The sequence below is a fragment of the Chaetodon auriga genome, chromosome 5 (genome assembly GCF_051107435.1).
Source record: "Chaetodon auriga isolate fChaAug3 chromosome 5, fChaAug3.hap1, whole genome shotgun sequence".
Taxonomy (NCBI): domain Eukaryota; kingdom Metazoa; phylum Chordata; class Actinopteri; order Chaetodontiformes; family Chaetodontidae; genus Chaetodon; species Chaetodon auriga.
Genome location: NC_135078.1, coordinates 11,749,383 through 11,852,203, shown reverse-complemented (window position 1 = coordinate 11,852,203; position 102,821 = coordinate 11,749,383). Strand labels below are relative to the sequence as shown.

Below are 102,821 nucleotides of genomic sequence, written 5' to 3'. Positions count from 1 at the left end.
TGACCTTTATCCCCCGCCTCACTTCCTGATGGGGTTGTGAAGAAGAGAACCACAACTCTGCCTGTTATATAAGGTGAACTTGCCTATCATGGCCTCGCTCAGTATTTTAGAGGAACCGAAAGTGAATATTACTGAAAACAGGTCTTATGACTGTGGATGTTTGAATCCGAGGTGGTTGAGATCCCTTTTTTAGACATGAAAATAATGTTTGTCGAATGTGCTGCAGATCATGGAGATTAAAGAAGCAGACCTTTTGCTAATATGTGTTATATTAACTGCTGCTTTTGAAAACAACTTGTAGTAACTTGTAGTCTTCCTTATCCATTTGTGATAACATGTACTGTAGTTTTTGCCATGTGACATGGGGCTCGGCAAATCTGCTTCAGATGGTGTGTGTGTGTGTGTGTGTGTGTCTCAGTGGTAGTATAGAGTAAAAGGAGAACATGTTGCCTCAAAGAGGAGGGGTGGGATTGGGAACGGGTTCAGCAGCGAGCTAGCACTCATTTCAGGAATGCCACACAGTCTGGAAGCTGAGCTCAACCCACCCCCATACCCCTGGCGTAGCCCTGGGCAGGGGGGATGGTGGGGTGCAAAATATGAGGGGGAACAAGCCTTCTTTCATTTGAACTTCTCTCTCAGGTTTTAGAGCTCATTCCTCAGGGTGCAAAGTCTAGACCAAGTAAAGAGGAAGACACCAAACTAAAGTGCAAATAATAAATATATACAAGTAAGTTGTTTTAAACTGGTGTTCTTATGCACATAAGTAAAATATAAAAGAAATTAGAAATGAACTATTGCATCCTTAGACAACTTTAGGCATCTATGTATGTATGTGTAATAATAAACATAATAAACAACAATAAACATTATTTGTATAGAACCTTTTATATAGAAATTGCAGCTCAAAGTGCTTTACAGGAAAGAAATCACATGCACCAAGTGAGTGCTTTACTTAGAAAACAGAACAGAATGGACACAAAAATTGATGAAAAATGAATGTAAAATAAGATGGACATAAGGAAGAAAATAAAAATAAAGACAATGCATAAAACTACACAACAAAATATTACAATCTAGGCAAAAATAGAGTAGAAAAGGGCGAATCACAGCATAAAATGATAGGTATATGTAGGTTAAAATAGAGTACACAGAATGCACAAAATCATGTAAAATACAGCATTTTAAATGAAGTGCAGCAGTGCATGAGTGTGAGGTAAAGCACAAAAGTTTCAGGCCAGTATCAGGACGTCATAGCTAGTGAAAGGCTAAAGTGAAGAGAAGTTTTTAGCTTTCTTTTGAAAATATTCAGCGAGCTGCTTCCCTGATATGTGTAGGTGGTGTGTTCAGAGCTTTGGGGTGTAATGGACAAAGGCTGCAACCCTAATTTTCTTTAAAATAGCTGGAAACCTCCAGCAGACCAGCAGCAGATGATCACAGTGGTCTTGAAGGTAAATAAGAAATGAGGGAGTTAGCGTCAGCTTGGTCCGAGTCCATTCAGGGCTTTGAATATAAGGAGGACCTTAAAATCAATCCTGAACGTTACAGGAAGTCAGTGCAGAGTAGCTAAAACTGGACGAATGTGCTCTCTCCTCCTGGCTCTGCTTAAACTCCACCATTACACACAGAAGTAAAACATCTCCTGAAATCATTTCTGTTAAAAAGTACCCAAAAGATGTTCAATTAAACCTGATAGAACACACAGTTTTCTGCTTCACGATCCGGACGAGGATGAAGTCGTGTAGGTGTTCTGATCTTAAGACCTTGTGTTCTTTCCGCCACATCTTATCAAAAGCACAACGGCCGAGCCACCGACAGGAAAATTCAATATTTACTCTCCAGTTTACCAGCAGCAGGATCTCCGTGCTTGTGTAGTTATGGGAGTGAATTTGGCTGCATGGACAGGAACAGAGAAGACGTGTTTGCTTAGTGGTGAAAAGTTGTGCAACCACAACCTGGGCCTCGAAATGATTACATAAAAAAGCTGAGCTGTAGTAAAATCAGCTTTTAACTGAGACTTTGGGGCTCGTGAAGTTAGAGCCTTATGGTGCTTTTGCAGCAGTGCTCCAGCGATCTTTGACATTCAGATAACTATATGGTCATTTGTTCTTCCTAATCTCTTGTGGCTTGTTAGCAATGATAGAAAACAGGACATTACTCTTGTATTTTAGTTACACTCATTGTGATGATATGCTATTATCAGCTCCTTTATTATGTCTTCCTACTCCTGCATGTTAGCCCTTTGTCCTACTGATAAATGCCCTGCAGTTGACTCTTTGCACATGTGGACACACTCTTATCGCTGCTCAAACAGTTAGGGGTTCCTACTCTGCTCAGAAAGTCACGCACACGCTTGAATTTTCTGCCTAAATATTGTGTCCACAGATCTGGAGATCAGGGCAAAAACCAGTGATTCATTGGATTTTCCTGTCACTGTGACAAATGTCATTAAGGCCAAGTTCAAAGTAACTTGTCACAGTGTCACACAGGCGAGGCTGAAGGCTGTCTTCACCACGCACCAAAATAGCCGTCTAGCATTAGCTTCAAGTACACACATGCTACACTTGTGCAGCTGAGGCCACTGAGGGAAAACACCTGTTGTGGGTGAAAGTGTGCTGGTCTCCTGTCGCTATTTAACATCTGACCATGACTTTACCGCATGTTGGCTCGGTTGTGACGTTTTATTGACCACATTATCTTTATTGGAATATGAAGTAAATGTAATATCTGTCCACATGACATTATGACTAAGGCAAATGTTTTTTGGTAGCTGTAGTTTTGGTGGGTTTATTGTTTGATTACGTGATTGTCTATGGGCTGAGAACATTCTCTGACCAAATCTCCAAACATGTTTTTAGATTTTTAGCCATGCTAATGGTGTGGCTTTATGGCAATGTCTGACCATCAGACTCGAATAACTCACCATCAAGTGGATGGATTACATAAATTTGTACAGACATTCATGGTTTCCAAACAGTGAATCTGAATGACTTTGGTAATTCCTTGACCTGTCCTCCAGCACCAACATGAGGTTAAATTTTCAATTTGTCCAATACCTTATAACCAAATACATGCAAACCTAATGATTCCAATCAGTTTCAGCTTTACTTTGGTGCTAAATAGCAAATGTTAGCATCCTAACACACTAAACAGATTGTGATCATGGTAAACATACCTGCTAAACATCTGCTGGTTAGCATTGTCATTATTAGCATGTTAGCATGCTAGCGTTTAGCTCAAAACACCACTGTGTCCGAGTACAGCATCACAGAGCAGCTAGCATGACTGTGGACTCTTGGTCTTGCTTAAAAATGTTTATCTCAAAAGGTTGTGTCTCTGAAGTTTCCAAAAAGCTGACACACAGTACAAAGTTTTCACCTGACAGCAGTACTATTGATCTATGACTCTTACACCTGGTCTCCACGGGAGTGTTCAGTATTACAACAGACACAGTGCAAGCCGTGACAGCTAAGAGATGTTTGTTGCTTATTGAGCGTAGGTGGTCCTGATGAAAACACATGGCAGATGAAATTTCAAAAAGGAATTACTGTTCTTAGCTTGCATATGTGTGTGCATGCCTGTCTGTCTGTCTGTGCTCTGTGATCATGTTTAAGCAGACTCTGTAATTGCTGGCTGACGCATGAGCCTTTAACCTCAGGGGCCTGGTCGGAGCGAGCAGTGAAAGGCCATCCAGAAGTTCTGGTTTGTGGTGTAACTGCAGCGTCTCAAAGTTTTCGAGGAGAAACTCTTCGAAAGTTGGGACCTGAGAATTTGAATTAGATTGCAGATCGAGTAAAATGCAAAGCTGTGTCAAGGTTATAAGAGCTGAAGCCATTTAGATGATCAAAAGATATTCATGATGTGTAGTTTAAATCCCCTTGATCTGCTCTGAGTCTTTGCAACGTGGGCTTGCTGTCTTCGTGGGAGCTTCAAAGAGAGCGTCTGCCACGCTGTGTAGGAGAAATCCAAGTGATTAATGTTTTCTTCCAGCAGACAGGCTGCCTCTTGCAGACCTGCCACGAGTACAGGAAGTGAAACCATGGCAATGGAGCCTTGAGTAATGCGTAACACCAGTTTGTCCACAGCTTGCATTAGCTGGTGCCTATTAAATATCACTCCAGGAAGCCTCGGCCGGCCTGCTGTCACTGTACAAAATGCCACATCGCCTCATTTTTTCCCCACAGCTGAACTCAGATTTTGTACCAAACAACATGTTGTTGATGTTAATTTTTTTAATGAAGGAATGGATGCAGTTGATGTTTAAAGTAGAACAGTACACATTTCTATCCATGAAGAAATTAAGCAGCTAGTTGACAAAGTGCAGGGCAGCAGAGGAGAGCATGAGGGGGAACAAGCGTTCTGTCATTTGAAGCTGAGGAAGAGTCTTAGTTGCAGAGAGCATGGGCAAGCTGGTGGAAACATCCTTCTGTTCCATAGACAGATGTTTAATGAGTCGTGTCTAAACTGCATTGGGATTATGATTACAAGTTAGTAACCACAGGTTTAAGGTTTCATATTATACTCTCACCATTTGGTTATTTGCGATGTTTATAGCCTCAAAATGGATACAAGTACAGCCACTTGCTCACACATTAAAGGAGAACTGATCATCATTATGATCACCATGATCATAATGATGAAGAATGATCTCAGTTTTGGCACAAATACTGTGTTAAAAACTGAAGATGTCGAGTTAAGACATCATTTTTAAAGCAAAACATAGTTATGTGTTCTAACTTTAAGACTGTATTTCTTCATTTATCTGATCAAAAATGTATTTTTTCTTAGCTTTTCACTTGGACAGTTGAGCTTCACTGTGCAGAGGGTCAACACTACAGTATGTGCCGGATTTGACACTTTAAGGCTGTTTTCACATTCATCCGCTGAAGGGGGAAGTTTCTCTGTGCTCTGAATTTGACTTTGACAACTAGGTTGGTGCTAATTGTCGTCCAAACGGCAAATTGCACAAGCGTGATGTGGAAACTTGTTGCCTCTGGCCTCAGACTTTCAGGAACACATCTGAGTCCCATAAGTAGCCGTACTGTTCCGTCTGTGGGCTTTGGCCCAGCGCCGTGGATCAGACATGCATTAACACACTCGACTGACCGTCTTTTGTTGCCACAGGTAACTAACGATAACGATCCCTCTCACAACTCAAGACTAAGCCACCTTCACTGAGCACAAGAGCAAAGTGTGCGTCTGTGTGTGAGTGCATGCTGGTATGTGTGCGTCATTGGCCACGTTTGTATGTCTGCAGCTCTTTGTTTGCACACATGTTCAAGTTGTGATGCAACTAAGAAACGGTCGACTTGATCCTGACGAGGCCGGTGGTTTGGGATATTCATGCCAGTAATGTTTTCCTGTTGGTTGCTCAAACAGGATGATGCAGATGAAACACTGATGATTGATGCCTCTTTTCTGTGAAATGATTTACTGCCTTTTAAATGACCATTTGGAATCTGGAAGAACGAGCCAGGCCAAAAGAAACAAGAAAGGAAACACACCTTTTAAAGCAGGAATGCAGGATTAACAAGCCCTAACCACACTGAACAGGTGATCGTGTGCAGCAGTTTGCCTTTGACATACTGGTGAATCGTGTTCCTCTCTGTCCACGTACAGAGATCGACAGATGTTGTTTGTTGGCAATGACGGGGACGATGACTCACTTTTCCCCACCTGAATCATTCATAAAGTGCCCTAAATACCAAGGCTATGGCCCCCCTTCCCGTCCCAGCTTGTGATCAGCCACTTATTAATAAAGAAGGCCAAAGGGGGTCATTTGAGCGATTTTCATTCCTCATTCGGGTCAGGTGACTGAGCCTTTGAGGCACAGCGCCTGCTCAGTATGACCCCAGCTCACCCCCCACCCGTCGCCATTACCTCTCACATGAGAAAACTGTCACATGAGCCACATTAGGCGCTTCTGACTGCCTTGACCTCTAGTTTGTTTTACACTTGACTAACTTTGTCTTTGAATCAGTATTTGAACAGATGGTACTTGCTTGTTCATTTCTCAGTACCCTTCTTGTAAGGCTAAGTTAAGATAAGTCAAAACTTAAAGGTGTTTCTGTTGTTGTGTCAGAGCAGATTCACCCTGTTGCTATTAGTTGAAATGTACATTTTGAGCGCACCGTTTACAGTTTAGTCTGAAGAGCTTGAAAGTTCCACCTGTAAAACCTGTATTTACACTCAAGTGGCAGCTGCCAGTGTGGGTTTAGCAATCCTCTTTATAATACTGCTGAGCGTAGTAACTGGAGGCCTGCAGTGAGCTTTATCCAAATCCATGCGTAGGTGACGACAGTGTCATATTAGCGCGACAGATCTGGCTCTAATTTAAGCGTGAACTTTGACACCCAGAACCAGGTTGGTTTCATACTGAGTTAGAGGAACACACTGACCTAGAGCCTGCCTTTATCAAGCCATAGGCAACAATAATCATTAAAAAAAAAAAAAATTCTTTAAGCTCACAAAATATCTCACATGGCAGTTTTGACAGTAGCAGGAAAAGAGCCCAGAGATGTAAAAAAAATCTCTAAATAATCACATTAAGAATTTTCATATTTCGGGGCAAAGTAACATATATTTAGATGCAGGCTGTTTGCAGTACATCAAAGCGTTCACCAAGTTGACTGCAATGGGTTTTGACCACGGGCTGTAATTTATTATGCAGGCTACAGCACACAGGAGCACGCTGGAGTGGCATTTGGATTTCCCCGACACATTGTCGCTCGTTGGTTGATTGTTGCGTGTTGTTTGATGGGTGATCGTGTTGTATATAGTTGCATTGTTTTCAGCTTTTTTTTTTTCAGACACAAAAATGTAACCACGTTGCAGCACTCCCTCACACGGCCTGAACTCTGGAAACTCTATGTCCCTCCACTGTAAGATGGAATTTAAAAGATCGGCACAGCCGCAGGGTGGTCATGAAACCTCCTCGTACGCCTGCTGTGAGAACACTGACAAGTGGCCATGTGCTCTTCGCCTCTCCTTGGCTGGCCTAAATGCTTGACATTTTTGTTTGAGGAGCCAATAATGTGGCCAATAGCAAGATCCAAATCACGCTATTTGATGCAAGATGTCCACAGATGACACAGAGTTGGTGCTGACACTTTCCTGCCTGAATAACTCCTCCTCAATTTTGAAGAATAAATTTGAATATAACAGTTCATATCTCGATTGTGTTACAGCACTAAAAAGATGTTCCGTTGTTCTGCTGATGGTTTGAATGTCAGCTCTGAACCGTGTGTGAAATCAGCTGAGAGGAAGTCTTTTGGTCGCTTCAGGGGGAATTTACCTTCAAGATCTCCAGCGATGATAAAAATGTGTTTCATCACAAGAATTTTGGCAGGGCTTTTGTTCTGGCAGGAATCACTTGGGGTGGATGTTACTGGAAGGGGAAAAACGAGAAGACCAATGGCGGCTGAGTTAGTTAGTTTAGGATTTAGTATCTAATGCAGAAAAGTCCTTAAGGGGCAGTTATCCCTTGTCAAAACATCACCGAAACTTTGTGCACTTATTTTACCAAACCACTGGGTGAAAAAAACGAAAACTGAAACTTTCGCACACATACCCCGAGCAGAAACAGAAATTATGCTGTTGTCCCGAAATACACCAGAACCTACAGTCTGAAATTGAAAGACCTGCTCCAGCAGATATTTTTCAGTTTCAGCTTAACAGCTGTTAGTCTTTGCTGTGGTTTGCACCCATGAGACAGGAAGCGGTGAATTTCTCACCACACTCTTCTAGTTTAGCTGAGGCAAAACTACGTCAAAGACCGGTGCTGTTTCCTTCAACCCACCACAAGAGCACAAAGTGGAGATGAAATAGCTGAGTTGCATTTTTTGTTTTATTTAGTTTCTTCTCTTCTATGTCTTCCAGGTAACTTGCTGTCATGCACACCTACGTCAAAACTAGAGTCACTGCTGTGAAACATAGCGAATGGTGTCACTAATACAAAGCTTTGTAATCAGTGAACACAAGCTAAAGCTAAAGCGAGTGGAGACAGGCATCCAGGCCCTGCAGAGCAGATCAATTACATCAGTGTTGCATCTGAAAACCTGATCTAATCAGCTCATACAACAACAGGGACTCAGGGGCTTTTGTTGAATGGGTGGGTCATGGCAATCACAGCCCCAGGAACTAAAGAGGCGCATCTATCTCCTGCTAACATACAGAGCGAGACCTCCTTGTGACTAGTATAAAGGCCTGAGGGGAAAGGTGTGTTCCGCACTCGGCCTATTCTCTTCACACCAGGCCAATTCACCAACAATACTTACACTGACCTATTTCTGCCGGGAAGTAAAGACGAAAGCAGTCTCAGGTTAGACTCCCAGGAAACTCCCAGTTATATTAGAAGTGTTATGTAATAGAAGCAGGCCTCCTTCTCAGAAAAGCAAAGTTGTTCTGCAACATGAGAGACAGGGAATATAAATGCTGTGTCCACACATGTAGTGGACTCAGTATATCAAGAGTATAGTGAAGTTATGTATGATGATTTCACATATTAGAGAGTTTAAGTTAACATAAATACCACTTGTTAGTTTGATAAACTCATAGCCTAACCTTTGACCCCGCATACTAAGAGCTTAGTAAACATTCAACTGTCTAATTAACCCTCATTGGCATTGTAGAAACTGCTGATTCCACTGATGGGATTTAAAATGTAAGATCAAGCTACAAGCACATGATTCTCAGGAGGCGTTTCACTGACGGTGTTAGTCACTGTTTTTTTTTTTTTTAATGAAACCTCTGTGTAGGCAGAAACAAAATGTTTTCATTAAGGCTGAAAACAAACGTTTATTTTCAGTGTTGACTTTTCTGTTAGTAACTTTTACAAGTAATTGCTTAGTCCCATCATTTCCAACCTTTTTTGGCTTGTGACCCCTTCAAATGAAGCTATTTCTACTTCTGACCCCTCATCACAAGGTGTGGCCTTAGTGTGGAGTTCGTAATTTTTCTTTGTTAATTGTCAGACCAAATAAAATGTGATGTTGTGTAACATGTTTTTGTTAGCACCTCTTGTGGAAATGTCAAAAAATAATGAAACACCCATCTCAATTTTCCAGGGGTCAGCTTGACACCTTCAGATTGCTGGTTCTGTGCCACCATGAGTCAAAAATCAAAAAATATTTGGTGTACAATACTGTGTAATGCAGTAAAATGAGATTTGAGAAGCCATAACCTGATAAATTACCTTAACTGCCAATGAACTTTCTGTGAACTAGCTGCTTAACTCCTTCCTGCATAGAAATGTGTAGAGTTCTACTACATGACCTGCATCTGTTCCGTCAACAAAAAGTAGAATAAAATCCTGTGTTGTTGTAAACAGCCGTCAAAACTTTCTCCCTGTATGAGCAGCTGCAAAAGACTGAAACGAAGAAACGAGGTGCAATGCAAAAAAATTTTTTTAATGCAGTAATTAGACTACATAGAGAGCGTTCCAACAAATTAGAATAAAGCGTTTTTACATGTGGACATACAATGACTCCGAAGCAGAATACACAAATAAATAATATTTAAATGATCGGTCCCCGTCCCCCTATTCATTTACAGAAATACTGAGGTCCACCCACGTTCATCTTGAACAGCGAGTGAAAGATTTGTAATCAATCTTCAATCCCCTGCAGTAATTAAATGATGCCAAAATAAGCTGTCATGAACTCCATCTCCCACAAGTCAATGCAGTATCGCCAGTGGTACAGACCTGCTGTAATAAAAAGGAGATTATGTGCTTAACTTTAGCCAATATACGAGCAGGTTCTGCGGTGTTCTATGTTACTATGAAGCATTAATGTGCTTATCTGTAGTTAGTTAATGAACACTACACATTAGCTCTTACGTGTACATATATCTTATAATTTATTGGGTTAGGGGTTGGATTCAGACACTGATAAGCTGGGGGAAGAGTTCATTGGCGAACATGTCGTCCCAGGAGCTCTCAGAGCAAAGGGGAGAGGACATGTCGCTGAAAGGGGAAGGGGACCCTTCGTATCCGGAGTCGCTGTAGGTGTCCGCCAGGCAGGCTTCCTTGTCCAGGCCACTGAGGGCAGGGGAGGAGGTTCCAGAGATAAAGTCATCCACCTGACTCTGATCATTACAGCTGGGGATGACCACTTCCTCTGGCTCGTCCTTGATGCAGACGGTCTCCTCCTCGACCACCACTTCAGTAACGCTGAAGGTAGCCTCCTCAATCTTCTCTGTCTCGCTCTCCGAGTCGCTGCACTGCCCGTCGCTCACCTCCTCCACGGGCTTGGTGTAGATGTGGTCAAAGTGGATCAGTTCATTAAGGGCCTCCAGCTTAACTGATGGGGACCCCAGAGTCGCAGGTGTGGTGGAAGGTACTGGGTCCCCCCCTCCGACCAGCTGCACCTGCAGCTCCTGGCACTCCTGCTCACAAGACTTGAGGAACAGCTCTGGGTCAAGGATGTCCAGAATGCCCAGGAGCAAATCAGACTAGGGAGGAGGGGGAGAAAACAGGAGATTAGCCCAGTAACCCATGCCCTGACTTGTGTTATTAAAGAGCTTTCTTACAAACAGGATTTAAATCTCTTTCAGTAACGTACCTCATTGTCTGTAGAGTCAGTACTGTCTGTATCCATTGAGAAGTCTTCAGATTTAAGGACTGCTGGGCCTGCACCTGCTGCGGAGGCACACGTAGCCTGAGTGCTGCGGACTCAGAAGACCCGATCCCCAAACCTGCTTCATTCCCGGTGGACAACAGACCTTGAACCTGTGACAAAAACAATGGAAAGAGGGTGAATTAACCTTACTCCACTCAAAACACTTGACGGTCGCCACACGCCGAGCCCTTCCCACTCCCCCTCCCCATCCACAGCTCGCACTGCCATCTCACCTTCTCTTTTGAGTCGAGGGTGTCCAAACAAAGTCTCTGTCTCAGTTCCTCGTTTTCTGTCAGTAGGCCACTTGTCTTCTCTCGAAGCAGTCTGTTTTCAATGTGAAGTTTCTGATTCTGCAGGAAGAAAAAAAAAAACAGAACAGATGTTTATACTCGAAACTTGTGACCGTTTCTTGGGAAGTGATCCATGAAGTGTCCTGAGTGAAACAACACTAGATATGAAACTGCACCAAACAGGAAAAAAAAAAGCAGCTTCATTTTTCATATGAAACACTGAACACATAAATTGAGCTGATTAAGTTTATTTACAGATGGAATATATTCAGTGAGAGCTCAACAGAGGAGATATTCTTGTTGTACTACAGCAGATGACACTGATGAGGTGGTGTCGAGAGGAAAGTTGGTGGAGGTGGGATCCTGTATGAGCCACCCTGCATTCCTAGCAACACCCCTGTCTGAAGATGACAAAAAAAAATAATGAAAAATTACCTCTAGCTCCAACTCTAGGACTTGCTGTTCCAGCTCCCCCATTTTGGCCTTTTTCCTGTCTCTTGCTGTCTGAGCTGCGACTCTGTTCTTGAGTTTCCTGGAGGGGAAAAAAAAAAAGTAGGTGAAGGGAAAAAAAAAAAAAACAGGAATTGGACACATTCTTTCCATGATGCTGACTAAGCCCACTGACATGATTTGGGTTCAGTGCTGCGCAATCACCGGCCATGTTGCTGCCACGCAGGCATACAGGATATCAATGTCCTGCTCTGCCTCAGCAGAGCCGGGGGGGCCGCCGATAGTCAAATCACTTAGACAGCAGTTTGACAAGCCAGTTCAAAGTCCTCAGGTGATACAGCACACACGTTAAAGGAATTTAAATACTTAAAGAGGGAACTTAAGTTAGCCTGATTGTTGTATTGTATGATGCAACAATGGCCTTATTCCTCCGAGCTGCGATTTGAACGTCACACCATTTTCTTAACGTTACTGTTATACAAATGGATCGATATGTTTGGGCGTGTCCCCATAGTAATCCCTTTAACAATGGCCGCTTTAAAAACACACTGTTTACCCCGGGATATAATAATAATTTACAGATATTTTCATGACACTAACCTGCGAAGTGCTTTCTCCTCCGGACTCAAGTGTGTGAGTCTCTGTCTTTTTCGTATGGGCGGCCCCGCAGAGGAGTTGGACTCTGAGTCCGACGACGCCTGGCTTGCAGCTGACGGTAAGACCACAGAGATGGGCCGGCTGAAGCCTGCCTGTGAGCCGCCAGAGGAGCCGCTCTGTTTCCCGGATATCAGGAGCACTTTGTGGCCTCCACCGGTCCCTGCTGCTACCACCACCATGTTGGTATATCCTGCTGGCGCTGTCTGAAATCAGAAATAATCGGGTATCCTTACTGAATTCAGTGGAAACCTTGAAGTTTCCCTGGTCACCCGATGCCTGCTTAGTCTCAACTGTTCAACAAGATGGGCTGCGCCTGCGATCTTTTTCTACTGTCGTGGTGACATCCGATAGGCTCCGAGCGGCTTTGACGTATTCGGTTTCTGGCCTGTGATTGGTCGCTGTGCTGATGTAATTTGCATTTGAAGTTTCACTCAGCTTGTACATGTCACCCAATGTCCTATGAGTGAAATTTCCCATAAACAGTCCAGGACACTTTCTGTTTCAAGTCAACATTATGACATTTCAGCCGTGTTATTCTGTTCAGTTCTATGACCTAATAGTTTGATGGAGAGAAGTGGGGTTTCAGTGTTCACTCAGGTCCCTGTTTCCAGGGGTTGCATCAGATTTTACCCACACAGACTTGTTTAGTTCACAGTTCACATATAAGCCGAGAGTATTTTGACTGTGTTGATCATAGAACTGTGACACTGACTTGATGTTTGCAGGATCCACTGTTACTATTCCACCTATGTACGGCATTTACAACCTCTGCATGCAGGAAAAACAAACAGCACTGAGTACTTTATGTTGCTTTTAAGGGCCAAAGGTTTCTGGATGTTTTAGAGTTCATATCAGATGACATAAATGCCACTAAAGAATAACAGGTCACACTGTTTTTATCAGGACGGGAAATATTCTTCATTTCTTAGTTGGTCTCTTTGAGACATTTCAAGCCCCCAGCTCTTTGTCTTGTATAATATCCTTATTTTTTTATTTGAAAGAGCAATTATGCAAACAAATAAAACACGTTTTACTACTCTGGTGGCTTTCTGTGAAATGCTCATTTCGTTCTTCCTGTAAAGGACTGTTGGAATGATGAAGTGTTTGCCAGTACTTTTTATTTCTTTCCTCCAGTGAAGGAGGAAGCTTTCACGCTGTTTACAATGCTCAATAGCATTATTGGCTTTATGTTACTATCTGCATGCTATCTGCAGGCTTACAGAATTTAAAGCTCAGTTGACCTTTAAATTAAAGCAACAGGTGTCATGAAACAGTGTCAGATAATTGTTTAGTGTTTTTTCATGTGGGTGATACATTTATGTACATCTTTGTTACGTTGTGATCAAATAACAAATTATGATAACATTACAACTTCCATTCAGACTTTTATAACATTGAACACCATGTGAAATAGGTCAAAAAGATCTGAAATGAAACTGTGGTTTGCTCAACCCAAACTAGTAGTAGATTTTTAGAGGACTACAAAAACAACCTGATGCAATGACATGACAGTAACCAGAGATAGTTCAGCAACCACACTGTTGCTCAACTTTGAACAAGAAGAGGTGAGTTGTTCAGTTCATCACATGTATTGAATGGAGAGCCTCATAGGGGAAATATTAAGATTATGTACTGCAAAACTGTGCGAATGGCAATTTAGGTCATCACAATAAAACTTCTCAGGTGGCATTTTGCCCCCCCCCCCCCAGCACACATGCCTCAGTCAGAAACTGTTAGGAAGAAACACATTAAGTTCACGAGTACGCTTTCTTCCTGAAACTCCTATTTGTCCTCAAACAGGAATTCACATTTTTTCCGTATCTGGCCACCGTTATTGTTTACGGCTTGTAGCCCTTTGCCCCATGACGTCTGGCACCTCAGCAGGAGTCACTACAGCAGTTAGAGCAAACACTGGCCTGTTTGTGGCACTACAGAATCCACATCTGGGAAAGTAAGAGCCGTTGTTTATGATGGCATGTGTGTGTCATAGTGTGGTGTAGTTCTGAAGCCATCTAACAGGATTTGATCCAGGATCTCCTTTATTTTTCAACAATATAGCAAATAAGTAACACTCTTGTGGTCACCTTAATGTAAAGTTAACACTAACTTGCCACAAGCCTTAAAGCAAATAGGGAAACAGGTGAGCCTTTGAACCTCCTCGTGAACATTTCCTCTTTTTAAGTTTCTTTATGTCACTCCAGAGAGAACAGGCAAAGATAGTTAATATATGCATTACCCTCTTGCCTTAAGATGAAACACAGTTAGTTATTTTTGAGTTGGAAAGTCAGTTGGGGATCCCCCATCATGCGTGAGACAAGTGTCACAATTGGCATCATGAAGTGACCTCCTCTCACAGGCGGAGAGTAACCAAATACATTCACTCAAGTACTGAGGCTATTTTCAGTTCTACTACTTAATGATTTATTTAATCAGTTTAGTTCATAGTTACTTGCAGACTGAGACTTAATAGTGCCAAATATAAATATATATATATATATATATATTATTGGTTAAGATGAGACTTTATTGATCCCAGCAGTCATTAAAACTTTACCAGCAACAGCATTAAAGTGATGTGTACATTGATAAATCAGTAATTACAACCCTGTATTATACATTATTCTGAAATGGGCCATTCTGCATAATTTGTGCTTTTACTTCAGTAAAAAAATGAATGTATTGTTGTGGGATTGATACCTTTGCTTAAGTAAAAGATCTAGTACTTCTTGCACTTCAACTTCATATTTGTTGTAGCCTGTATAAGTTATGTAAAACCCAGAGTGGGACAAAGGTGTAACAGCTCCAGAGAATTCAAACTGAAATGACAAATATCCAGAGGGATTTTCTCTTTTGTGTAACAGACCTCAGCCTAGCTACGTTCTGCCCTCAGTCCATCACCAGGTGTCATCTGTCAACAATCAAACTGTGAGAACTCCTGCAGGGCGGGAGTTAATCGTCAAATGATTTCTTTTGTTCTGCGAAGTCTGTACATTTCAAATCAAATCATGCAAATCGTGTGTTCAGTCCACAGTGTTTCACAACATTTCATGGTAAAGTGTCCCAATGGAGTCATAGTGCTGTGTTAACCCATAGAACAGAGTGTTGTAACACCAAACAAATACTCTGAAAGTACTTAATGAAAATCCTCTTAATACATGATACGCTTACATGGGTGTAACAACACAGTGTAAGCAGAAACAATTACTGCTGACTGAATACAGTGTGAGACAAGGAGATTCCAGAAACTCTTAAACTTTAAAGCGTATTTGCTGCCTGACTGGTTTAAGAGATTCAGACTGCATTTGGAGAACACTTCAGCTAGACCTTGAACTACACCTGCATTAAAGATGTTTGCCCTGAGCCGAGGCCTGGAGCTTCTTGAGACTCCTTATTCATTAAAAACAACTGTTCCAATTCAGAACCGTCTTCAATAAAATGCAACCCCAGAGAAGCTCACTTCTCAAAGAAACTACAGCCAGGTGACGGTTAGCATAGCTTAGTACAGAAACTTAAAACAGCTCTGTCTGTCTGTAACAAAACCGCTCACCCTGATTTTTTATAGATCACAAATTAATGTGTTTTATCTTGTTTTTAAAATCCTGATCAGAGCTGAGAAATACTCCAGCACATAAACCTTTCTCCTTTGTTTCCAGTCTCTATGCTAAGCTAACTGGCTGCTGGTAAACTCTATAAATGATACCCGAGGATTTGCTTTTCTGAACTTAACTTTCATTATTGCCTATTTTGCCATGAATTAAGAGAAATATTCAAGATTTGAAACCAAGTTTTCAAAGTCTTAAAAATAAGAAATGGATTCAGATACCTTTAAAGTGAGTGACTTTTCAGTGAAAGTAAAACACAGTCTTCTTCTTTAAAGCTACAATTTCACTGCAGGAACTTTCCCCAGAGACCAGGATTCTTTGGAGGAACGTCACCGCAGGGACCGGGGTCTTAAATATGTTCAAAATTCAAGAAGTCCAAAAAGTCCCTGCTGGTGGATTCAGGAACTTTGAAGTTTAGTTTTTTGTTCATTGTGCTTTGACACAGTAACATGAAATTACAGAAGGAAGCATATGACAGATTGACTAACGACAAAGTCCAGGCTTCCTTTTTGTAAAAACAGTGGTCACTTTTTCATACGTCTGCAGACTAATTAGCCTAATCTTCAGGGGGTTTTAAACTGGTGGAAATGTAGACGACATTGGGCTGAAGGAACCTTTTAGCTCTGTGAAAAGTTGTCCTAAGTTGGCCCTAAGAACCCCAGGTACTTTTGGTGGAAACGTGACTTCACAAATTAAATGTAGAGTTCATTGGCAATAAAATGGTTCTGGAAGTAAAAGTCCCATTAATTTTTCTCAAAGACAGCGTCAGTGATTAACAGCTGATGCTCTTCTACACCGTGGATTGGCATTTAACTCCTGCGCGAATCATCAGAATATTAACACCTGCGTTCAAAAATGTCTCGTTCTTCAGTAAAAAGTTGAAGTTACGTACAACTTTGTGTACACAAAAATGTGAGAACAAACGTTAAGCACAATTCCAATAGTGCATTTCGGAAAGAAACATCCAATCACAACGCTTAAGATGATCTGAGGTGCATCCCTAATGGCGTCTGTAAGCTAAGGATTGTAGTTTTCTAAATTTGTGTGAAAATTTCTGTCACTGTACTGTCTTATTCTTGCTGACAGGAGTGCTTACTTACTGCGTTTTAAGAGTAATTGATGTTTTGTAACACGAGACAAGCTGACTAACATTATTTGCAGTGTCAGCATTAAATCATTGGTTACATATCCTGGATTCAGATAATCTCCCCTGGACGCTCCGAGAGACACTGTGTGCACAGCTAAAGCCCTGGCTGCTAGACTCGGCTCAGCCAGTACTTAGACACAATGACACACATACGCACACACACACACACACACAAACACACTGAAATATAGATACACTGACAAAAGCAGAAGTGGGGATCCTCCCTCAAGCTCAAAGTTGGAGTCTGTCATTAAGGTGGGTGGATCCTGAAAACCGCAATTCAAAATGGACCAATCCCAAAAGTGTCAAAAGAACATCTCAGGGCGTATAAATACATTTTTCCAGATGGTGGCGTAGCTGTGATGTAAGACGCAAGCAGGCCTTCCACATTAAAACTGCACCCTGTGGTATTCAAACTGCGGTGCCAAATGAGGGCGTGCTCAATGTTCTGTCTTAGTACATTGTGTTAAACCATTTGTCTTCGACTTTTACGCTCGTCTCGATGGTCTTTTCTAAGCCAAGTCTCCTCCAGAAGGGACAAGCCTGGTTTAGTTTAACATTAATGAATTTATACATTTAGCTTTCAAGCTGTGCCAGTCATTTTCCTCCTGCCATAAACAAAACATATTTATTTGATCATTTGTTTATCGGTATTTATCTGTCTCGCTATTGACACAGTCAGACATTTAACCTCGAGGCATCAGGAGTTAAGCGAAGATTTGAAATGATAACTTCAGTGTGTTTTGCTGAAGGTATGCAGCTAAGCGTAATGAGTGTCTCGCTGTTAGTATGATGTTTACCTACCTGAACACTCTGTAATAATGACACTTGACATGTAATGAATCATGTCACCAAATAACATTTCTGGCTGATGTTAAATATTGCTGACAGTTACTTAAAAGCAGCTTACAAAACCTACAATTGAAAATTATCTCATTAGTATATCTTATGTCCTTGTTTAGGTTTTTCTGTAGATTAATGTGTCATATGAATTCAGCAGAATGTGGTGCAGTGAAGCACCAGCCAGTGACACAGACGATAAATAACCTGAAAAGAATTGTATTATTTTGAACTGTGGATAAGTTTCACCATTAACATTCTGTTTAAATGATCTGTGATTGGAATCCTGACAGTCTGTATGTTTTTATTCATTTATTTTTGGCTTGAAAACAAAGATATTTGCATATTGGCATAAAATATTGAGCATTGGCAGCTTCAGTGGGTGTCAGCAGCATCACTTGGATATCTTACACTGCATTCTGCAGCATTTTCTCTTAATTATAACCTCACACACAAACAATATTATTAGATTGCAGCGTGTCTCGGCTGCAGCACGCATGTTGTAATTAAGAACAAAATACTCGTGTGTGTTTGATTAGAGGCTGCGACAAACTGCCAGGGTTTGTTATTTTTTTCCAGGAAAAGCCTGGTTTCTCCAGTGAAGGCACGCCATGCAGGGTAAACAGTAACACCCGTGTGCGCTCATCGGGGCGGGCACTGTTGTAAGCGGTGGTGTTTTTTGGGGAAAGCTGGGCTGGACAATAGGGGCTGAGCGGGGTCACACCCTGGGACAGCGGCCAGCTGCAGGGGGCGGCTTGTCGGAGTGTTTGCATATACCTCCTCCTCATCTCACACCTCACTCCCTACCCAAGATCCACTGGGGTGTTTGTTCGGCCTGGAGCCTTCCCACACCCTCCACTTCTGTCACTTTGTTTGCCATCTCTTCAGTGCCAGTTTCTGCATATCATGAGTTCGCTTTCTCTACCTGCTTTCATGCCTTTATTTCTTCTTATCATCATACATTTGAAAATTGCATTTTCTCTTTGGTTGTTCACAGGCCAAGTCATCATTTATATTGTATCACTTCCCCTTCGCATCAGTGTGGGTGGGAAAGCCTTTGCTGCTCTGCAGAAGCAGCACTGTTGACTTGTTGCAGCGTTCTCCCATCGTAACTCTGAATAACAATGCTGCAGTAAGTCATGCAAGTCTTTGATATTCGTACACCAGTTACTCTACAATCAGTTGGCTCTTTATCTGAGTGCGTGCGTGTGCAAACCAATGTACTGATAAGTTATCCACCCATTTGCATATACATTATCTGTGTAAGCGGGCAGAAAAACAGATGAGAGGGACACCAACGGTCCATAGTAACACATAAATCTCCCCGCTCCTGAATCAAACAAATCCTCTTTGTCTTTGATGCATCACAAATTGTTTAATGAATCCATCCATCATACAGTTTCTGCACCAAATGACATCTCTGCCTTTAATTGAGAGACATCACAATTAATACAACAATCAATCCAAATACATCTTTCAGCACAAATTAACCTAAATCCAACCAGTGGAACACTGCTTGTTGTCTGTCCTCTCTGTAATTGTCTTAGGGTCTCTGCAAGCACTTTGTTTGCCCAGATAGGTCATGCTTTGTTAGTACAGAGAGCTGACATAGCTCTCTTTTTGTGTGATGGGCCACATTTGCTCTCACTGTACTGGCAGAGTAACAACAACAACAACAACGCTATTTGCCAGTGACAACACTGTAATGTCACAGAGAGGCAAGACTGTGCAGCAGCCTCATAATAATCTGTTGATGCTTTTGTGCTCCCTCCACATCATCCTTGACTTTAAAGTCTTAATGTATGTGCTTAAAACCAGATGAGACAGAACATGTTAACCACACTGTCTGTTCAGTCTGTTCTACTCGCGCACATAAGACTGTTTGAGTCCTGCATTATTTTCAGAAATTACACTAAATACCAAAATCAATCTACTAATTGATACTAAATGAAAACTCCCACCAATCATCATCATCATAACGTGCCTGATTTAATCAGCTCCGCTATGGTGCAACATTGATCTGACGCAACACAGACGCAAGAAGGAAATGATGAAACCCACGTTCATCTTCAGTTCATCACCAGCTGCATCTGTCTTCATGACTGTCACTTCCTCTTTCTTTGTGAGAATCGAGTCAGTTGTGTGTGGTTCTTGCATCCTATAACAGATAACACTAACGTATACTCGACGTCTGCCGCTCTTGTCTGGTTTAATTCTGGCGTGAACCGCCAGTGCAGAAGTCATGTGTCATACTGCCCTCTGCTGTTTGTGACTGCGAATTACACACAAAAGCAACGGCTGTTTTGAGCTGAGTTAGTTTATAATGTACAGAAACAAGGTTGTCGCTGAGGGCAGTGACGGATCTCTGCTGTAATCTGTTTCTTTGTAAAGATTATTCTGATGTAAACCTTAAATAATAGTGCTGATCTTGATTGTCTCTTTCTGTTCATAGAAAAGTAGAAAATTGCATGATTTTTTTCAAACCACTTTTGCAGTGAGTACTTCAGGCTGATGAAATTGAGAAACCTGCCTGACCATCAGCTCATTTCTGCCTCACTGTGGTGAATTGAAGAACAGCTTCTCCACGTCCTGCAAATTAATCCAATGTATCTAATCTGTCATCCCAGATCTGCGTGTATTATCACAGCTGGACACAGACAGATGATGTTAATTTATTAATAATACACACAATCCAGTGTTTCCTGTCGCTGTTAAACTGAAGTGAAATTCTGAAAGACAGACGAGGCACCTCAGATATTTCACTGAATATCTCAGTGTGTGTTCTACATCCATTCATTTACATACACACATCGTTCATTCATATTTGCTCTCAGGGTTAAAGCAGTAAAAGGCATCTGTACCTCACATGCCCAAACTGACTTCACTTTTTTTCTTTACCCACATACCTCACCAAAATTCTTGCTTAGAGCTAAGAGCACAGCTGACCAGGCTGCCTTAAAACACACCCTTTGATTGCCTGAAACTACCAGCTTCAGTAGTGCAGATGTATATATTTCAGATTAAACAGTTTCTGAGACTGTCCTCTTGAAACGCAGCAGCAGTTCAGACAAAGTGGCGTCAGCAAACAGTTTTATTGATTTACAAAAGGAGACGTGACTTCAAACTGTGTTTGGACACATGTTAACCAAATCTTAGGCTTTTTTTCCGAGAAGTCCCCATGAGGGTTCAGTACAGTTCAGATGTTGGAATCCTTTTCAGCACAATTGGGTTTAGTGAAATATGCGCACATCAAAGAACTGGGCTCTGTTCTTAAAATATGGCAATTCAGACTAACATGCTGTTATTGGGCTAAAACTATCAAGTTAATTCTCATCCAGTTAATGTGTTTCTTTGAAAGCAGATTGACTTTCTTTTGAATCCTGGCTGAAAAGTCATCCTTATTTTGAAAAAGAAGGCAAAGTGAGTATGGCACTGAAACCACGATCAGCGTGACTGGCCGGGTGCCAGTCATGTGATTGCAGTTACATGAGATGGATGTGTTAGGACCCCTCCCAGCATGCACTGGGGCAAGATTCTCAGACATTCAGGAAGTCACATTTTATGTGTGTTGGTGCATTTTCGCAGAGGCTGTTTGCTCACTCGGGTCTTCGGTGTTTCCATCACTCATAGTCTAACGACGTGAATGAGTAGACTACAGGTGATGCTGACTGATGGGGGTTCCTGGTGGGAGACTTTTCAGTGATAATCAGAAGCCAGCTGTGAAAATGAAACCTGACGAACATCAGCTTTAATTTCATGAACAGCTCTCAGCAAACTGTGTTGGGCGGTTCCAGTAAACATTTAATCAATTGCATCGTGTAAATGACAAATTCCTGTTTTAATGCCACGTGTTCTGGCTCCGGTGATCTTCAATCAGAATCTTTTAGTTGAGTTTATTTCCTTTTGCTCTTATTTTTTTTCATGTCTAAGTTTAGGTCAGTCTCCCTTAAAATGTAATTAATACCTTTTGGTCGTCTCAGCTCCTGTTTCCAGAGTCAAGGATGAACTTTCAATGATAACTATTGTTGGACATAAGACTAAAAGCAAGTCTTTGTCTTGCAGTACTTCAGAATTTTGGCCCACGTTTGAGTTGAAGATAACAGTCGAGTAATAATTCAATGAGCCGGTGCTTCATACAAAGATTTGAGTCTCAGGGGAAATTGAATTTGTGTCTACCGGCGACTAGTTTGAACTGAAGTCTCTTTGATGTCTCCTTCAGCTGGATCCTACACAGTTGTGAGTGTATGTGTGTGAGTCTTTGAGCATGTGTGTGTGCACCCATTACCACAAAATCAGCAGAAAACAAAATAAGTCTCTCAGACATCAAAGAGACCCAGGAGGGAAGATGATCTGTTTTCAGTCATGGTGAACCACATTTCACATTTTCCCTGGCCAGCTCTCCAGTCATCCCTCGCTCCACCCCCACCCCGTCCTTGCATCTCTGCTGCCACCCAACCACTGGGTGGCACATGTGGCAAAGTGTTGTACTTTGTCAGCATGTCCTCACACGCAAACCAAAGATCCCTGCTTTGAGACCAGCTCGTGTGATGTGCAGACCAGCTTTTCATTTGGGGATTTAGATGTTTGGGATTTGGTGCTCTGACGCATTGTTTTCGTCCTCGGAGTGATGATCTGTGTGTGCAGTCAGAAGCAACTGAATGGGAGGCTTGGGAATAATGCTGAACCACCAGAGAGCGAGATGGGGAGTGAGTGAGGGAGAAGGGTGAGGAGAGATGGAGACAAGGCCATAGAGAAGATGAATGGAGATGAGAAAGAGTGGGTGAAAGTGTTAGAAAGACTGAGCAGACAGAACAATTAGTGAGAGCGAAAGAGGGAGCGTGAACTTGGTGTCTGCAGTTTGGCAGCAGGAGATAAAACCTCCTGGGCTTTAAAGCCCATAAATCTAAGCCCGTACATTTCTTTTTATTTGTGTTTACAAACAGCAGTTTGTTGGTCGCTTCTGCTCTTTAGCTGTTTTTAAGGGGATTTTTGGGGGATTCATGTATTAATTTATTTACAAAACAGGGACTCTACATATTTTCAGACATAAAAGTACTAAGAAAATCATACACTTTAGATGTGGAAGTATATTTCTCAAGCAAGGAAGAGCAATTTTTCAAAAAGTAAGACAAAAAGACATCAATAAATGAACATTGTAATATGTAAATGAATAAGTAATTCATTTACATATTGTAAGTGAAAGTAGTGAGGAAGTAATAATTATGTTGTTGTTTACGAGAAATTTAGTGGAACTGAGTAGAATATGTATTTTAGTTATGAAATGAGGAATGTATGACATCCTCTTTAGTTAGTGAAAGGCTAACGTGAAGAGATAAGTTTTTAGCTTTCTTTTGGAAATATTCAGTGAGCTTCTTCCCTGATATCTGTAGGTGGTGTGTTCAGGCGTAATGGACAAAGGCTGCATCCACGATTGTCTTTCCACTGCTGCTGTAAACCTCCAGCAGACCAGCAGCAGATGATCACAGTGTTCTTGAAGGTGAATAATAAACGAGGGAGGTAGCGATGTAGCTTGGTCCGAGCCCATTAAGGGCTTTGAATACAATCCTGAATGTTTCAGGAAGCCAGTGCAGAGCAGCTGAAGCTGGACCAACGTGCTCTCTCCTCTAAGCTTTGTTTTGGTCTCCACCAGATCATTAAAAATCTGACTATTTAGCTGCTAAATGCTCCACTTTGTTCACCAGCTCGCTGTTGACTTTGTCTGCTTTTTGGTGCTCGGCGGGCAGCGTACAATTGGTTTATCAGAGCTTCTTTCACTGACAACAGCTGCCTGCTGTCAGGTAATGACTCTCTGTGGGTTAGTGATATAACAAATACTGAGTCATACAGCTTTAAGGGGAAGGATTCACTGTCCTTGTTAGTCAAATGAATAGTGTGACATTTTGGGAAATGCACTTATTTGCTTTCTTGCTGATCGTTAGATGAGAAGGTTGATACCACTCTCAACCTGTTCTTTATATATGAAGCTACAGCCAGCAGCTGGTTAGCTTGGTTTAGACTAGCTCTATATGAAGGTAAGAGAACTTTCTATGCAGCTACACAGAGCATTTAACAGACAGATAGGAGAGTAGTATCAAACTCTTTGTCTCATTCTTGGGAAAATAAAGTGTATTTGATGTTAAACTTACTTTTTCTTGTGGTGCGTCAACATTTGGGGCCAGTGACCACAGAAACAGCTACTTGCAATTTCTGGATATGATACAAATGCATATTTAGATAAAAATCTTGCGAAATGGAAAAAGTTACCAAACATTAAAACAGACTTGCAAAATTGTGCATGTATGCACACACACACACACACACACACACACACACACACACACACACACACACTGTCCTGAGGGGTTGTCATCCATCTCCTGTTTCCAGTCTTGTTTCCTCATCCACTTTCCCGTCATGTCGCCACAAGGCAAACCCGACTCACCCTCTTACTCTTTGATCACTGATGAGGACATCAGCCACCAGCCTTTTTTTTCCTCTTTGTGAAATATTGCGTTTCCATTTTTTTTTTCTGGATAAAGATGACCTACATATTATTCCCTGCACTTTTCAGTCGTTTCCAGCTCCTGTTCAGTGGACATTTATTTTGTTTTGTCTTGTTACTGTGTGTGTGTGTGTGTGTGTGTGTGTGTGTGTGTGAGAGAGAGCACAGATTCCATCCATCCATCCAGTCCTTTGAGAACATGTTCACGCCTGTGTGAGTGTATCAACATCATATCCCTCCTATCCTCCTCACTTCTCAGAACAGATTAAGAGCGTTGGAGCTGACTGAAATGACTTTGAATTCTCCAAAGCCCCTAACCCCTGGGAACATACCTGTTCTTGCAAGCCTCAAACGTACAGGTGCCTCATTTCAAAAGACTCCAGCCCTCCTCTCTTTCTCTCTCTCACTCCTTTTCCTCTCTCATTTTCTCCCTCCCCCCTGATGGCTGCAACTTTACCCCTCCACTGAACTAGAGGCCTATTGAAATACCTCCCTCTGGTCTAGTCTGCACTTCAAAGTCGACTTTCACCCTCAAGCCAGATCCGAGGGGGCGGTCCGACCAGGAAAGGGCCCGGCCCCTGAGTAGTTAGGACTTCAAAGCCTGTAACATTTAGTTATGAGCTGTTTGAAAATTGGAGAACACTTTAAAAAAAAAAGCAGGTGATTGATGCTATCGTTTGTCCACTGTAAAGTTGATACTGTAATTATAATTGTCTGACCAAAACGTCGGGCGGATAGAATTACTTTTAGAAAGCACTGCTTAATTGACTTCAGAGACACAGAGAAGTTAAAGGGTGTGTGTTCTGTATGTTGTGTTCAGATAGTTTGGACTGATTATCTTCTACACGACGTGAAACTGGAGGAGTGTGTCGCTTTTTCGTCATCGTGTTACAAATGTTGGCAAAATTTGTCATGGTCATGGTTTGTGGAATATTTAAAGAAAAATCTGTGAACTTTCTGGTTTTGGTGTGTGAGGCATCTGATCAGTAATGCATAGTAAACCTCTGACCAAACAAGCATAATACTCAAGCTCCATTTACTAGCTTTAATCCAGAGTTTTCAACTGCAGCTTGTGGTCTTCATCAGAATACAGTGTTCATATAGCCTGGTTCTGCTTTTTAGTTCTGCATCATCGTCAGGTAATTTCAGTGTTCCTGAACAGCAGCTATTGTGGCCTCTAGAGCTACTTAACAGGTAAAAGGCACATTGTATTTCCTGTCACTTCCCTCTTTCTTGAGTGGCCTTAAAGACATCATGATGAGGCAGACTTGCTGATCTTAAATGTGTCACAGAGACACATGTAGAGAAAAGCAAGCTGATGCAGAAATGTACGTTACTCAGCATCATCTGTTTGAAGTTTACAAGCCACCACAAGCTACTGGTCATACCGGACCGAGTCAGGCCGTACCTGCAAAGACTCAGGGTGTGTTGAATTAAGCTAGGTTGCGTTTTATTGATTCTGAATAAAATTTCTAAAAGGCAGATTTCTTTTCTTTTCTTTTTTTTTTCCCAGAAGTTACATAGTCTAACTTTAAATGTGCATATGCAGATATGGTGAGCAGTTACTGAGCAACATTACTACATATTTGCGGTCATGTTTCTGGTCACCTGGTGAATGTAAGTCCAGTATTTACCCCCCTTTCAGCTCTGTTTTTGGTCTCTACCAACTCCTGGGGAAAGTATCTGGCTCTGGCTGAATGATTCACTATTTAACAGTGAGTTTGAGAGAAAACAGCTGCCTGCTGTGGCCAGAAAACAACGCTATGATAGCAGTGAGGGTGAAAACAGTAAAGCTGTGGGCCGGACAGCTAAACAATGAGCTGAAACTCGTTATAAATCTCCATAAAGCAGAGGGGAGCTGCGTGGGTGACAGTTCACTACGAGTGACCCGTTTTCTGTTGTTTCACAATGTCATTTGGTACATTGTTATTAGACGTACATCGATTACAGCCACTTTAACTTCACATCTTCACAAAACCTCATTTGTTTGGCAAGGTCCTCCATAAATACATTTTTTATTATCATTATCATAGGACTCTCCACCATCCCTCCCTCGGTGCTGGAACTTTCCCCCTGTGTCCTCTCAACTTATAATTCATTGCAGAACATTTCATGAGAGTTGCCCACTGGGGTTTGTGCAGTGACATCATTGCAAACATGCAACATACTCTGAGCCGGCTGGAGTCAATAGTCATCACCGTACTGTGTCATCATGGGGAAAGCATCTCCCATAATCTGGGGGCTGCGGGGCCCCCTAATTGCTTTATGTAATAATATGCTGCAGTGATGCTCTCTTCTGGGAGCCATGAATGTAAATGCTCCCCCTCCTCATCATCTCCTTTCTTCATTAAAACATAACGTCAGCACCGTGCCAACAAAGGGGCAATTCACAGAGGCTGGGAGCCCCGTTGGTGCGCATAGTGCTGCACTGAAGGACTGATCAAACACATTCAAATGCTGGCTTTGGGTATTATTAGTAACCCATGATCTTGTGTTTATTTCATATTTATTTATTTATCCACACAAGTCACTTAAGGACACATTCTTATTCACAGTGGCAGGCTGGAAGGGGGGGGTTGAGGAAACAATAAGTATCAGTGCACCGATACGATAATGACGTATGTGAATCTGTAAAAGAGTGAAGTAGCTCTGGGATATGGTGGACCGACACGTGAGGGCTTGGACCCAGTAAACAACACAACAGATACGTTTGCAGGACAAGGGCGCCGTTAAAGCAAATATTATAGTCTGACCTGCGGCTGAAAATCAGCAAACATACACCAACGCTTACTTTTGAAAAAGTGCCAAAATGCTTTTATCTCCCTGGAAAACGCAGTCCTCCTTCCATTATCTGCTTGATACTGCCTCCTAAAAATGAATGTCCATGTTGGATGAAGTTGGGTGAAATCTAGAGCGTGCTACAAATAAATGGAGTAAGCAAGGTTCAGGGTTGCAACTAACCAGTATTTCTATTATTGATGACTGATTAATTGATTAATACCATCACAATTTCCTAAAGCTCAAGCTGAAGTCTTGACCTGACTCACCCTCCAAAAATAACCAAACCAAGAAAAAAATCTCATAATTAAGAAGCTAGGGGCATAATGACTCAAACATTTAATCAATTATCACATTTTAATGGGTAACAAATAGATTATTCAGCCGTTTGTTTCAACTCTAGCGAGGTCGAGAAGAGAGTATTTCACTGAAAAAGAAGAGAATCCTACAGGTTCAACTAGAGCGAGAACAACCCACAAACAGCCTATGAGGAGAGATGGCACATTAATGCACGGGGCCGAGCCAAACGTCATCTCTCAAAGTCACGCTCGTCCTCAGCACTCTCTCAGCCTAAACAAGTGGACAGCTGATTCTTCTCAGGGTGACCTGAGTTTAGACACTGGTGTAGAGAGAGACTGGAGCGTCAGGAGAGGATGCACAGCTGCTGTCGATTGAAAACCACAGATACAGAGCAGGGGAGTATTTGTTAGGAAGGAAATGAGAAAATATGTAAAAATATGTCTTTTTAGCAACTTTAAAGGGTGAAATTGTCACCAGAAAGTCACCTTACCTTTAAATAATCTAGAAAGTAAACCATTTAATTCAAGTAAGTTAAAGGGAACCACAAGGGATTGAAAACTTGCAGCGACCAGCAGAGGGCAGACTTGCAACAAAAGAGGAAGAAGTGAGTAATTGGATCACTAGAATGTGTTGCCCTAATATATTTTGTGGTCCATTAGTAGGCTGATAACATAAACCTAATTGAATTTTATAATTAAGCTTGCAGGCAGTTTGCCTTTAAAATCCCATCATTTATGTGTTTATTCATAATGTGTCTGTATTCAGTGTGTGAGTGAGTGAGAAAGTGTCACACGGCAGATATGGGACATGTGGAGTGGATCAGGATTCATAAAACACAGTGACGTCCAGTGTGATCTGTAAATTATTGTCGTGCTGGAGGCGCTGAAGAACTTCTTAAGTTTCGGCTTTGAATCGTCCCCCCCTTTCCGTTTTTTTTGAGTCCGAACACATGTTGACCATCAAGCTTTCTTCCAGAGGCGGCTGCATTCTTGACCTAAAACGTCCTCACAGTTGGTTTTCATAATCACGCTGCCACACAGCTGACAGCAAGATGAGACCTTGTTTTCTGGGCTTTTTTGGACATCTATCATTGTGCAGAGCTCACCCTTCTTTAAGTGTTTTCTTTGCAAGAGGCCAGTTTGGTGGGATTACTGGAAATAGGCCTTTCTAAAGTGGTGTTGTTCAATTTTAGTGCCTGGCTGTAATATTTTGAATAAAAGCCTCCTTTTACATTCAACTGAGCGATTGTACTTAACATTATACTGCCATCTCTAAGTCTCGCAGCTGACATGAAAGACAGAACAATGCACGTACAGTATCATCATTGCTCGCATGGTACTGTGAGCTCTTTTCATGAATTGTTCAGCCGCACAAAGATTCAGATCATTTGTAGGACTGAAAAGATAGCAAGCGTTTATCTGCTCTTTCATTGTCCTTTCAAGACACGTTGTGCTTATTTGCAGACGCATAATGAACAGTGTGACGCACTGAAAGGAAAGGCGGCAGGCAGAAGATGTTCAGCAGGAACTGGTCAGCGTGGAGGTTTCGCAATGGACTCTTTAGTCTGAATAGAGAATGACTGGGAAATAACTGTCTTCTTCTGCAGTAAATAACAGCAAGAGCTTGTTTAATAGTGAGATGCAGGATATTCCTGCACATTTCAAAGAGCAGATAATGAAACTAATGTTTATCAATAAACGCACGATGAATCATGAGCTCGCTCACAATTATAACTTCATCCAGCCACTAATTTGACTCTGCGCACATAGAAATTATGTCAAATTACATTTAAACATTTAGAGATTTGTAAAATGTTGAAATGATCTATGATTAGCGTGTCGGGCCTGTCTTGATGATGACAACTTTGAAGATCAAAGGCAGTGGTTAATTGGAGATCCATCTGTTTAAAGGCTGGTGCGCAATTATGTGCAAGTGAATTGCCTTTAATTCATGTGCAATACAACAGCTCATGACTAAATTGCATCTTGGAAGAGAAACGGAGATGATCAAACAAGATTTCCTTCGGTATTGAAAGAGACTTAAGGGAGGTCCTCTTGATCTTTAAAGTGATATAAGAGACATTTAAAGATACAAACCCAATTCCAAAAAAGTGTGTAAATAATTTATGTGACAATTTGCTAATTTGCTAACCAATACACAACTGAAAACAGTACAGAGATAACAATTTAATGTTTTATCTCATCCACTTGTGAATATCTGCTTATTCTGAATTTGATGGCAGCAACACGTTTCAAACAAGTTGGGTCAGGAGCAACTAAAGACGTTTGTGGAATGCTCCAAAAACACCTGTTTGGAACATTCCACAGGTAAACAGGTTCATTGGTAAAAGGTGATAGTGTCATGATTGGGTATGAAATGGAAAGGCTCAGTCGTTCATCAGCAAGGATGGAGCGAGGTTCACCACTTTGTGAACACATGATTGTATAAAGGAGATTACTGCATGGACTCAGGAACACCATTGTTGGTCAACACAGTTTGCAAATGATTGCATTCTGTTTTAATTTATGGTTGCACAGCGTCCCAACTTAGGTATCAGGGCTGTAGATAGATAGATAGATAGATAGATAGATAGATAGATAGATAGATAGATAGATAGATAAGAGTAGTTTGGTATTTTATCAATACCAAACGGAAATTACACAAAGCAGTCAAGAATCATAAAACCAACATTATGGACTCTGAGATATATTAGAACAAATAAAAACATGGAAATTAAAACATTAACTGAAAGAAACAGGCCCATACTCTAAATCTGAAGGCCTATATACACCGATAGTACCTGGTAATATTCCGTACATGGTGACGATTATTGTCCTGTATTGATATGGCAAGGCGCTTCTTTGTAATTGCATGGGAGGGTGTTGAAAATAACGGCACCATTAAACTATTTTGACCAGTTATCATAGAGAGATGTATTTAGTAGACATTATATTGAATGAACAGACGAAAGAGACAAATGCCTTCTGTGATGAATGTCTGTCAGTGAAAGTATAATAATGAATGTAAGCCAATAGTTTGTGCTTGTTTTATGAGAAAAAAGATGAGCATGATTCCAAAGAAGCGTGGAAACATCATCGACATGTGCAAGTCAATGGAAGTCAATGTATCGTGCAGAGGCACTGTGAGGAATATTAAGTTGATTTTCCTTTCAGAAAACTTCACATAAAGTTCCTTTAAGTAGAAAAAAAACAAAACAAAACAAGGAGGTAAAATCTTGATATATCTGACTCCACATGAACGTGTCAAACTCAAGCAAACTGTTAACTGTGTGTAACCTGCAGGTGATCAAATCAGAATCAGATTGAAAAATTAGCCCGGTTAAACCATGGAGCGTCCTGAGGAGGGTAGTGTTTGTTTTAAGGTGGCACGAAAGCCAAAAACGTGTTAAACTCGGGAAAAAAACGCCTCTGGGCAGCCTGGGATTTCCACCATGGCTAAACGCATGCCTTCTGCTTGACAATCAACCCGGCAAGAGTGAATCAACTCAAACTTAAACGCATAACTTCAAGATTTTTCAAACAATAAGTCTCCACTTGCTCTGAGCGCCGGAGTCCGCGGCGCCTCCTTAACTGAGTGCTGGCACTTCAGAGCGGGGAGTGCACAGGAGAGGGTCACAAAGATTGGTGGGTGGGGATATAACCCTTTTGGGAGAGAGAAAAAAAAAACTAAAAAAAAAAGAAAAAAATCACGTGTTAGGAGATCAAAGGAGATCCGCTTTGTGGAGGAGGAGGAGGAGGGGGTGAGAAAGAAAGAGGGAGAGAGAGGGAGGGAGGGAGAGAGAGAGAGAGAGAGAGAGGGAGCGTTTGCAGGCAATGTAATTGACAAGGCTTGCAGTGGTGAAATAAACACGCTGGAGCCCAGGCTCAGCTTTTATTGCACAATTCTGAAACCTTTTGACGCATCGCCCGTAGCGCGCGAGGACCTGATTTCAATTACCTCCATCCGATTAATTAATCCGTGAGAAATTATGTCCCGATCGGCGCAGATCCAGCCGGCAAGATGATGATTTTACCAAGGAGAGGCTCAGATCGCGTACGCGAGTCGGTGGTCCTGGTGATCTTCGTGATTGCCGCTTCTCTTGGTACCGTTTTCGCCAAGGATACTGCCTTTGTGGAAGTGGTCCTGTTCGAGTCCAGTCCCAATGGAGATTACACTACTTACACGACTGGCTTGCAAGGACGGTTCTCCAAAGCAGGAGCCACGATCAGCGCGGAGGGGGAGATCGTTCAAGTACGTGTGAAGTGTCTTTTCTTACGGGGGAATGACAAGCGGCAGCGCCGAGCAACACCTACCGGGGCACGGCGTGTGGTTTTACCAAGCTGCCCGTCTTAAAACTTTTTGTACTGGGGCTGGGGGGGTTGACAAGAGTTGTATATGCTGTGCAAGTGTGCATGTGTGTGTGTGTGTCTGTATGTGTGTGTGTGTGTGTCTGTGTGCAGGCGGTGAGAGGATGGTACTCGGCTTGCAAGCATATGCGGTCACAAGATGGCTCCTGTCTTGTGGAATTCATTCACAGGGAAAACATGCTCTTGCAGGTTATTTTGTTGATGTCTGGAGCTCACTTGAGCGCTCTTTACAGCCTGCTGCCCCCCCATCGGAAACACGTTCGGGAGCGGTTTTCCTAAAAAACGTCTGAATCCTCCACCGCTTCCAGAAAGTTAGCAAACTTTCGCCGAGCAGACTTTACGCGTTAAGAGCAGCGGGGCCACCAGGCTGCTGGTCGCGCTCCGTGTTGACCGATTATCCGTTTCAGTGGTGAGGTTTGGGAAATATCTTCTTTAGAATCCGAAAAGCTGCTTTTAGTCGTGGAGTACGTTTGTTTTTATTGAGCGGACCATCTGGGAACTAACCCGCACATCCCGCCGCCTGCTGTCTGTTACTACGTAGCCGTCATGGACGCCGCCTGTGAAGATGCGTGTTTTTGGTTTAGGCTTGCTTGTAACTATTTGTGAGGCTTTCGGAACACATGTAAAGAAGAATTGAGTAATAATGGAAGAAGCCTCCGTGTTCCACTTTTTATTTCCTGGTCCCCACAAATGATGAGCGCACTTGGCTGCTGCTGGTTCTGCTTGGATCAACAATCCGACTTTGATCGAGTAGAAGTCACTAAGATACGAAGCTTTTCTCCAGAGCCAAGTGTTTATTTGAAGTTTTCTAATTCTTGCTTAATCCACTTGGCCGCTGATTGTAAGGCAGCTAAGAGTTCGGGGTCCAGTCATGCGCCAAAGATTGAATGTTTCATGTTTTATTTCCTGGCCTGGAACATGCCTTGTGTTCTCGGCTGGTGATGGAAGGACCATCAGCTCTTTCAGCTCCTTGTGAATAATTGGAGGCCACTTGAATGTGAAGCAGTCAGTTTATATACGCCTTCCCGCCACCCTTTGAAGTTTAATCAATTTATTCGGAGGTATCTGTAAAATCCAGACTGCATCTAATGCACATCAAGTTCATTTGGATGAAGTTTATGGTCGGGCCAAACAAGTTCAGGCCGCTGTGACTGATTGGATCCCGCTTCGCTGTGAAGGCTTTTTCTGATGTTAATGATAAATATTCCATCACCAGGAGTTGAAATCTGTCAGGTGTCCCTACGCGAGCCGTGCCTCACCTGCCACAGCAGAGATGATGGCTGAGTTATCCGTTTTCATTTGTTGTGTGACGGCCAGTAGCTGCTGTAGTGTGACCTCAGACTGAAGAAAGTATTGAGCTCCATGAGATCATTGGTCTGTGGTGGGAGGCCAGGTTACAATGCAGCCCGTGGGGAGAACGAGTTGAGGGATGGGGGTTGTTCAAATGCTGCAAATACACATTTGAGTTTAATCAAGTTCACCATGTTGCGTCAAGTGTGGTCTGGTGGGCTGCATCACAAGAAACCTCAACTATGTTGTAGAATTTCTGCAGCACGCCGTGAGCCAGATTAGTTAAGACAGCGAGTCATTTGCACATTTGTCTTTTTGTTTCTAAGTGCTGGTACTGAATTTACACAGTGCACTAGTAGCATCCTCCCTCTATCCCTTGCCACTCTGTAACAATGCCTGTATCAACCACACAACAGCATCTTTTCAGTGCACGTATGCATTTTTGTTTTCCTCAAAAAATGCAGACTCTTACTTTGAAAGATGATATGTGGGGATCAAAGTAGGGGATACTCAGCACAAAAATGGCCCCTGTTTATACACAGTGATGGCCATTTGGCGCCACTCTGTAACCGCACAGAAATGTCGGACCTCAGCTTTACATTGCAAACCACATCTATTTAGGTTTGCTTTCTTTGCTAACATTGCTTCTGACCACTTAGAGGCAGCTTATATTTTGTCAGGCTATAATGAGGGGCAGTTTGTCCAGCAAGGCGCACTGTCTTGAATTTCTTACAGCATATATTCTACCAAAGATTTATGAAAGTTGAAACTGACAATGAATGACAGCCATACAACCTGAAGAGTATAATTTTAAGCTGGTATCAAATTTCCCACTTGCAAATTCTATACTTGTGAAATAACATTGCAGCAACGTGTTGGGAAATTGCTGCGGTGTTGTAACAGATTTAGTCTTACACTGGAGTTGGGTTTAACACAAATATTTAGGTTGTCCATTCAGTTGTCTGCAGTGACCTCTGCAACCAGTGCACTTGTCCACACTTTCTGCTCTCAAGGTTTGAGCCTTCACTGAATTGGGTGCTTGATTTGGTCTGCCTGAGGTTTATGGGGCCTTCTAGTCCTCTCTTCTGCTGTTTGAACAGTGCCCAGAGGGGTTTGCATTACCTTGTGTGTACAGTAATGGCCAGACCTCAGCAGGTATGGGTTCAAATATAGGGGAAAGGGGGGCTTGGCAACGTTCCTGAGCAATGACCCAACCTCAATCACCGCTCATACACTCCCAACTTGTCTTTGCTAATTCCCTAAAGCTAACACCCGCTCAGCTCTGCCTGAAGAGTGCGAGAAGTGGCAAATGCTGCCGGGGCCAAAAATAATAAATTAAGTTAATTTGCTTCTCGCTCTGCTCCAAGGGGGGAAGCATGACGACGCTGATCTGGCCACAGTGCCAAACCCCAGGCTTCCCAAGCCAGTTCCCTGATTACTACAGTTCTACTCTGTAATAGTAAAGTAATCAGTGTCTCCTCAAATCATTTTGTCAGGACATGAGACTCTGTGTGTCTCACCAGGCATTTCCCGAAGGTGACTTTAGGAGTGTATTTACAGCCAGTGGCTCTAAACTCAGATTTTTGCCAACAAGACTGGTGCAGATTGTCCATCCTGCAAGGTAGTTAATTGGATTCACCTATTGTCCCAGATTTAAATACTTCCTGATTAGACAGCTGCAATAAAGAGGGCCTGGTAAAAGGGCTCATAGAAATGAAGTGAAGTCATTTAGAGGACTTGGACTGGCCTCATATTTTAAATGACTTAAAAGTTAGGGTCACCTCGCCATACCTTTCCACATACTAGCAGCAGTTTTGACTTGAGTTAAGCCTATTATGCAGGGCAATGGTGGCATGACCAAATCATCCCCTGGTTGAGTCACTCAGGTGACACCTACATCAGCAGGGGTTAACAAAGCCATCTGATAAAGCGCTCCGCCTCTAGATGCAATCTAACTTCTGGAATGGCCTTGCAATGCAGGACGCTCAGTCAGACTTGTTAGCCACCATGTTTTTCACATTCACATCATTGTTGACAGGGTGCACGCAGCTCTCCTGATTAGTACACATTTGATGCGAAGGGAAACACCATCTGCTGCTCATCATTCACTGTTGTGTCCCTGACGCCAAATCGTCTTTCCTGTAGCGAGATGAGCTGCGATGCTCTGCACGAGCACACATCTGCCTCTGATTTCCAGCGGGCCCATGCTGTCAGCATGTGAGTGAGGAGCTGAGGCAGGGACGTGGCAGGGGCACCGAGAGGACCAGATGGAACTCACAGTGTCGTCGGCCAGAACCAGAGGGAATAATGTGGCTTTTGCCTACTTCCTCTCAGAAGGGACACAGAGACAGGGACATCCCCTGAATCCAGCGTCAGGAAGAAGAGGCTATAGTTTCCCAACACCCATGAGCTGTTTCACCTTTTAACTTCATCTCCATGTTCATGAAGTGCCAGTAACTATAGCTGGGAGCCTTCATGATGTGGTTCTTTGAAAGTGGCAGTTTTTTTTCCTGACTGGATGTGCAGGGGGAAAGTGGTGGTTTTCAGCTAAGACAACGATGAGCTTAAATACTGGAGCTCCTACCTAGGAGCTGGCAAGAGTTGTGTCGCGCTGCATTTAGACTATAATGAGAGCTTTAGTGGTTTAAGGCATCCAGCGCGCTTTCTCACCACAGGCTGGAAACCCCAAGAGGCCATAATGGGCCGGTCCCAGACGGGAGGTGCCAGGGACCGGGCCACTCCCAGCGCCAAAGCAACAGTAGCAGTACACAAACGCTGGTTTAAAAGGTTAAAAGTGCTGCTCCCTACTTTTTTCCATTTATTGGCTTGGCGGTCGCAGCTGTATTTTAAGTGCTATCGTCTCTTAACCGCCACCCTGTTTCACTTTCATGTCCTGGCCAAAGTAATTTGAGGCTGCGTTTCTCCCCTTTTCGGAATAGAACAGACTAAACTGTTTTTCTCTTTCTCTTGCTTAACACCCCCTCCCACACACACACTCTCACCCCCCACCATCAGTCTGCTCTTTTTGATGCAGCCAAAATTTGTCATGAATTCTGTATTGCACGTGAGTCATTTCAAATGAGAGTTGCATCCATTTCTTAACTAACGTGTCCTAATGAATTGGTAAAACTTCCTTTGTATTGGGGTGCCCTGGTGACCTCCGAGGTTCAGGCGCCAACCATGAGCTGCAAATTTGCACTCCCTGGACCTTTTGCATATCGTTCCCCACCTCTTCCCTCGTTTCCTGTAATTTTACTGTCAACTCACTAATAATCATAGTCATAAGACAATAAATTGTCAAAAAATATCCATTTCATATTCCCAGATACTAAGGTAACATCTTGAAATTGATTAATATACCTGGAGAACAATTAAAAAACTGAAAGATATTGAATTTATTCTGAAATGTGAAATGAGAAAAAGCTGCAAATCTTTGCCTTTGAGAAGGAGGAACCAGCCGGCATTTTTACCTGCTAAATTACTTGAAATGATCATTACATTTTGTAAATGGTTAAATTTCTGTAAATTGACTGAAGAGCAGCAACTAATTTTGTGACAATCTCTCAGCAGATACATGAATTCCTGAAAAGGAAAACCACTGGAATTCTATTTTTAGCATTAAACTGAAAGCACTGATTACCCACATTCATATGTATCAATCTTAAAACCTGTTGGATCTCTCAATACTTGTCCAGGCCTACTTTGGTTGGCCACACTGTCTCCCAAACCAGCAGTCCCAGCTCTGGTCTTCTGTGCCTCTCACTGCGCAGCTCCACCTGGAGTAAGTGCATGTTGGTACTGGTGGCCCCAGTAGCTATGTTAGTTTCCACTGGGCTGAGTGGCTGAGCCGATCTTTGATGTTCCACTCCAAGAGAGATTAGCAGTCAGCACTGGTGCTTGCTACTGCTTTCTCTCCAGTATCCAGGCCTGTCCCAGGGGAGCCCTATTCCCTCATATCGCTCTCCTCCTGATCTGCTATTGATTATGTGTCCGAGTTCATTTGTATGAACACTTTGTGTTTGTCCTCTGCTTTACACTCCAATGATGAGGAAATGTTAATTCAGCTTTGCCCTGAGGCTGTGATTTTTCTCTGATGAGTGCTGGGAAATGCACCATAAGAGAACATCACACTTTGACAGGTGAAAAAGTGTTTTTTGTTCCGCCCGTTTCCACTCTGGTTATTTTTGAAACACATTTGTAATGAGTCAAAGATGAAAAAGAGTCCAGAGAGGAGATCCTTTTTTTCTTTCTGACTATCCCCTGGTGTGTCTGTCTGCGTTTGATGAAACTGCGCTGAAAACCGAAAGGCCCAGTCCATCCCCTCAGCCCATATTTTTATCCACTGACACAGAGGGTCTGCAAAACAAAGGCTAAGGGGTCGAGGGTTATGAAATGACAATGCTCACAGTGGCTCATCCAGGCAGAGGCATGCTTTGTTGTCGGCCAGGAATGTGCTGACTAACCGTGGAAGGCCACGACGCCAGCCTCCCCTTTTGTTGTACGTTTTTTGCCAATAGACTAGGAAGGTAGCAGCGCAGGGAGTCCATTTCATTCTGAGCACGATGTTCCATCTGGCTTCTTCTCCTCCTACCTCTCAATATACTTTGATCCTTGTCCCCTCAGTCCTCTTACCGCTCATATTTGTTTTCATGAAAGGAGAGGACTTATCAAAGATGTGTCCCATTCACCCAAATTCAAGAGGACTGAGTGCAGAGTTCTACCTTTTGTGTACAACCCCAATCCAAAAAAGTAGGGATGCTATGTGAAAGTCAAATGAAAAAGAATGTGAAAACTTGCTAATCCTTAGTGACATGTATGCTGAAAACTCCTCCAAGACAATATATTTACTGTTTGACCTCATCAGCTTCATTGATTTTTGGAAATATCTGTTTATTCTGAATTTGATGCAGCAACACTTTTCATACAAGTTTGGACAGGAGCAACTAAAGACTGGGAAAGTTGTGAAATGCTCCAAAAACACCTGTTTGGAACATTTCACGGGTAAACAGGTTCATTGGTAACAGGTGATAGTATTATGATTGGGTATGAAAGGGACATCTTCAAAAGGCTCAGTCGTTCACAAGTAAGGATGGAGAGAGGTTCACCACTTTGTGAACACATGATTGTATAAAGGAGTTTAATGCATGGGCTCAGCAACACTAAACACAGTTCATTTGCAAATGATTGCATTCTGTTTTTATTCAGCGTCCCAAAGTTTTTGAAGTTGGGGGTTTTACATTATCACATAATTACCAGTCTCTAATGCTGAAAAAACATGTAAGATGAACCTCTACCCTCTTGTCATTTTGATTCATGCCAGTTTTAGCCCCAGTTGCAATTTCAGTGGTTATTTTTCAAGGAAGCCATTACTGGTTTTGTGCACATGATCACCTTTGGCCTAATGCATCATATTAATGTTGTGAGGGTTGTCCTGACAGGCCTTCTGTCAGATACCCTGCCATTTTTCATTTCCCCTCTTTTGTTTCCTTTAATGGATTCCAACACAACTGTGGCAAAGGTCATTTACAGGGGTACCAGATGGGGACAAATCAGTTTCAGGTGGAAGCACCAACCGCCTCATATTTATCTCCACCACAACCCTCTCATCCTACATCCTACACTGCATGTGTGTGTGCAGGTAGTTGTTCCAGTAATGAGGAGGATCCAGGCTGTAACACAATGGGGCCAGAGGTATGATGGATTTGGCTTGCTCGGTCAGATGAGAACAAGCTGGGTTCTCCCCACATTTCTTTTTGTCTGGTAGACTGCTGCACATCTTTTAGCTCCACACTGAAGAGATATCACTCATGTTCCCACCTCCTCCTCTTCCTGTTGTTAAAGATGCGCCCTAGATTTTCGAAATGAAAAATTGGCTTTCTTTTCATGTTGTCCCTGCATCATGGGTATACTGAAGATATTGGGGACACAGGGTTTTCTATTTTCTGTTCAGGCTTTTTTTTTTTGCTAAAAGACTACTCTCTCAAAGTTGAATATTTATTTTTGAAGGATAGCTCATTTTTGCAGTGCAGTTGCACACAAATCTTAGCTTCTGCATTACACTGCTTCTGTAGTTGTACAAGTAAAACCTTCGGCAGTGCATTCTGATTTCGGCTCTTAAGAGAAGTCCCCAAGGGTCAGGTGTAACTTTTCCTTTCATGGTTCTACAAATACAGTACCTCCACGAACATACCATGCCAATAACAGCTCTGTAGTACAGCCTTTGGCTTTGATAAACCCTCCACAATTCCTCCTATCCTTCCCCTTGACCCCTCTTGGCACCTCAGGCTATACCGCGTCCCTCTACAGCCCCTGGACCCTGATCAGGGAGGGGCCTGGAGGGCTGGTGAATAGCTGCTGGGAGTCGTGCTGCGGGTGTAAACCACATGAATGTGCCGCCTGAGCAGATAGGATCAGGCAAGGCGGGGAGGCCTGGGAGGCCGCGATGCTCGGCGCAGCTCCACGCGCTAACATCAAAGGCAGTGCTGAAGGGGAGTGGTGGAGGGGAGAGGGAAGAAGAGAGAGCGCGAGGGCTGGGCCAAACTCTTCAAAGGCCTCTCTGAGTAATGCCGGCCCTGATATGCGGCGTTGCAAACCTGAACGATGATGTAATTGCAGGCCTTCGAGCTAAATCCGCTCCCATACAAATAAAGGTGGAGGTGTTCCCTTGCACAAGCACGGTGAGAAAAATACTTTGAGTTTTAAGTTGAAGCCAGAGAGTTTAGAACACCTCTCAGGCGTAGATGTCACTTCCTGAAGCAAGGCTAATGTAAGGATCCTGGTGAAAAAAAGTTTTATTTATGTTTTCCATGGAGGACTTGGAGCGGGAAACGGTTTTTATCTGATTTCAGCAGATAGGTTAATCCACTGGGCGTTTCTTAAGTACACAACAGGTGGAACAGAGTTGACTGTTCTTTGTAAAGTTTATACAGGACCTGTGTGTATGTGTGTGAGGCAAAGAGTGTGTATATGTACTTGCCTTGTAATGTGTGTTAAGCCAAGCATGACCACAGATTCTTTCAAAATGCTTGCATGATCGTCGGGTTGATAACTCATTGACAGCTCCCATGACAGTGTCGAGGCACGCGCTGCAGGACAGTATCTCCCTCGCTGAGCGCACATGGCAATAATTCACTGTTGTCGATTTGCTTTGCCAAAGGTTATTTGTATGCCCCTGATTGAAGTTCTTTCTCCTTGCCCTTGTTTTGTGATTTTATGCCCCTTCGATGTTAAATTAGCAGTGAACAGCTGGACTTGCATTTATTTGGAGTTCGTGCTGAGGTCAGCCTTTTAACTCCTGCATCCTGGGTCAGATGCGAAACTCAGGATTGCTGCTCAAAGCCTTTGTTGATGGTTGTAAAGAGACTTCCTTGTTTTGAGCATGTAGACTGTAGCAGCTCACGAGGATCACAAGACCGTCCAGCTAATGTCTGTACTTGAATGGATAGAGACAAAACACAGTTCATACCAAAACTAGGCCTGCAGTTGTTTTTGTTTTCTTTATCATTTCATAGCTTGAGTCCGTTTTTCAATTAATGGTTCATTGTGTAAAAGTCCAGAAAATGATGGAAAAGAGGCTTACATCTGTCATTGTCCTCTCTGCCTGAGGAATGACTGAACAGTTAAGCAGTTGTAATTGATATAAGCAATTATAACTTCCTATTAACTAACTTTATTAACCAACAAATTAATGATCAAGTGGTTTGAGCGCTATGTCCATTGCTTTACAAGCAGCGTTCTGCACAATGTGCTGATGGCAAATAATTTAAAGTGCTTTAATTCATAATTAATATAGGTTTTTAATTGAAATCAGTTCATAAAGCCGGTTTCGTTTGATTTTTGATGTGCTACAAGTGTGCCAGCTGTTGTAACGCTCAGATACACCCTGTTAAAACATTGGCACCTGTTCCTGATGCATCATCAGTGAATGCACAGCAGAGCATCGTGCACTAAATTAATCGTAGCCGGCAGTTTCATACAACTGTTTCCACTCTGATGTTGTGTGTAAGTGAGATAAGCAGGCAGTTCCGCTGTGAGTTAATAATCGCATTGATTTCAGTTTGCAGCATTATTTTCTTAATGCAGAACTCTTTAGGCAGTCAGTCAGTTTGTACCATGTTGTACAATGGGAAGACTTAAATATTGGATTAGGTCTGTCTTCAGGTATTCAGTATATGAATGAAAAATGATAGCCGTAGAAAGAACGCAGGTATTTCAGTTCATTCACTATAGCATTTACAGCAGTGTCTTGGATGAGTGAGTTAGAAAGGTGCAAATGGAGTAGAGATGTGCAGACTATCTTGAAAGACTTCTAAGTTAATGGGTATGACATTTTTCATCATGCAAATTATATCCGCCCTCGGGCAGTCCTGGTACTGCACCCACCCCCACCTTCCAACCACCCTGGTTCAATGTGAACCTGAGTGTATATGAAAAGGTCACGACAATTACTCCTGGCCAGCTGTGTCCATTTCAGTACCCTTGCAATCCATCTGTTCACCCCTCATTGTCCCTGCATGTTGCTGTCAGGAAAAAATGTCAAGTTTCTTTCCCTTTTTTTTTTTTTTTTTTAAAATTTAATTTAAATTATAGGTCAGTAATGTGAGAGAAAATGGGAAGGAATGATCAAATCGTTTTTTGTGTAGTGAGATGGAGCACGTCATTTTTCATGTCACTGGGCTTTCTCAATCTCACCCCTTCTGTATTTATCCAGATTCATCCTTCTGTCACATGTCAGGGTAAAAGCTGCACTTTTCATTTTTAGCTATTTTTAAAAGAGGCTCCAAGCAGATATCGGCTATTCTGTGCTTGACAGTGTATGTGTAGTTTGTCCAAACACACTTGGCTTGCTAATGATAAGTTGTCCTTAGACATGTCAAGGAATCTAGTTTCTCAGAATGCTGTTTTGAGAGAAAGGACAGATCGAGTGGGAGAAGATGGGAATGACAGAAAAAGACGGGCCAATACAGCCCTTTGCTACTCTGTCTGCATCCCACAGGCATGTGACAGTCAAATTGTCACCCCTGGGGTGACATGCATCCCGCAGGCATTTCGAAGTAAACACATCCCAGGGATGTGGCTCTGAGATTTGGATAGTGGCCTCACCAGTCGGTTTGAAGCATCTTTCTCTGTCATATAACAGATGCAGGAGGATCTCATATTTATATGTTGTAGATTTACTTATGCAATAGATAGAGCGAATGAGCTTTTGAGGTGCTGATAGGTATCAGCTGGTTTGGAATTCATAGAAATGGATGTTAACCGATGCATCCATTGTAGCTGCTGCTGAGCAGAGTGTCATACAGAAACTCAAACTTCATCCACAAGAATATTGCATATAGGACTTTAGGATACTACCTGACCATGATATACAATCCTGATTCCAAAAAACTGACTGTCTGTGGAAAACACCTATAAAGCAAAATTTGATAATTTGCTAATCCTTTCTGACATATGCTCAAATGAACCGTACAAAAAAACTGTACATTTCATGTTTTATCAGGGGGAGAGACATTCCCCTTTATTATCACACAACATGCACATGCTGGACACTTTTATCTCACCAACTTCATTGATTTTTGTAAATATATGCTTTTTCTAAATTTGATGCCATCAACACTTTTCAAACAAGTTTGGACAGGAGCAACTAAAAACTGAGAAAGTTGTGGAATGCTCCAAAAACACCTGTTTGGAACATTCCTCAGGTAAACAGGTTGATTGGTAACAGGTGATAGTGTCATGTTTGGGTATGAAAGGGACATAGATGGAGGATGGAGCGAGGTTCACCACTTTGTGAACACATGATTGTATAAAGGAGATTACTACATGGACTCAGGAACACTTTTCAAAACTGTGTTCAGTAAAAACAGTCTGTTTGCAAATGATTTGTTTGCATTCAGTTTATATTTACCTTTTCCACAGCGTCCCAGCTCCTTTAGAATTCAGGTTGTGGGCACAAGCTTCAGTGTAATGCTTTGTAATGTGCTGCATACTGCAGTTCTGTGGTCTTGACACACTGTTTGGCACACGGAGCTAACATGGCTACACTTTTAACGTACAGCAGTCTGCTAATGTTGACTGCAGCTTCAGTTAGTCAGTAATTCACATTTGATCTGACAAACATGATGATTTTATCAAATCTCAGAGGAGAGGTGTAAAAATTCAAAAATCTGAGTCCAGTATTGCTGATCAAAACCCATCTTCAGGAAAGTGAACGATGTTTTGCTTCCCGACAGATGAGTCAGTCCATTTGCTCAAATGGCTTCCAGTAAAAATCTGCAATTGATCTGCTCAGAAAGGCTTTTATGTGAATTCTACAGTAACGGCTTCACACTTCACTGATGTTTTCTATTGCACGGCTACCAAATGCACATCAGGGCCAATTTTACAGCAAGTGAGCTCGCCTGTTCCGACCATTTCTAAATTTCAGTGATTTGATTTTACACTAGACCATCCTGGTGCCTAACTTTAAGCTATTTCCTATTGGCAACCACATGTACCATATTTGGGTCAGCCTTTCTGCAGCATTGCCTCAAGCTAAGCTCATGGACAGAGGATTTGGTAAGCTACTGATGCATACATTCGTCATAATTATTGTTTTGCAAAAGCTGGAGTTGGAAGGGCCCAGGCAACAGGAAAGCTTCAGAATTCAAATTAGAGTGTGGGATCGAGCTTTAAAGTTGCAACTGTTTTCGGTTATTGCATCCGAGAAAACCCTGTTGTTTTGCACCCGACCCCCCTGTTGGTTGGTCGTGGTTGCTCATGTATTAAAAGCCGGAGTTGGCATGGTGCGTTTGTTCTCTGGTGAGTTGAGGTGGCATGGGAGAAAGGTGAGGGAAAGCCCCTGAGTATTCACTGCGTTCTCTTCACAGGCACGAAAACAAGAAAACAAGCAAAGCATTTCAGTACACCTAAAAGCAATTTCACTCATAATTGCATCATAATGAATTACAAAGCAGTGAATACAAGTACATTTCTTTGTCTCCTTCCTTTTAGAAGTTCTTTCTGTCTGTTTTCTGCCCTCTTTCTCTCTCTCTCTGTCGTCTCTCTCTCTCTCTGTTAAGCATGGGAGGGGAAGGGGGAGGGGGTATAAATGTGAGACCACACATGCTGTGTCAATGTTTGCTAGAATAATTAGAGACAATGTGGGCCAATAACGGGAGGAGTGCAGTAACCTGAACTCACTTTGTTCTGCCCCGGCAGCAACACAAAAGCCATTCACAGATGCACAGATCTGCGGGCTCGGAGCAGGAGCAACTGCACTTTTAGCCGGTGCAGTGCGCAGCTCTGAGGATCTGCAGGAAAATGGATTGGTTTGTATGGAACCTGAACGCTCCGCTCGCACTTCACCGCTTTGTGTTAGCTCAAAGTGATGGTGATGTCACTCTAAAGGCCTTTTAAGCGCTGCCTGTACATCCTTGCCACCACCCCAAGAAACACCCCATACCCCTTGCCACCCTCCTCGGTCGACTAACACATGGCCCCGGCTTTTAGAGGGCCCTCTTTAACTAGAGGATATCCGGCCACGCGGTATGCAAAGAGCCTGTGGATTCCTGACACGAGTGCTAGAGCTGGACTCAGAGGTGACTTTCAGCGTAGCCAGACAACTGTTGGATTAGCAGGACACTTAACGTTGACTCCGAGCCAATAGGAGGGAGCCTGGCCAGGAGCAGGGTGTACTTGGTCAAATGCAGGCCAATAGATTCTTTTGAGCTATATATGTTAGTTTACATTTTAAGCATGCCAGTGCTGCTTGTATCCAGCCTCACTTACACCAGGCACAGCAGAGAAGAAAGCTTCAAAGAGAGCAGTTCTCCCCAAAATAATATGTAAATAGGAAGAAAAATAAGACCTAAGAGAGAACCAGAAGTGATTTTTATACTTCAGCATAGCAATGAAATATTGCCTTCAGGCTTGGGAGGGACAGAAATGGGACTATATGCTTAAAGATCCCCAAACAATGCACGCTAACTGTTGCCTAAGCTGCGGGCGTTCCCCGGGCTGGAGTGGAGTGACCCACTGCTGTGCTCACACCCCTGGACGGACCAACTGGTTTGTCCCCTCCGGTGTCCATCTTGAAAGGAGACACCGCTATGGGATGCATACATCCCCTGGAGGTCGCTGGTGTCATTGTGGCACCTGTCCCCTCCACTCTCAGCCCGTGTCAGCAGCTCAGATTTATTTACATTCACGCTTGTTTTCCAGAGAACTGAACTGTAAACAGCAGAGGAGTGGTTCGTGTCTTCAGGAGGTTTGTGAGCTGATGGAGTCTGTGGTTGCTTATAGTCTATTATTGTCACCTTGACTTGATTTGAGGAAATAGCTTTACGACACTTCCACTCAAAATGCAATTTTTCTTTATTTATTTGAGCAATTTTTCTCAAACCAGCTAGAAGATGTTTCAGTCTCACCAAGCTCTTGCAGAGGAAGTACTGGTCTGCACAGTAATATCCTTGTTTGGACACAGTTCTATGTACTTATGCTACTTCTCATGTTGTATTTATGGGTACTTGTCTGTGAACTTGATTGCAGCCACTTTTTGTTTGTTTTTACGACAAACCGCATGCGTCCCAAATCTCACAAGAGCTGGTTGGGTTTAGAAATACTATACTGTATAGAATAACTTGTCCTTTAACTCTTTGGCTATTCATATTTATTATTGTTAAGTTCTGTTTGACAGAACCTCCTCTTCGCTCCTTTTTTAGCCTGTGGACACACAACAGCTTTCGTTTTTCTGCTCTACCCAGCGTTCTCCTTTAATCATTTTCAGATTCTCTCTCTGCCTCCTCCTCAGTCTCTTCTCTCACCGCTTCCTCGCTTCTCGTCTCCGTGCCCCCCCCCCCCCCCCCCCCCCTCCCCACTCCCTCTATCTCTCCTCCTCATTCCTTTCCACTGGGCTGATGTTCTGTTCTGTTCTGTTCTCCTGGCAGCAGTGTGTTCCTCATCACAGCTTGTGTTTCCTCTTATCTACAATTCTTTTATCAGTGGCCGCCACACATGCCCGAGAGAAGGCGTGGGGGTGGCGGTGGAGGGTAGTGGTGGGGCAGCTGATGCTATCAGCAGGTGGAGATTTCACTGCCGAATTCAGGGGCTCAGAGTGGCCAGAGGAGCGCCAGACCGGAAGGGTCTGACATGGGAACACCCAGTGTTAACTCTGAACAATGTCAGCCCCGCTGTCACTGAAACACCTGCCTTTGTATTGATTTTTTACTATTATTTTCCTTGTCATAACACAGAAGTGACATAGGTGGGTTTCTTGTTAAACAGTGCAAACAGAAATGTCTCTCTGTCTTTGGATTTGTTTTTGATGAAGTTCAAGGTTTGTTAGCTCATCTTCTTGTCTTCACCTGTTCATCCATGCTGGCTATCGCTGCTCAGACACTCCTATACCTGACTCCTGGTGTAAAGTAAATGTGTGAAACCTTTCATTTTGCTCCAAGGATGTGCAGTGCATGTGAGGTCCTTGCACCTCAACAGGGATGAATCCTGGGGGGAACGAAGAGCAGGGATGTTGGTGAGAGAACGGCCGGTAAACCAAAGCACAGGCTCACAAAAGCCTAAAATGATATCGCTGGTGGATATCTGGATGCTTGGGATGCCTTGGATGGCTGCTGTACACTTTTGTCTTTGTCTTTGCTGGGATGAATAGAGGCCTCTGTGGTAGTGATGACAGGCTTCTCCGGGCCGGGCCCTGGCTGGCTGGCAGTCTAGGTGCTGGAGGTCGGGAGACTTCAGTTCTCTCATAGGGGTAGAAGCCTGACGGGGGATGCTGGTTGTCCTGGTTCCAGCTACAAAAGACACTCTGTTCTCTGCATTTGCCTTTGTTATTGTGACATGCCAGGTACACCTATACACACAGGTTTATCTGGGAACCAAGGGCCTGCAGCACCAAGTGCATCCCCTACCTGTGTTTGGATGGTTTTACATGGTTAGGGCTGGATAATTGGTTTACAGATGCTGGGTTTTCTGTGATTTTGAATTTTTACCCATATTTCTCCATGCTGATGGAGGTGGGGATATGGTTTAAACCAGCCTTTTTTTTAGTGCTGTTTGTTGGTTTCACGTGAGAGAAATGCTTTGAGGACATGTCCATGATATTAAAGAAAAAAAAACTTGTTTTTGAGGGGTTTTTTTCTGTTCATCTGAGAATTGTCAGCTTTTATTCTGCACAGATGTTAGAAATTGAGAAGTAAAGAGATTATTGATGGTGACAAGAAAGGTTTAATTTCCTACTGTGGGCCACTGCAAGGAGCTTGTTTGGAGCTGAGGTTTAGCGCGCAGATGCTGCCTTCGAGTCACCTCGTGAAGTACAGGAGGGCATTTTGGAAGAGAAGGGAGCTGCCATGGCTGTCACAAGAGGTTTCATCATTCCTTGTTCTGCTCTAATACAGCACAGCACAGCTGGCCAAGACAAACGTGAGGTAAACGCACAGCTCACTGGACTCTGTGACTCACGCTCACACATGCTGGCAGCACACCCTGGGGACTCTAATGGCTGAGGCTAGCTGTGGTCTTTTCATGTTTTTTGAATTATTAACGAAACAAGGAGAAGCTGTAAACGGACCAAGGAGAAGATGGGCCTTCCACACGCAATGCATGAGGAGCGGGAGCTCTCCGAGACCCTTCACATGCCCTCCAAGTTTATCCCAGTCGCCCCTCTTGAAGATTCACAGAGCCCCTTTGATCCGTATGCCGTCCTCCCAGTTGGGAGGCCAGGGGATGCGAGCAGCCCTTTTAGTCTTCCATTTCAAGTCACACATTCTTTCCTTAAGGACCCAGAGGTCCCGACCCTTAGTTGCACTGGAATTTCATATGCAAAAATAGGCCAGACTTGCCAGGCTATTTGAATATGCACTCGTCCTCTTAAAGCCTTCATCATCATTGGATGTTGAATTAGGTATTCATCTTAAAGGTGTCATAGCAAGGCATATGTTAATTTTGGCTGAAGCAGTGACAGACAGACCTTCCCTGACCCTCCTACCTCTGTCTTTTTAATATTTTCATCATGCTGATTATGCATTTCAAAAGGTCTGTGTTGCCTGTCAAAGAGACAAAGTCTTACCCAACAAATGCCTCCCTGCTCAGTACACACATGGAGGTGGAGATTCACAGTAACTGCTCCAGCAGATTGGGTTTTAAAAATAAATCACATAATCACACTGCAGTATAAATCAGCTCAAAGACACATTTTCTCTCATCCCTCAAACATGGTGATTTCTGCTATATCGCTCGTATTTATTGCCATACAATTTGTCAAATCTGCAAGTTCATGTGCACTGAACGGTTGGCTTCCAGAGAAAGCATTAGCAGGCATTTTTGTGACATTTCTGTCTGAATTACGATAACTTTGCATAGTTGCTTTTCTTCTTCAGAGACAGCATTTGCCCTGGCCGTCCTGTTTCAGCAAAGGGTTTGCAACCTGCAATCCTCTTAGATGTGGAGCCAAATGCCCCAGAGGTTATAGCCAGCTAAGTGGTTCCTTGTTTCTAATAAAAAACAAATCAAATAACATGGATCCCTAGGGGTTTATAACACTAGAGTCATGAACTCTTGGGCAGATAAATCTCTTCCAAATATCCCCATACAAAGACATGGATGTGGGAGGAACTAGTTGGCTTTGATTGTATAATTTATAAGCCACAACGTGCCGAAGAGAGTAGATGAGGGGAGGGGAGGGGAGAGGGAAAGGCTCTGACCACTCAGCGATGGAACAGCCCTCTTGACTGTGAAATGACCTGATCTTTAGAAGTTGGCCATTACCTTTTCAAAGCGGCCTTGGTAACGCTGATGGCAGGAAGTGCTTGTGTGTAAAGCGGGTTTGATGTTTAACTCTTCAGGGGCGGTTATCCCCAGGGTCTGCTTATTCCCTCGACCCCACAACTCTCCTTCCCCTTCTCTCTCCGGCCTGTCAGCTCTTACCTCTGGCAACGCGACCAGCGAGAACGGGAGGAACAATACTGCGTTTGTGCACCACTCTGCACTCGGCCTGCTGCTAAACAAATGTTCGGAGGAGGAATTCTGGTGGCTGGCCTTGCCCCTGGGCCCAGGCTGATCCCACAGTGACTTCATAAACACTCTCTGGAGCAATCAAAAGAACAAATCAGCCTTTATAAAGAGCTATATGGTAATGGAATTATTTCCACACCAATTAAAGTTTACTTTTCTCTCCCCTTGCCCTCATGTAGACTATTTATTTTGCTCCTGCAGCAAAAAAGGAAATGTTCTGTTGCCCCGGGCACAAACATGCATTTCTGGGGAGGCGCATGCTCTGCAAGGGGTGGAGTGATGAGGCCATGACAGTCAAGTTTATGCCACTTTCTCTGCCTGTAATTGACGCCGATGTTGTGGTAATATTTACAGAGTGGTTAATACGCCCACTGTCCTAAAAAACTTGTTTTCATGGTGTTTGGGGTACGTAATTTTTTTGTTTTTTATTCAGTTTGCTCAGAGGCAACTAGAAAATCTTGTGAAATCCTGAAAATCAAAACCACTTAAATGGGAGAATCTAAAGAGTGTCCCCTCCCACAGTGGAATGTATGAAATCCACAGACCCTGTCCTCAGGCGGTGGTGTGGGTTGACAGGGTTAGAGATGAGGGGGACTGAATGGCCGGGTGACATGGATCCACACCCAGACCTTTGGTCCATGTGGCCCTGAGGTGACTCGTAAAAGGATACATGCATGCCAGATAACTGTGGCCACTCTGCTCCTTTTTTCAGGAATAATGGGGTTCACATTGAAAAGCTAAACAAAACTCCACATGAACTTGTCTTTCCAGAAACAATGTCCCTCTTACTCTGGATAATCCATATAAGAAGCTCCGAACTGTTTATAGGCGACTCTTTTTTTTTTTTTTTTCGATAGAAGTAGTTCTGACCATTCAAAGCTCCTTTTCCACCCAGATGTCCAGGTTCAACAGGGTATGATCAAATCTGAATCCAGTATCAAATCTGCTTACACTTGAATCCTTTCAAATCCTTTATCAAATCTATTCAGGTTTAGCTTTCAACATGAAGCAACAACAACAATAAAAAAATAACTCTCAACTGTGACTCAAAAGATTGACGTTCGGATAGTTATTCCATTCCAGTACTGAAGTTTTTAAGGTTATATTACATATTTGCTTTGATAATAAAACGGAAGAGAAGGGAAAAGATTTGATGCCATTGGTCGGACTCTGACTTCAGCATCTGAGTATCTGACCAACTTGGAACAGACCACAATGGAATAGTCTTATGTGTAACTCAGATTTACACATGCACATCTTTTCTCTGACCCCGCCTCACCTTCCCTTCAAATCGTTTTCCACCACTTAGGCCAGGCCTCAACTTGGCCCAGCACCTTTCTGCCTTTTATCTCCACTGATGGAGCCAGCTATTGAAGCAACCTTGACGCCACCCCCACCCCTCCCCAACCTTTCTGTCTCTTTACCGCGCGCCTGCACAATAGCCTTGCTCGGCAGAGTTCCAAGAACAGTGTTTGTCCGATCACCACTGCAGCCCCACCCCCCTTTTATTGGTGTGTGTGGAGGGACAGTGAGCGAGTGTGTAGGTTTGAGTGTGTGTGTGTGTGTGTGTGTGTGTGTGTGTGTGTGTGTGTGTGTGTGCGCGCACTGTTTTTCAAGCAGTCAAGAAGGAGGTGTGGCTGCATCGTTATGGTAACTTAAATTGCAAAAAAAAAAAAAAAAGTAATGAGCTAGTTATCTGCATTGGGGTGAGTGCAGGAGTTATGTTGAGTATCCAGGACTCAGGAAGTAAAAGTATTGGATGATTTGCAGTTGGAGCGATTCTAAGCCTTAATAAACTCTCCAGATTGAATTCATTCATTTAAAAAGTCAAAGGTACAAGTTGTGTTTGTTTAAAGAAGGAAAGAAAAGAAGTGTTTTCCGACTTCTAAAGTGCATTTGGGTGGACATCCAGTCACTAATCTTAACATACAGTTGTATATGCAGCAAATGGTGATCAAAAGTTCAAGATTATGGCTTCTAGAAACCTGATAAAACATGCAGCAATAATTTTTTCATGAATTCAGCAACTATGGCGCCGTGTTGTGTTCCTCAGTTTGCTCCAGCTCTGAATCTAGATGAGGCTTATGGGTAGTGTAGTATTTAGAGCAATCTTACATACCAGACTGATGGGGAAAAAAACAAGATTTCTTAGCTTTCTCAGCATGCAGTTATTAAAAACTGCTGCCTGTAAAATAAACCTGTTGTATGCTGAAATGATCAGTGATCACCTTTCTGTCTGTGTTGTGCCACTCCATAGATAATTCAAGGAACAGAGATGTGTTGAGAGATTTGAAAGCATACTACATCCTGTGCTTGCTTTCTCTCATTTACCCCTTCAGGCTTCCCAAATACACACACCCACACTTGTACATACACCTCTTCTCAAGCCCTAAGCTTCTATACTCTGGGCCCAGCTGCTCTGCCAGGGTAGGGCCATTTCATTCCCTTTTGTCCATGCCACTGACCTCCAAGCACACTGGGAGCGCACCTCTGCAGGGCCTGGCCCTTAGCCGGACGCTTGATGTGGACATTTTTGGAGCAGTGGGTCCCCCTCACCCGGGCAACCAGGCCCCTTTGAGCCCTTACCCCTCACTGTTTGCCCAGCCACTCTTTCCTCCTCGGCCAACTCTTCGTCTTTTCCCCCTCGCTGTGGGACTGGAAGAAAGCTTGAGAGACAGCACGTTGTTTTGTGCTCGCTGCTTGGTTGTGCTGCTGGTGGCTGGCTTCCTATGGTGCACCAAAGCTCCCATTCACTTTCTCTCTCTCTCTTTCTTTGGGCTCCCCCAGGGAAGGAACCCCTGTTTGATCACATTAGGGGAGAAAGAGAGAGATCAGTGGTGCTTTTGACATTCTCACTAGCTTTTGACAGTCTATGTGCCACTGATCAGTTTGCCCGGCACCAGCAAGTGGCCCCTTTTGAATTTCTCCTTTTTCTTTTATGTTTTTTAGGCCAGCCATTGTGAAGCCTTTTGATTAGAATGTGTGGGTAGAGCTTAGCAGGACTGCTGCATCATTTCTCATTTCACACTTTTCTCTGGATTCTGCTCTCCCTTCTTTTGAAAAAGGCTTGTGTTGACCACTTCTTCAAAATGTCAACTTCTGTGATCATATATGTAGAAAAACATGTGCTCGTAAGTGAAAGAGCGCCACAGCATGCGGATGAGCCATGACAGCCTCTTTGTGGCGATCAAAGCTGAGGCGCTCTGATAGTATTTTGGCCTTTCAAAAAGCAAAGATGCAAGCGCTGCACAGTGGGTGAGAACTGTGGAAGTTTCTCCAAAAGCTGCATCACAGCGTGGGTGTTGAGCAATTACTCACTCTGATACTGTACTTTTCTTATCACTGCTCAGGATCATTCTGACATTGTGCCCCCTTTCCCTTTTGATCTGCAAGGTTTTAGCATATTTGAGAAAGCTGACGTGGTTTTGGCTCTGACCGCTTTCCATTCATAGGAGGCTATGTTAACAAAGAAGCAGAATTTGCAAAAGGCCTAAAGAAGAAGGCCTCTGGAATCTTGTGTTATTTTTGCCAAAAATGCCTGGCCACAATTAACCAACCACAACCACACTGAATGTCAATTTAGGTCATTTTCTACCCTCACAAAAGCCCCGGACTTGGACCCCATGAAGCAGAAAAAAGCTGATGTAATGGGTTTAAGAAAATCTCCAAGGGGAGTCAAACCTCACCCACACAGCCTCCAACTACCCCCCTCCTCTGTCCAAAATCCCACCCTCTTATCCACCCGAAGCGGTCACCACCTTTGGTCACAACACAGATATGGTCACCTTGATTCCCGAATGCTGCAGGTTTTAAGCTTTTTCACGAAGAGTTTGAGCTTTTAGGTGAACGTTTGTGACGGTTACCAAAAGTGAGAGAAAAGGTTTATGATTCACTGATTTAGTGTTTGGGGTGGGGGAAGGGAAGCAGGAGATGAAGGCAAAGGGACGAGGGAGAAAAAGAAAAGCGGGGGGGGGGGGGGGGGGGGGGGGGTAAAGACAAGAAATCCCAGCCTTGGCACACACACACAGAGTCTCTGTGCAGCGTAAAGCACAAAAGAAACCTGTAACGCCTCCAGATTCCTTCTAGTCGAGTATCAAAGACATGCTTCGCTTTAGAACAAGAGACTAGTGGGTAAGATAGGACTGAGTGAGCCAGTGAACCCAGCACTGGCTCGGTTGGGTGCTGCGAGTTAATCTCTCAGATAGGATTTTTTCCCCTTCTTCTTCTCCACCTCCTCCCTCTCTTTGGGGATATCGGTATTACTGTGCAGCTCTGAAAAGAGCGACTTGTCTAACCTGATCACTGGTCAGAATAAACACAGGGAGAGGCTTCGAAAACACACGCAGAGATGGTTGCTGCTTTCAACCTCAGAGGTGGGATAAACCTGCCCACTGGACCATCCTAATGCCTTTAGCAGACCTCCGGTAATTAAAATAAATGAAGGCTCTCAAAATGAAGGCACAGTATCTAATGGAAGGAGCTATCTCATGTTTTGTTGATGTTAAGTTTTTATTGAAGGCTTGTGTTGAACACAGCTCAAAGTCTTGAAGAGTTTGCTGTATTCTTATTGGACAGTTACTCGACATTGTCTCTATTAGGGCAGCAACTAATGATGTCCATTGTCCATTAATCTATCTTTTCTGTCAGTTAAGTTGTTTCATGAAGCTCAGTGTGATGTATTCAAGGTGACTGCGTTGTCCAACCAACAGTCCAAATCTCAAAATTCAGTTAATCCCTAAGAAGCCTCTGCAAGTGCATACTGAACATGCATCGCGTGCGTGTGAAAAACTTGCATGCGTCTTATCTTTAAAGCTACAACAAAGAAATTGGCAGTTTGGAGAGCATTCAAATAGTTTCCGGTACGGCTATCCTTGCCATCCAAGGTCGTCCCTTAAGGATTAGGAATAGGAAGCCAAAGGATGAATCCCCTCTCTCCATCTAACCACCTCTGATTCCACCCCAGTCCCTGTTTCTCCACAGCATTATTCCTGGAAACGGCCCTGGCTTTGTTTATTCACATTCTTATTTCCTCAGGAATATCCTAACCTCCTCGGAGGGTCTTGAGCTGCTGGATCGAGCTCTCCTCGTGTTTCACCCTCCAGGTTGTCATGAAAGGGGATCGTGCAGCCATTCACAAAAGCGAGAGAGGGGCAGGGAGAGAAAGCAGAGTGAAGAAACGACTGGGGGAAAGTCTGATTCTGTGTCTGCTAGCTTTCACAAGAATAACCAATCTCTCAACCCCGTGCCACTTATTCCTCCGTGTTTGCTTTGAAGGTCGGTACATTTGAAACAAAATCACGAGGTTAATCGCTGGTGATGCTAAACACATTCCTCATGTGGTTTAATGGTCACCCAACTCTTCATCTCCTTCCCTGGAGCGCAGTGTGACCTTAGCCATCCGACCCGGAAGTGATGTAGGTGAGCACTTCCTCTAGTGTATTTGGAGCCCCAGTAAGTGTTTCCTAAAGAAAACAACTCGGAGGCGACCGAAAGCTGAAACCAGCACTAATGCTGGCTGCCTCCCCACCTTGCTCCCCTCCCTCTCTAAACCCTGTGGCCGTGGGGAAAGCAGAGGTAAGGAGGGAGGGGGGGAGTAACTCTTACTGTATGAAACTCAACCACTGGGCACACATTCATTTAAGTGTGTGAACGTGTGCATATACTGTAAGTCCTGTTCACATTTCCTCTGAACTCTCACTTGCTGGGAGCTACGATCCTCAGCAAACACGCTGTGCGGCGTAAGCCAATGTTCTGGCTAGCCTAGCTTAGTCTAGCCACGCCCTGACAGACAGCGGCATGCATGGCCAAAATGGGTTGTTTGTGCAGTTGTTGCGTGGAAGGTCATTCACTAAGTTAAGTGTGTGTGAGGACAATATGAACCTGACCTTTGCAGAAAGCCCCGTCTGTCTGCCCTCTGAGGAGCGGTGGGATTACAACACTCCTCTCCCGCTGTAACTGTGACACACTCACATGCAAACACACACACACAGATATACATATATATGTATGTCTGTATATATGTATGTCTGTGTGAGAGCCCGCAGCAGGAGAGTACACAGTCACTCTGATTTCATATTGCGGCGCTCCACTTTGATATTCCAGGGCTACTGTGCATATTTAACTAGTGACTTTGGTCATGTCTAGTGTTTGCCATTCCCTTAATCTAATATCTCAAAGCATCAGGGTTTAGCTGGCACGGCTTTTGATTACGAGCCAGCTGCTTGCTTGGGACAAGTTTGATCTCCGCAGGCCACCTCTGCCGCCTCATACTGTAAATCCAAATACCAGCATTTCACATGGAGACTGGCTGCGTCAACGTCACGTTTTGTTCCAGGTCACAATGGTGAAGGAAGAGCATCCAGTGACTTTTAGAGAGATGATAGTCTGTTGATATGATCATCTTCATCCAAATTTATGACTCTGAGCAAACTGCTTACAGAAGTTTTGTACATGTGAAGACTTTTGTCCAGTGTAACACTGCATTCAGCATCAGCCACGTTTTTATGTTATTGATTGATTCATTGATTCACATGTCATTTTTTTCTGGCAAAATGCCCAAAATCTGTGATTAGACATCTTGGTAAAGAGAACTCCTCCCTATCACACACGTAATGTATCCTGGACGAGGAAGCGCAAATCCTTTTCTGAAGCTGCTGTGGTGTCTCGCTGATTGAACCTGCAACAGTTTGAGCCCTTGTGGTGGAGCCGGACTGAAGTAGAGGGGAGAGACTGATGAGAACAACAGTTGGGAATATATCCTCCTCTTCTTCCCACCAAAGCCCCAGAGTTTGGGGTCTGGGCAAGGTTGCCGCCATGTTGTCCACTCCAGAGAGCAGGGTGGGAGCGAGCTGAGGGAGGGGAGGCAGGGCAGGATGGGCCGCCTATGCTCTAATCCCATTCCAGCAGGCCAAGCAGCAGCAGCTTGCACCGCATTCCACAACTCTGGGGGCTCTTTGGGTGGGGAGGGAAGGCGAGCAGCGTTCCTCCATAGCCGGGCCCATCAAAGACGCCGCGCAACATCAAAGGCTACTCAGAGCCTAGGTGTTGATGACTGCAATCCTCCCCTCGGTCCACTTTTAGCAACCTCAACCCCTCAGCCGTCTAACACACACACATGCACACGCACACACACACACACACACACACACACACACAGAGTGAGCTGACTGCGCCAGGTATGCGCAGCCTCCCTCCTTCCTGCCCGGGCTCACCAGCCGTTCTGCAGCAGCATTAATCATAGCTCATTAAGTAGTGACATTGACTTTTGTTTTATGGTGAGGGCTGAAGAGGAGCAGGGCGGGCCAGAGCAGGAGATGCCGCCGATGTTTGGGGCGGTGCTGGCAATGGACATAAAGTAACTGCACAAACATTGAATGTGGTGTTGAACTATGGCAGAAAATTTGGGGGTTTTTGCTGAGGGTCAGACAAAACAGTCGTCCTGGAGACATCACCTCGAGCTATGGGAACCTGCATCTTTCACTGTTTTCTCACAGATTATAGACAAAGTGATGAAAGGGTTAATAGTTGATTGAGCTGTCATCAGTTTTTTGTTTTTTTCTGAGGACTGCCTCATGAAAGCCAAGTTGAGGTGTGTTTTTTTCAAAATGAAATCTTGTGAGAAATGTGCTGGAGAGAAAAACAAACCTGTGTGCTGTATAGAATTGTTTATTAATGTATCCCGTTTCCCTTTGCTTGTTACATTGTTAGTCATGCTAATGAATTCACTGTGGCACCTTGATGCTGACAAATAATTTATGCATGCGTTCACCTACTTTTGTAATTGTCCTCATAAGGACAGCAGCCTCTCGTGCACGGAGACAATACGTTTATGTGCTGTTGTTACTTTATCTTTGCGCATAGATGCTGTGATCTCTTCGGGGGGGGTGTTTCCACTCCCCCCTTCTCTTTCCAAAATGGTGCCATCCAGCCCAATGTTGACCCCTGAACTTTGTTGGCCTGTCCTTTGTTCGTGTCACTCTGGTTTTTAAAGAGTGGAGAGCTGAAAGTGACACCAGAGAGAGTTTTGAGTGTGCATACACACACACACGCACACACACACACGCCATTGACTGTTTCAGGATGCACTCGCAGAGACTTAATAGAGTCACAAGCTCGGCGTCGTGCTCAGTGTTAAAGCTGTCAACCCCAGAGCCTTGTGCTACATATCAGGACATTTACATGCTATTAGGTGTCCTCTGCCCGCGTCCCCTGCTCACGCTGAAACCATGACACTTGTTTGCTTTGCCCGTTGCTATGAAGATGGCGTGGAGGTGATTTTCGGGGAGGGTTAAGGTGGGGACAGCGAGTGGTGGAGGGGAGAGGCAAACAGACAGATGATGACCGCGCTGAGGCTGGCCTGCTTCAGACGCACCGTTGGCTTAAGGAAAAGTTTAATTAGCCATGTTAAGAGTAAATGTGAGCTTCTGTTGTCAATCACTCACTTGATAAAGTGAATTAGTAGAGTGCGTTTGTTAGATTGTTACATAGTTTATGCTCTAGCTTTGGCAAATTTCCCCTTTTCACTCCCCAGCATTGTGTTTTTTCTTTATTACACTCCTCCTCTACTTGGTTTAGACCGCCAAAATAAAAGATGGACGCTGAGCTAGCTCGGCTAATTGTTCCTTTAGTCCCAGCGGAGAAGACAAAAGGGAGGAAGTCTTCATTATTTGAGAGGAAAAGCAGAGGGATCCCTTTACGGTGATAATGTTACAGGAGGTGGAGTGTCGGCCCCACCTGTAGGGCCCTCCCAGCTGCTCCACTGTAACTGGATCCCGCTCCTTCTCTCCTCAAGGCTACCAGCCCTCTTTGAAGTTATTTCTAGTGCTGGGAAAGAGGGGCAGAGAGCGACCGAGAGGGGCAAAGAGGGACTGAGAGAGTGAGAGGGGAGGTGTGTGTGTGTGCATGTGTGTGTGTGTGTATAGTCTGTTAGCGCATGCATTTACGTTTGCGAGTCTGTTTGTGCACGCTATAAATAGAAGGCGGCAATTCAAAACCCTTTCTTCTTTCGTGTGCTCTTTGTACGAGGATAAAACATGTTGTGATTATGAAGCAAATGAACCAGCTTCACAACAAGCCCTGAAGTCATGTTATTTATTGCAGAGAAAACAAACCACCCAGTACCTTGACTGACAGTTTTCAGTGCAGAAATGTGGTAGAGTGACTTAAAGAGCACTGCAGCGCGTCCAAGATCTTATTTTGACATGATAATTACCTTTAGATTTCCTGTTATGAATGCTGAAACTAGGGTTTGATGCAGAGGCGGTTAAGGAGTAACTTACCTCTTAACAGGACCCACCAATCCACAGTTGCTTTAAAACCTACCTGGTCTCATTTCTGCCAAGAAACAGACAAACCTGAGCAGACTCGTCACGTCTTAAGGCTGCCGGCAGCCCTAACCTGTCTGCAGCTGAGGACACTCGCTCTAAATCCTCCTGCTGAGGTCTGAGTACCTGTTAAACATGCACATCCCAATCCGTGGCAGCAGCTTAACCTCACAGCGCCTGAACTGAAACAACTTGCTCCAGACAGACTCCCCGTCCTCGCTGACTTCATCGAGGGTTCTTTGAGGTCGTCTTTTGGATTAAGGTTCTGAGTCAAACCTCAGTTTCCTTCCTCCGTCCTTCTAACATGGTGTCTGAGCTCTTCGGGGTTCAGACGGTCTGTCTGTGGGCCAATGGCGAAGGTGTGATAATGAAATAGTGGAGATGTGGAGAGATGAAAGCAAGAAGAGGCATTCCACATGAGCAGATGGCGACAAGACTGCGGGAAAATTTGACCTTTGACTTATGACTGTCAATCAGCTGTGACTGGCCACATATGTTGCAAAATGTGTACTTATAATAGCAAACGTGCAGCTGAGAATGAAAAATACACCTCGTGGTTGTTTGTGTGTTTGCTTTCTTGTTTTTGTGTTACTGCAAATGTAAGAAATTTCTGTGTGCAGCCCTGTTATTATTGGGACTAACGTTTGTAGATGAGGTATCACTGTGTGCATGTGGCAGCTGGTGAGGCTATCTTGTGGATTGGACTGTGTGTGTGTGTGTGTGTGTGTGTGTGTGTGTGTGTGTGTGTGTGTGTGTGTGTGTGTGTGTGTGTGTGTGACTCCTTTTCTCACCTACTTTAAAGTAGGATGCCACTTTCGCCCACAAGAAATGCGGCTCATATAAGCGCCCAGCAAACACCCTCACCTCATCTGTTTCAGGTCACGCCGAGTGTGTGTGTGTGTGTGTGTGCGCGTGTGTGTGTGCAGAGGAGGGTTGGGGGTTAAGCGGCAGCAGGTTTGGAATTGGTCAAAGCACGCTCCCATGTACGCCCTGCAGGGCACAGGGGGCTGAAGTTGACTGCGCCACAGTTTGCTGTCAGGGAGGGTGCAGCAGGGCGGCTGGTGGAGGAGCTGGTGATAACATGCTGTCGACATTTTGCTAGTTTGTGTGTTTTGGCCGGCAGTTTTATGCTTGTTTGCTGGATGTTACATCATGGAGCGTCCACATTGTGTGCTGGTTTATATGAAATGATTTGCTGTTCGTTATAGGTGGTAATTTAGGTTTATTAGCCTGGTGTTTTTATTGTTCTGGTGATCTCTTTGGAGCTAATGATACTCGCTGAAGTGGTTTTGGGCATCACGTCCATACTCTACTTACAGTCAACTTATTTGACAGGGTTTTTGGTAGTGTACATATTCATTTTTCTACCCAGTTCTTGCACTTTTATTGCAAACACCTGTTGGAAATGTCAATTTGCTGCCCTCTTATTACTTTTGAGCTGGAGAAATCTGTTTGCTGGTAGATAGTGCTCTGCTGTGCGCTTCATTTGTACAAGTTCTTCAAAAACATTAAATGAGTTGCTGTACAGCAATCTGCACTGTTCCACCTGTTTGGATCACCTGCAGTTAAAATAAATTGCTTTGGAATATATTTAGATTTGATGCTTTTTTTTTTTTTTTTTTTTTTTTGCTCTGTGCGGTTTACTATAGCCTCATATAACCTCACACATTGTACCAGTAACAATAATACGAAGAATAACAGTGATAGTAATAATAATCATTTTTAAAAAGAGCTCTGGTATCAGTATCAAAAATTGGACCAGAACTGAAAAACAGTGGATGGGTGCGTCTCGAGTCATTTACTAGGCAAAAACTGTCACAGTCACTAGTTCCAGCTGTTTCTGCTCTGTGGTGCATTTGTTTCACTTTCAGTTGAATTCCTAAAGATTGTTTGGACACAAGAAGATTTAGACTGATGCCACCTTGGGGAGCTTGTCATGGGCACCTTTTCACTACCTTTGAAATTTTACAGACTAAGTGATTGATGGGTTCATTATCAATTACAATAACTACCAGTTATACAAAGAATGATTAATGATTTTGGCTTCGGGTTCAAGCAGTGACAGCATGCTCTTCCTCTATGAATGTGTCATTACTTTGTGCTTGTCACACTTGAGATGACATTCATGTTATCAGCCACATTATCTCTGGGAGTGATCTAGTGTTGATTGAAAGGTTACACATTAAGGTGCAAAAGCTCACAGTAGGCGGTTAAGTGTATGCGTCGCAGTTAGTTACTGACATTCTGATGAAAACTGCAGTGTATTTGGTGGACTACATATAAAAAGGGTATTATTTGTTCACACATACACTGCCAGATGAGGTGAATGTCTGCAGATGCAATATAAGGCTCAGGTTTGTGTAGGTCTGTCGGTGTCTCGTGTGTGTGTGTGTGTGTGTGTGTGTGTGTGTGTGTGTGTGTGTGTGCTTGTAAATGTCTGAACATCCAGTTGCATTATGTCCTGGCCTGTCCTGGCCTGGCCTTTGTAGTCCTTCCAGAACAGCTCTGAGTGTTGTGACTGTTATGAGGCTCTGAAAGACACCACAGGTCCCTGGGGAGACTTGGTCTGTGGCCTGTGATCAGACATACCCACCCGGCCATCCCATCCCATCCCTACAGCCCTCAACACAACCGCCCGCCACCTCCGCTGGCAAGACTGGTCTGTTATTCCAGGAAGTTGACAATACTCCCCCCCCCCAGTAGAGAGGGAGGTTGAAGCCCAGTGCCGGGGAGGGGAAAGTATTGGTCGAGGTGGCAGCGAGGAGGGGCGTTGGAGGAGGTCGGAGGGGTCGGCTGAATTAAAGGCCCGGGGAGGTGGGCGGGATGCTTCTTCACTGGGGTGAACGAGTTCACGGCAAGCCGACGGTCAGTGAGAGTTGCCGCCGAGTTACCCCTCGGTCACCCATGATGTGTTTCGGGCTACGCACTAACCAGTGCACACGCCTGTGCTCAAACAGTGAGATACATAAACACATGCGCAGCAGTGGGGAAGCAGGTGGGTGCGAGGACTGGCCATGTGCCCAGGTTTTTCTTCCTCTAGATTGTGTGTGCATGTGAAATAGGTGCCAGCTCTTCTTCCAAAATCCATAAAGGAAACCTATGAACAACAGATCTGTCTGGTTAATCATTTAGCCAGCCTCACAAAGAACATCTTGTAAAAATTGTCTGTGGCTGGCACAGGCTTCAGACAACAAGGCAGCTTTGATAGCTGCAGCAGAAACTCATCCTCTGTGTGACCTGAATGCCATCGCAGGAAGTGTTGGAACTCTAAAGGGATTTTTTTTTAAGAGGTGATGTTTCAAGGACTTGCATGCAGGGGTCTATATCTGCATCCCGTACAGATCAGTTCAGCTCAGGGATCATTCTCCTCTCCAGTCCGCCCACTTGCTTTTTGATGTTTTGAGCTCCCGGTGTGTGGTAGCAAGGATGTCGTGTTGTAATGCACAGCACATTAAGCGCTGTGCTTCAGCAAGATTTTGAACCCTGTGAGCATCATTTTACTTTAAGTTCACAAGGCTTTCCTGGCCAGTGGTGTTAAAAGCAAGAGAGGAGCATCATTTTTGAAATTTCTGCTTTGTTACAAAGAAAGTTTTCTGGTCTTTTTTTAAGCCTTGGGGGTGTTTCATGTGCAAATACAGACATTTTGGAGAAGTTATAAAGATTTCAAAGGCGTTTTGAAGAACTTTTAAAAAGTTAAGCAGGAAAACAAACTTGCTGATTGTTACTTTTTATGTCGACCATCACGGCATTTCATGTTGGAGTGAAAGTGCAAGTGAGGATAGAATTTGTAACGCTCACACACGCACAGCTGTGCAGAAAAAAACAAGCTCTTTCATGCATATAGCATGGAGAGGGCAGGGGAGGGTGACTGTTTTGGAGTCGGGGAGGGATGAGGGGGTAATGGGGGTTTGTAACCAGGGCCACCAATAATTTAGAGGGAGAGAGGAAAAGGGGGTGCGGCAAGGGGAGGGGGCAGAAGAAGTGGTTGTTGCATGATCAAAGGCTCAGCGAATTGTGTCACAGACAGACGGAGAAGAATGGCGTTGGATGGTGTGACTTGCATTTTGATTTCCTTGGAGAGCGGGGGGTCGGGGGTGATGGTGGGAGTTTTTAGAAGTAGGTCCCTGTTTTGATCCCATTATCAACTGTTATCAGGTCACTTGTCCGTGGAGGAGACAGCCATAAAGGGCTGGGCGTGATGGAGCTGGGACAAAGTTTTGTTTTTTTACAAATAATGGTTTTTCTCTCAGCTGAACTACATGTTTTCCAGAAAAAAAAAAACATTTACAGTTATACTTTACAGTTGTCTTTTGGATCTATATGAAAGTGTGTAAAATATGTTATCAAAAATATGAAATCAAGTGCCGTGTAAACCTGGCGGGCATAGCAATAGAAAAAGGAAAAAAATATTCTTAACTGACAATGAAATTTCTATGAAACAGAATCAGTCACTACCTCACGATAAAAGAGCACCATAATAGGAATCCATCTCAAGTATATTTTACGTCCTCTCAGTACTAAGAGGATGATAAGACATTCGAAAGCATCCCATGTGAGCAAGAAGTTTCTCTACAGGTGGCTTTGCTGAAAGAGGTGGGGGTTGGCAGGGGGTATGGCCAGCTTGAGTGACAGGTGGAGTTCAAATCCCCTCCAGGATTTCATTGAGAGTGTGGCCTCTGTAACGGGATATTCATGTGAAAGGCTGCCTCCCCCAGGGGCAGGACAGGCAGGGCAGAACAAGAGCCGCCCCCTTGTGGCACTTCAGGGGCGCTGGATGCCCTTCACCCAGAACCCTGGGTACAGAGGAGTGGAGCAAAGTGGAGCAAAGTGGAGCAATGGGGTGTTTCCAGTGGGCTGAGCTTGTGTGATTTGGGGCCTAGTAGGGAAAGCTAGCAGTTGGAACACAAGAGGGGACAGTCTCTGTCATTTTGTGTGTGTGTGTGTGTGTGTGTGTGTAGGCACGTTTGCATATGTGCTTGTTACTCCTTTCTGCGCATGGCCAGTAGCTGTGACCCACTTCACTAGATCACCATCTCTCATCCAAACCAGGCTCCTTTTCCTTTTTGCTCCCCATCCCCACATCCATCAACGCCTACGTCAACATCTGACAAAAAAGAAAAATCCCTGTGGTGGAGATAATGGTGCAATGGCCAGCCTCTAAAATAACAACATGGTCCACAACAACAACACTGCCCCATTTGGAGTGCAAGAGCCCCCGCACAATGGCCCAGTGTTCAGGACCCAGGGGCGCAGGCGGGGCTCCCCGCTGCCATCCAAGCTGTTAGACAAGCAGGAGAGAGAGGTCATAATCACACAGCGAGCAGCGCTCCACTTCCTGGTCCTCCTTTAGATTGACTGAGACACAGATTGAGGCTTTCTTTAGATCCCCTCCTACATGGATTCTCTCTGCTTCCTGCCTGCTCGTGGGGTATCTCGCACAAAATTCCAAATGTTACCTCAGTTGACTGGGAAGTGCGGCGTGCCTCGGAGAATTGTTCCGGTTTACGAATGATGATATGTGGGAGGGGCGGGTCGGGATACGCAGGTTGAATGGAAACCCGACTAGGTTACTCTCTTTTATCCTTGTCTTTCCCTTCAATTTTGGCGTCCAAAGGCTGAGAGAGACAGCGCGCTCTGAAATTATCATACCAAACGCGTATGTAATGTATACCTGTGTTGCCTCCCTGCGCCTGCCAGCCCTAGGCAAATATCTATCTTCCAAACAGTCATCCAAAGCATGGCAGCTCTCTGCTCACCTGTGTTCACAAAAAAAAAAAACGCTTTGACAAAATGCACAGTGAGGCCATGAAATGCAGGCGACAGGGCGAGTGCATGCTGTGAATTGGTGAAAAGGTGTTTTGAGTCACAGCCTTTATTCACGGTAACCTCTTTACCCTTTTCGAGACAATGATCTATTTGTTTTGACGGGCAAAGGTTGTGGTTGCAAACTGGAGCTCAATCTTTCATGTTTCGTCATATGCACACTTGTCTGTGTGTGGGAGGCCTGAGGAGGAGGATTCAGTGATGAGTGTTCTCTAAAGGTGCAATTCAGAGTGTAAGAGAGAGTGTAAAAGTGTGTGTCTGCACGTGTCTTTGGTATTAAATGTTCTGCCAACGTGGATACCTTAAAAACTTGTGAGTTCTTCAAATCAGCATCTGCTGTTCATGCCTGTCTCTCGCTGTTAAACCTGATGTCACTCTCTTCATCAGATGTCATCCCGACACTGTGGAGCTCCATAACGGCACACGTTGTCCGCATTCCTTCCCTATGATTCTTCAGTAGTCCCCCTGATTTGCATTTGACCCCCTTACCCTTGGCTAAGTCCTCCCCAAAAATCCTTCAGGTCAGGGGCTTGACCCCTCTGCCTTGTGGCACTGAAGTGAAGAGGTGCTTTCTGAATGTCTCTTCAATTGGCCTGCTGCACGACTAACCTGCTCCCAGTGTGATGAAGTGGGGTTCAAAGGTCGGGGGTCACCAGAGGGAGAAGGGTATCTCAGGTCATCAACAGTGGCCCGGGGGCCAGAGTGGCCAAGGGCTCGGCGCCACAGTGCTGCCTGATTGGGGTGCTGTGGTCATTGGGTTAATAGGATAAGTGGCCTGCAGGTCAGTTTGGCCCAGTTTTAATGCAAATACTTGGAGCTTGTCTTTGCACTGTTGCCAGGGTGGTTGGTGCTTCCCGGATTTGGGGACTCCACGTGGTTAAAGTTTTAATCTAACCTAGATCAAGCAGATCATTATATTGAATGGTTGACAGCCATAGATGTCCTCTTCTTTTTGCTTGTTGCTGTTTGTATGTTTGTCAGTTCAAGTGATGGCCTGCTGTGATTGTTAGTGTTATCTTTTGACTTCCCTCATGATACAAATGCCTCTCGGGAGTGCATACTAGCACATATACACGATCGATGATTAGATAACAGCCTCTAGCTGTAGTCTCTTGATGTGAAAATAGAGAGCACTTTTTTTTCCCCCCATTCTCATTCTGTGACTTGCACTCTCTAGCCTTGTTCACCATCTTCCCACAGTCAAGACAAGTAAAGTAACGGAAGTGCTTTGAGATAAATGCTTTGAGATAAATGCTTCTGTTAGTTTGCAATTAAGGAGGCTACCACCTCTTTCTTTTTTTGGCCCAGCAAGTGAGTCAGTGTTTGTGATGTCTGCTGTCCTTAGGTTTTAATCGTCTGGGTAGACACCGTCTAGGCGCTTGCCCTGGAGAGCTTTTTGGCACAGAATTGAGCCAATTTAGTGGCCTTAAGTGTCATGAGAGGACGACTCAGGATCATGTAATAGACAGTCATCAGACTGTTTACATTGGTGTGAAACTTCGGCATCCACTTTTTAATTTGATAAGACAAGTCATTGTGCAGCACGTATGCACATTAGAAATGGCAGCAGCATTAATCATTTGCAGCAGTTAGAGTGGAAGTAGACTTAACGCGACATTCCTTAAGCAGAAATTCAGTGAAAATCGGCCTCATCAGCAGATCCATGAAAGCTCACGAAGCCCAGTTTTGCTTATCTGCTGCAGTTCTTTGAGCAGTTTGTACTGTGTGTTAGATCCTGCATGATTCTGCTGCACACAGCAAATACTTCAGAGACATCTAATGCTCTTAAGCTCTTGTGTTTCATTTTGGAAAATAGATGGCAAGTGGATTATAAATTGTCGTACTCCCTCTGATGGGGTGACAGGGTGGAGGGTGAAAGTCTATAAGCCAGTGATGCCCAGACTTTAACTTGCTGCATCGTGTGGGGAAGCTTTATGTGATTTCTTACGACGCTGCACATGCTACTTGTTTCTTGCACATTGACCTCGAGACGCATGTTTAAATATGACAAGCTTTTCAAACTTTGAACCAGATGGAGGTGAAATTCTTACACTGAAGGGTACATGACAATGTTACTCATGATCATCTTTGAGATTAACACTGACTCAATACCTGATATAAATACTTAACCCTTCTCTCTTCCTTCCAGATGCATCCTTTGGGACTATGTAATAACAACGATGAGGAGGACCTCTACGAGTACGGCTGGGTTGGAGTGGTGAAGCTGGAGCAACCAGAGCTGGACCCCAGTTGTCTCACTGTGCTAGGAAAGGTAAAAAACTGGTTGTTTACTCTTTCGTGTTCATGTCTAGTGCCAGTTTCCCACAGAGTTTGCACAGTTATTTTATTTGCCCCTGATGCACAAGAGGTAATCTTTGGACAACCACACAGTCCAGAGAGAACAGCTTACCCTGCAAAAGTATAAGCTGTGAACCGTCATCTTAATGGCATGAATTGTGTAAGTTTTAAGAGTATTAAGACTGTGATGTGCTTCATTCATTCATATTTGAAGATTGGCCGCATTCAGAGGGAAAAAAGGAATCAGTTTTTACATTTTTCACAGCTGCTATCTGCAGCCAAATTTCACATCCTGGGACACGAATACACTGAAAGACCAATAAATGATTTACGGTTCGCCTGCAAACACAATCTTTGAAAGTCTTATGGGTATAGATCAAAACAGATAACTTCTCTATCATGTGTATTGAATGTTTGGGCATGGGATTTTTGGCTCTGTGAGCGTGGAGCGGAAATATGCAGACAGCGTGGTGCTATGTGTTTATAGACGGTCTCCTTTGCTACACTCACATTAAGGACAATTCTTTCTCTTGTACTTAATTAAACCCTTTTAAGAATTCGTCTTTGATCTTTTGTAGTCACAGAGACAATTCACGGCAGGATGATTTTGTTTTATTTTGTTTCTTACTTCCCATTGCTGGGAGAATGAGGGTGAACTGAATCCCTCCCTTGTCTCTCACCGCCCCCCTGTCCCCATCCTCCCTCCCTCCCTCCCTCCCTCCCTCCTCCAGTGCTCCCAGACCCCTCTGGAGTCTCCGAGTGGTATTTTATCATGCTTTAATTAAGTGTTCCTCTTAATGGAATGTACCAACATTCCCCGGAGGATGATGGGAGGGGGGGTGGCTATAGTCTCATTTATCCTGTGCATGCCCGGTGACAGAAAGAGAGCAGCCATTCATAATTTAAGGAGCCCTTGTGCCGTATACACATGCTAATGGTGCACTTTCTTTGGTGATGGTTGCTGCTATCTAGCTGATGCATACTTATGCTGAGCCCTGAAACCTGACCTAATGTTCAGCACTCAAACTTCTCTCGCACTGTAGCTAAGAATACATCATCGCTACTAAATGGTCTTCGTTGAGGTGATGCGTCCATGTTTGAGGAGCAACTGTTAACTGTTCCAGAGGGAAACTAGCTGGTTTAACTTGTTTACCACATCCAGAAACAGTATGCCAGTGGGACAGTAAGACAGACATGGTTTCAGTCTGTACGAGGAGAGCGTATCGTGGGTAATGTAGGCACCTGTGCTTAGTGACAGTTGGAGTTGGAATACTCTTGTAAGTAATCTTACCATTATGACCCTGATCTCTTCCATGTAGCTGCAGGCATTGAACATCAGCATATGCCTTTGATGGGACGCTCAGTTAGTTTTGTTCAGCCGTAGTTATGAAGTTAGTGTTTTATGGACAGTCTCAAAGAAAGATGAGGAAGATCAGAGCAATGGGGTGGATGGCTGATCATCTTCGGGCAATTCCGACCCAGAGTGTTGTGGCTACATGGCATGTGCCTCAGCCAACTGAGCCACGAGACACCCGAGCAGCAGAACCCCACACCCTCCGCTCACTGAAACCAGCCAAAGCGCAGTGTTAATGAGCTGGCCATTTTTATACATTCTGGGTTTGATGTTTTGCTAAGGGACACTGTAGTGAGGATGGCAAGAACCTTCGCCGGTGACCTTTTGGCCTCCAGCCAGCCTCCCTAACCTCTAGACCACTCTGTTTCCTCTGTTTTTATTCAGCCAGGGCTATAATTAGAGAAGGGAAAGCCCATTGTTGCATCTTGACAGACCCTCGCCCGGGGCCCGAACACAGCTGGGTGCTCTGCGTTGGCACTGCCGCTTTTGCCAGGCCAGACAGTGCAGTGTTTACCCCCTGCCAGTCTGCTTACTCTGCCCAGCCAGCCAGCCAGCCAGGCCACCATGCCCAGCCCCAGTCCGGATACTATGCCCACCCTTACACACTCACCCCGCCTGGTTTGGCCTCACGCTCGGCAGCCCCCCACCCCCTCTCCTGCCCTACCCGACTGGCCCCTGACTGAACCCAAGAGCCCACTCCACTTTGCTGCCACTTTGCCACCAACAGTGTTGGGGTCTTGTCTGGTCAATTTAGATTCCATTCAATTACAAAATCCCAGTGAATGTACAAAACAGAGTTAATGCTGTTTGTGCCAGTCCATGTCTAAACATAAAGTGTTTGAGGACACAAGACCCCAACTGTGCTTAGGAGCTGGTCAACATGTAGGAAAGGCTATTCCCTCTTCTATTTAGACTTGGCTGAATACAAGGAAGGGACTTGCATTGGTGCATACGGTCATCCAGGTCGTTTTTTTTTTTGTTTTTTTTTTTTAGAGCAAAGCATGATTGAGGAGTATTTCAGGGCAAGAAGGGATGAGCTCTCGCTGTCCCACAGTGAGGAGATATCTGTACTCACAGTTTTTTGGTTTGAGCTTTAAGGAAATTCCACACAGGATATTTCTTTTTAATGCCATTGTTGTCAGCATTATATTACTTTGATTTTAGCTCGTGCTAAGCCTAGTTGCCGGCTTAGATTTCAGACTGCTGTAACTGTTAGAGAGATGCTCTGAAACTGGCAAATATTAGCAGCAGAGGAAGAGGAGGAAAAGAGGTCGGTCCCGCCGGCCTCTGAAGTCCATGTGCAAACCTCACCAAAGTGCTGGTGTGTCACATATATGTACACAGTTTTTTCCTGCACTTCCTGTCTGGTTCCTGTTAGAGCTGCAGGACCGTTAAACCCCTGACTTCTGTGTGCCACAGCAGTAACCCCTCCCCCAGCGTCAGGAAAAGCATGTGCAAATTGGTTCCTACTGTAGCTAACTGTGTTCACACTGACAGTCTTTGAAGTGGTTGAGTTGCCTGAGTTATGGTGTCATGTAAGGATGACACTGCAAGGTGTCCTGTGTTAGTAGAACACAGATGCTAATACTTAGTTACAGCTTATCAAGTTGCTGCTTTCTTTGAGGTGTTTGTAAATGTAAATCATGCTTGCACCTCCGTACACATGTATCTCCTCTCAAGTTAAACTATTTATTGCAGTCAGTAACATATTTTGGCTTGTCATTTCCTCCCTGCAGCCTGACTTTCTCAGAACTGGCCTCCCTCCCTTCTTCTCCACACTGTGTTTCACACACATACGTTGCGATTTTTGGCAGCTCCTCTGGAACATGAAATCATGCCACTGGCTTTCATTGATGGCCCAGGCTGGTTGGGGTCTTTGTCGCTGTGCCAGTGAGATATCTCTTCTTTCAAGCACCGCCGTGTCAGTCCAATGGCCTCACGCGGCCTTAGCATGCCGGCTTTTCCCCTTTCATCCTCTTCGGGCTCTCATGACATCAGCCCCCAACCCGAGCAACTGGGGGAGGGAAAGCAGAGAAGTGGAGTGGTGGCGGACAGAGAGGGGAGTGGGAGTTGGAGGACAGAGGGAAGGGAAAGAGGGTGGGGGTCTGGCTTCTCAAGGAGATGACGAAGGCGAATGTGTCTGGTTTGGTAAGTGGGTGACTGGGATTTGTGTCTCGTTTGGTACAACTTTTTTTTTTTTTTTTTTTTTTTTGTACGCACAAAAGCAGAAAAATGCGACCCATCCTCCCACACAGTCCTGCAGCTTGTGTAAAGCAAGTCTCTTGGCTGGCATAGCATGTAAAACTCACTGGTATGTGCTTGTTGTGTGTGGCCTGGCGCTGCCCTTGACCAGCTCGTCTCTGAACCACGATCAGTTCCACCTTAAACACCAGCCAAAGACAACATTTCATCGCAGCGGAGCGCAACTGGCCCCAGACCAGCCGCTACAAAGCACTTAAAAATAACTAGAGCAACAAGAAAAGTATCAAGATCTTTATTGACATATCCTCCCAGAAATAAAGCTAGCTACTTTAAAGTTTTTGCCAGAGGCACACAACCATAAAAAGTGCGTCCTGTGTGGGAAGCTCTCTCTTTGACACACATACAAACACAATCCTAAAACCGCAGTTGCCATGGAACAATATGAGGGGGCAGAGGAGTGTGTCTGTGTGTCTTTTTCTACCGTGGCCCTCAAGTTGGCACTGTGGGACAGCAGGCCAGAGCAAACAGCTGCTGCGCCTTAGTGCTAAGTGGCTTTTGGACTCTAACCGTGTCTGGCATCTCAGCCAGAGCTGTAGAGAGGGTGTAGTGTGTGTTTGTGTGTGTGTGTGAGAGAGAGAGACACACAGAGAGAGAGAGAGAGAGAGAGAGGGGGGAATGACAGGGATATAGAAAGTACATGAGGGCTAAAAGGACAGTGTGTGTCTGAAGAAGAGAGAGACCTCCATTAAAAGAAAGACATGGCAACAGACAGACGAGTGTGATATTGCGGGCGACTGGCTCCGAGCCTGCGGCCAGGTTAGCTGTCCTACACACTCAGGTGTGTGCTAGAGGTCGTCCCGCGGCCACGGCAATGCCAGCAGGGTGTCAAGCCGCAGGGCTTGTTGTAAAGAAGCGTCAATGCTGGATTGAACTGGCTGCTTTTTGGCCTTGTTCTCAGACCACTTGTGAACACAGCACGTTGGCCCTCATGGATTGGACCACTGTCTGATCAGTGGGTGCATTTGTCGGTGCACCTATGTGTGTCAGTGTGGATGAGAGGAACCAGAGGGCTGGTGGATCAGCTTGTGTTTTGATGCAGACTGCTACATGACTCACAGTATCTCTCTCCTCTCACTCCTTTCCCTTTCCATGCCTTTTCCTTCTCTCTCCACAAAGACTTTAGAGAAGCAGAGAGCCTTGATAACAGACAGAAAGAAAATTGCTGTAGTTTTACACTCTTCAGAATGTGTTTTGTTAAATTGCAGCGAAGACACAATAGTGATTGATTTACAATGGCGGCTTTTGTTCAATGCAGATGAAGATAGTTCTTTTTGCTCCGAGTTTTTAAAAGAAGTCTTTTCATAGCGGGGACATGAAGATGCAGAATATTGATAAGACAATTTTCCCCTATGCTTGTGCTCGAAATGATCAGGCTCCCTTTCGGATGAGTGCAGCAAATTGAAAGTCAATTTTGTGTTGTTTAAATCAAGGCTGCTATCATTGGCAGCTTTAGCATGTCATATAATGGAGGCTAATGAAGAAGAAGAAGAATCAGGGGGAGACATTCCCCTTTATTATCACACAACATGCACTGGACACTGCACACGAAGGTGAAATTCGTCCTCCGCATTTCTCCCATCCTGGTCGTCCTTCCTCCACGGCAGACCAGGAGCGGTGGGCTGCCATCCAAGCGGCGCCCGGGGACCCAATTGCGTTATGTCACCATTGGTCAGGTGGTGATCTTCTTGCATGTTTTTAGTGGGGGTATGTTTTACGGAGGATACCCCAGGTGAACACGGGGAGAACATGCAAACTCCACACAGAAAGGCCCTCCTCGAGCAGCAGGCACCGAAGCATGGTGGAGGACAGTGCCCGCAGCGAGATTCGAACCCGTGCCACTTCATGTGTTATGTTGTAACTTCATAAACTTCTGTGCTTTGTCAGATACAGCAAGTAAAGGGAGCTTTCAGTGGTTGTGTTTTCAGTGCCCTTCCTTTAGGAATGTGCTTTTCCGCCATTGATAGAGATGTTTTAGTCAAATTCAGGTGTTTCCCACATATTTTAACCACAGAAACGTCCAAAACGTTTGGCATTCCCAGTTCTCAGAGATTGCATTCAAGTCTTTATTAGCTGTTGAAATCAAATCAAGAAGTCATAAATGAAAATGGTTGCACGCTGAAACCAACGTAAGCAATGAGCAGTGGAGCTGCTCTTGCAGTGTGAAGGGCTAAAATGGACAACCTAGCTCTTTAGCTTCCTCTCCACCTGCCCCTTGCCCCAAACACCCTGAACAAACACTTTCAAACACCGCAGCATGGAGGGAGACATGGAAAGAGAAATTGAAAAAGAGAGGAGGAGCAGCAGGGAGAGAAGAGAAAAGCCTGTGAAGCCCGGAGCACTCAGGGGCCTGCCTCTTGGGCTCTCCTTTCATGTTTGTGTACGCCTCAACTTGCTGATATTATCTTGGCCGCTCTTCCTGGCGGGGTGTCAGGAGAGGTTTCCACTGTGACCAGGCAGGGGCCCCTCTCTCTCTCTCTCTCTCTCTCTCTCTCTCTCTCTCTCTCTCTCTCTCTCTCTCTCTCTCTCTCTCTCTCCATTTCTTTATATCTCCCTCTCTCAACCCCCTCTCTCAGGCTGTGTTGGAGCCCTCACCCACCTTCCTACTTCAATCCACCCCCCCTCAAAAAAAAGTCCTCTCCTAAATCACCGCTTCACCACGTTTCACGGCGCTCGGAGGCGCCCGGGATCCCACTGCGCTCGTTTCCATGGTCACTGGGAAGCTCCTTGTGTCATGTGGCTCAAAGTGAGCCGTCCCTGGGCCGAATTACCCAGCTTTCAATGGGAGGCCAAATGACCATTATTAGACTTCACAGCTCAGGCCCCTATTTAAAGAGAGAAGAAAGGAGCCCTGGGGACTTAAGATGAGAGAGAGATGGAGGGAGAGAGAGAGAGGGTGAAGGAAGAAAACGGAGAGAGGGTGACGAACAGAGGAGGGGAAATGTGAGGAAAGAGAAGAAAGTACTTTTTGCACCATTGTGGACTTGTTTCTTTTTATTTTTCTCCACCCTTACACTCATTTTTGTTCTTAATCACAAGTGGAATTTGGAAGTCAGACTCCAGCCACAGCTAAAGCTCTCCTGTCTGTCAAACAGCACCCAGAGAAGACGGGGCGGCGCTGGATCAAAAGATGTGCCGTGGAAAAAGTAAATCTTAGAAAAGATAGGACCAGACATCCACCCACGTCAACCAAAGCCCTGTCTTTTCTCTCTTCATCTCTGTCTAAGCCTGTTGCTTTGTAGGGGAATGTGCTTGTGTGCGTGAGAATCCTCGTGTCCTGCGCCCTGCTGTGGATGTCAGGGCCGTGTTGTCTTTAAGGCTCGGGCCCACAGGCTGGCACCGAGGCCCCCTGGTCCCCACGCGGCTAATCTGATGCCTCATGATTCCTCCTCTGGAGGGTTAGCTCAGGTGACAACGTCATCCTGCTCTCGTGGTTTAAACTTTCTTTTCTATTTGTGCCAGGGAAGGAAAGGTGGGCCCAGCACAAGGGGATGGAGAGAAGTTGTGTGTGTGTGTGTGTGTGTGTGTGTGTGTGTGTGTGTGTGTGTGTAGTCGGGTGACATTGGAGCTGCCCATTCTCTGCAACAATGAGGAAATGGAAGAAGAGAAAGGGAAAGATGGAGATAGAGAGGGGTTGAAGAATGACAACACACCTGGCGGAAACTGGGAGAGACATTAGCATCATTTATTGGAGACCAATATAACAATAAAATGTGTAGTACAATAGAGGCACAGTACCTCAAAACTGTACTTCCAGGTGGTACTTTGTCACAGGTTGGTTTGATGTTTTAGTAGGTGTATAATCGTTGACCAACTGATAACCGCGGACACTGTAACAGACAGATGTCTTGCAGAGATAAGACGACGCTGAGTTGTTGTGTTGGAGTCGCAGCTGAATGAGGTAAACACACCTGAGTATTACAGCGTCCTGCCGCCATGCTTTGCTCAAATCCCGTTTACAGCCACAGTCATTTCCTGCGTTGATCTTTTTATCTTTATTGGGACGCAACCAAAGGGAAAGACGCGTCGCCCTGTTTGGTGAAGAGCTGGACTCGTGGAAACAATGGTCAACCTCAAATAATGTGATTGTTCCTTGTTTGAGTACGTTTTCGAGGCCTGCTGAGGTCAAATCCAATCATGGGGAAAAAGCAAAGGTTAGAAGAAATTTTAATAAAATAAGGCTGTTTTTGTGGAGAAGTATGGTGCATTTCTTTTCTGCTTCCCGTCCTGTCATACGTCTTGCGGCCCCTCAGACTTGTGTCTTAAGGTTTGAAAGCTGCATACTGTACCTTTACTTTCCTCACATTCACGCTGTCATCAAAGCATTTACTGTCTATTATCCGCTGATGTGAAATACACAGCCACAGGTTAAGTCATCCTCCACCGCTGGGAAGACTGCACAGCAGGAGAAAGGAGGTACAGTAAGAAGGGAGGTAAAAAGGGGGTTATCGGGCCGAGTCCCGACCTGCTCTGCCGTGTTTGCCCAGGGACAGAAGACAGCAGGCAGAAGCAACACCCCTGCACCGGCAGCAGGATAGAGTATTACAAGAGAGAGAAGCAACAACAGCAACCTCTCTTTCATGCAAGCAGGGACATGGTCTCCTAAAGCAGCTTCAAGGCACAGAGAGATTAGAGGAAAACCGTATGGCTGCAGACGAATTAAGGGAAGGAGAGAAGTGGCCGTTTAGCGAGACGTCTCAGCTCGACTGAAATCGCTCCGTTTGGATTACAGTGCGTGTTCGCACTGGAGCATTCCGGGTAAAGGGAAGCGCAAATACTGCTGTGTTGCTGTTTGGTTTCGTAGTTAAGTCAGATTCAGAAATGCCAGTTAGCCCTTAATGAGGGTTAGACCGTTCCAGTTTCTGAAAGTAGAGTAAGGCATGAAGATGAGAAGTAATTGAGTCTGCACGTCCGCTGTCGATGGCAGGTGCACCTGCACGTTTGTGTTGTGGTTAAAGGTTTGTCTTTGCTTTGGGCTGAACATGGAGAGGCGTTTCAGTCGTTCCTACAACCCCGATTCCAGCATGGAGTTCATGGGTTCACCGCTTTGTGCACGTGATTGCATAAAGGAGATGAGTACATGGGCACAGGAACACTTTGACAGTACATTAAGGTAGTACATGACATCAAATCCACAGAGTAAAAAAATACTAATTCCCAGTAAAATATTAGAAATAAAGCATACTGTAGGATCCCACACAAGACAGCCTCGTGCTCTCTGCCCTATCACTTCCAGCAGACTTGCAGCAGGCAGGCACAAATCCATCATTTCGGTTGTCTTTACTCCCTCCCAATTTATCCATCGTCTATCCTCGTCTTTCCTCCCTTCGGCTGACTGCTCCCATCTCATGAAAAATATGTTAAGTCAGACAGGAACAGATTCTTCCGCCTTCAGGCGTTCCCTTTGAGAGCAGAGGAGCAAAAAAAAAAAAAATCAAAATTTCAGGTAATTCTTCTTATCACACCTTATCTTCTCCCTCATATATAAGAAATCAGACATGCATGCGTGAGTGTTTGTTAGCTTACTGCTTTAACTTTAATATTCACGGGGCTTCTGACTGACAGCGGGCCTAAAATCTACAGATAATCTCAGTAATTAACAGGTTTTAAATTTGCCACAGACAGAAAAAACAGGTATGGGTAGCACTAATCATTTCTAGCTAAGACTTCCCGTCACTTTCATCCAAACCACTCCTGTTTGGACACCAGGAGCAGAAGAAGCTCTTAAAAAGCAGCCTTCTTATCCCTGGCCGGAAAGCCTGTTTATTTTGCTGTGAATCACAAAGGGCCAGAGCCCAAAACCGGTAAGAAAACAACATGGGAGGGACAGAGAGGAAAAGTGGAGGAAATTTAATTAGTGGTTGTCCATTCCTCCGGCCCCAGCGTTTGGTCTCAGCAGGGCAGAGCAGTGGGCAGCAGGAGGAGAGAAGACTAAAAGGCTTCCAGATAAGCGGCGGTCTGAGTCAGTGCGTTCGCATCCGTGTTCATGTTTGTGTGAGTGCGCACCGCAAGACATCAAGCTGTGGAGAGAGAGACAGGAAACGCTGCCTGTGGTGCACAACAAGCAAGACAAACATGTATATTTAGTAAGGAAGATGTTTGAATGTTGATATTTCACAAGAGCTGTGAGTCCAGAGCGCGAGCCTCACCTGTCTTTTATTATACAGCATATTTCCACAACGTATAAGAGAAACTAATGTCCTGCTGTTTCACTTTACCACCAAAACACATGTGCTGGGAACGGACAAGAAGACTAAAAGGACGAACAAATTCGACTTGGAGCAAGTTGGAATATCTCAAATAGTCTGTTAGTTCATAAAAACCACAGTGTTTCCTCAGAAATCCGTCTTCATGGCCACACGATGACAAGCATTTAAGTGTTTCACAACAATTAAGTCTTTGTTATGCCAAAACATGTTTGTACCCAGAAACAGTCTATGGTGTTACAGTGTCCATCATCCTTCAAGAAACGGTGAAAACTTTTCCAAAAACATATAATTTTTTTACACTTTTGAAGATATTTAAAGTCACAGGTCTTCTAATGGCATTTGGCGTCCAGTTTTCAGTCTTACTACTGTTTTGCGTCCACATCTCCACTCAAACAACAGTATTGTTTGACATTTTTCGATACCGGAGGAGCATTTTAGTAGTCACAGTAGTCGTATACGCACATCCCGATATCAGATAAGGCTCATGGGCAAGAAGACAAAGACAGTGTTAAGAGAAAAGCACCCACACACCAAAGTGATGGATCGTATTAATCTGACTGAAACAGGGCTCAACGCCGGCTTGTGTCAGGTGGAATCTGTCAGGTTGAACAAGGAGCTGCTGGTTCTTCAAGTGTTTTTCTCTTTCAGCTATAATATATATACATATATATATATATATATATCCTCACTGCTGCTAATCACATGAGCGCAGAATAATGTAACTATCATGTGAGTGTCTGTGTAATCTTTACAGTAGCTCCCAGCCTACATGTGCGGGTCACCTGACGTTTTCCTTGATGCTACTTAACAAAAGTAAGGCAAAGTCCTTCACGAGCTCCGTTCTTGTGAAGGACTGAAATTGGCAGACATGAATTAAGCAAAGAGTGTGTATTTTGACGGACGCTCGCAGTGAATATCAGGGTCAGAATCTGATACGGTACAGGAAGAAGATAAAAGTGAGTATGAAAGAGACTAAATATGGGTCTTATGATGAGGGAGAGTGAGAGCTTCCAGAGTCCACGGCACACCTCTCGCTCGCTCTCTCTCTCGACTCTTTAATGGGGTCGGCTCTTCGCCAAGTTCCATTGGCAGGCCCCCTCAGAGGTGCCCCCTCGCACACACACACACACGCACACACACATTTTGATAGCACAATTCACTTGTATAATTCTGGTTATGCAATGGTGGGTGAATGGCCACCCCACATTGTGCGCTGAGGCAGAGACGGGCTGTTTGGGAAAGATGAGGTGAAGAAGAGGAAGAGAGCAGTCAGAAGGAAAGTGAAGAAATACGCAGAGAGATTTAGAGATTTTTAGCTTTAAAGAGACATTGACTCTGAGAACTTGGCTGGAAGATGGGAGAAAACCTCAGGCTCCTTCTCTGATCTGTTGTTTTTGTCCCCCAGAGAACTCTGGTTTTTCTCCAAAGCTGACATTACCACCTTAAAAAAAAAAAAAAAAAAAAAAAAAAAAAAAGGGCTTTTCACACCATTCCTGAAGATGGCTTCTGCGTGAAAAACATCTTCCTCTGAAGGAAAGAGATTCAGAGGAGCTGAAGTTATGGGCTTCTCATTGTTTTCTGTGTTTGTCCCACAACTCCGTCTGTCTTACATTTGGGATTTAAAGCAGTGGAAAGAAGAGTCTTCACCCATGGGAACTGATTTTCCCCTTAGGGATGGTGACACAGCACAGATAGTCATTACATACTGTGTGTGCGCGCGTTTGTGTGTGTGTGTGCGCGTGCATGCTGGTTGTACACAATGTACAGCACAGAGCCAGGGTCTGGGATCAGTATACCTGGGACGGGCCTCGTCTTTGTCTGATAGTAAGGTCATTACATCCGCTCCAAATCTCTATTTCTGCCTCTCTCCGTCCTCCTGCACTGGTGTGCAGTTTACCCACAAACCCCTGTGCTTCTCCACATTTAGACACTGTGCAAAAAACCTAACCTGTCGGCCTGTCTGTGAACACACCACCGATGCCAAAAACGAGGACTTACATATTTACTCAGGGCTGCTCTGTTTCTTTGCAGCTGGGCGAGGGATGAACAATAAATTGAGACATGATTTCCACAGGATCAGCGCTACACTGGCTCTTGCATCACAGATCCAGATGTTGTGTTGATGGTGTACCTGTCAGCATGTTTGATGCTTTTCTGCCCACTACAGCTTTAAAAATCAATAAATGTCTCTCATCTCATTGAAGTTTCATCTTTTTAAACCTGACTTGGATCCGCTCCCTTACTCACAGACATTAAATAAGCAGCGCTGTGCTCACTTCCTGACCTCACCTCTCCTCTGCAGTTTGATATTAACGACAGTCACTGAAGCTCACTGAGAGCTTCAAGTGATTCTTTCCCCTGAGTGTTTACGTTGGGTAAACTGTCCGTTTATACCAATGGAGAGGAGCTGGAGGAGGCTCGCGGCCCCTCCTGCCCGTGTGACACACACAAGTGGATTTTTAGGTGATTCGTAAACATTTTTTATACAGCCGGAGAAGTGGTGCCTCAGACGTCCCGGGACTGCTGCAAAACGCTCCAGCCAGGAGCTTAACTGCATTCAAATTAATATTAAACAGGAATATGGGAGAGTTCAAGAGTTTAGGAAGGTGGAGGTAGAACATCAGAGAATATTTTACTTATTTTTAGCTCTTTAACCCCTGGCTGTGAGTCAAATCCTTAAATATGAGTGGAAGGGAACTCATGAACACAGGCTATCGGTAGGGTTACGCTCAGCTCGGTCACTTGAGTTCAAATCGTGCCCTTGTGAATGGTTCCAGGGTAGTTTGTTTGTTTGTGGGAACAGGAAAGTCCTTATTTTGCTGTTGTCGTGACAGAGCAGATCCAGCGCGGCGAGAGCGTCAAACCAGTTGATCACATGTCACACAGCCAATTCGATTACGTCAAGTTTCTGTCAGCAGATTAAACTGTTATGATGGCTGAACGAGTGAGGTGTTAACATGGAACAGTGGGAGATCAGGAAGGTGGTGAGTAATGCGCTTCATGAGCAGGGGAAATGACTAAATACTGTCGTAATGAAAATGTCAAGATGATACAGATGACTGCATGCCGAAAAGTACAGCATGTGCAGCGAGATCAATGAGGAAGAGGTGCTCAAAACATAGCTTTCATTTCTTTCTCCAGGCTGCATGAGCTTCCAATCAGATGACGCACAGCCACGTCGAAGACTTTGATTTTATTTTAGCTGAATGTAAATAATGTCTTGGCTCACATGCCTGCGCTGAGAGGGAGCGAGGAAGGAGAGAAAAAAGAGGGGGCGACCACATATAAGAAAATCCATGGGAGAAAAGTATGCCTTTATCTTTTAATAAACCGTAAAGCCAGGAGGCAACATGAAATTACAGCATAATAGCAGTGGAGAGTCTTCTGAAGACTTAATTGCCTTAATTATAGCAGTGTGGAGAGAGGGAAAGGAAAGCATGAAGAGGAGGAGGAGGAGGAGGAGGAGGAGGAAAGAGAAAGGAGGGAAGCAGAGAAGAAGAAAGTAGGAAAGAAAGAGGCAGCGATGTGATAGAGGAGCCAGCGCCCGAGCCAGATGTTGCAGGTGTAATCCAGGTGTGCGTCCGTTTGCATGTGAGCGCGTCATACCCTCCTGCTTCACGAGCGTATTTCTACACGCCCGACCATATTCACACGTGCATTGTTTTGTGACTGCAGTGTGCCGGTGTGTTAATTTGAGAATCCCCAGTCCATGTGAGTGATGAAGTGAGCGCTACGCCGAGAAAAGTCTCTTTCCAGACGAGTGAAAATTTCTCTCTCAGATCTTACAAGCTGGCAGGCTTACTTAGGGATGCTAAACATAGCTTTCATTTTCCTCTGTGTCTAGACTGGGCTCTCACTGCTTTCTGCTGTGGTTTTTGTTCACTCAGGGAAGATTTTACCCTAATTCTCGTGCCTCCGAGCCAGTGGGAAGTTTGTTTAGCCAGCAGTATCGTGAAGTACCTGTGAAACTCTCCCTCCGCCCTCCCTGTGCGTCGTGCGGGTTGAGTGTTGAGCTGTTTTTTTTTTTTTTTAAAGCATGGATGACTGATCGAGCACTCATCTCTGGGACCAGACAGCTTTTCAGCTTGGAGAAAAATATTAATTGTGAGGATTTTTGCTAACTTACCTTCTTCCTATTCATCCCAGCCGCTCACTTTTTTTGTGCTTTGATTCATTGTTGGAGGGATGTTGCACCAAGTTTGAATCTTCAAACTTCTACTTGCCAAACCTGTCTTTGCGCTCTAATGGCTGAAAAAAGGAAGATTTGACGAGACAACAATTTTTCTGATTTTTGCACATGCATGGCTGATCAAATGCAGTGGATGTGAGCCGCGATCGTGTTTCAGTGTGCTTCATGGAGAACGTCTTGATTACCTTTCTGTGGAAGAAGAACTCAAATCCAAAAAGTACCACGAACACAGAAATTCAAGTCAAAGTACAGAAGTATTATTAGCAAAATATACATATAGGAAGGTATTTATTCAGATGCATGAACTCATGTGGAGCATTTTACAGGTGTAGCATGTTGAGGTGGAGCTGCTCTAATCTGTTTTTAAAGTTAGCTTAACTCCAGTGGTTCCAAACGAGGGGTCGCCCCCCCCCCCCCCCAAAGCGTCACAATGGTTGGGGATCAGCTCATCTTTGCAGTCCGATGGCTGACAAAGGAACATGCGAGTTGTCTTCACACTTCCTCTGAGCGGGCACCTTGTCGCTTCAAATATTGGATTCCTAAAACGCAAACATCCGTCCGTCTTGATCTCATCTTGCGTCGTGAGTGAGGAGATCAAAATGTCACCTCGCATCAGCTTCACCCCCCGACAGGCTTCATGAACAGACACTCTCCAAATTCCTGTTCAGTCTCTGAAACCGGTGGGAATGAAAGCTTTCCCTTCCAGCGTGGGGTTCGTCCCTGTGAACGCTGTCTCAAACCGCTTGCACAATATCTCCTCACACAGGAGCTCTGCCACTTGAAATCTACAGTCTGAGTCCCCGAAGTAAACAGTATGTCCTCACTGAGGCGTGGACGTACTGAGAGGAATGAAATGATGTTACAACAGTCACAAAGCCAGAAGTATTTATCCTTCCTTTGGTGTCCGAGGTTGTAGTTTTTCACAGGGTTGAAAAGGAGATGTGTCATGTTTTTTAAGAGAGCCAGTTTGCCTGTGGGTGCATTTTTGTTGTCGTCAGGCAAGTCCCTGCACTGCAGCGCAGGCCTGCCCGAGTAGAGATTCTTTAGGAGGGAGATCTCTTTCTTCTCAAAGCGTCTTACCAAGAGCTATTAATTATTAACTGGGAGAGCTAACATCAAAGGAGCAGACTTGTGCTGAATTAAATGGGGGCTGGAGCCTGGCAGTGTGGAGCTGAGAGAAAACTGGGTGAGAGGGAAAAGCCGAGCGAGGTTTCACTCCGCTCGCGTTTGAACTTTCCCAGTACAAAAAGTGAAAAGAGGAAAGAAAAGAGCGATGTTAGTTTATGTAAAGGAGGCCGGACCAAAGAGAAAGTTGGAAGAGCTTGTATTTATGGCGCTTTTAATGTTTCAGCATTTGACAAGGCTTTCATAGACTGCTGGGGGAAAATCAAATCAGTTAGCAGGGTTAATTAGTCTTTAATGAGCGATGAAAGCCAGACTCACAAACATCTTATCTGTGGATTAAACCCAAGGGAAATCGAATGGAGACGCAGCTGAAACGCTTCAGTCATGATGTGTGTGCATGAAGCTGATTTACGCTCACGTTGCATTCACAGAGCGTGGTACATATGCCTCTCCTTATGTTAACGGCCTTTTGTGAGTTGGCTTCTCTTTCCCTCCTGCTGTGACTTGTCCACGCAGCCGTTGTCCCACCAAAGGTACCTGCAGTGAGGAAGAGCGAGGCTGACTCATGCATGTGTGTAAAAATCAAATATTTTATACGTTTACCGTCATTTGTGACTCAGTTAATGATTCTGAGGACATGTTGTCTTCTTGCTTCTGCAGAAGAAGAAGCAGACTTCTGTAAAAAATAGAAGGCTGTCGTGCGTATTGAGCAGAATTGTTGGTAAACTTTAATCCAAACTTTTTTTAGCTACACCTGCTACTAGATTTAATCATTAACCTCCATTCATCAGGTCTTACCACAGTCTAAACTCTCACCAAACAAACTGCTTTAGCACAGAGAGAAGTCGTTTGTCGAATGGCAGGAAAGTAATTGATAACAATGTAGATAATGTCTTTTTTTTCATTCTTTCCATGTTTTACATTAGAAGTTGGACTGCTGGTCAGTCGAAACAAGACCTCAGGACTGCTGGTGGTCATCTTTGACCTTTTACAGACCCAAACATTAATCTGGAAAATAATTGTCAGATTAATAAATAACTAAGATAATCATTACTCATTTAAGAAATGAGGTTACGACAGAGCAGCAGAGGGTTAGCTGAAGGAAAAACTTAGATTAGAGAAATGGGAAATGCAGATGCTTTCGTGGTGGATGAGGAGTCAGTGAACAGGTCGAGGAGGATAAAACTGATGTCTGGAACCCACACACAGCGAATGGTGGACCAGCGAGTTCCTCTGGATATGATATTATAGGTTAACAAGTGTTTGCGAGCGCCGATGTGGTCAGTTGGAAATCCCTTCGTCTTTGGCCAAGAAGTGCAGGGACTCGCTCCTCATCCCGTTGCTGAGTGTTGTTATCTGAGAAATCAACATGATGTGTTGTGAAAAGAGCAGTCCCCCCCCCCCCCCATCTCCTCTGTCTGTGTCCTCTGCCCGCCGACTGCAGCGGTGACACTCTCCAGCCACTCAGCAGCAGACTTGCAGCGCTGTACATTGTCACTTTGATCTTCATCCCCCCCACCCCCACCCCCACCCCCACCCCCCCACCCCCCTTCCCCTCCAGTTATGAAGAGCGCTGGCATGAACCCAAGGGCACTTGATAATACCAGGATATGATCCCAGCCGCGCTATTTTAGATCATGTAGCGCAGACATCAAAACGTTGTCTAAATAGGGCACCGTGAATGAAGCAGGGTGAGAACGGGTTGCAGGGGAAAGCAGGAGTTAAGATAAAGGAACTTTTTCTTATTTTTTTTCCCCGACGAGGAGAAGCCAATTTGGATTCTGCGAGGAGATACATGGGGTTCTGCAGATCCAAGCATTTCCTTTATCTTTTGCCTTTAGCAGAAGTCTTCAAAAGACCTCTGTGCTATGACTTTCCCCGCTCGCACATGAAAGGAGCTCACACTGTTAGCAGTTGGAAATCCATGATAACTTTATTCAACTTCTCCTGAGCGTGCACAGCAGAACTCCAGCTCCAGCCCGGCTTCATGTCCGTGCAGAGTTGCATCACATGGAGCGGCGCAGGCATTAGTTCCTGACACGGGGATGAAACTGATTCCGTCTCTGTCGCACTCTGAGCACAATGTGGCGCCGATTCACTTAGAATGACATCATGAGGACTTCAGAGAAACGGCAACAGAGACCACATGTGCATCCTTGCTAATGTCATCAATGGCTTGTTTACTTCTCACTGTTGCTTTTCTGCCTCTTTCTCATGTGCGCGGGGTTACTCTTAGGCAGAGAACTCCCTCTAGTGGCCCGAGTTTGAATGTGGAAACCTTCGTCCTGAGGAGGCTGAGAGTGCGGCTGACATGCGACCATGCATTCCCCGGCTGTTTCTCTGCGCTGTGGTTGAACATATCTAATGATCACCTTGCTTTGTGTTGGCAGGCAAAGAGAGCAGTGCAGCGGGGAGCCACAGCCGTCATCTTTGATGTGTCAGAGAATCCGGATGCCATCGACCAGGTTTGTGCACACCTAGAAATTACCCAGGCATTCACACACTCACGTTTCAACAACGCAGAAGCGGTCTGATCCGTCTCGCTCTGTCTGTGAAAGACGCCCCGCTCTTCACTTCTGAAGAAAGCTCAGCGGCGTGCCCTGCCCTTCTGACTGGTGCTGTGTGTGTGTGTGTGTGTGTGTGTGTGTGTGTGTGTGTGTGTGTGTGTGTGTGCTGTTTGTACAAACAATGATCTTTCTATCTTTAGTTCTGTTCAAAAGCATGTGGATCAGCCGTGCTCATTCAACCATTCTGGGCCTTTGAGCCCTCTGACTTGTGTTTGGAGGAGTGCGCTGCGCTCACAGAGGACTGAAAATGGATTCGCAGGTTCAGCTTTCACTAGACCATGACCAAACTCTGTTGAGCTCATAATTGAACAGGTAGCACACATTACCTCATCCCCTGAGAACATGGATCTGTCTTTAAGTGCACATTTGAGGGGGGGGGGGGGCAGACGCAGGCTACAGTAAGAACAAAGTCCAAATTCCTCGTCCTTCCACTCTTCTGTCTTGTGTCTTTGCTGTTTGGAGGTATAATGCACGAGTTGCTCGTCTGAGCGCCTTTGTCGCAAGAATTCTCCTGTGGTATTCATCCTCACCACACCAGGCCTGGACTTGCAGGCTTCCCCCCCCCCCCCCCCCCCCCCCCCCCCCCCCCCCTCCCCCCTCCGCCTCCTCTTCTCTGCCGCTGGGTCGTAAAGCGCGTAGCTGAGAGATAAAAGGGATTGCGCACAGACCACATGAAAGGCATCGCTGGGCGGCTGTGTTAAATTCCCCCGAGAGGCTTTTCCAGTCAGAGCGGCCCGATCAGCAGAGACAGGACCCACAAGGCCGAGGGGCAGGGAGGAGGAGTTTGGGGAGAATTAAGGTCCCGGGGCTGAAATTAGGAGAAAAGCTCTATGAGGTTAATGTACTTGACCTCCTTTTTATCTCAGTTAATACTGTATGTGAGGCCAAGTGCTGCTCGTGACTGAAGCTCTTTGGGTGTTTTGTTTGGGGAAAAGTTAAGTTTGTGATTTAACTTTCTTTAAACAGTAACTGACTCGAGTTTATTAAAGGACCTACAGGTGCACTTTTTAATGGTGTATTGTTTGTCAAAGGACAAGCCATCGTCTTGGAGGAGTCATTTCTCAGAGCGGGAGCCGCACGCCAGAGCGGATTGAGAGATCAAAAGTCTCAAAGTCTATACTTTCAAACCAGAACGTACAGTATTTCTCTGGGGAACATGACGACAGAAGAAGAAATAGAAATGCGAATATCCTCAGTATTTCCCCTGGGCTTTTCAAATTACAGATTCCAACCAGCAGACGAGAGGGGCGAACAGAGAGGAGGAGTGAAGGAGTATGTCAACTGACTCGAAAGCCAGAACGTACTATTCACTGACTGTTTCCCCGGCTCCCTCTGGCAAACTGCAGCCACAGCTGCAGTGTCTCGAGCCCACAGGTCATTTTCCCTGTTCGGTAGAAGAGGACTTCATGCCTGCCTTTCACATTCAGACAGTTCACACGCATGAGGCCAAAGTTCCCAAACTTAAGAATGAAGCTAACTTCATGTCTGCTTGGTACCCCCCCCCCCCTCCCGTCACACACTGCATTTGCATCAGTTGTGAGCAGCAGCTCTCAGTCCTGTGCTGAATGAAAAGCCTTTAATATGGCTGACACCCTCGCGCTTCGGTTTGGGCACCCTTGACTTGGCTTTTAGCCGCATCACGTTGGTGTCAAACCTGCAATGTTAAAAACTCTTTTTTTACACTCAGAACTGAGTTTGAGTATTTCTTCTTCTTTGCATTTGTTGTGGCCTTTGACTCCAACTTTTTCAAAACACTGAACCTTTAATTTATAAAGCAAATACACTATGCATTTATTTTCTCTTTTTGTGTTACATTTGAATAATTAAGACGTACAACTATCCAATATTTCACAGGAAAAAAGCAAAGATTAAAGAAGAGTCAGTTCTTCCTTGTTTTTCATCCTTTCAGTCAGATTTATCTGATTTAGCTGCATCAGGGTGCGATTTTTGATTCAGTTGATATGAATTTTATAGATGGAAGATGCCACCAGCTGTTGTTTACAGATGAAAACTTTCAATATTTTAAGACATGGGACAGTAAGAAAAGAATATTCAAAACTGAGGCAGCAGAAGAACACTGGATCGTACATTTCCCACAATCCCTCAGAAGACTGTTTACATATTTTCACTCCTGACGAGTGAACTGAACTTCATGTGTAAAGTCAGTGCAGAGACCCTTTAACAAAAGGCCATGGTAGACCCGGTCAGTAAGCTTGATATTATGCATGAGTTCATCTGTTCCTCCCTCTCTCTCCTCTCCTCAGCTCAACCAGGTTGCCGAGGATCCTCTGAAGCGGCCGGTGGTTTACGTGAAGGGCAATGACGCCGTGAAGTTGATGAACATCGTCAACAAGCAGAAAGTGGCTCGCGCTCGGATACAACACAGACCACCGAGGGTAAGCGCTCATACCAAAACCCAGACCGCTCAGTGTCGATGGCGTGCGTGCGTGCGTGCGTGCGTGAGGCTAATCTAAGGCACATGTGAGGAGCATGAGGAAGAGGTGAACATGTTTGTGAGGCCCACGGACCAAACAGCGCAGACGGGTTTTTTTTAGATGGGAAGACAAACGAAAATTCCAGCTGTGAAATCTGACCCCTCTCCTTTCTTCTCTGCCCTCCGCTGCCCCGAGGCCAAGGACTTCTTCACAGCGCTGTGGGAGATTAATATCAGCCATTCAAAGAGCTGTTTGTTTGCTTGGAATATTTGATAAGAGACCAGCACACTTTGAGGTCAAATGACTTGACATAATGAAAGCCCAAGAGAAAGGCGGCGCGATAAGAGACATTTTTCTGATGAATAAAACAATCAGAATCGCTCCGTTAAGACAGTCCAGTCCTCGCTCAAAGATGCCAAATCGGATCTTTTTCTTCTGCTCTTGAACTCTGCTGTAGGGCTGCAACTGTGATTATTTTCATTATGAGTTAATCTGCTGATTATCTTGATTCTTGATTAGTTTGTGACAAGAAAAAAAATGCCTGTGATGTATTTAAATTCCTGGTTTTGTAGCCGGCGATTGTTAATTACTCTGTTAATCGAGTGACGCTTTCAGAACAGTCTGACTTGCTTGTCTGAGTAAATTACTGACAAAGAAGAAAATGAGTCTGAGAAATGAATGAACTGCGTGAATGATCAACCATGTATTCACCAACGAATTACGTGTGAGGGTCCCATTTTTCTTTTTATTTGCATAATGAAGACGAGTCGAATGAGTCACATCATCTGTTTTCAGGCCAACTAACCCTTTTAGTAACCCCTTCAAGCAGCTGCATGTGCAGATTATTTGACAAATATGTGTTTCTGTTGCCCTCCTTCTCCACAGCAGCCCACGGAATATTTCGACATGGGCATCTTCCTGGCTTTCTTCGTGGTCGTGTCACTGGTCTGCCTCATCCTGCTCATCAAGATCAAACTCAAGCAAAGGAGAAGCCAGGTTAGTGTCTTAAGCGCCACGCCAACGGAAGTGTGGAGGACCAACACCTTGAGAAACTTGATTTCTAATCCCAGTTTGAGTCACATACAGTCGGCCTCTCGCACGAAACGCCGTGCCTCGCTTCTCCAGACGACGCAACTTCTCTTGCTGTTGCAGGGGTTGAGTCAGGGGACGGTAGCGCTGCTGTTGATTGATTCCTTTCGTGTGTTGACAAAAAGCTCTCAGTGGAGGCTTACGTCGGGCGCATGAATCAGGATGAGCATTTAATTAAGGCTGATGAGAGGGTGGCTGCTGGAGCCAAACACTCAGAAATGTCATGACAGAAGAAAACCTGCAGTGACACCCGTTAAGACAGGTGTAATCCTGCAAGCAATCGTGTGTGCGTGTCTGTGTGGGTGTATAATGGATGTGTGTGTGTGTGTGTCACGGCACTTCCTTTTGTGATTAATTAACAGCTCACACCAGAGGCAACTCTGTCACACGGAACAGCTTTGCCTTCCCGAAAATGTGAAAAATTAATGAGCGTCTTGTGCCGTAAATGTTGTTCATCTTCTATCCAGTTGAACCGTAAAGAGGAGAAAACATTTCAGAATACTTTTGGGTGTAGTGAAGCATTCATCTGGGGTTTGCCCTTATAAGACTACAGTTAATTACAAACTGAAAACAGAGATTTTTTAAGTCCTCATGTTTCATGTTCGTCAACCCTGTGATGAGAATGACTTTCAAGCCAAAGTTCATTGCTCCCTTGCTGACCAGGATGTCCACATGTCCTTAAAAAGTCTACAATTATCTAGCTGTGAGGCGACATGAAGGAAGGAACACCCTCCAGAGACCCCAGTTTGGTGAAATGTACGACGGGGCACTCAGTCTCAGTTTAATACAGATGCCTCTATGTGAGCAGCATAAGCAGACGAGACGAGCAGCGAGGAGATTTCTATTTCTGTGCAGTTATTCTTACAGCTGCCGTTGGGTCGGATTCAAATGGAGGTGTCTCACAGCCTGAGGAAAGAAGCTGCTCTGTAGTCTGGTGGCACAGCAGCAGAACAACGGCTTTATGAACTCATCATTGTATGCTGGCCTTGCTACCAAGCTATATGATGCTGTTGGCTTATTGTTATGAAGACACAACATTACCTGGGAATGCTGATAGCTTGAGCTTTAGTTCAGAAAAATTAGCTGTAGGCTTACATGTAACTTGGTGAATGACCAGTGCTAAAACCATCATCATAATATGTTTATTGCTCTTACGTAGCCAGAAACACTGTACATTACCTCATCATTATGGATCCTGCAAAGCATTCACTTGCTTCCTAAATAAAAGCACACACTAGCCAGAGCAAGATCTGCACTACCTGAGGCAGTGGTGCTCAAACCTCTTTTGTCCACAGGGGCCGCCGCAATCAACAAGAACTGAAGGTTTCATGTAGCTGCTTTAAGCCCGAGCAGAAAAAAACCTCGCAATTCAGGCTATAAATCACAATGGCTGCCACACATTTGAATCATTAAGTTTAATCTGAATAAGTAGTTCTGTATGTGTCAACTTAAACGTCGCCATTTTTTAATAAGTAACATTTTTAAGGCGACAAAGAGCAAATTAAGGGATGAAAAGAGAGCAGAGAGTCGGTGCCAGAGAGAGCTGCTAATGCATCAGACAAAATGATGCACTGTGTCAAGGGGGAAAGTCTCCAATCATGACATCAACCCTCTCACATTAGCATCAGCAAAGAGGAACAAAGATCGAAAGTAAACACTTGCCAGCACTGACACAGACATTCAGCGGCATGTTTGCTGAAAAACATGATCACTGACTCGAAGTCTCCTGACAGTTTTGTCATTTCATGCTCTAACTCCGGCTCCCATTCGACGGAGACTCAAAGGCGTCTTTCAGAAGTTAAATGTGGCTCGTCAAACGTGCAGATACACATGCTGACCCTGTCCCACCTTCCTGCCCACCACAGAGCTCCATGAACAGAATGGCCATCCAAGCCTTGGAGAAGATGGAGACAAGAAAGTTCAAGGCCAAAGGAAAGGGCCAGCGCGAGAGCAGCTGCGGAGCCTCCGACTCTCTGAGCAGCAGCTCCACCTCTGACTGCGCCATCTGTCTGGAGAAGTACATTGATGGGGAGGTGAGAGAAGACTCTTGATTTGAATTTATGGCTTTGTCTGCTTTGCTTTATCGATTCAGGACTTTCATATCTAAACGATGGTGTTCATTTCCATAAACTGTAGCTTGCTGCACGTTATGGGTTGTTAGGTTGTTCTGCCAGCTCTTACAGTGAATACAAAGGAAGACATTTCTTGTTTGGATGTTCGTCTCTCTGTACATATTTTGAAATCAACATTTAAGTCAGTCTGCATGTAGTGTGACAAAACACAACCTGGACCCTATTTTCCTCATGTTTTTGTGGCTAAGTGACTAATGGGGAACAGTAGTTTGTTTTTTTTTCTCTCTTCATTTTTCTGTTTCCCATAAGAATTTTCAGCACAGCGTTTTTCCACAATAATAACTTTTTTATTGTCGCAGAAAATTAGTTTCAAATTGAGCTTTCTTTTAAAATCAATCCATGTTTCATGAGCATTTGTTAATAACAAATGGCATTAAATCATGACACAAATGCATTATTAGCAACGACTTGCCTGACACAGGAAAGTTCAACACAGACACAGAAGGAACAAACTTCATCTGCATGAGGTGAATGCAAAGCCTTTTTGTTCCATGTGTGGAAAAGTGGACCGTGTGGGAGACAAAACCTCTGAACTGTGGCAGTGTTCGTGTGGTCATCTACCCACTGAGCTTGTTTTCTTTTCATTACATGTTCTGCAGACATGAAACATAATGCACTTAAGTGGACAATAGAATGGAAGTTCCCCTGATGTGCTCGGGGACCGCAGTCCCGCGATCTTCGGTGACGTTCTTTCCGGCGCCTTTGAGATGTTTAGCTCAGTCTTTCAGAGCACCTGGAGAGATAACGGTACCCAGAGTGCATTGGGTCGTGATTATGCTTCCTGTTTTCCCAGTGTGGCCTTCTTTAATCCTTAGAAGAGTCATTGTCAAAGTATGTATCTTAATCTTGGACTCTGACGGTTTACTGTAACAGCATTGCTCATCCTCAACACGGACGCTGGAGGGACAAACCCCAGTGCCCACAGGGACATAGTTGGCATATGTGTGTGTGTGTTTTTTGTGGTTGTGTGTCTCTTCGGTAAGGAGGAGAAGAAAACACAACAAAGCATGGCGCCAGGATTGCACAGAGGAAGTGGCGATATAAAAGGCTGAATGGCATCAAAGCAGTTTTTGAGCAGTGAACCAAGCAACAAAAGCCTGGGTGGAAAAAGAGCCCAAAGATGAGTCACATTAAGCCATAGAGTACAGTATTTATGGCGGAGAAAGAGCTCTCACTGGAGAAGAATATTAGAATTCATATTCATCGAGCTCCTGCTTTTGTGTCTTGGAATTCCTCCCCGTCAATTCTCCATCTGAATACAAAGTGTTGCATTCTTTTCATATCAATCCTCAAGTGTAAGCCTCTTGTTTGTTTTGTCCCAGAAAGTGGTGACATTGAGCATCAAAGCTGTATTTGCGCTGTGGTGTGGCATCTAGCTAAGAGTTTTGTTTGTGGCATGATGGAAAGGTGGCCCCTCTGAGTTGAAACTCTCAGCTGTCGCCACCATTGACAGTTCTGTAAAGCTTTGCTGCCACCCTCTGGACATTCAGGCGCCTTCAACCACACGTTTATTCATCCTGACAAATTAAACCCTGGTGTAGTAAAGCAGGATCTTTGGAAGATGTCTTATGTTGCGTTGAAAATAAATGCACAAAAAGTGACACTAAACCTATTTAAGTCGACCCATGCCACTTATTAACGTCCATAATGTGCAGCCAGTTACTGTCTGAATTGCTGGTGTGAGCCCTGAAAAATAACAACCAGTTCGAGAAATACTGCAGGATTAATGTACCGCATTTGAATACTTTAAGATTTAAAAGTTCTAATGTGATAATTAAGTGCATCTTATTGTATTTGTCAAAACTGTCTTTTTGCTGCAATTTGTACTTTGCAGACTGTGGTAGTCACAGTGGTAGTAGTAGTAATCTTGGTGTATTTTCCCCCACAGGAGCTGCGGGTTATCCCCTGTGCTCACAGATTTCATAAGAAATGTGTGGACCCCTGGCTGCTCCAGCATCACACCTGCCCCCACTGTAGACACAACATCATCGGTGAGTTGCTGCACGTCCTCTGACTATTTTGCTTTGATGTTTAGATAAAATACTCTTTGTCAGCAAGAGAGACACTTTCTTACTTGAAGGAAACAATGTTCACTCATGAAGTTACTTTGCACAGATCCTCAATGTTGCATTATGTTTTTCTTTCGCAGAGCAAAAGAAGGGAAATCCAGGACCAGCATGCATGGACCCTGGCAACCAAGTCCACGGCCGGCAGCGAGTAGTGCTGCCAGTCCATTATCCTGGCAGGGTGCACCGGGCTGGCCAGGTGACAGCCTATCCAACTAGAACCAGCATGGACCCCCACGGCAACCCCATCACTGTGCTCACTGTGGACCAGCACCCAGATCCCCAAGGTCTGTATCCACCCCAATCAACGTCTGCCTTTCTCCGGAGCTATCACCCCACCCTCCATCTGGACCACTCACTCAACCCCCACCACTGTGGATTAGAACACCGGGGACCCCCCGCCTACCCAGCACAGCCACATCATGCTGCTTTTAAACGGCCTAAGTTTCACGGTCGCAACTTTTCCCGAGCAGCCTGCTTCTCGCAGTACGAGACCATGTACCAGCACTACTATTTTCAGGGGTTGACTTTCCCTCAACAGCCTGAGGGTGGCCAAGGGCCTGCAATGGCAGGGCAGCTTGGTGGAGGAGGCGGAGGGGCCCACAAGGGCCATCACAGCAGGGCCTTTCAGCAGGGGCTGCTATACCCCACAGTGGTACACATGGCACCTGCCTCTTCTTCAAGGATAGGTGATACCGGCAGCACTTCTGGCCTGAGCTGTTACCATGGCCACCGCTCAGTGTGCAGTGGTTACCTTGCTGACTGTCCTGGAAGTGACAGCAGCAGCAGCAGCTCAGGCCAGTGCCACTGTTCCTCCAGTGACTCCATGTTGGACTGTACTGAGGTCAGCAACCAGGGGGTGTACGGTAGCTGCTCCACCTTCCGCAGCTCACTGAGCAGTGACTATGACCCCTACGTCTATCGGAGTAAGAGTCCATGTAGGGGCTCCACGGGGGACGCAGGGGCTGCGGCTTGCACCACAGTTTCTGTAGAGGACTCATCATCCGCTGCTCCCTCGGGGCATGACTGCCTCCAGCTCCCTCCTGGAGCTTCAGGATATAACTCGGGGGACCACCTCTCCAACTGCAGTTTGGAGCCCAACTACAGCAGTCGCTCATCACTGGAACCCAGGGAGAACAGCAACACTAGCACTACCTCAGCCGGGGCTCCAGAGGCTACCGGAGCAGACAGGGGGAAAGGGGCACAGGAGGAGTCAGGGGAGCTTGGGGCTGCAGCCTGTAGCTGCTGCTTTGAGGTGCGTCCTCCCAGTGTGGAATGCAAAGGGCAGGACTCGGACCAAGCTGGGCCTCTGGCCACAGGACGCTTTCACAGGGGGGTGGACTTTCAGAGCCCAACCTCCAAGAACTACTTTGCTCCTGAGCACATGTGCCCTTCCTCAGAGCAGGTGAGCTACGAAGGGCTGCCTTGCTGCTTCTACAAAGAGATGAAGGTCCACAGGGCCACAGCAGGGCGTTACACCGAGGATTACGCTGTTAATGTGCAGTATGCGCATGCAGACTCAGAGGCCTGCTCTGGACAGGGCTGCTGCGAACTCAACCAGAGAATACCCATAATTCCTGAGGACACAGATTGTGAATTGGGCACAGGGGCAGAGACCCAGAGCAGTTTATTGCCCATTAGTGTCACAGTGGAGGCAGAGGTGCGGACAGGGGAGCGACATGAGCCCAGGGAGGGGTACTTCACCTCAGGACAGTTTAGAGGTCAGCCATACCTTCAGGAGGAGGAGACCAGGGCTTTGTTCCACCCTCAGCTCTCTACAAGCCCCACTGCATTGGGAAGCAGTACTTCAACAAATGAGGGAGGTCTGGGTCTATGAACTTGAGCCCAGAGAGAAAAGACTCAGTCAAAAAGCATGTATGTGGTGCCGCATCAGTCAGTCAGTCAGTCAGTCAGTCAGTCATTGAAACCCTCAGCTGCCTTGTTCTAACCTTGCTCTCTGAGCGTTGAATGTTATCATCTTAGATTGTGTGGATTTCTACTGAAGTGGCCCGTCATCTCTAGATATCAAGTTCATTCCTGTGGCCACAAACGTCTCAGCAGCACCAAACTGTTACTATAGCACTGAGACAAATTGATACTACAAGTATGGATGGAGGTTGTTAGCTGAAACTAGAAGTAGGTTGGTACTGGCATCTGTTTGCAGACTGTCTGCTGCCATCAAGGGTTCGGCCCCGTCAGTGCGAAGTAATCCGGGCCAATTTCTTGTGAGATTTTTTTTCAGATTTTGTCAAGAACAAGCTATATATCTTTAGTGCAAGATCTCGGAATCTGAGACTTTTCTCTACAAAAAAAAAATAAAGTACACTCTTAATTCACAAACATCCTCATCTACATGTACATGTACGCACATGAACACTGACTGCCTATAAAGCTTCAACCACCAACTCAAATAGGTTGTACGGACATAGCTATACCAAAACAGAAAGACATGATTGTTTTTTTTTCTTTTTTTTACTTTTTTAAGAGCAGGGAAATGGGTCTTTTTAAAGTATCTGTGACCCACACATTTCTCTGAGGAGAAGAAGCTATATATCACAGAAAAATGCATAGAAATGTGAAAGCAAGGCTGACACTGGTCTCTATTCAACTTAATACAGAATTTGTTTTATGCATTGCATTTCTGTCCAGTAGTGGCCTACCTGTATGAGATGTGCCAGAGCAACATGAAAGCCTTATGCTGGTAAGCTATGTGTAGCAGTATCTAAAGACTCTGCACCGCTTTTAGTCGAACTCCAGACTAAAGCGACAGTGTCTCGGGGTCAGTAGATTTCTTCAGGAGTAGAGTGTAGCACTCTACCTTTTGTTTGGAAGCCCTCAAAAGTGTATTTTTGCTGTCACTTACCCGATTTCCTCAATGAGGCATGCTCTAATAAATATCTATAAAGGTTCTAGTACGTATTAAAAGGCCAAAGGAAAGTAGCTGGAAAAGACTCATATTTCATAAGGGTTCTTTATTGTACTGTGACTTTTTTTTTTTTTTTTTTTTAACGATGCAGTTATACATACCACAGTGTATCCGTTTGAATCATATCGTGCCATGCATAATACATACTAGCGATATCAGTGCTTGTCATTCATGCCTTTCTGTTTGTCCTGCAGACTGTTTTTATACTGTTTCTATGAAATATACACATTCTCTACAGAGGGAAACTTTCTGAAATAACCCTATTTATAAGTTAACCCAGTGCTGTAATCAAGTGAGAATCTAATCTTGCCTTTTGCATAGAGATATGTACCTACTGCAAATATAACATTTTGGGGTACTTGAGTCACTATTTAATTTTTTTTTATTGTTTCTAGCACTTAAGAAGATTAAAATGTGTACAAAAATTAATATTTTTTAATTTTTTAAGAATATAATTATTTTCCGTCATTACCATTACAAATGTTTAAAAAAGGCTAGAAATCAATCTGTGTATATTTCTGTACCTGTATAGCAAACACATTTCATAAATGGAAATATGTTCTCTGAATATTTATTTACTAATATATTTATCTTTAAGCCATGTCTTATGTTCAGAGTGTATGAACGTTTGAGTTATTTGGTTGCTTTTTATTTTGAGAAAAATCACTAACATGAGACTTTGTATATACATGGTAATTGCACACAAGACGATTAAATCTTCTCTGACCAAAAAACTGATTTTAAAACTTTAGTACCATACAGTTTTGTAATTAAAAAAAGTGTACAAAGATCTGTAAAATATACAGTTTTATTCAAGTAACTCATGTTGTGCTGTCCTCCTTTCCATTATTTGCATGCCATGTTGACAAGCTGTAGTAATTGTATGATCATTAGTGGAAATAATATATTTGCCCTCTGTAGCTTTGAGAATAATCCATGCAGATACTGAGATCAACCTTGGAAGTTTTATTATTCAACACCAAAATGTGGACTTTCAAAAGTGTCTCACATGGCTTAACTGCTATCTAAACACTGACACCACAGATACAGTGACATTTTGGTTTTTAGCTTGCCATTTTTCACACTAACTGGTATTCAGTACACTGTGTACTGGAGAGAAGTACAGTCAAATACATCCACTGACCTGATTCTCTGTCATTGTGCAGCGACATCTGGAGAGAGGAGCTCTGTACACAGTTTGTCACACAGGCAGAAAAGCTTGAAACCTAGAGCCATGTCCTTTTTTTCTTTTTTTTTTTTTATATGAGGTGCTGGGAGTGCGTTTCACAGCTTGAAACCAGAGTGAAGAGCCACAACTCCGGCAGTGAGGTTGTAGTACTGCACACAATAGAAACCTGCGTCCTCAATCATTCCTTTGAACTCCTCCTGCAGAAGGAAAAAGAGCAAAGGAAATCACAACTGCACATACTCAATGATAATAATAAGAATTTAATCTCTAGATTTTAAATGAAAATCTAACAAGGTTGAAGACATGGAAACGTAGTTTGTGGCAAATAGTTTACCAGCAAGAAAAACAATACTCAATCACAGAATCTTATATGAATTATTTAAAATAGTAAAAAGTCAAAAAAAGCCAACATGTCTATTGAAAACCTCTCAACTCAGGAAAAATATGATGAGTAAGAAACATCAAACTTAAATGACAGAAGCTCTGACTTGGACTGAATCATATCCAAACTGAGAATAGCTACAATAGAAACAGGTAGACAGAAATAAAAGAAGCCACTGTGCTCACCTGGTCTGGGAACTTGCGGATGCTTTCTACCAGATACTGATACGACTTCCAGTCTCCGGCAATCACCTCTCCCAGCACTGGGATCATCTGGAAACTGTATGTGTCATAAAGCCTGAAAATGGAACAGGATACATGTTAGCAGGTGAGTCAAAAGCTGCTTTCTCAAAGCTGCAAACTGCTGCCAATCCCTAATTTTTCAGATCTTTTGTACAGGTACGTGGACTTACAACTAAGTCCATGTTTGTAATGTGTTCTTACAAAACAGCACAATACATTATTATTCATCAAGCCAGACTTAAACAGACTCATCATCTTAGCATGTGAGCTCACTGATGAATTCTTCCTTTCCACTCGAACAAGTGCTAATCAGAGGGTGGAGGTCAAAGCCTCCACAGATAATTGGCCCTTTGTGTCACCTGGACGGCCACCTGGGATATTTAGTACAGCACTGCAGCACAGTCACATTGAACAGACTCTTCTGCTGAATTGCTTTAATGTACAAAACCAGAAGAGGGCAGTGTTCCTCCAAACCACACAGCAAAAAGGCTGCTGAATGTCTCTCATATGCACAGATAATGAAGGGAAAAAAGGCAAATCAGATAATAATAAAAAGATATATTATTAAATTGCTTTGAGTAAAGCTGAGGAGGCGCATTTATGGGAAATGTCTGTTTTAACAGTTTTTCAGAAAGTAACACACTCACAAACTGAAATTTGCAACATGTAAACGTCCAGCCAAGCTCCACAATCACTGCTCCTATAACTCTGTTATTTTTAACTTTACCACAGCTTGTTTCTTCTTCTTGTTTCAGCTCTGATAAATGCTTCGCGCAACACAACAACCTCCCAGAGCAAAAAGCTACAAGCTGCAGCTGTTCAAATGTGTTGTTGGGTTTTGTGATGGCAGTAAGAAATGTGCTTTCTGAGACACACACGGTTGATTCATATTCACACCAACTCATCCACCATGAGTGCACGCTCCTCCTCACCTTGCCAACACAGGATTTGTCACTTTGCTGAACTCTAAGCACATGAACCTGCCACCAGGCTTCAGGACCCGGAAAGCCTCCTGCAGTGCCTGAAGAAAAGAAAAATGAATTCACACTGATGTGATTAATGCAATCACATAAAATACATTGGCAGCAATTCTTTAAATCAATTAATCATTTAAATCATTCATCAAGCAAAAAAGCTGAATGTTTGTTTGTCACAGTTTCTTTAATGTGAGGATTTTCTGCTTTTTTTCACATTTAATGTCATTGTAAACTAGGTATCACTGGATTTTGGACATTTTCACAAATTTGTGACACTTTATTCACCGGAAAATTGATAATGAAAATAAATGTTAGCTGCAATTTGACAAAAAAAACTGTTTAAATTGACAAAAACATTTTATCAAACAGATGACAGTTAAAAAAAGTACTGGTGTCTATAAAGCAGCTCAGTGTCCCAATGAACGTTCTGCAGGCTGTTAACTGTGTTCTATCAGGCTGAGATCACTGAGAACAGAACAGTCCTGATGGGAACATCTGTGCTTCAGCTGTAGTAACGTCGGGTCAGTTACCTGATCGATATGGGTGACGTTTCGAATGCCAAAGGCGATGGTATAAATATCAAACTGGTCGTCATCAAAGGGCAGCTCCTCTGCATCCCCCACCACCCACGACAGACCTGGAGCACACAAAGACACACAAGAAGCTCAGAGTCAGAAAAACAAACTGTCTACTGATATCTTCATTTCAACGTTCGACGCCGATTCCCAGTGCCGGATGCTGATCGCAGTTTTTGTTTTCTAGCTGCAATTCTCTTCCATTTCATGCATCCTGCAACAATTATTACATCCTGGATGGTGGCACAGAAATCTCACACGCTTATCATTTAATTTTAAAAAAGTTCTGTATCTGCACTTCCAGTCTGTGTGACGTACTCAGATTTGAACGCCTGCGCAAATTTAATTGAAATTCATGCGTAAAATCATCCAAGACTGTTGAAATCCAGTCAAGACTCAGCTGTAGAGTTTCAGCTTCTTTCACTGCACTCTAGTTTCCATATTATGAGCCTCATTATTCTGCCTTTGATCATATTTGACAGAAATGCTTACATGGGACATCTAGGACGAAGTTATCCAAGTTTCACTTTAATAACATCCCCACCACTCTGTTATGTCAGTACTGACTGAGTTACTCAACAGGTGAAGAGGAATCCACTGCAGCTTCATGCTGCCTGGATTACTGCACTTAATGCTGTTGGTTTACTTTCTCCTAATTATTACCAACCAGAGCAGCAGCATCCTCCTCATCCTGACCGGTGTCAGGTTGTCACTTATCAAAATTATTACCATTTAGCTTGTTTTTCATACCGAAACAATACTTTTCCAAATAATATACAACGTTAGGACCATTACAAGTTGAATCTGAATGTACTGGATGAAAGAATAACTAAACAAGACCAAGCTATGGACGCCAGCTTTCAGCACTGGACAGTTTTTGAGTGTCTGTGCAGCTTGAAGCAGCTTTACAGTCAGATACGTACCAGCACTGATGCCCATGCTGTCGGCCTTCTGCTTGCCCACTTTCAGCATCTCCTTGTTGATGTCACAGACCACTGCTCTGGATCCCTTCAGCACGTCCTCTCCCTCTGTGGGGTAGTTGCTGGAAATGTCCTGCGCCGACGGCGACTGCATGGACCGCGCCGCCCGCCGTCTCTGCCGCTCTTGCTGAAAATGAACATACTCCCGGAAGCGGAAGGCAATGTCACCTGCAGGGGAGGACCATCGCAAACAAAAGACAAGTGGGACACCAGTTGGGGTCTAAGTTGTTTTGCAGAGTTGCACAAAAACTGCTTTACCTGTTCCTCCTGCCACATCCAGGAGTCGCGCCCCAGGCTGTGGGTGCATGGCGTGCAGCAGCGTGTCCTTCCACACTCGATGGATCCCCAGACTCATGGCATCGTTCATAACGTCGTACTTCTGCGCCACATTCTCAAACACTTTATACACTGGAAATTCAAAGAGAAAGCGACGGCATCTGTCTCACTGGAACCTGTTTATGATGTATATCATGTTATTATTCGGTTGGTCAAAGTAATTGCACTTTAATTTGTATTGTGCTCTTTATTATGGGCCTGTATATATTATTGGTATTATTATTATTATTTGGTATTCAAGCAAATATGACATGCACCACGTTGATGAAGGAATGTCTCTGCATGTTCAAGACTGTTACACATTTAGCAAATAATAACTCAAGTATTGTTAGTATTATTTAAGATTCCAGAGAACATTAGTCTGATAACACACAGAATATGCATACTGTAGTATCAATATGTCCTGTTTTCTGTTTCTCCAGACTTCATTCATAAAAATGACAAATGATATTTCTTTGCTTTCCTATGAAAAGAGCACTCTGTGCGATATGATTTGAAATAACAACTCCTGTAAACCAGCGGTCCCCGACCTTTTTGCGCCACGGACCGGTTTCACGTAAAGAGATAATTTGCCGGACAGGCATAGAAACGAATAAAAACAAATTATGGCTATTATTATTATTATTATTATTATCATTACTAGTGAGTGTGTGTGTGTGTGTGTGTGTGTGTGTGTGTGTGTGTGTGTGTGTGTGTGTGTGTCCCGGGTCGGATCCCGAGTACTGATCCGGTCCAGTTGTCGATATTATTATTATTATTATTGTTATTAGCATTATTATTATTAGTGTGTGTCCCGGGTCGGATCCCGGGTCTGGATCCCAGGTACTGACCTCCAGAAGAAAAACCACTGGTGGACTGGTAGACTAAGGTGATTCAAAACGCTGCAGCTCGACTGTGAACCACAACCAAGAGCAGAGAGCACATTAGTGTAGTTATAGCTGCTCTGCGCTGACTTCCTGTAACTGTTTTAATTATTGGTGTGTGTTTGACATGTGTACAGAGGCACAGGCGGATGCCCCTGATTTTCAAAATAAAACTTCTTTCAGACTCTGATGACCAACAAAATATCTTTTGTTCAGTCTCTCCGTGCGGCCCGGTACCAAAAGGACCGGGACCGGTACCGGTACGTGCCCCTGTGTTTGGGGACCGCTGCCGTAAACCACCTTTGAATTCGGCATACACACAACAAACAAAACACCCCCCATTTTGGTACAATTCCCACTTAAATACACACAGAAATATCTCCTAACCCGTCTCTCGGTGTGTGCTCATCTACGGACAGCCGAAGTACTTTTAAACAGCCATATTTTTTCAGTTAAGTTTGTTCTATTCTGTTCACACAGCAGGGCAGCGCCAGTTCAACCGTAGCTCACCTCTCTTCGCCTTCTCTGTCTCTGGCACCGTTTCAAAACCAAAATGTGTACTTCTGTCTGCGGCTCCATCGCTAAAACAGCGACAAGACGACGGCTCCCAACAGCAAGCCGACCGACCTGAAGCTCCAGCAGCAGTGATGTTAATATTTCTCTGAGAAAGGCGGATCGCCCTCCGGACCAGCAGCCTCACGGAGGCCGCCATGTTGCCTTATTACACAACTGCGCAACAGTCTGTCGTCATTCTCAGGCGACGGTGACAGTTTCCAGGAGGCGCCTCGTCTGTCCGATATGATTTATGATTTAACACCAAAGACACCAGAGGCCTTTCTCAATATGCGTTCTTCTCTGTACTTGTGTTCTTGTGTACTTGAGAAACGTCATCAGTCTGAGCCCAAGTACTGTTCCAATTAAAAAGTCCGCATCTCGCCAAGTACAGTCAAATACCCGGATGTGTTCTTGCCCCTCCCATTTTATCGAGGATGCATCGGGTGGTGACTTGTGTGGACTTGGGGCAGCCACGTATCCCAGAATGCATTTCGTAGCAACGATCGCGGAGGAGAGGACTCACAACTGTAAAGTTACAAGTTTCGAAATACTACTGTTTTAGTAGTACGGAATGTGGTTTTAAGATTATTTTATGTGAGAAAGTGGATGTTAAAACTTAAAATCTGTGGTCGATTCATCACGATAGCGCGTAGTTTAAAATTTGCTCCAAAGTTTTCGGAGATAACCGGCAGATGAGCTGCGATGGTGACGTCATCAAGTACGCTGCCGTCCCTATTGCAGAATGACCATCCTGCGTCCTCCCGTCCTGGAGAGACTGTACTCCCAGGTCGAACTTGCTAAGTCCGAACTGCCAAGTTCGTAAGTCCGAACTTGGCGTACTTGGTATTGAGACATAAAGGAACACTTTATTCTTTATTTTTTATTTATTTTTATTTTTTATTAACGCTTTATTTTTTTTCCCTTCAGTTTATCAGAAAAAAATCTAAATCACCAAAGGTGGAGATACATGGTTTTGATTGGACATGAAGAGTATGAAAAAATCTAATTGAAAAGTAACTAAAGCTGTCAGACAAATGTAGTGGAGTAAAAAGTACAATATTGGCCTATAGTGGAGTAGAAGTACAAAGTTTCATAAAATGGAAGCACTCAAGCGAAGTACAAGTACCTCAAATTTGTACTTAAGTAGATGCACTTTGTTACATTCCACAACCTGACATGGAGACTGTACCTGTGGGCCTGCTAATTCAGCAGAAATGAAGTTCAGCTCATGCAGGCGGTTGCAGATTGTGATGCTGTATTGTGTTACAAGTACTGAAAGGTGTTTTCGTTCACCCCAGTACAAATCAGTGGGAGTAGACTACACACTGTAGCCTTCATGAAGGATTTACTGCAGGGTTTATGGCTAACTAAACGTGGTGTAAAGTCATGGAAATTTTTGGTACCCTTTTTAATACTTAAGTGGAACGACAGGATAGGGTAGGAATAGCATTACATCATTTATTCTATCATGTAGTAAGTAGTAGGGCAAATGTTTATCAGTCTGATCATCATGTTAACTGTGTTATTCTTTTAGCCACTTGAATAATGTTAATTCTATATAATATAATCAACTGTAGGGCTGTAACCAGGATTTTTATTCATTCAATGAAAAATTCCCAGATTTTGTCCCTGAACCCAAACATTATTATTCCATTCATTTGTAGACATTTTCTTTCAAAAACATATAGATATTGAAATCAATTTGGGGTTCAATTCCTTGCTTAGGGGGAACTTTGGCATGTGAAAAAGAGGAGCAAGGGATCAAATCACCAACTGTCCAATTAATGACCAACCGACTCTACCATCTGAGCTACACAATGATATAAAACAGAGAAAAGCTGCTCATCCTCACGTTTGAGAAGCTGGAGACTCTACACAAACATTTTTGCACGGTAAATGACTTAAATGATCGACAAGGTTCTTTATTATTTCCAGCACTGATCAACTGTCCTGATGGCAGAGGTGAACAGGCAGTGTACATAAACAGCTTTCAGCAGCATTAAGCTACAATAATAGAAGGAAAATCTTGAGCATTAAACAGGCCAATGCATGTACTCAAAACCACTGAAGGGCATGAGAGTTAATT

General features: G+C 44.2%; 3 protein-coding genes across 4 annotated transcripts; 1 reads left to right on the top strand and 2 right to left on the bottom strand.

Moving 5' to 3' along the window:
* Positions 1 to 9,383: 9,383 nt before the first annotated feature.
* Positions 9,384 to 12,315, bottom strand: xbp1 (X-box binding protein 1). Its single transcript, XM_076731488.1, has 5 exons — positions 11,957 to 12,315; positions 11,342 to 11,438; positions 10,850 to 10,966; positions 10,560 to 10,726; positions 9,384 to 10,449 (listed from the first exon to the last, which is right to left on the bottom strand). Exons 1-5 carry the CDS (start codon positions 12,190 to 12,192, stop codon positions 10,272 to 10,274), a joined length of 795 nt encoding a protein of 264 aa, XP_076587603.1. The 5' UTR covers positions 12,193 to 12,315; the 3' UTR covers positions 9,384 to 10,271.
* An 18,673-nt stretch (positions 12,316 to 30,988) lies between these two features.
* On the top strand, positions 30,989 to 94,674 carry znrf3 (zinc and ring finger 3). Of its 2 annotated transcripts, none has more exons than XM_076730851.1 (8): positions 30,989 to 31,433; positions 66,137 to 66,259; positions 83,812 to 83,886; positions 86,253 to 86,384; positions 87,312 to 87,419; positions 89,378 to 89,545; positions 91,533 to 91,635; positions 91,794 to 94,674. In XM_076730851.1, the coding sequence occupies exons 1-8, from the start codon at positions 31,203 to 31,205 to the stop codon at positions 93,545 to 93,547; spliced, it is 2,694 nt and encodes an 897-aa protein (XP_076586966.1). In that variant the 5' UTR covers positions 30,989 to 31,202; the 3' UTR covers positions 93,548 to 94,674. The 2 variants fall into 2 exon arrangements, with proteins under 2 accessions (XP_076586966.1, XP_076586965.1); XM_076730850.1 differs by having other exon boundaries at positions 31,024 to 31,433; positions 87,309 to 87,419.
* On the bottom strand, positions 94,668 to 101,006 carry coq5 (coenzyme Q5, methyltransferase). The gene is made up of 7 exons (XM_076730852.1): positions 100,691 to 101,006; positions 99,240 to 99,389; positions 98,925 to 99,149; positions 97,957 to 98,063; positions 97,382 to 97,470; positions 96,393 to 96,504; positions 94,668 to 96,022 (listed from the first exon to the last, which is right to left on the bottom strand). Exons 1-7 carry the CDS (start codon positions 100,890 to 100,892, stop codon positions 95,921 to 95,923), a joined length of 987 nt encoding a protein of 328 aa, XP_076586967.1. The 5' UTR covers positions 100,893 to 101,006; the 3' UTR covers positions 94,668 to 95,920.
* Between the last annotated feature and the right edge of the window lie 1,815 nt (positions 101,007 to 102,821).

What these genes read in the sequence shown, in the direction of transcription:
- xbp1 (XM_076731488.1), bottom strand. Translation starts at nt 12,192, where the DNA reads ATGGTGGTGGTAGCAGCAGGGACCGGTGGAGGCCACAAAGTGCTCCTG. An exon ending in GAGGAGAAAGCACTTCGCAG is followed by an intron (nt 11,439 to 11,956) that starts GTTAGTGTCATG and finishes TTTCCCCTCCAG; the next exon opens with GAAACTCAAGAACAGAGTCG. An exon ending in TCCTAGAGTTGGAGCTAGAG is followed by an intron (nt 10,967 to 11,341) that starts GTAATTTTTCAT and finishes TTCTTCCTGCAG; the next exon opens with AATCAGAAACTTCACATTGA.
- znrf3 (XM_076730850.1), top strand. Translation starts at nt 31,203, where the DNA reads ATGATGATTTTACCAAGGAGAGGCTCAGATCGCGTACGCGAGTCGGTG. An exon ending in CGGAGGGGGAGATCGTTCAA is followed by an intron (nt 31,434 to 66,136) that starts GTACGTGTGAAG and finishes TCTTCCTTCCAG; the next exon opens with ATGCATCCTTTGGGACTATG. An exon ending in AGAAGTACATTGATGGGGAG is followed by an intron (nt 89,546 to 91,532) that starts GTGAGAGAAGAC and finishes TTTCCCCCACAG; the next exon opens with GAGCTGCGGGTTATCCCCTG.
- coq5 (XM_076730852.1), bottom strand. Translation starts at nt 100,892, where the DNA reads ATGGCGGCCTCCGTGAGGCTGCTGGTCCGGAGGGCGATCCGCCTTTCT. An exon ending in GGATGTGGCAGGAGGAACAG is followed by an intron (nt 99,150 to 99,239) that starts GTAAAGCAGTTT and finishes CCTCCCCTGCAG; the next exon opens with GTGACATTGCCTTCCGCTTC. An exon ending in TCCGCAAGTTCCCAGACCAG is followed by an intron (nt 96,023 to 96,392) that starts GTGAGCACAGTG and finishes TTCCTTCTGCAG; the next exon opens with GAGGAGTTCAAAGGAATGAT.